Source organism: Vanessa cardui, chromosome 5, assembly GCF_905220365.1.
Source record: "Vanessa cardui chromosome 5, ilVanCard2.1, whole genome shotgun sequence".
Lineage (NCBI taxonomy): Eukaryota > Metazoa > Arthropoda > Insecta > Lepidoptera > Nymphalidae > Vanessa > Vanessa cardui.
Window position 1 is genome coordinate 11,641,665 of NC_061127.1, and position 144,179 is coordinate 11,785,843.

The 144,179-nt window shown below is 32.2% G+C and overlaps 2 protein-coding genes across 2 annotated transcripts; one reads left to right on the forward strand and one right to left on the reverse strand.

Moving 5' to 3' along the window:
- Positions 1 to 7,529: 7,529 nt before the first annotated feature.
- Positions 7,530 to 103,370, reverse strand: LOC124530009. The gene is made up of 9 exons (XM_047103982.1): positions 103,162 to 103,370; positions 89,587 to 89,775; positions 49,276 to 49,493; positions 38,719 to 38,857; positions 37,134 to 37,283; positions 36,132 to 36,275; positions 26,474 to 26,566; positions 10,021 to 10,173; positions 7,530 to 8,906 (listed from the first exon to the last, which is right to left on the reverse strand). The coding sequence occupies exons 2-9, from the start codon at positions 89,657 to 89,659 to the stop codon at positions 8,383 to 8,385; spliced, it is 1,494 nt and encodes a 497-aa protein (XP_046959938.1). The 5' UTR covers positions 89,660 to 89,775; positions 103,162 to 103,370; the 3' UTR covers positions 7,530 to 8,382.
- Positions 103,371 to 127,695: 24,325 nt separating this feature from the next.
- On the forward strand, positions 127,696 to 130,989 carry LOC124530129. Its single transcript, XM_047104131.1, has 2 exons — positions 127,696 to 127,843; positions 130,460 to 130,989. Exons 1-2 carry the CDS (start codon positions 127,835 to 127,837, stop codon positions 130,901 to 130,903), a joined length of 453 nt encoding a protein of 150 aa, XP_046960087.1. The 5' UTR covers positions 127,696 to 127,834; the 3' UTR covers positions 130,904 to 130,989.
- Positions 130,990 to 144,179: the final 13,190 nt, after the last annotated feature.

Consider the following 144,179-nt stretch of genomic DNA (forward strand, 5'->3'; position numbering starts at 1 on the left):
ATGTCCGTAAACATTAATTGTGTGAGTATAAATTTACCCGTCTTACAATCGAAGAAGAGGAAGAAGAAAGCAGACCGTGTACAGTTAACAATGTGATTCAAAGATGGTATCTTCTAACTTCAGGGACGTATTGGAAATATCTCAGCGGCTGTCTAACGAATGTATCCCAACTCTGTGATCTATTGTCGTCTTTTTCCAACACAAATGCTAATTTAGTTTTGTTAGCATGTGAAAAGATATTAGAAGCGTGATGGCCCAGTGGTTAAAACGCGTGTATCTTAAACGATTAATATTAATCTCGTGCTTGGCGGTGAAAACATCACGAGGAAACTTGCATGTGTCCAATTTCATAGAAATTTCGACACATGAGGATTTCAGCAACCCGCTTTGGAATATGTTCCAAACCTTCTCTTCAAAGGAAGAAGAGACCTTAGCCCAGCAGTGCGAAATTTATAGGCTGTTGATGTTCTTGTTGTGAAAAGATAAATATCTTCAAAATAATATTGGTAATATATTCTGACCTGAAAATTTTAAAGTATTCAATAAATAAGTTAATACTAGCCTGCGAATATTCTACTTCTAAAAGGAAAACTCGAGCTCTTGATCCTAAAGTTTGGAACCTATTCTACTGCAATGTTCCAATGATCCGAAGTAGTAGGCCTTTTTCTGCAAATGCAGATTTCCTTACGTTCTTTTACTTCACCTCGGTCTCACGGTTATACCGGTTATTTTGGTTTGAAGTTTGTATTCTGTCACTGGAGTATCTTGGTACAATATATTTGGTAATATTGCGAATAACATCGCCATCTTATTTTGCTAATTATTCCTAGAGCATATACTGGTAATGTTTGACTTGTACTTTCTGCATATTGTAACAAGTCTCTAATAACAAGTCGGTATTCACTTTGACTAGGACCTAGGAAATTGCATTCGAGATGAAACCATAACAGACATGTACGTGCTGGTAAAATAACACGTGACTCGATGGTACTCGCTTGCTAGTTTAGTTACGATCTTTTAACAGTTTAAATTACTCATATTTATTGTTGTACCGACTGTTCTATATACTCGTGCATGGTCTAAGATGATAATTAGGGCATGTGAAAGATAAAACACATGACAACAATAAAAAATAAGAGTCAGATTATAGTTAATCAGACGTAGCTGTACAAATAAAAAAAACTAACAAGTTACGTTTTATATCGTTGGTTTCTAACGTAATTTTCTATTCAAATTCAATTGAGTTTTCAGGTGTACTATTATTGTAGTTATATTGATTATGAAAAAAGCTTAGAAAATTCGTTTGACATAAGATATTACTTTTAATAAGACCGGAATTTATGATTGACCTACTTATTAGCTAAAATTAAAAACAAGGTTAATTCACTCGGTTACTTTTTTAAACATCACCTTTGAGAGACTTATAATTTTAGTACTTCAGATCTAGTGGAATTAAGCCTATTAATTCCATTATTTAAGTTCGAAAAGGTAACATTCTCAGCACCTCAAATTCATCTACTGACCGTACCACTACTGATGCATAGGCATTATTTCATATTTTAATGAAATAGTTTCGAAGGAGTTTTGCGTTTTGAGTTTTTAATAGGCCAAAATTAAAAGAAAATTTTGCATGAATGTCTGTACCCCAGGGTGCAATTTTGGGGATACTGATGTTTTTAATTCACGTAAACGATTACCTTTATTTTGCTAATATGGTAAATCGTTAACATACAGGTGCATACATCTGCATGCATCGTGCATACATCTCTTATTTTAAAACTTGACAGGATGGATAGAAACTATAACGTTGAGTAAAGCTCAAGGTTGGTTTGATATGAACTAGCTTTTTTTCACGCTGATTGATGGAAAGTGGGGGGGGGTGGTACTCCCCGGAGCCCAGGACGCCGAGTATGCCAGGTTTACCCACTAAAAAACCAGCGGTAGGTACGTTATAATATGAACTACCTTGTCTTAAATGTAAAAAAATAAACTTATACAATAATTACATATTTTTTCTGTCGAATATAAATTTCTTCCGTGGTGGTCTTGTATAATGAAAAGGTTAAGTTTTTTTAATCGACAGTCTCTTGGTATTACTATAGACTCCAGCTTGTTGAAGCTGGAGTATTTCATGACTACTTATATGTCTGCCCTACAAGGAATGAAAGTGATGCAATATATACAATAATTTATCAATCCTGCGTCTTTTTACATGCGGCCCATAAACCAATGATTGAAAATTGCACGATAGTAAAGTTTAATTTTACAAAAAGTTATTATATTATTAATGATATTTTGATTAAACTATGATTTATTATGATTATTTATGAATCACTCACCAAAACCCTGTTTGTATTTAGTTTATTAATTCAATGAATATTCAATTAATAGAGTTATTGGTTTTAATATTTATTATTTAAAATCTATAGGATTATTGCCTGTGCTTTTATTGGCTGAATAATAATGAATTAGATGTTTTTTTTAAGTTGAGAAAATCCAAGGTATTGTTGGCCAAATGCTCTGGCGACTCGTTTTTCAAGAATATAAAAGTTTTATTTACTAAGTTTTTGTGGCGTGAAAATTTTCAGTGGTAAGCCGAGCTAGATAGTTACGCTCTTTTCTTTTAGAAAACTCAACGAAGCCTTTGATGATCTGATGATGGCCTAATTCATCTCCACTTTTATATGCTCATGATAAAATATGAAGATAGTGTTTAAAAATAGTTTGTATCATTTGTCAGTTTTATTTCTCATATAATTTTAAAGGTGGAATTACTAGTCTTTTAAATTGCGCTGATGTTTTTGTACAAGTTATCTACATATTAATATAGTATGCGAGTCAATAAAATGAGTTATCAAGAGCATGGAAGTTTAATTCATATAGTTCGATCAGTAAAATAGTGCAGTGTTGACAGATAGCGTCACTATTTTTTGGCATTGTGATCTATACATATAACAAAATTGAAGTGTCTGTTTGCAATATTAAAATAGCTCTTTTTTATAATACACGGTACATATAGAAACATAACATTTTTGACAATTGTTGTCTGTCTATTTGTTCCGTCTCATCTCTAGAACGGCTGGACCGATTTTGACAGGAATTCACTAGCAGATAACTGATGTAATAAGGAGTAACTTAGGATAGAATATTTTTTTTTTTTTGTGAAATTCACACGTACAAGGTCGCGGGCACAGCTTGTGTTTAATTTATTGTCAGACTGGCTGGTCTAAAATTGTTTTATTTTATTTATGTATAAATCCACAAATATGTTGTTTTTATCATTGGTTAATCTCTTATTTCTATTAATCTATAGTCTTGAGTTATTTTGAACAATCAACCGGTTTACAACTTTGTACTGACAAGAACCAACCAGAAACACAATATACACACTTAATTATAACCGGTTTAGTCAATTTCAAAACAGTTTCAGCCCTTTATAATATCTATATTTTTAATATTAATAGTGCCTGTATTGCAAAGTATTTTGTTCAATTAATCCTCTTAGCTTCCACGTTTTGATGATCAATCCTGAACTCTATTTAATTAATTCTATTCATTTAAAAAACAAATTTTATTTAATTAAATATGCTTATTAATATAATATGAGATTCAACAACAACAACAATAACAACAGCCTGTAAATTTCCCACTTCTGTCGTCGTTCGTCTCCTCTCCTTTTTGAGGACAAGGTTTGGAACATCACGCTGTTCAATGCAGGTTGATGGAATACACATGTGGCAGAATTTCTATGAAATTTTAAACATGCAGGTTTCCTCACGATGTTTTCACACTTTGTAACCACTGGGCCATCTCGGTTCTCACTCACATTATCATCATCTGACATATTCGATTCGATTGCCTTTAATTACTAAAGAAATTGTATGAGAATTGTATAAAAATAGGTATTTTGCTGATTCTAGTAACATGTTTTGGCTCCCAGGGGAAAACTTAGGATTTTACTATTTATTTTTCAAATGTAAACGCCTACGTAGATGGTTAAGAGGTAGGGTACAGGTAAGGACCGAAAATAACTGTACTTCCCACATGCTACAAACTAAGTCTCTTTCCGGTATTTGTTACAAGCTTGTACATCAAAAATGGTAACAAAAAGTACTGGAACATATTTTATATAAACGTATAAAATTAATTAACTTTGCTTATCGTAAACCTACTCAAACGAATAGGCCTACTTACGGCCGACAACATTTAACAAGTTTAGCGATCAATTAAAATTTGTACAGTTATCATATTGTTATAATTAATATTCTAGCTCAAATTATCAATGAGGATACTAAATTCATGCACGATAGGTATTCTAAGGTTTAAATTTTTTTGACCATTTTTAAAGAATATTTGACTAAAGACTCACCTGATATACATTGCCTACCTTCCATGTATAACTGCAACACAGACAGGAGGAGTAGGCCCTCTTCTTAAAGGTTCCCAACCGGTTATCGGTTCGAACCGTCGACGACAGTTGTTTTCGCTGTTTACAAGTAGAAAATGTCTTAAAAATCTACCTTATTAATTATTCGGAAAAGTTCCCTTCGAAAATGCAAACAATTCCATCCCTCACCCATTAAGTTGTGCCTTTTTATACTGACTCGAACATCTATCAAATTGAAATAAATATGACGATAGATTCTTATGAAACGTTACATATATCCAAGTGCGTACATGTATCTTCAAACTACAACATGACAAGGCCACTACCATTAGTCTTGATCCAAATTTAATGTTAAAAAATTTTGTAGAATTATATTTAAATTCAATCCAATATATTTATATACATTAAGGATATCACGTTTTATATAGATTAAATATAATTCCATTTTTCAATTATTGAAAGGAAAAATCTTTGGAGTCTGGGATAGCTATAGCTTGCACTATCCCTTCCATAATTACACAAAAAGATTCTCAAAACCTTTCAATTATTATTATTTTTTATTTTAAGTGAAAAAAGTTTTATAAATCCCATAAAGGGCTCGTATAGCATTAGTTTAGCTTTCCTTGAATAAATATTCCAAGATTGGATTCAACTTTATTGCTACGCACCGACTTCACAGAGCATATTACGATATTCCATGGCGCAGTGCGACAGTTTTTAATATTTGCTGCAGTGATGGAATCGTATACAAAAAAAAAAAAAACATTTACAAGATATATTTTACAGTGCTCCTAATAGTAAAAATACCAAGCAGATTGACAAAGGAAGTCTTGTATTCAAAAGGATGTTTTAATCTTGTATCACTAGGCTGATCCAGTTAGAATTTATTCACACTACTTTCATACTATACAGTTTGTAAGCCTGGGTGGTAGGGCCCACACGCGTACATACTTTTATAAAGTTTTCTCTCCAATAGTCACTGAGCATGATATCAATTAAAAAAATAACTTTTCAATGAAAAAGTTTCAGCTGCTTCCTTATGATTCTCATATGTTTTAATGATATTTTTTTAATATGTATTTATTTATTCCTTCGTCTAGGAATGAACAGACAGATTGAAAAATCCCTAAAACTATTTTTTGTTCTACAGTAAATCGTACTACTTCTTTTTAAAGCTAAATTAAACGAAATATAAATATTACTATTTGAAATTTCTAGAATTCATTATAAATTGTTAAAAGATGCCTATACATTTTTAGAAATAAGAATGCGTGTTAATTAATTCCTTGAGCATACGTTCCGTGATATTAATGGATTTAAAAAATCGTGGTTAATTTTAGTGCATTCAGAAATGACGCTGATAATGCCACAGCGCAGGATGCGTCTGTGATGAAGTGTACCAACACAAATGTATTCGAATATCTCATATTTGAATCTGATGGAACGGCAAGTCGAATTCCGGCTTTCAATAAAGAAGTAACACAATTTAGTTATTGTCAAAAACAAATTCACTTGTTTCGGGAAGAAATATCTCAGACTTGATAAGGACAGGCGAAAGAGAGCGGGAGATTTCTTTTTTAACATCTGTTTTTCACGGAACAATTGTTTACATTTTGTATTTGAATGACCCGGAGGGAATTTCTTAATCCCAAATTTTCCCAGGATCTGTTATCATCGGAGGAGTCATTACTTCTGTAATATCTTTTAAAAAACAAAAATTGATCGACGAGATATTAGTGGCGTGTGTTAAAAAAATATAATTTTCTTGCTGTTTTTATTATTACATTAAAAAAGTTATGAACGAGTGTAACTCATACTAATGAACGCCTCTAATTTATCTTCGAGAGCTCGCTGACTAAATCACTACATAGTATAAAACAAAGTCGCTATATCCTTATGTATGCTTAAATCTTTAAAAGTACGCAACAGATTTTGATGCAGTTTTTTTTAATAAATGTAGTGATTCAAGACAAAGGTTTTTGTGTGTAATACGTGAATTTTGTTGTATATTATCACTGTTGCTCCCGTGCGGGGCGGGTCGCTAGTTGATCGATAAATTCGCGTATGTTAAACCGTCACTAAACCGTTGTCTATGTGTTTATAGGTTAACAATATAAATAAAGTACAATATTTTGTGCATAATATTTAATGTAAATCAATGTAGCACATAAAAATTTATCTGTACATATTTTTTTATTACTTAAAAACTAACAACCAATTCTGAGGTCAGTCATTTTAAAATCAATAGAAATAAAACTACTATTATATATTTGATATTATTTCTCTATATTTCCATCTTTTAATTTAATATTAAGCTGTTGCATATAATAAATTGTTAACGATATATCAATTTTATTATTAATGTCGTAGTATTTTTTGTGACACCATTTTGATGTACATTTTTCGTTTCGATATTAAAATTCAAATCAAAATTCAATATCTAAACATGAAATAATTATAAAGTGATTTCCTGCGTAATTACGTCACGTGTATTAAAATCAACATGAATAATTTACAATCGATTTCACTCGTAATAAATTGAATTATCGAGTGTTTTGTAATTTTGAATATGAATATTTCATCGGTGTATAATACATACCGTAATTCCATTTCTAAAATTGGCTGTATGGAGTTGGATCATGAACAATATATTATTTAAAAAAAAACTTATATCTGTACATTTTTATAATATGCAATAGCTTTTTATTTCTCTATGCCAAATCTACATTCTTCTAAAATTTACATTTATTAAACATATTATAAAGAAGACACATTTTATATGAAAATTTTAATTTTATTCAAACATTCATAAATCATTTTAATCGTCAAACGCTCAACTCTCGTCACTTCAGAAATACGCCGTGTTTTTTTTTAAATATTTTTATAGACCGTGATGTTATAAATCATAATAGAGTTTTTATAAATAATATTTTAATTAATATTCAAACCATAAATAATATTATGTTACAAAAACTACACAAATAAATAATATTGAAATGTCTCTTTGAAAAATCTAAATAATATCAAATAATAAATACTATGTTATGTGATATTCAAGCACTGAACACATTTTTACATTTTTTTGGTTGTTTTTTCATGCTGTCCGAAACGGTTGAACTGATTTTGACTGATAAAATATTTAAAGAGTAACTTAGTCTAAATTCATAGAAAATAAAAGGAAAACATGACATTTGGGCAAGCTCGGCTAGGGCACACTAATATTTAAGAGAAAATATATACAAACATATAAACAAAAATATCAATGAACAGATCTCACAAAGCACTTGAAGCCTTCAAATAAAATAAATCAATACGATTTTTTAGTATATACATAACAGTAACGTAAAAACTAAGTTAATATATTGTGCCATAATTCTATAAAAAATAATTTAATTTCAGACTTTTATTCGTAAAGAAAAAACATATTCCGAATATTATTGTAATCCGCAAAACTATTTCTGTCAGAAAAATTAATTAGAGAAAATCATAATTATTGATAAATTTGTGATTACTGATGAACGTGAAATACAATTACTCCACGGTTTCAAGATTCCAGAAATAATATAATTGACTTGTTAAGGTCATACCTCCAAATCAGCACGTCGTACCTATATTAACAATTTTAATTAGACGTTTATTCTGATTGGTTCTTTTAAAATGTGTTTACAATAATAACGACTCAAATTATAATAGTAATAGCATAGATTAAACTTAATCCTTTCCAATAAAACCTCTTTTCAGCAATAGTTCCCAACCAATAGCAACAAAATAGAATCAAAGACAAACTATCTGAGTTTTAATTTTAAATCTTGATAAAAACACAGCGCTTTCTATGTCAGCAGTTTGAAAACAGTTCTCAGTAGAATAGGAAAGTTTCAATTAATATCACAGTTTCTGTATTTAAAAGTAGGACACTATAAAGTTCTTTTCACTACACGACCCAACTAGAAACAGTAAGTCCTTGATACGTCCGAACATTGTCCATTGTCTTGCTGTCACCCGAAGTAGTACTGAGCGTTTGAATATCGATATAAACTTCTCGTGTTTGGATCCGTTTCTGTTTGCATTTGGATTCGAGGCAGGGTCTTAACCGCAACCCCGCGACCTAGCGTGCCATGAGGCATCGTCCGGAGAGGCATTTCGACGGGGAATTCGGCCACCTGACCATACATGTTTGTGCTCACATGAGGATACGTATTCGGCACTGGCCGACCGACGTATCGATTAATTTTTGGACTAAGGTTCGTCACCATGCTTGAGATTTGCATTTCCTGTTTCAGACTCGAGTCGACAGCGTCGACTGGCCCCGAGAGACTAGTGATGTTAATGTCGTTATCGACTTCCGATATGCTGTCGTTGAAGCCGTTTGGGATGTCTGTGGAAGCTGAGACATCTGGTCCTTTAGCTTGTTCTGTTGTATTTTTGTGCATTACGCATCGGATAACACCGATTATAAGGCACATTAAGCACACTCCTGCAGCGGCAGCGATGATATACACGTACATCATATCGAATTGATCTGTTGAAAAAAAATGTATCGATTTACTCTGTATCTTTTTATTTTTATATACATTACAGATGGGCAACTAGGCCAGCTGTTAGTAACCCCCACCCATTGACATTGGTACTAAAAAAGACACAGGGCTCAGCACCCTCAAATGCCAATCAATGATTCTAATGTCAAGTCCTTTACAGCATACTCGGTATTTATGATGATAATAAAATCAACGTCAATTAATTAAAGTGCTGTTTTCAAAAAAATAAATTATTATAACTTTAAAACTTTACTTGCGCTACACACATGGTCACAAACAGTGATACCTGTTAACATTCCGATGTACAGGAATTAGTGTAACTACAGGAACAAGGGCCCATACCACCTTAGTTTCTATGTATTGATGATGCGAGGGATGATTAATATATTATAGGGCTAATTTCTATGGGCTGTGATGATTGCTTACTATGTGAAGATCCATTTCAAAGTAAAATTATATTAGGTATAGAACAAAAAGAAAGTATAAATAAAACAATAATTATAAATATATTTTGGTGTTTAAACACCAAATACTAAAAGTCCCATAAATAAACGTATAAATAAAATGTTATTGAAGGTTTTGTTGATGCAAATTCCACTAGAAAAAATATTCCATACAACGTAACTGAAGCAAGTAAAGTGAAACTCCAGACGAGTTTTGGTTTATGCGCCACGGAGCAAATTCAACGGCTATGTTTTGCGGTTCGAAAGGGGTAAGCATTGTGACCGCAAAGTTTATACACACATGTTTAGTTAAGAAGTTGTCTATGTATATTTAACGATTTAACGTAAAATTTCGAATAGCGTAAAAACAAGTTTTGTTTTTAGTTATAAGTCTTGTTTTTATACCCCAAAAAAAAAACTATCCTTAAATTCATTAAATTGGGTAATAAATCAGTCTACGTGCATTTTACGTGCCCAAGATTGTATGCATACTTGGCTACGCTCTAGCCTTTAAAATTAGGAATCATTTGAATTAAGATTTCAACTTCTAGAATATGTATTGATATAATTATTTTGATAAGTATTTAAGCGACATTTAAGTTTGTTCTTAAACCAAATTACGTCACAAATACATAGAATTGATTGTATCATTTACCATCATTAGACAGATGTTGCCTTGGGGGTATTGCTGACGGTTCTTCTCTATTTGTAGTGTTCGTAGATATTGAAGGTCTCTGTGGTGGAACAGCAGCGACTGCGGGCGCTGGTGGCACTGCTGATTCCCCCCACCATCGATCATTGGACTCGTCTGCAACAAATATACATAATAAAGCATCTAACTGATAATAAAAAACATCTATTACTTTGAGATCCCCAAGACAAAAGAACACTAGACGAAATGAAAACTCCCTAAAAAATATCACGTGGCATGAATACGCATATATAAATAATCTAAATAAAACAAAGGAACTGAATTTCATTTCCTTTTAAAAAACAACAATAAAACATTAATGACGAACAAAAGCTGAATATATTATAGCTATTGTGTTAGAATACAACAATAGATACATATTATTAGTATTAGTTTTGAAAAGGCAAGGTGACAATTAGTATATATTAAGTAATGTTGTTGTGGAAAACAACAATCTACATAATTTTAAGAAATGTCTTTTATTATAATAATAATATATGAAAAACACACCCGATAATTTTAAATATTTTCATAAATATATAAAAAATGTAAGTTTAATTTTGCAATAAAATTATGTCAATGTTTAATAATCGAGGTTGTTGACTATAATTGTCGTAAATGATTACGAAACTAATAGATGAAAAATGCGAGCAAGCTGCTTCAGCCATTCAATTCGGGGTGCTCGTTGACTGGACACAGCGTGCGATATAAAGTTCGACTTAAATATGAAAAATGTCTTTGTTGAAAAATCTAAACAATTTGTTTGAAGTGTACGTACTTCCTCTTCTCGTATGGGCCGTGGCAACGAGTTTATAATGAGTGCGCCGCGTATAAAGTTTCTTAGTGTAACGCTCTTATTGTCCTTTTCCTGTCCTACAATAACTTCATCTATCCCTTAGCGTATGTACTTCAAGAGTATGACGAACATCCTTTCTTTTGCGCTCCCAGGAAGGAAGTGTCTTCTCGACATGAGGCCGGATTGAGGTAACTATGCTTCTTCACATTCGACATAATACAGTCCACGAGTCCATATGTTATAGTATAACTATAACATATGAAGATTAGAAATTGTAAAGGAAAAAAATAAATAAGTTAAAGTAAATCAGTCTATCGTTATAATATAGTAAAACTGCGCGCCGCGTTCCGTGTACTTTCAAAGACTAGCTTAAGAACACGAACGCTCCCGAGCTTGCTCAAAGGGCCTTAATCCGTTTTTACACGGTCAAAGCAAAGAAACCGACGTCTGCAAACAAATCCCAGTAAATTGCACGAGTTCAAATTAAGAGAGGATTAAGCAAATTTCCTAGATCGTATCTTCGTAATGCCTTAATAGTAATGTCAGGGATTACAAATTGTTAACCATGTCACAATAAGGAAGAAGAACTGTGTCAGGATTAATAACGTATTATAAGATTCTAATTAGTTGAGACGGCTTCTCTTTTTTCTTGCGTTCACCGACTTTTCTCATCGATTTTATTTGCTTGGCTTTTAATTAAGGTTTTAGTTGTAAAGAAGCTTACAAGAAGATATAATATCCATGCGAACTTAATATATCTCGTTTGTGGTCAACGTAATCACATTGGTAGAGGTTTTCCTGCGTTGTGAAGTTTACTTGCATAAAATTGATTTGATTTTGATTTGGTTACATGGTAAGAAATATTTTTTTAAAATACCAGTTCTACTTGTGTAGTTACAACCGTGTCATTGTATATTCTACCGTCACACAAAATTAAGTGTTATATATTTCTTAAGTTTAAAGATTAGTGGTAATATGAGGCTTTGAGCAGTGGTAACTTATCACGCAGCCAATTTCGCAGTCCGCCTACGTATGTAACTATAGCAAAAAAGGAATTCGTTTCAGATGAGTACAAATGATTTCCATATTTATATCTCATTTTTCACGAAATGAATCAATTTACAATTGGTAATTTTGTTTTACATAAATTAATTACAAATATTTAAACTTTCATATAGAATAGAACATTACATGCAGTAGACAAGTACTTGTTACGTTGTGTATAGGCGCTTACTGTCGGAGAAAGTCTAAAATATATTTTACTAGCAACTCGCCCCGTTTTCGCATGGGTTCTTGGTATGTATCTTTATATTATGACCATTCAATCGTGATCATTCAAATCCGTTTAGTACATTTTTCGTGACAGACTAACAAACATAGATAGATTCATCCTCCCAAACTTTCGTAACTTTAATATAAGTAGGTAGTAGGAGATAACATATACTTACTATAGAATATCAATATATTTAAAGGTCCTAACTGACATTGTCTTGTCATTAGACACTACAAACTGTTATGTCCCTGCATTTTAAATCTGTAATACCTCAAAAATCATTTAAATAAATATGCTGTGAAGGGCTATATATATCTTAATGAAATTCACAATGTTTTTAAGGTACTTTATTCGATAAGGATTAATGCTATGTTGCTTAAAATTGCTTCGAAAATACGCCATTATTTCTCGTAAAAACTAAAGGATAAAAAACGGTGATTGTGGGTTATCCCTAAGAGATTGACATACCTATACTATTGCAGACTTTTTTGAAGCTCTTTTTAGGGTGTTCAATACTGTCTTACATTATATTACTTGGTGGTAGGGCTTTGTGCAAGCCCGTCTGGGTAGGTACCACCCACTCATCAGTTATTCTACCGCCAAGCAACAGTACTCAGTATTGTATTGTGTTCCGGTTTGAAGGGTGAGTGAGCCAGTGTAACTACGGGCACCGGGGACATAACATCTTAGTTCCCAAGGTTGGTGGCGCAGTGACGATGTAAGGAATAGTTAATATTTCTTACTGCTTTGTTGTCTATGCTCACCTGCCAACATATTCCGTACAAAAAAAACGTTATTTTGATCTATATTGTAGGATTCAGCTAGAGTTTGCAATAGGAGCGCGCAAAATGTGTTTCATTTGTGATATCGCATTATTAGAAACCTTTAAAATTATCAGTTGATCTCTACCATATTGTACATGAATTATACATATTAAGTTTTCATTCGAATCACGTTATTTATTAAAAAAATCGCATTACAATTAATTGAGCAATTTCAAAGATTTATGCATACATACTTATAGTAATATAAATTAAATCTATACTACGAGCCAGTATAATGATGCATAAACAATTTATAAGAAGACTTAATAGGTCGTAAGACATAAAAAATACTGGCAAGTAAATTTTATTAATAAAAAAAGTCGATAAAGACCTGAACAACTTTATAGCTGAGCTTAGAATGAAATATCTCAGCGTATCTTTATGCGTATCTGAATATTAGGGGATTTGGAGCTTAAGTGTTACTTCATATGAACCATAATGAGCAAAAAATAGAAAACCACAGATTGTATTTTAAAAAGTTCAGCAGCAAAATGTTTGTATATCATTCTGGATAATTAAATGCACTTTTAATGTTGAGGATAATTTTTAAGTGTTGTCAATTTTTTTTTTTTTTTGAGAATTGTTCAAGTGTTCCCGTATTTATAATCTTACGTTAATTAAATTATATAATATCAATAGAGTCTAATATTGCAATTATTTTATTTTATTCTAAACCATTTTTCTTTTTTCTCATTTTTATTTTTTTTATTTCAAGCTGTCGTTTTTAATCATACGCTGTATTACTTTCAAGCATAAAAACTGGTACTATTTGAGTTTTATTCGTTGCATTTTATTATAAATGTTGCTCATTTTTGGTCTTAAATGCGAACTTTTAACTTCTCTTAATCATTTTATCTTACGTTTCGCTTGTTTTTCTTTTAAAGTCACTTCAATTTAACTTAATTCCCTTTACAATTTTTCTTTATCCTTTATTAAATTTTATATATTTTTATAAGCATCACGTTGTTTGTGTTAGAGTTATTTTTTTTACACATTGTATGACTTTTATTTAATAATATGTACTTGTATGTATTGACTATTTTTAGACTATGTTGTAATATAATAATTATTTTTTTTTCACGATGAATACTGGCCGGTAAGAAAAAGAAGGTTAAGAAATCGAACGCGGCAGCAGTGTTATAATTTTATAATTCTAATTATTTTTAAAATATTTGGAATTATAGGCCAGATTCAGATACAAATTCGGGATGTATTGTGAGACACGGATTAGTGGGTAAAATAAATGTGAATAAATGAATCTGGAAGAATATCGTTGTTTAAACTTTTGACCATCCTAAGAGTTGTTTTTGTTATATACGTATTATAAAACATTGATTTTATGTGATGTTGAAACTAGAATACAATCTCGCTACAGAATATAAAGACATGCAGTATTTCTTGAATTTTATTTTCTTTTTCAGATTTTTTAATTAATGCAGCCTCTCGTATTGTAATTTGATTTATTTTTTCTTTTTTTTCTGTGTGTACTTCTTTGATGCATCTTTCACGTTTTGTCTTTGCTGCCTTTGATATCGAGACGATTTTTTTATTGATTTCCTTAACCTTTTCCTCTTTATTATTTTTCTTTTGTACTTCATGCTGATAACTTTTGAGGTCTGCATACTTTTTGCTTTTAGAAGTTGATAACTTATCGGATTCTTTTCTCTTACTAGTTTCGCTTTAATTAGAAAATATATTGCATATAATTAGTGTTTAATTTTAACAAAAAAGTTGTAATTGGAGCCTAAGTTACTCCTCACCACACGAGCTATCGATCAGTGAAAGTTCCGTCAAAATCGATCCAGCCGTTCCAACAGAAGACTAGCATATAAAGCGTCCGGAGTTAAATGTTTATTACCTACAAAACATTGTCCGTCACAAATTTTAAGTATATCTATGTAGTGTCACTAATAAATCATTATCCTTGGTGACGCAAATGGGATGTACCTTATACCAGTTTTTTGGTTCATTGACCTTTTAAATCAGAACAGAGCAATCCAAATTATTGTTATATACCGTAAAATATATGATGAGCTACCGAGGTAAGATATAGTGGTACCTACACAAACAGACTTGCACAAAGCCCGTGTGATAATAAGTGTATCTCTTTTATTTATGTTACGGGTTATTTGAGGGCATTATTAATTGATAAAGGTAACAAAGAGAACACACTTTTATTACGTTAGAAGCGTGTTGGGTTATGTATTAGCTGTACGGGTGAATTGATTGGTTAGCGAATGCTTATTGGTTAATTTAGACGGACATTCAGTAGTAAAAATAGAAATAGTGTTGTTATATATTTCCCCTTAATCTTGGCTTTGATGTATGTAAAAATAAAACTTACTTTCTACGTAGTAAATAATCTCTGTCAAAATACTTGGCTCATGGAGTGGTGGTCCAAAATAGTCATAGTGGTCATCAAAAGTATAACATCTCGCCTCATTGCCTCCACTGGTGATGGGAGGGCTGGTTCGTTTTTAGCCCAGTAACGAAAACAGTTTTGTCAACATTCAAAATTTCGTAAAATCATTTTCGATGAACGAATAATTAAAATGGAGGCCACGACTAAGGATGTTCGCTAAAGGAATGGAGAATGAATGAATTTGAATTTGAATACAGATAAAAAAATTATTATTTTAGTTTTAAAATACATTATACATATTTTTTTAATATATATTTATTTAATTGGTTGTAATATGGAATATGAAAACGGACTGTGATTGAAACCGATTTACTATTTACAACCTTTTGCTTTTGCCTACTGACTATTATTTAATAATTGTTGTTTTATTTTCATTTTACCTGCAATTTATACACAATTATTTATAAAATTACTTTTAAAATCAAAAAAAATTATCGTTCCTTAGCATGCATTACCCATTCATTCAATTATTTTCACCTCACTAGTCAAACCCAAATGACATATCAATTTAAGATCAAAGTTGTTTATTTACCTTTTCTCCTCTTCCCATTGGAATAGAGTATAGCCTAAGTTACTTCTTATTATATCAGCTATCTGCCAGTGAAAGTCCCGTTAAAATCGGTCCACCCGTTCCTGAGATTAACCGGAACAAACAAACAGACAGACTAAAATTGTATAAAAGTTTTTTCGGTATATGTACCGTGTATACGCATATGCATTGAGTAAAAAAGGGCTATATTAATATTACAAACAGACACTCCAATTTTATTATATGTACAGGTTAAGCATTTAATATTATTAATTCTTATGTTTATAAATACTTTATATTTACAAAGTAAAGAACGAATATAATGACGTTATATTCTTTTAAACATTATAAAAGTTAAAATATTTATTCGGTTCTTATTTCACATAAAACCTTATCTAGCCACTTATAAAAGCTCATAAAAGAAATTGCAGACTTTGAACTGCATTCATATGAAGTTGCTGTACAATGTTTAGTTATAATTATTTCGTTGCTTTGCATTTCGGAGACGGTATTTGCTGCGACGTTATCATGAATATGAAAAAGAAATTCCGAAGAATGGTGCTTCGACTATTTTTGAACGGATAACAATGTTATTTTTTATGTGTACTGTAACGATAGGTAATAACCGGGCTCTTGGGTGGCGACGAGTCGACAGTCTCGATTACAAATATTTGTATTTTGCTTTCAAAGCGTTCTTAGAATAATAATGTATATCGTGAATTGTAAAATTGTCTGCTTTTACATTTATTATTTGAGTGAAAGTCAAGATGGCTTAGTGAATAGAGCTCGATAATAAGCGTTTGCGGAGCTAAGTCCACCAGATTGCTTTTCTATGAAGATTCCAGTTTATAGTTCATTTTATTTTCTATTTGATATGAAAGAATTATTATAAGTGAAATAGAAAAGAAAACGAACACGTTTATAATAATGCATTTTGATTAATAAAGTTATTACTTCCAGTCACTTAATAATCATTATATAAATATTTGGTACTGGTACTTGACATATCACTACATAGTATAAAACAAAGTCGCATCCCGCTCTCTGTCTGTCCTTATGTATCTTTAAAACTACGCAAAGGTTTTTCATGGGGTTGTTTTCTATAGATATAGTGATTCAATAGGAATGTTTACATTTATAAACCAGAATAATATATAGAGTTTACAATAAATGCATAGAAACACTGATAATTTTGGAGGTTTATAATGTGGTACCGTAAAAAATGGTTACAATGCAAACGTTGCCTGAACCTACAAGATTGATCAAAATACTAAAAAGTCTTCAAAAAAGATCTACAATAAGCATTTTCTGTTCAACGGAAAATAAGGATTCTTTTACGAAGCGAAATTAAGCATAATGCAATTACCTTAATACATAATGCATTTAATATAGATCAATATGGTCCTGACTGAAAAATCTGTGATCATTTTTGACATTCAACAATATATTTAGTTAAAGCATTGCACTCGCGCGAAGTCTCGTCTGGGTAAGTACGACCCATTCATCAGTTATTCTACCGCCAAATAACAGTACTCAGTATTGTTGTGTTCCGGTTTGAAGGGTGAGTGAGCCAATGTAACTACAGGCACAAGGGACAAAACATCTTAGGTCCCAAGGTTGGTGGCACATTGCCGATGTAAGGAATAGTTAATATTTCTTACAGCTTCATTGTCTATGGGTGATGGCGACCACTTACTATCAGGTGGCCCATATGCTTGTCCGCCAACCCATGTCGCTCGTAACGCATAAATGAAAGATCAAAGACTAGAGATTCTACCGAAAAACTTCCAATGGTACATTTGAGACATGTGATAGATTTATAAAAGTAATTTTAGGAATAATGTGTCTTTCAAAGAATGAATTCTAATTTTGTTTTAGTCAACTGTTATCTCTGAAATTTGACAATGACAAATTGAATGTAGATATTCAAGTCAAAATTTAAATTTCGCTCTTAAAGTTTTATCTAAATTTTATATATTATTATATGTTCAAATTATACATAGAATATACAACTTTAGGGAACCAACAAGTAAATTGTTCGTAAAATGTTGCAAAAACCCCGTCCTTAAGACAATATCTTTGGGGTGCACCATTGTTCCATGAGCTGAGATGGCCCAGTGGTTAGAACGCGTGCATCTTAACTGATGATTGCAATCAAACATTTCAACATCAAATTGCATCAAACCCAGGCAAGCACCACGATATATATGTGCCCAAATTGTGTTTATAATTCATCTCGTGCTCAGCGGTGAAGGCAAACATCGCGAGGAAACCTGCATGTGTCTAATTTCATTGAAATTCTGCCACATGTGCATTCCACCAACCCACATTGGAACAGCGTGGTGTAATATGTTCCAAACCCTCTCCTTAATGGAAGAGGAGGCCTTATCCCAGCAGTGGGAAATTTACAGGCTGTTACTTCTACTTTTATTTTTTTTTAAACCTGATTATTTTATCCGGTGAGGAAGCGAACTGCATATTTCTTCTGATTCGCAAAAAATGCCACGACAATAATATTCAACTAAGACTAGAAAATTGCGCAGGATATATTACAATGGACTCGTGGGGTATGCAAATAAAGATGCACCCGTCTTTCTTCATTTCACTTAAACCGATGGGGCGATATTTTCGCAAGACTGGAGGAATATGCCAACCGAGTAGTTTACCGTCTTTTTTTTAGTAAGGTACGTGATAAATATAAATATAAAATACGAGCTAGTCACGAAGGATAATAATCATAAATTGCCAAGTCTTTCAAAATCAAAGTCAAAAATATTTAATAATAATAATAATAATAATAATAATTTATTTATTCTCTCCCACATTACATATATTACAGTTTAAACGTATCTTAATAATAAGTACAATAATGTGTGGGAGACAGGAGCCCAAACTAGGTTGCCCTGTGCTAAGGGTCTCCTGGCTCCACCTCTAGGATATCAACAATTTGTTATATAAAATTACATGTAATATGAAAAAGACCAAACATGATATAGACATTGTAAATTATGAAATAAAGACAAATAAAATGAAAAGTAATTTATGTTCGTGACTTTGTTGTATGTGTGCGCGCATCTGCGAATTTCCGTGTATGTGTGTGTGTGTGTGTGTGTGCGTGCGTGTGTGTGTGTGCGTGCGTGTGTGTGCGTGTGTGTGTGTGTGCGTGTGTGAGTTAGTCGGATCGTGGTTATGTATAGCCATTACATTATTATTTTTTCTGTCTCGTCATAGTCAAGTGTTAATAGCCAATCAGTTAGTTTTTTCTTACATGAGAATTTAATTAAATTTGAGATTGTAAGTATTCTATTTATCTTATTATACAGCCTTCCTACTTTAAAATTATAAAATTTTTGGGCAAAAAAAGTTTGAACTCTTTGAGTTTCACAGACCTCATAAGATCTTCTTGAGTCAACTGTATCTATTTGTGATGTATTTATCATTGAGTGTTTTTTTAAAATCATATTTTGTATGTAAAGTTTTCTGACAGATAGAACATTTGCCTCCTTATATACATTTACAGTTGGGAATAAGCGAGGCTTAGAGAGAGCTACTTTAAGCAACATTCTTTGAGCTCTTTCCACCTCAATTATGAGCGTTTTATTCGAGCCGCCCCAAACTGATATGCAATATGCTATTAAAGATTGGCATAATGATATATAAACAGTCTTGACGAGTCTCCAGTCAGCGATATTTCTTAAATTTTTAAAGATATAAGTGAGTTTTCTAATTTTTTGACTTATTTGCATTAAATGCCCTTTAAAGGTGAGGTTCTGATCGATTGTAACACCTAAGTATTTAGTTTGATCGGTTCTGTTAATCATGGGACAGTTACATGTAATGTGATTTTTTTGATTGCAGGAATGAGCTATTAATTCATGTAGAATTTTATTACGGTAGGTGTTGCGTATAAAAAAGGTTATGTATTGAGTTTTTTGTGGATTAAGCGTGAGAGTGTTTAAAGCCATCCAGTGATTAACCGTATTAAAACCCTCTTGTGCTAATAAAAATACCTCATTCCATGTTTTACCATGAAATGTAAGAGTGGTGTCATCGGCGTATGATATTATTTTACACTTGCTTAGATTAAGGTTACAAAGCTCATTTATATAGCACAGAAATAGGATTGGGCCTAAAATGCTGCCTTGGGGAATCCCATAGGTGATAGGACTCTCATTGCTAATCACATCACCTATTTTAACCTGCTGGGAGCGATCTTGCAAGTAATTTTCAAAAAGTTGTAGCTGTTTACCTCTTATACCTAAAGCTTCTAACTTCTGAACCATTTTATTAAAAGACACCGTATCGAAGGCCTTTTGAAGATCTATAAAAATTGTAAGGCATTTTTCTTTATTGTCTAATTTATCTACAATGTAATTTGTGAGGGAATGAACTGCATCTGATGTTGATTTTCCTTTCCTAAAGCCATATTGTGAATCAGATAGTAATTTTTTATCTTCCAAATATTTCAGAAGCCTACTATTTATAATTTTTTCAAGTAGTTTAGAGAGGGAAGGTAATATCGAAATAGGGCGATAGTTTGATACTATGTTTCTGTCTCCGGATTTGAAAATTGGTTTAACGATGGATTTTTTAAGAGAAATGGGGAATACACCTTCGGATAAACATCTATTAAATATGTAGGTCAGTGGGGTCACAATAAATTCATTTAAACATTTGAGTACTTTAGAGGAGATGCCATCCCAGCCAGGACTACAGTCTGTTTTTAGGTTGATGATATATCTCCGTATTTCATCTTCAGTAGTATCTAAGAGAACAAATGAACTATTTTTGGTTGATGTACTATGGACGTTGGTTAATGCGGGTGGAAGGTTTAGGGTTATTTTTGTTGCCAGATCTGCACCTATATTCGCAAAGAAAGAATTTATTGAGTTTACTGATTCAAGGGGTGTTTTATTTATATTTAGTAGTTCAAATGGTGGGTTTGTCGTTTTGTTTAAGTGATTAATATTTTTTATTACATTCCAAATTTTTTTATTATTATTTCCAGCTGCTTTAATTTCGTTTCTTTCGTAGTCCCGTTTACATTTTTTTAAAATTTGATTACAGAAATTTCTATAACGTTTGTATGTTATTCTTAGAGTCTCATTATTTACTTCTTTCTTTAATTTGTAGTGCATTCTATCCCTCGTTCTTATACATTTCAGCAAACCTATGGTTATCCAGGGTTTTTTTATGATTTTACTTCGTGGAAGTTTTTTTGTGAGAGTATTTTTCAAAATAATAGTTTGTAAGAGATCTATAAATATCTTCATGCACTGATCTGGATTTTTATTAATATCATATATACCACTTAAATCTAAGTTTTTGCAATCATTTTTTAATGTTTCCATATTTAATTTATAAGAGTGTTTTATTTTATTATTAATATTATTCGTATTTTTCTTCAAACAAAATAAAATTGGTTCATGATCAGTAATAGCTGTTTTTAAAATAAATGTAAAAGAGGGTAGTTTTGATTTAACAATTGTGTGATCTAAGCAACTGTTCATTCGAGTAGGTTTGTAATATGCCGGGATTAAACCAAAAAATGACAAGATTTCAAGATAATTTGAAGTGTCCTGGGTTAATTCAGCAATATTAATATTAATGTCTCCCATTAATAATATATTTTTATAAGACGAAAGCTGCTTGAGCAAGTTGTGTAGGGATTGGATGAAGTTATCTAGCTGGTGGAAACTAGGGGGTCTGTATATAGCAATTATCACCGTATCTTCATTTATTCTTATCGTTAGGCAATTTGCCTCTAACATGATGGGCTCCTCAACTTTGAAAACAATATTATTGTTTAAAATTACAATGACACCATCATTTTGATTGTAATTAACTGAAGTACTAAAGCTCGTGTAACCCGGGATATTTGGAAGGTTTGTGACGTTAGAAAGCCAGCATTCAGATAATATAATAATGTCACAGTTGAGATTTAATCTCGATAGTAACACATTTAGGCTATTAAAATTTTTATATACGCTTCTGATGTTTTGTTGCAATATTTTAAGATAAGCATTAGGTTTCGAAATTAAGGTATTACAATATTCTGGTTCACAACATATTAAGTCTGTTAATTCAAAACTATCAATATTATTTATATTATGTAAATCTGCCATTGTGCTTTAAAAAATAATATTTTAAGATAATTTAGGGAATTTATGGTGTATCTTAAATTATACTCACAGTAAGCCCGTTTGCGTTGAGTACGAATATAACTGAACAAATTAATTATGAGCATAGACATAAAAGCTTACCGACCGTACTGTGTGAATGTGTTAAATAGGTAGAATGAGCATTGTGTTTGTGATATGTTTGTGTGAGTGTGAAATGTGTACATATTCATAAGATTAGTAATAATTAAAATAAAAAGATACAACATTAAGGACCGCGAGTCGCTTAAGTAGTTTGCAAGCGTTTGAGATCTAGTTCGTTTTTTAAACGAATTGAGGGTTCATTTTCTTTTTTGCGTAAAAATATACTACCTGGAGTGGCCCAGCAGAACTTGTAATTATTTTTCGCAGCGAAATCTCTAGCCATGAAATGCAGTCTTTTCATGCTCGGTGTAAGGAAGTCTGATACATAAATTGTTGTTTGAGGTCCATCGAGGCCCAGGTGCATGGTGTTCAGTCTGACACCGTTATTGTCCTTCGTGAGTTGTTTTATCGATCGCAATATTTTATCCTTCGTGCTTACCGTTGAAAATTCCACAATTACGGGTTTAGATGTTTCATTCTTTGAATATCCCCTGTGAATGTTTCGAATTTCCTGAGGGTCGATGTCAACCTTGAGTACATTTCCAAGTGATTTCACAATATCATGCAATTCCTGCGCTTTTTCTGTTTTTGAATTTGGAATATTTCGGATTTCTACACAGGTGGCGCGACTTCTTCTTTCCAGTAATTCAACCTTTTCCTCCAAATTTCTTATTTGTGCTTTGACTTCTAATTTTTCTTGCAGTAGTGAGTCATCTTTAATTTTTAATTCATCATATTTTTGGCTCATGAATTCAATTGATGTGGAAATTTGTGAGTTTTGATCTTTGATCATGTTAATAGTACTCAGCAGTGATTCATACTTAGCGTCTTGTGTGGCTGTCCAAGTGGAGAACATATTTTCAAATTTTTTTATAAAATATTCCAAGTCATCTCCCTGCTTACGCTTTAATCTCTGTGATCTTGTTGTTACATTCTGGTCTACAGTTATATCCGGTGAGGATTGAGAATGCTGCAGCATAGTAGTAGGTGTTTTTGGTGGAGAATGTTCAATTGGCATTTTTCAAGTTAATGAATAAATATAAATAATACCTCGTATTTTTCGTTCAAGAGGAGGTCCAAGTACCAGGGCAACAGGATTTCGGAAGCGGTACAAGCAAACGATAGAATCTCGTTGCGCTTGCAGATACTTCGTAGCGTGGTAGGCGTGGCCTTATAAGTTGTAATTCCGAAGCGTAGTGCACAAAAGTACTAGGCGCAGTAATGAGTGTGTACCTCTTGTTTGGTCATGCGCTCCTATTTATTGATCGGATTTATAATGTTTAGTATATGAATATATAAAATTTAACACAATTCACATCACAGACACGTGCACTCAGTAAGCTATCCAAAGAGAAAGAAGGAATTTATTAAATATAAAAGTGTTACACTTGCTCTCTTACAATTGTAACCCCACCGACTTCGTTTGAGCTGAGGTGCGATCTCATAGGAGACACCCTCAGGACGAACTTTAAATTCGAGCCTTGCGCTCAACCTTAGGGTTGAGGGCATTAGTTCTCGCCCGAACTTCCCGTGTCGCTGTAAAGGCCATTAGGGCCAACAGCAATACAACAACAACAACAACAACAGCCTGTAAATTGCCACTGCTGGGCTAAAGGCCTCCCCTCCCTTTAAGGAGAAGTTTGGAACATATTCCGCCACGCTATTCCAATGCGGCTTGGTGGAATTCACATGTGGCAGAATTTCTATAAAATTTGTCACATGCAGGTTTCCTCACGATGTTTTCCTTTAACGCTGAGCACGAGATGAATTATAAAGACAAATCAAGCACACGAATCAGCGGTGCTTGCCTGGGTTCGAACCCGCAATCATCGATTAAGATGCACGCGTTCTAACCACTGGGCCATCTCTGCTCAGGGCCAACAGCAATACTTCATACATATAAAAAACAATTTCTTACAATCACTGATAGTCACAAACTAACCCTTTATAAGTTATATTCAAATTTAAATAAGTATTATCCCTTACCTTAGATTAATAACACTGTTTTTATTAATTGACAAGGTGATGTAAGAAAATCATAGACCGGAGAACACGTGATGGTCAGCGAGCCTTTTTAAATGTGTGTTTACGATGATAAATTGTTAATATTTGTAACGGCCTTGAGGCGATAGTTACATTCAGAAGGTGTGATATTATATATAAAATCGTTAACGTTACCTTTACCACACAAAAGTCCTTTGACGGATTTTTTAACCTAACAATAGATAAGGTTTTCCGGGATCCCGTTGTAAAAGCTTATACATCCACAACAGATTTACAGCTGAATTGAGGTAATACTTCCATGAAATAAACTTAAAAAATATAATCAAATTTGTATTTTTTTGCTGAATCTACTCTAAGTCATCTCATACACACTAAGACGTCTTATAAGCCCTAGATTCACTCACTCGTACCAATGCATGCCAATAATTTAACGTGCAGGAGCGTTTGTAAGTGAATAGATCTATACCTGAGATTAAACAAAAGCTAGTCATTATAACTAAGGCTCTAATAAATTATAGAGTTACGGTATATAATTTCTATTTCAGTTCTAGGTAAACAATGCGGCTGAAATTACGTAGTGGAATTCATCTGACAGCGATTCATTTCTATTAAACATTATTTGAATGAAAGTAGTTGTTACCATATTAATTTCTGATGAATAAATTATGATTGATATCGCATATAACATAAAGCGTAAAGCGCTTTTGTAACATTCATAATTTAGCGTGTATATTTTTACACCAATGAACACTATACTGTGATTCTCTTATATAAGAAATTTAATATTTACCTCGAATACTGTTGAGTTTATAAATTATGTTTTCAAACGTAATTATTTTCGTAAGAGTTTTATTAAAAATTCTTAATGACACCTTTTCAGACTTTTGAGATGAGTAATTATCTCTTGGATCGGGATTCTCTGAGACTTCATTATAAATTTAGTTATATTTTGCGTTAGCTCGCGAAATTTCAATTAAAATTTTAGGCGGGGTAATTGGATAAGAGGACGGTAATTATCGCATGAATACATCGTGTGTTCATATCTCATTCATAGGGTTCAGTTGGCTAGGGAGTGATGTTAAGACCGCGATAATTACAAACTCCTTGCTTTCACCCAGTGATATAGATGAAACAAAGAAATAAATGACCGTGAAGGTTTTATTCTATTTTTAAATTTCATTACTTTTTAAAATTATTAATGTACTAGCCAGACCCGCACGAAATTTAGTAAACACAAACTTCCAATCCCCGTTTTACCCTCTAGAGGTAGAGTTTCGTAAAATTCGTTCTTAGGGGATGTCTACTCCCTATATGGACTGCCAAAATTCAAGCTTGTAGGGGTTAAAGTTTCTGAGATTTCGTGATTAAACAGTAATTCGTCTACATCGATTTGAAGTAATTACATCTAATGTAAGTGTACGGCTCGTAAATTTCCCACTGCTGGGTTAAGGCCTCCTCTCCTATTAATAACATTATTATTTTTTTATATTCCACTACGCTGTTCCACGGGTTGGTGGAATACAAATGTGGCAGAATTTCTATGAAATGAGACACACTCAGGTTTCCTCACGATGTTTTCCTTCAACACCGAGCACAAGATGAATTATAAACACAAATTAAGCACAAATATATAGTGGTACTTATCTGGGTTTGAACCCGAAATCATCGATTAAGATGCACGCGTTCTAACCATTGGGCCATCTCTGCTCTGATATATAATTTATTTCCCTTTAAAATATATTATTATCTCGAAATAAAATGTCATGAGAACTCTAATCATACAATTGTATAACATTACGTAATTTAAATAGAAATATATGCATTATACTTTTTCTATATAATAAATAAATAAAAGTATGTTTACGTACTCCTGACCGATCCCAGCCCTGTAGATGAATGAATGACGTAAGAGTATGTAGTTATTCTTGATGGATAATTGCCATCGGGATAGGTCTATTACAATACACAGATGTGTGGATAAATACAGATGCACTCGCTGTTACATAACTCTCATAATCCGAAGAGATGGCAATTCATTTCTACGTAATAGGAAGTTGACATATAATTTTTTCGTTTATGCTTTTAATTCAAAGTTTTAGTGTTACTTACAGTTTTTTCGTCAGTGATCCTTTAAAAAAGATGTCAATTAAAAAACAAAATTTAAAGTATTTGAAAATGGAATCAGCCTTTCTTTTTTCCAATATTTGTTTGAACGTGATCCAGTAATACAAAGAACAGCATATTTTTCAAATCTGTTGCCTATATCTTGCTTCCATATATATTTATAATATTTAAAATTCACTTACCAACATCATCGTGTTCAAGATCGGAAGCATCGTGAGCGACTTCGTCCTCTTCAGGAGCACTTTCGTACCGCTCCTTCAGTACCGTCCGAGGAACTGCAAGATAATCACCACTTTAATACAAGTGCTTAAGATAATAATTCCTTTGACAATGCAGAAGTGGCAAACTCAGATGCTTTATTAAAAGTAATGTAAGACGTTAATTTTAGATTCTAAAGATATAAATTATGAGACTTTTGTCGCATGAAAACGTTAACATAGAGAAAGTCTAAGCGTGAGTGATTATGAGCGATTAGCTTTTTATACGTTTTGATACGAAACGTTTCATTTTCAATTATATTTTAGATAAAAGGTTATTTTTAATTATATAAGGTTTTACTATAAATTATTAATTCTTAAGTGACTTTATTATTATTTTATAACTGAACTAAAAGTAGCCTATGTTACTCCTTATTACATCAGCTATCTCCTGGTCAAAGTAAAGTCAAAATCGGTCCAGCCGGTCCAGAGATTTGCAGGAACAAATAGACAGATAGACACATAAAAAATAGTAATTGATGTTTTTTTATAACCTTGGGAGCTAAGATATTACGTCCCTTGTGCCAGTAGTAACAATAGCGAACTTATCCTACAAACCGGAATACCATAATATCAAGTATTTCTACTTGATAGACTAATTTGTATTATTAACTTATATCTATTTATAGTTTTAAGTAATAAATCTTCAATGACACAACTTTGACGTTCGTTAAAATTTAAAATAGCAACTGACGGACGGAGAACACATGGAAACAAGAAAGATATATAAATGGAGATAGCCTTCAAATAATGCAATTTAAAAATAGAGCAGGTTATAAAATTTAGATTTATGGACAATAACAAGTCAAAACGTAAGACAATTTATTACAGTATTCAAAGCTATCTAGTGGCATTATGACGTCACCAAAATACTACCAAGAATTTTGTTCCATTTTTGAAAATTTATAAAGAAAAAAATTTATTTTTTTATGGAATATAAGCTCAAGCTTGATCACAGTCTTGTCTGTTGTAGCTTAAGGTGGAATAGACTTGCCTTGAAGATGTCTCTTGATTCTTACTCTGACATATCAGACGTATTTTTATTTTATTAATGGATATTATAGCATTTTATATACAACATCATTCTTATACCAATAAATCTATACTTAATATTATAAATGTGAAAGTAACTATGTCTGCTTGTCTCTGTTTCACAACTAAACCGCTGAACCAAATTTGATAAAATTTGGTATGACACAAATTAGAACTCTAAAGAAGGACATAAACTACTTGTTTGCCTAACACACGACTTCCAAACCCCTAAATTGCGAGCGAAGCCGCGGGTGACAACTATTTTATGAATAAATGAAAAAAAAAATTATTCAAGAAGGTTCTCATGCGTCCTAATGTGCTTACGGTTTTAATTGCTATTAAATCTTAATTTTTGCTTGTATATAAAGTTAGGTTCCCACTAGAAGCTATCCCCAATTTTAAACCTAAACTGAGCTTCAGTTTGGTTTTGATTATTAGAAACATTTAAATAACTTTAATTAATAATTAACTATTCTATATGAATTTTAAATCACAAAATGTTGGTAACAATGAATCAGCTAAGAGAATTCCTCTCTTGATACCTTTCCTGGATTCAAAGTTTTGGAACAATGGAGAGGCTTTGGATGAACTGGAATTATTCGGAACTTCTACTTAATTTAACATCCCTTGCTATACTATATATATTCACACGAGAGCTGAAAATATTTTAGTATTTTAAAACATAATGATATAGAAATCACGCAGAATATCTTTTGTAACAAACAAAATATAGCTCAGTATATAATATTAATATAAAGATTTTGCTATAATGACGTAATACTGTATACGGTCAAAAATCATTTATTTTTTGTTTAAAAAGAGTTTTTTTGTTCATTAAAGTAAAATAGATGAATAAAAAAAATTGTCTAAGTGAACTTTGATAGACGAGTACAAATTGCAATTGATCTATAATTTATTAATTTGTAATTATAATAAAAATAATTGTTGTAAATCATATTTAAATTATTTATTAGGAGGAAATATACATTTTACTTTATCAAAAAACTAATAATAAAAAAGGCTGGGTTTAAGTCACCAGTCTTTGTGATTCTTCTCACAATCGAGGTCACATACAAATGTGGATTACTTTTATTAGGCATTTATTCCTCTCAATGTTTTCGTTAGTAGGGAGTACGAAATGAATTATAAACTTTGCTAGAATTGAACCCACTAACAGCGGTTAAGATTTACGTGTTGTTGTTATTCCCTATATATACATATAGACTCATAACTGCTCCATAGTTACACACATTACAGTACCAGCCTGTAAAATTCCCATAGTTGGGCTAAGACCTCCTCTCCCTTTGAGGAGAAGGTTGGGAACATATTGAACCACGCTGTTCCAATGAGGGTTGAATGATGAATGACGAATTATAACACAAATTAAGCACATGAAAATTCTCTTTCTGCTCGCCTGGGTTTGAACCCGCAATCATCGGTTAAGATGCACGCGTTCTAACCAGTGGACCATCACGTATATAAGTATATTTAATTTGATGAATTAATTATTCCACATTGTATTTACAATTACTACGAGTACAATTTATTCTTCGAATTAAAATTATAAACTTGAGCATCTTTGACGCCTAAGGGTAAACTCAAATTGCTTTGGGGTTTATAACTTTTAGCACAAATTTTCAAATTTATAATTAGTTATACTAAATAATTAATATTATAGTCATAAACATTACTGGCAACTTTTAAAAGTAAAAATAATAGAATTATAATGTTACACACTTAATTACATTATAATAAATCTGAGAGTAACTCCTTTTTGCACTTATCGTTTTATTTTTACAAATATAAATATTATGAATGATTGTCTCATCTCTTTAAAAAAAAACATGTTCAAATTTAAATTCAGAATTCATTTCATTTATTTCATATTTATATAAGCGTACAGGAAAGCAACTTAGCTGAATTCTTTATTTCCCCGATCAACAATTTTTGTTCAAAATAATAATGTATTACATAAAACGGCCTAGAGGCGATTATGTATTTTCCAGAGAGAGGATCACCTATTAAGTCCTTATTATAAACACGGAAATGTACTTAACGTTAATTTTTTTAGTATTATTCTAATATCAATATTTCACAATATAATTATTGATTCTTTGATCTGATCTGATTGATACATTGACTAAAAAGGGCTATTTTAATATTACAAAAAGACACTCCAATTTTACTATATGTAAAGATTAATATAACATCGATAGAACGTTGTGTGTTCTATAATGAGATACCATTGTGCGGGCAGACACCGGATCATGGCTCGATCCAGATCGAAGGTTTTGCAGGCATTTCGAATTACTAACGGTTGGTTTGTCAAACTGAAACCTATCGTTAAATTGAGTATGGGCATTTGATGCAAATACTCGTAATAGAACTTAGAGATACGGTCTAACGTTTATAGATGTAATCAAAACTCTCTTCGTTAATAAATGGTTCTGTATTCATTGAATTACGAAATGTTTTATGCGTCATTTTGTAAGCTAAGACATAGGTCATTTTTGTTTTCAAGGTTAGTTTCGATAGTGATACAAACCGATATATATTTATTTTATTTAATACGTATACCTAGCCACTTATAGCTAACCATTAAATATCAATAGCCAGTAATTATACATATTGTAATTGTAGTAAAAGCAATCCTTGTGCAACTATTGTTCAATCACAAACCTTAACTTACATTTTTTTTAATTAAGTACGATTTACAATTTATAAAACTCTTAATTTCATAAATTATTTAATTTATTAAAAAACCGCATCAAAATCCGTTGCGTAGTTTTAAAGATTTAAGCATAAAAAGGGATATAGGGACAGAAATAGTGACTTTGTTTTATACTATGTTATAAACTTTTCAGTGTGAGAAAGCGTAATGTTACGTTACAATTACGTTGTTACTAAATTGACTGTGTGGATTTGCCATTACAAGTCTCATCCTGGTCTTGCTATTAATAATTCCACAAACATCCGGGAATACAAGAACATCCTTTGTGTATTGTTGTATTCCGTTTTGAAGTGATCGAGGCAGTTATTAGAGATACAAGAAATGTAATATCTTGAAGCTCTTGGCTAACAGCGTATTGTTAGTATAAAAAGTTGTTTATACTTTACGCATTGACAGTGATAAGACGGTATATCATTACCTTACTTGAAAAATTTCATTGATCATACCTACTAATTGTAACAAATATTGCTTAAATGAATAATATTGTTACTTTAAATATGTAATGTATAAAAAGTAAAAAAGAAGTAACAGCCTGTAAATTTCCTACTGCTGGGATAAGGCCTCCTCTTTCATTAAGGAGAGAGTTTGGAACATATTCCACCACGCTGTTCCAATGCGGATGTAGCAGAATTTCAATGAAATTAGACACATGCAGATTTTATCACAATGTTTTTCTTCACCGCCGAGCACGAGATGAATTATAAACACAATTAAGCACATATATATAGTGGTGCTTGCCTGGGCTTGAACCCGAAATCATCGGTTACGATGCACGCGTTCTAACCACTTTTATAATCACCTTTACTAAGAAGGTTTTATATGACTGCAAATACAAACTCTTATTGGTCAATCACGAGCGCCCGTATCCATGCAACCATAGTAATGTAAATCATTGCAATCTCTTTCAATGTTTAAACATATATACGGACAGATATAAATATCATTCCATGTAAGTAATGAGGATAGATGGAAGCAACTCGAGCGAGTAATAGAAAACAGTTGCGGAGCGTTTTATCTACAAACAAGAAATAAATGAAATCTATAAATTTAAATCGAATACAATATAAATTTGAAAGCTATTAAAATTTTAAAAGTTGATAAATTTCTATAATCAGTCAAAATATACTTCCAAGGTTCTTCTAAGCACTTTTGAAATTAACGATTCAGTTGCAGACAGACCTTAAATGTAAAGGTACCTCCGTTTCGGAATTTCGATTTGGAAGACTGACAAGTAACGAATATTTACTTTTTACACCAATTAAAATTATAATTTTGTTTCTGCTGTTCTAATTTTGTTTGTTATTTTTATTTATTTGTTCTACACGTAATAAGAGTTAGTTTTAAACTAAGATGATTTAGTTCTAGTTCAGACATTTATAGTCTTTTTATATAACACATACGAGACTAGCAAACGTCATAAATTATACTGACTTTTAACACATAACTACTTGCTATGGTGTTCTGACGCTTCATTTTTTCATATCTATTTAAAGTAAAAAGTAAAGTACAGTAAAGTAACAGCCTGTACATTTCCCACTGCTGAGATTAGGCCACCTCTTCTATTAAGGAGAGGGTTTGGAATATATTCCACCACGCTGTTAAAATGCGTGTTGGTGGAATGCACATGTGGCAGAATTTTGATGAAATTAGACAAATGCAGGTTTCCTCAAGATGTTTTCCTTCACCGCCGAGCACGAGATGAACTATAAACACAAATTAAGCACATAATGTGGTGCTTGCCTGGGTTTGAACCCGCAATCGTCGCTTAAGATACACGCGTTCTAACCAGTGGGCCATCTCAGCTCTATTTATTACATCTTTATATTAAGTTTATTTCGAGTTATCCAAAGTAAGTATTACTTTTTTGGGATCATTTGGAATTTTCATTTATTATGCTTTTTTTTGAAAATATCACAAAACATGAAGATTTATTGTAATACAAAAGTATGGAATTGAATTGATATTTGTTGATAATAACTACAGCTTCGTGGTCAATAGAGAACGCCTACACGAAAAGAATACAATTTTTGAGCATTCGTATTACTTGTAAATTCATTCATATGAAATTGTGTGACGTCATTGTCGATAATAATACATTTAATATTTAATGTTGCTTTATATGATTATGTTTAAGTTTTAAAATCTTTCTCCAACTCGTTACTTGTGTATAATTAAATGTAAGTAATATTTGTATTAAATTAATGTAATTGAAAATTGAAGGAAAGTCAATAATCTAGAAATCGAGTTTTTTATGGAATAGGTTGGCGGACGAGCTTATGGACCACCTGATGGTAAATGGTCACCATCACCCATAGACAATGACGCTGTAAGAAATATTAACTATTCCCTACATCTTCAATCCGCCACCAACCTTGGGAACTAAGATGCTATGTCCCTTGTGTCTGTAGTTACACTGGTTCACTCTTCAAACCGGAACACAAAAATACTGCGTACTGTTGTTTAGCGGTAGAATATCTGATGAGTGGGTGGTACCTACCCAGGCGGGCTTGCACAAAGCCCTACCTCCAAGTAATAAATAATAATTAACAAAAAGAATGTGAATAACCTTGACTGTGTGACGACATACAACTTATTCCAATGGAAGAAAGAAAAAAGATAAACATAACTTAGATTTAGATAATTATGTGGTGCACTATTTAGAATTTATTATTAGTAAATCTTTATTTATAATACACTACTAATAACAACAGATTCGTCGACGTTGAAAACGCCATTTTTTGCAAATCCACAGTGTATATATCTTTCTTTCTATATAAAAAAGCGTGGAGTTAATACCTGTTGACTTCCAAGCAGGATATATTAATTTAAATCATTGTATTCAATTAACATGACTTTGTATTTTTTAAATGTTGAAAAAGAGTAACTACTGAGTTTCTTGCCGGTTCCTCTCGGTAGAATCTACTTTCCGAACCGGTGGTAGCTTCACTTAATTGTAAAATGACGATTCAAAAGTGCTTGTAAAGCCTACTTAAATAAAGTTTATTTTGATTTTGATATCATAGACTAATCAAGCCCTCCAATGAGATCGCGTCAATTTGCTATCAAATGTTGTTTATTTGGTTTTTTCCCTGTTATCGTTGAAATAGAGTATAGTAAAAACTACTGAATCAATTGCGATAAGAAATACGTGACTTTATGTACCAAGAATACTCATCAAAATTTCATTCAGCTGCTGACCCTCATTCCGAAAGCGAGAATGAAATATAAACGCAAACAAGGCACCCCAAAATTCAGTGGCGTTTGACTGAATTTGAGCCCGTGATAATTAGTTAAGATCTGTCGACCACTGGACTCAGCTCTGTCGTGAACAAAGATTAATTTACGATCCTCGGAAGATTAAAAAATAAAACGTTCTATGATTTTTTGTAAATATTATAAATGCGAAGGTAGTTCTGTCTGTGTATTTGTCTGCTGCTGTTTCACGTAAAAACCACTAAATTGATATATGTATTGGTATGAAGCGGGTTTGAACTCATAGAAACAAAGGCTACTATTTTGACGATCAATTCCTAAAACGCAAACAACGCCGAGGGCTACATCTAGTTCTAAATAAAACTGATGATATAAAATAAGGTTGGATCGAATAAACATGATCATATCAATCATAAAAATAACATCTAATTCAATTTCTGGTAATATTTTCAAATAAAAGGATAATAAATGAGTATTTCATATAAAACCCCGTCCAATACGGTCAATTTCAAACCGAAGTCCCAAATATTTCGAATTCACAAACAAATTTTCCAAACATCAATACTCCATGAACAAATGTTTGAGAATCAGGGAAAAACAAAATAATAAAAAAAAATGACTAACTTTTTGAGTGATCGGTCTACTCTCGGTACGGAATATTGAAACAAATAAAAAAAATACTTCTTCCATGTCAAAACAAGAATGGATTGCTTTGTATAAATTCTCCTTCGGTTAAAATAATTATATCAGAGTAGCAGCGAGAAAGAAATTGTTTTTTTGTATAGATTTATTGTGTTTATATTGAATAAGTTTTCATAACAATTCGAATAAATCTAAGCATTTGAGTCATTATTGTTTCCAAACACAACTTCCTCCTTGGCTTGGTATCTAAGTTGAATAGCTGCAAGATCTCTGGATGCTTGATTCAAACCTTGACAATAATATATTTTAATTTTTAAACTTCGTGGTAGGGCTTTGTGCAAGCCCGCCTGAGTAGGTACCACCCAAACATCAAATATTACCGCCAAACAACAGTACGCAGTATTGTTGTGTTGCGGTTTGAAGGGTGAGTGAGCCAGTGTACAGGCACAAGGGACATAACATCTTAGTTCCCAAGGTTGGTATTTATCAAGTTAATATTTCTAACTGCGTCATTGTCTATGGATGATGGTGACCACTTTCCATCAGGTGGCCCATATGCTCGTCCGCCGACTTACACCATAAAAAAACTTCTTTTGACACAGAACTACTTTTAAGTCGCAGCCCGGAGATCGGTATTAGCATCTCTGTACCTCAGAAAAAGCGAAAACCATTGGTGTGTATTTAACACGTTGTGTGATATTTCTGATGGCTTTTACGTCTCGTTTGATTATGAGGATAATGAGATAGGAAGTATAACAGTGTTTAATAAGTTTCTTGATGATGGTTGTTGATCAGTTAAGAGGACATAATTTCCATTTTTTTTAAAGTTTTTATACATAGAAAAATGTATTGCGTATCCATCTGTTTCGAACGTTCCGTGTACAAAAATCACGACAGCCGCTCCAACGGATACCAGGCAGGAAGGTTTTCGACTATTCCCAGGTTGCATTTTCGTTTCCAGTTTTATAAATATTTGAAGATTTTATAAAAAATTCAAGGGTGTAGGCGTCACGCATATGCGCATAGAAAAATATTTTTTAAAAGTTTATTGTTCGTTCTCTGTTTGTATTATAAAATCCTTTTGAAAAAATATAGGTTTAGTTTTAGGTAACAATTGTAGAAAATTTACCAAGTTTTGTTTAAAAATACTATCTTAAATATTCACCTTTAAGATCACGCCGGTTAAAAACATCAAATAGTTCTACTTTTATCTGAATAATAATCGAAATTGTGCAGCCAATGACGTCATACGCGATCAGTCGATGACGTCATTCGCGACCAATGAATTTCAATGTGTCGCATTAGTAAATCTCACGTCGATCATAATTTTAGATTTTGCCGAATGATCTTGGGATATTCCCATTTTGAGTTTGGATTTTTATATACTGGAACTCTGAATAAATGTAGGAAATTACTATTTATCTAATAAATATAATATAAATACGAATATGTATTTGTTCTTTAAAACAAGGAATTATTAATAAGAATTATGTCTAATATTCCAAAGGTGGCAAACTACACCTGGGACACAAGGGACAAAATAGCCATCAAGTTCCTAAAGTCGATGGCGCATTGGTAATGTAAGGAATGGTTAAACTGACTACGGCAACAATGTCTATGGGCGGTGCTGACCACTCGCTAACAACTTACCATCAGGTGGCCTGTTTTCCCGTCCTCCTCTTCACATATTTATCAATATATTAGAACCAATAAAAATATACCCAAAACAAACAACTTTACCAATTCTTGTATCCGATCAAATATTTCAATTGGAAGCGTCTTCTAGCTTGTTACTAAACTAATGTGAGAAATTCCGACACATTTATAACTTGTACATATATTTGTAACTTAAATTTAAACTAAGTGTAAACTATCTAGAGTCGAATGAACTAGCGTAAATTTAAACTAACTAAGTAAGCTATGAGAACTTATTAATTACTATGAAGTTGACAAACTCAAACTTACCACAGGTGTAAACAACTTTCAAGTAAGTACGGCTTCCAGTCCTGCAAGGCTTTCCGAACATTTTGCTGTCCGCTGACAGAACGCACCTTCGTTTTCCATGACACTCTCTCATCGCTGTTTCCGTTGCGTAGGGCTCCAAGCATGCTATAAATATGAATATTTATTAATTCTTTTTTTTTTTTAGAATATAACTTCCTTTTGGCTTTAACAATTACTTTCTGCGTTGAAGACATGCCTACAGTCAATTAATTTAAATACGTGATAAGAGAGAAGTTTACAGGGTAGGCTGTCCCAAGTCCATCCGTGTCGGTTCCTCCCATTCATCATAGATTTTGCCGTGAAGCAATACTTAGTATTGTTGAGGACTGATTTGAAAAGTATGTGAGACAGTGTCACTACCGGCATTCCCATATAAAATATTTCAGTTCACAATGGCGGATTGACAATGTAAATAATTTAAAAAATGTTAACGTCGGCAATATCTGTAGGTAGTGATGGCCTATTTCCAAGTCAGCTTGAGAATAGCATTTTTTTTTTAAATATTAATTTATATAATAAAATAATTATGTCAAAAATAATTCTCATCATTTAGCAATTTTAATTTCCATCCACTTATACTTTACACGTAAAAAGTACCGCCCGTAAATATCTCTCTACTGGACAAAGATGTCTCCTCTTGATGAGAAGTTTCCGAGTATATTCCATTACACTGTCCCAATACTAGCCGTATTGGGAGTATACACGTAATGGTATCTTGATACACTAGAGGATCTGTATTTGTAAATATTAATGCAATACGAAACCAATGTAGTGGAATTCAAATCAACGCAGCTTGAAATTATTCGACAAGATAAGAGGACCTTTTCCCTACCGCTATTCCAGTACACAAACGTGAGGCTGAGTTTCGTACGATCCCGAAAAAGATCCAACGATACCACCGTACGCAATTTTATCTGATGTTCTTTTATAGACAGCGTTATAACTCTAGGGATCGGTACTCACTTTCTTCTTTCATTCCCCGCGGCTGTGGGCATTGTATCGAATCGTACTCGGTCCGCCCGTACTGCGCTGAATATATGGCTACTCTCGAGTGTGGGTTACAGCTTAAATGAAGCACGTCGTTCTCACAGCCCACTTTACTCCGGAATTCATCTGCCAAACGAAATGTTATCTTAAAACAATGTATCTAGTCTCAAATTCAATTACAAATACATTGTTATCTTAAAAGCTTTTAGCGACTTAGTCTTTTCTGTACGTTTCAACACTGTTTTAAAGAATTAAAACTCAGCACTCAACTGTATTACTTTTGTGTGACATCCATAATGAGATTTTAAATATGCAGATGCAATGCAAAAGCTATAAAAGCTATAAGATTGAACAATGTCGTTGATTTTTACTCTTTATATTTTATTATTGTCTTCTAAATTAAAAAATATATTCAGATTAACTGGCCTTAAAGGTCTTAAGGCCTAGAGTTTACTTAGACGTTAAGTCGCCAAAATTTATCTCACAGGATATGAAATTCTTGCAATTTTTTCTTGAAACGCTAAACACAATATGATTTATGTACAGTTAAGTTTACATTTATTTCAGAACGAAATAAATTTAATATATTTATGGAAAATATTTAATTTACAGGAATCATTGTTTTTCTTAAAACCACAAATATTAATTCGTATATAAATATTGAACCCATAGTAAAATAAAATGCAAATAAACCGATATTAGATGCTCAGTGGGTAAATACAAAAGAGGTCATTCTATAACAATACTTAAATAAATTGCATAATATAAAAATGCAAATAAAATCACCACAATCTCTTTGTGTTATCATTATAGCTTCTCTTGGCTCTTAGACTTGCATAGAATTTTATTGGCAATTCCCAAAAGTGTTTCAAGAGTTGAGAGCTGGAGGCAGGAATTCTATCACGGTGCAGTGAATACTGAATTGTTAAGATGGCATTGGGGTTAGATATTCATGTGAATTCGGTAGTTCCAATGATTCCTCTTTTCATGGAGAAAATAGTTTTGCATATTTTAAAGCGAATGTTACCATCTAAAGATTATTTGTGCCAAGGAACCTGTGACCTGTTGGGAATTTTGCCAATCACGTAGACGCTAGTTTGAACGGTGAACGGTTCTTGTTGAACACGCCTTGATTGATTTTGTTATTTTTAGGTCATACGATATTAAAACTTATAAACTACTGAGAAAATTTATCTGAATATTATATAATTTTTAATGATACTGACCAGCATTTTAAGGATAGCAATATTATGTTAAATAAGGCAAAACAAAAAGTCATAAATATATTATGATAAATTTTGTGAATGAAAATGAAACATGTATAGAGGAATTCTTTCTTTCTGAATATTTTTATAAATATTATCACAGAAATAAAGTTTGCTGATTAATTTAAATATTGCTGAAAAAAGTATGAAAATCCCATACGTTGGAAGAAATAAAATACATACAAAAAATCGGGCATAATAAGTAATAGCAGATCATATTTAAATTATACATATTCAAGTTTGGGTTGCCATATATTAAAAGATTAAGCGTTAAGTTTTAAATATTCACTACTTACATGGACGGCATTTGTAGGCTACCTCGACGAATCTTCGGGATCCAGGACACGGGTCCACTCCAAAAGCCTTAGGGCTGGTATGGAATTTACACTGGCGCTTCTTCTGACACGCTTCCACCACTGTCTGCAACAACGAATACTACCTCATATTAGTTAGTATGCCGATCTTGTGATAGTTGAATTTAATTCTTAGTAATTTGGTAATCAGTGATTACCTAATTAACCGATGATTGCGGGTTCAAAACCAGACAAGCACCGCTGATTCATGTGCTTAATTTGTCTTTATAATTCAATTCGTGCTCGGCGGTGAAGGAAAACATCGTTAGGAAACCTGCATGTGACAAATTTCATAGAAATTCTGCCACATGTGTATTCCGCCAACCCGCATTGGAACAGCGTGGTGGAATATGTTCCTCAAAGAGAGAGGAGGTCTTTAGCCCAGCTGTGGGAATTTACAGGTTGTTGTTGTTGTTGATTACCTAAGCTCATTTTAATTTCCATGAGTTTAATTTGTGTTCGTAATTCATCTTGTGATTTCAATGTTTATCTACCGCATTTGTATGTGGATTTTTGCATGGGCATATGTATGGCCCTGTTGGATCTTGAATGATAAGCTCTTTACCTAAATGGGGAAGGTCTAAGGTAATCTCAATAGGCCCTCATGGCCCAATACATTAAGACATTTATACTAAAAGTTTTATACTAAAAGTCCATAAATGGAGCACTACGATATATACAAGTACCAAGATTTCATACCCCTTCTCCCTGCAATTAAATTGACTCCGTCACCTTTCTAACCAAAACATAGCAATGGAACAAAATGGAGATTGAAAGCACTCAGATGACCAGCACAAAGTATTATGTGAAACAACTATTATATTATATGACAAGTAGATAAGATAAAAAGATTATCAATTTGGAAGTTACGTGGAAGAACGATCTATTAATTTCGTAAAGATTTTTTACATGAATATTTTATTTGTAGAAAATATTGCATTTCAACATTAAGCACATTGTATTGTGATTTAATAGTAGAAATTTTGATAACTATATAATATACAGTAACTATAATTAGGCTTTGCTTAACTTATGTGTTTCTGTCAGATGCAGGCAACTTACCAAATGACTAATGAGGTTCTGCTAATCGTACTGCCCTCGTGAAATCTCAGTTATAATAGGAGCTTACTAAATCTATTATGATCGCTTTGCAATTGTATTCTAGCGTTTTATTTACGTTAATAATATCACTTTAAATGGTATAAGAGTTTGTTTGTGTGAGTCCATCTGGGTAAGTTCCACTCACCACTTTACCACTGATACTTATTGTTGTTATGTTTCCATTAGCAGGGTATTGTATGAGCCAACTGGTATGAGCAAACATAATACCTAAGTACTAAGTGATATAACATCTAAGTTTTCAAGGTTTTCGTATTGGCTAGATGAAACCTATTTACAAGTCTCTACATAAGATAAATAAAAAAAAAATATAAATTTAAAAATATTTTTTTTGTTTTGCTTCCCTATTGTTTCTTTGCTGCAGAATTTAGAAATTTCATATAGGTAACACTTGTTATCTATAAAAGTAGGAGAACCAATCTTTTTTTCTATATATATAGATAAATCAATCTTTTACATTTTTAATGAATTCGTTTTGCCATAATCGAGGTTCATAGTGTAGAATTAGCTAAGAAGTTCGCTCCGATTATTTTCTGTGAAATTAAATCGATTTTTTAATCTCGGCCGCATCGATTCATCTCCTTCCTGTCTTCCGCAGACTACGTGACATTGATGAAATAATCTGTGTTTTCTTAGCTCGAATAAAAGCTACTGAGCAAAGAATTGAATAGAATCGATAACGCGTCATCCCACAATTTCCTCTAAAAGTTTTATGCAAAATAATATGTTGGTACGTCGAGGCTCATAGCCAGAAACTATTGTGTGATTTATTTGGGTTTAAACTAGCAAGAAACTTGTGCGCTCTGATAAAAATTTGTATACCAACTCAATTTAGACCATTCTGGAGTATTAAGCCCAAAATCTGGAATAGGTTTGGCTTACATTGAGTATACGATTTAGCCATAATTATACTATTCGCGATGAATTCTTTATTAAAAATTTGGATCAAAGATAAAACTGAATATAATTACGTAAGTGAAATTAACGAGAATACAATGAAAAATACAGACGAATTGAGAACCTCCTCCTTTTTGAAGTCGGTTGAAAATAAAATAGCAATTCATTGTATTATATTATCTTATAAGCAGTTCATAGCGATAATTTATTAGTAGTTTCTTTTTAACCGACTTCAAAAAAAGGAGGAGGTTCTCAATTCGTCGGGGCCTTTTTTTTATTTTTTTATTTTTTATGTATGTTACCGAATTACTCGAAGATGGCTGGGCCGATTTTGACAATTCTTTTTTTTGTTTGAAAGGGCATGTTTTACAGGTGGTCCCATTGTCAGGAGATCAGGATCTGATGATGGGATCCTGAAGAAATCGAGGGTACTCCTCAAATTTTATAGGCACACCTATAGTGATTTCGGTTTTATTCAAAGTGCCCTGGTCATATGCTCACGAAAAGTGACATTTGATGAAGTGGAACTGATGATGAAGACCACAACTGGTAATCAGAACCTATTAGTAAGTAACTATTTTACGGGTTTAGTTCTATTTCTTTAAGATAGTCGTCAAGCAATTGATGTTAGTAAACATGCATATGAAGAAGTCTAGCTGATGGTGAACTACCAGGAGAACTCCTCATTGATTAACGGCATTAAAGTGAATGACAAACACTACCAATTGTAATTATAAATAACAAAACAACACTGAAAAGCAGTAAATAAATTTTTATAAATAAAAAAAACCGCCTTCAAAAATGAACTAAAAAGAAAAAAATAATCAGTTACATCCATATCCAATTTACGATTTTTAATCACCTTTTGAAGTCGGTGCCAACAAAGTAAATAAATTCCTATATTGAAATCATTTAATTTGTATCGAAACTAAGGTTTGTCTAATGGTGTCATCTATACAATAAATAGATTTAGTTTTTGTATGTATGTATTATGTACCTATATTAGAAACGTTGGCCCCGACTTTGAGAGGTGATTAAAAAAACGTAAATTGGATATGGATGTAACAGATTATTTTTTTCTTTTTAGTTCATTTTTGAAGGCGGTTTTTTTTTTATTTATAAAAATTTATTAAGTTTACAAATCATAAGCAGTAGCCTTGTATGGCTTAGATTGTATGGTATGCGGCGCAGTGATCGGGAAATAAATACATTCCTCTTTCGGACAAAGTCGGGACGGGAAGCTTGTGTATGAGTAAAATAAAATCTCAGCATCTATGATACTAAGATCTATGTTAATGTTATAAGGGACAATAGTATTATATTCAAAGATTTATGTCAATGATATCATCCTAACGAATTTAATATTATCGACGAAAATAATACGATATATTCTATATTCAAATAGCACAGACAATTTTGTTAACTTTTGTTTTATATGGTGTATAATAGAGCACTGTATCTGGAATGTTAAATCATAAAAATAAAAGTACATGTCCATTTCATTTTCAAAGTTCTGTAAGCGATTAAAATTAATGCTTATATTTTTAGTTATTTTCTTACTAGTAAATAATATGTAAAATAATAATTAGTTATATTTCTTTCCCTTTTTCTTAAAATCACTACAGTTTAAACATAAGGTACCTATGACTTATTTTAGGCTAGACATTTTAATCTATCTATAACTTAAATTGCATCGCGTACGAAGAAAATAGACAACTTCTTTCTTTGCCTTTGAGGCGTGAAGAGGCATCTGGCGGGGCAGCATGGTTAGGGCAATTAGTCCAGTTCATTATTTCTGACTGTTTGACGCATTTACATTCCACTAATACCATTACGTGTAGTAGAGATATATGCCTATGCGGTTAAAGAAAATATTTTATAATTCTGTCGTCATTGATATAATTTAAAACATGAACTATACTAAAAATTATTTGATTTCGTAAGCAAAAACTCTCATAACAATATAGAGTTTGTAGGTGCGAGTGATTTGTTTGTGAATTAGACAAAACGTGAATGTGGGTGATTGATAGCACTCGTAACAAATGTCCGAGTGCATGTCAAAATGATAGCCGGTTGATTTAAGTTCGAAATTCAAACGACTCGGGAAACGACCAACACGTCAAAAGTGTCATTGTTTCATGTAACAGTTCATTATTTTAATAAAGATTATAATTTTTAGTTAAATGTGAACTATTTCATAAATTAATCAATTAATTATTTAATTATTAGCTTGAGAGGTTTTAGCTGAAATCAAAAATCGATATTCTGCCACATGTGCATTCCATCAACCTGCATTGGATCAGCGTGGTTCCAAACCCTGTCCTTAATGGAAGAGGAGGCCTTATCTTAGCAGTGGAAAATGTACAAGCTGTTACTTTACTTTTTTTAATACTTAAAGTATTAAGTGTCAATAAAGTATCCTTATATGTGAAAGTTCAAGAGGTAAGGTTCAATTAGATCAACGTTATACTTAGTATTTTCAAATGATTGTTTTAGAAAAACATCCGTTATAGCAACCCAAGCAAGATTTTACGAAACAAAAGTTAATATAACACAATGTTATATATAATATTGGAATATTTAAAACCGTGCATTACAAAGCAAATATTTCATTATAAGTTCAAACGAGAAATAAATTAAAACGTCAGTGTATCAGAATTTTAAATAGGCATCCATTTTGAACATTCTATAAATATTTCATTTCATAAAATACTTGTTAAGCTATCATACTATCGGATATAAATAAAATCGAGATCGTTCAACTAAGTTTCTTATAAACACTATGATATTAAAAAATAGTCTTTATTTGAAATAAAAAAATAAAATAATTAAAACAGGAAGCATATAAATGAATCAATTATCTATCTTAATTGTTTATATATAGGTATGTATGCCAATGTCCTTATATTGTAAGAACACATGCTGGCTAAAAAGTGATAGTTGATGGAATATAGAAACAAGAGATATATCGAACGTTAAAGACTAGACTTATATCTAATTCGAATATTATCATGTATGATAACGAATTGGTGCCTTTGTAGGTGTGAATATTATTCAAACAAAAATGTACCCTATATAAATAGAAAACAACAAATTATTTCGGGTAACTTGTTATGAGAACGTGTTATTTCACAACCCCTAACCCTGTTTAGTAGAATACAAGTAGCCTATTAGATAGATACCCAACCCAAGCTTATATTTAAAAAAAACATTACTATCTCGTCTGAGATCAATGTATTTTATGCTACAAAAACTATGGGATGCATTTAAGCAACGTGTAGTAAAGTAAGCCAGCCATTATGCTTATAATAATCATCCTTAGTATGGAAGTTCCTGGAAATATCAATTAAGTTATGTTTTTTTTCTATTAAATTTTATAGATGAAGGACAAAATTAAACGGCCACCAGTTGAGAAAAACCTTAGAAGATTAAAAAAGGAAGATTTAATCGCAGCAAGAATTTCATTCTATCTTTAAATATCGAAGCATTTTATTTTTAAATTTATCGTTTGCATGAAGAAATTTTAATAAAATTATACTATGAAATAATTAGCACGATGATTAAAGAAGTTTACTTAAAATGAAACTTACCTACCTATATAATAAGGTTTAACATTCCATTGACCTGCTTATTGTATTTATTTAAATATGTTTGTATTGAAAACTGTTATCTTTCAATTGCATTATAACTAGAACATAAGTGGGCATCCTTATATGGGAAGAAGAATTTAGGCCATGGTTGACAAATATTGCTAGATTCCATTCCATTTTCAACCGACTTCCAAAAGGAGGAGGTTATCAATTCGTCTGTATTTTTATTTTTTTTTTATTTTTTTTTTATGTTTGTTACCTCATAACTTTTTACTGGGTGGACCGATTTTGATAATTTTTTTTTGTTTGAAAGGTAGTGCTTCCCGTGGGGTCCCATTTTTTTTATTTTTTTTTCCGATGATGGTATCCATGTGAAAACGACATAAGTCTTAAATTTGCATTACGTGTATGCGCGACAAATACGTGAATAACTGAAAATCACGTTAACCAATTTTGATAATTCTTTTTTTATTATAAAATATATACTTCAAGGGTAATTTGGTGATAGTTTGGTAAGGTTCTGAGCACAGGATCCATGACAAAGTAACGGAACGGAAGGGAACGGAACAATTCTGAGGAGCACGTTAGCGATACTCGGTCGAATCTTTTATTTATAGGTTATTTGGATATTTGAGTCACCTTCCGTAATGTGGTTATGTTTATGTAATTATCATAGTCGAATATTATAATCAACTAGCTACCCACCCCGGCTTCGCACGGGTGCAATACTGATACTAAATATATTACAGAATTTGTTTATATACGACATCACATCGCAAACTTCTAAAATTATCAGTGTTTCTTTACTATATTGTTCATGTATTATATACACAAACCTTCCCCTTGAATCACACTATCTTTTAAAAAAAACCGCATCAAAATCCGTTGCGTAGATTTAAAGTTATAGGGACAGAGAAAGCGACTTTGTTTTATACTATGTAGTGATGGAACTCCTATACGGCTCGCAGTTAGGGTGCGATATGGGGCAGAATTTCTTACTATCTTTAATCAAATTTTGTGTATGTGATGTGATGTCATATGATGTACGAAATATAGTTGGTCTTTTTCAAAGTTTTTTTGCTGAGTTCGATTACAGCTCTTTCGAGGGATCCTTGTAGTTTACGCCGCGTGACGTATTAAATCCGCATTTTCGAAAGTCTATTTTTGCTTTATTCGCAAGTTTCCTTTGAAATTGTCCTCGAAGTAGTTTCTGACTCATATAAACGGAACGCTTAATCGATCCGTATTAAAAAAAAATAGTTAGTCAACATCAGCTTCACTTAAAATCAAAAAAAAAATAAAATTTTAACAAAAAGAAAAGCCGACTTCAAACAAAACACTATTTTAAAACAAATGAATATGCACGAAAAAGTAATAAAAATAATTGCGTATTCAACATATTTTTTAGAGTCTTCCTAAGTTAAATGAAATGAAAAATATTAGACTACTTAAAAGTCGATTAACGATTATATCATGTAGTTATAATTATTGTTATATTTGGAGTCGGTGTCAGCCAATAAAACCCTACAGTATATCTATCAAAAAACAATACGAGAATACTTTAACAAATATGTTTTTTACAAATTACCTTTTACACAATAATATACTGGATCAATCAAGGGGCTCGTATCGCTTCTTTCTTTTGATTGTTGGGGCAAGGGCACCGTGGCTGACACCGGCTCCGAATATACCAATAACTATAACTACATGATATAATCGTTAATCGACTTTTAAGTAGTCTAATATTTTTCATTTCATTTAACTTAGGAAGACTCTAAAAAATATGTTGAATACGCAATTATTTTTATTACTTTTTCGTGCATATTCATTTGTTTTAAAATAGTGTTTTGTTTGAAGTCGGTTTTTCTTTTTGTTAAAATTTTATTTTTTTTCGTCTGCTGATCATTTATTTATGTATAGAAAGCTAAAAGTGAGCTGCGTCTATAATCTTTTATCTTAAGCTACAATTGCACTTCAAATTACGTATAATCTCAAAAAAAATCTTTTTTTTTATCCAAACATCAAAATAGTCTTAAAGACAACTATTGTATATAAAAATGTCTATATTCCAGATTTATAACTAATTAAAAACACTTCATGATTGCAAAGTCACTTTAATTTATTTACCATGCCAGTACCTACTTAACAGGATCTGAAGTAAGATGTACTTTTAAATTAATTTTAATTAAGAGGCTGCATTTCCTAGTTTTAATTAAATCTTACTTGCATTAAGGTATCAAGATTAATATGACAAGCGAGGTTGCTCAGTGGTTAATGATTGTAGGTTTTTAACGGATTAGTATCATGGGCGTTCTTGAATTGAGTTTATAGTCTACTGGTGAATACGATGAAGGAGAGCATCGTGAGGAAAGCTGCATGTCCATGTGAAAGGTCCACAGATCAGTAATAGAAGTTGCAAGTCGTCATAAAAGGAAAGTCTCAGCAAATATTTACATTAGAACAAGAATAGTTTTAATTCCGTAAATTTAAGTACTGGTAGTTACTCAACTTCACGAATAGTAATAATTTTGTAGTTCGTAATTCAAGACTTGGTTAAAATTAAATATCAAAGGCATAATTAAGAGAAAACAGATTTTATCAAAGAAACCAGTTATGCCAACCATTGTCATACAGTTGATAATTTCAAGAATAGGAACAAACCATTGAAAACCATTAACGCGTAAAATGCTGAATTTCCACAAACCTTTGGTATAGCGGAATGTAAGGGAATGAGTCATAAAAGCCTTGCTAAAAAACGAACCAGCGCAGCGACATGCCAGAAACCGTTCAATTGACGACTAAAAGCCTCATGAATGACCTACTTTAATAGTTGCTGACAAGCCAGCCGAAAATTACGAGTAAGACTCCGATGCTCTGAAAGAATCGGGAAGTTTCAATGGAATATTTTTAATTTTAAGAAAATTTTAATGCGATATTGTTCTTTTTTTAAAATTGACATTAGATGGAAAAATGGCAAATTGGATGATAAGAGGTAAGGATTAATATTTAATAAATCACCAATCATGTCCTACAACCTACCTACTACCTTGGGATACTGATTTACCTTCAAAATGGAACACAAAATTACTAAGTAGATACTGATTGCAATTTGACGGTAGATTATATTATGACGAGTGGATACGTATCCTTAAAAAGCCTTACGTACATACACATACAAACACGCATACGTAATATTATTCGCAATTTTAAAGTACATTTCCATTCAGTCAGAAAATAAATTACCTCGTTGGAAATTCTTTTCAAAATTAAATACAAAAGAGGTCAAAACTAGAACAAGACAAGCCAAGAGGTTGTTATAAATGCAAAATTTTCTGTAAAGTAGGCTCCGAGAATATTATTAACAGTTTCCAACGAACTCCCCTGTTTAAGTAAACATTGTTCTTATTAATAAGGCTTGGTTTGGGAGCTCCGTTTAGACAAAGTTTAGTTCATGCAAACGATATTAGCATAGTGTAAACATTATGATACTTAGTCATATAGCATACATAATCTTATTGACACTAGAACCAATTATTATTTTATCACCCGTAATGACAATATAGGTAATTGAGTTTGAGTTATATGCATAAAATTTCTATATATTTTTTTATGGAATAGTTTGGCGGACGAGCATATGGGCCACCTGATGGTAAGTGGTCACTATCACCCATAGACAATGACGCTGTAAGAAATATTAACTATTCCTTACATCGTCAATGCACCACCAACCTTGGGAACTAATATGCTATCTCCCTTGAGCCTGCAGTTACACTAGTCCACTCACCCTTCAAACCGCAACAAAACAATACTGCGTACTGTTGTGTAACGGTAGAATATCTGATGAGTGGGTGGTACCTACCCTGGAGAACCTACCCTACCACCAAGTTTTTACAAATTGCATCATACCATAAATTAGATACTAGACAGCGATCTAAACTTATTATTAGACTACAGAGCGTTTTATATTAATTTTATAAAATAAACATTCAATAAGAAGTTCTCTTGGAAATTTCGACTTTATGTGAAGGAATGGGGGAGCGACTTTGTTTGAATTTTACTTCTACGAAATCGGGACGGGCAGTTTCTTCCTTATACGATAGTAAATTATCATTTTAGTGAAATTTTATTATTGTATTAAGTTTTTCAAAGTAATTGAAACCTTCTCCTTAAGGATGCCTTTGTCCAGTAACAGGAAATTAATAGATTGTTGCTTTACTTTTTCTATACTTTACTACTCTCTAAGTATTTGCTTGGCTTCTTTGATATATTTTTTTTTTTAAAAGACGACTAGAAAATGCATGGCACACTCAAAAGAGTATTTGTTATTTCTATATTTTTATTATTTAAATATCTATATTATTTCTCGTCCTGTTAGGCTGATATGCTCAAATTATTTTTGGATATGCGTCGGCGTTAAATAGGGAAATAATTATTTTAAAGTTTCTCAGTATTTCCATTATTCAAATGTTATAAAATTTTCACGCCAGTATAGACTGGGTACAAAAATATTTTATTATTAAATGCTTTAATATATATACAATAACTAAATAAATGTAATCTTATTTGTAGTTTTTTTGCTGTCGTTACTAATTATCCTCAGACGCACACTAAGGTATTTTGAAAGCATGAGCCATATAAGGCATGCCGATAACAATATTATAAATGTGAAAGTAATCGTGTCTATCTGTCGTTCTTTTACTGTCAAACCAATGAACCGAATTTGATAAAATTTGAAATTTGAAATTGGAACTTGAAATCCAAGGACATAGGCTTCTTTTTTTGCCTAACATGTGACAATCAACTCCTTAAACGCGAGAGATGAACGCGCGGGCAATAACTAGTGAGCTATATATTTTTTTAAATAAAATTATTTAAAAATATGATTTCCCCTCACCTGCAATGCACTTGGCCAGACGCATGACGTGTCTCCAACAACTTCGACGGCAACCGGCTGGTATTCCGTGAGCTCAGAGGCGCAGGATGATTGGGAAGCAGAGGCCCCATACTGAGCCACTTGTATACTAATCGTGGTTCCTCTCGGACATATCAGGGTCACCATTTCTTCGTCACAAGCGGCTTTTTGATGTGTTCGGAGTGTCCCAAGTAGTAATTCTGTAGACAATCATAACATAACATAAATAATTGTGTAGTGGTAGTAGTGTAGTCTGTAATTTAGGTCACCTGATTTTATGTGGTCACCACCACCCTTGAGATATTATCACAGCGAGAAATATTAACAATTCCTTATGCTTGTAGTTATAACAATGTTGATATAATGATATTATATATAAATGGCTACTATTTACTTAATAAGGCTTTTGGAAATGGCTCCTACTATAATAAACAGCATTGTGGCTTTGACCTTGATTCGTATCTACAGAATTGTATACTCGGGGTCGAAATCGTAAAGAGTAGAGTGAAACCAGACCGCTATGCGGTATAATGGCCGAATAATAATAATAATACGCTAGCACTATAAGGAACTATTAATTTGATGATAACATAAACGAAATATTAATATAAGTAGTTCTTAGTAGTAAATTAGTAATTATATAAGGCAATGGATTCAAGACTTTCGATAAATGTTAATTTCGTCCCTGACTTCTATAAAATAACGGACTTTTTTTAATCCTAATCTTCATCTTATTTGTACTTTTTCTATAGTAAGAGAGTGTAATATAAAACTAAATACTAAAATAAAAAATTCTAAATGAAGTATTTAGTTATCGGTTTTTTGAATATTTCGAATTTAATGTATCTGAATTTATTTTGTTGTAACCAAACAAATGTCTATAAAGGACCATTCTTATAATCATCGTGTAGTGGGCATTTAGTTAAATACAAACTCCTCTCTTTCTGTCTTCAATGATTTTACAATCGAAAGAAAAAGACACAACATTGTATAATATGAATGTTCAACTAATGTGCAAAGCGATAAGTAAAAATCAGTGTGATACATCCTTAAGATATCTCTATAACGCTTCCATATAGAGAGTGTAGGATATAACAATAACAAATAGAACGCAAGCTTTATCTCAAAGGCGAACGTCGCCTTCGGTGTCATAATGTCTCATTACAACGTCCGAACGTCGCCGTTACGCAAATATGCCTTTACCTGTGAGACAGGATTGTGGAAAGCCAATAGAAATTATGCAAATCTAGCATCGTGGTGCTAATCACGTCGGAGTGAAACAGATCACGTTCGACCATTCTGATTAACATGCTGAATTCGAGATAAACCTTATTGTAAAGATCTACACTTTAATTGTTAATAGTTTGGGTCTTGTCCAAAATGGTTTCGGTGCGTGTTAAGTTTTGGGATTCTAAATTCAAAGATTACAGAAGTCGTGGCTAGACCACTAAATTACTTTTTTTCTTCTCGTCTCCATTATATAAGCAAAGGTATCTTAAGGTGGAGTTTTTAAAAGTAGCACGTGTTCTGAGATTTTTAGCGCGTGGTTTAAGTTAAAAGTGGCCAGTGACTGTTATATAATAAAAAAATAATCGATGTCGACTAAAAAGATCAGTTCTATACTAATTAAATGGAAATGGTCACCAATTAACTAGGATAGAAAAAAAATGGAAGAAATAAAATTAATCACTTGAGTTTTGCATCATTATTTAACAACAAATAATTTATTACAGTTATTAATTACGGGATATTTACCATGCCTTTTTTAACCGTTGGAGCTAGATATTTCGACATTATCTACAAATGTCTTGTTAATTCGTAGATATGCTATAAAATAACCATGTTAATTCAAAATCTTATAATTATAACAAATAATTTGACTTTTTACTATGTACCCTGGTACACTACCCTGACACACGTCCTTTTGGAAACCATAAATGACTTAGATATAAAGTTCCTGATATTTTCATCGTTATCCTAAATGATTTCATTAATTTAAATAATATTTAATGTTCATATGAATATTGCAATGATAAAAATTACAAATATAATTAGACTAGATGTACGTATTACTCCTCTGGGTAATCTTGGAAAATAACTTTGACTAATGATGACGAATCGGTATTGACAATTAGTATGAAAAAAAAATCGAAATCGATACGAGAATCTATCGTTGTGTTTTGTTTCATAATACATGGGTCCCGTGAGATGTCAGACCTGCGATGGATCATTTAAAATTTATGACAGTGTTGCGTATTTTCCTTGTTTTATAATACGGAATCGATGTCCTGTACATAAAAAAAATATAACGAATGACTTGCTCACTTTTGTAGACTAAAATTTGCTTCTATGAACAGAACAGAACATGTAAATTGTATGAGAATATTCAAATCGAGGTATTAACTTTTCGTGAGATAATTTGTATTTTTAAATTCATAAAGACATACTCAGCGACGAAGGTCATCATAATGAGGATACCGCGTCTGTTGCATAAAGACCACCTCTGTGGCCGAGCACGCCACTCTAAAGTCCCGGGTTCGATTATCTTATCTTATAAAGTTTATTAGTTTTCTATGTTGTTCTGGGTCTGGGTGCCGTCGTTACTTCAGATTTTGACAAGTGGTTTATCTATTTAGATTGGAATCAAAGTAATATCTAATGTTGTCCAATACTAACAAAAAAAAGCTAAATTTATATTTATGTAAGTCTGGATAAAATATTAAGTCAGCTCCTATATTGTAGTAAAATTCAATAAAAAGTGAAACTTTATAAACCATTTAACAAAAAACAAACAAATCAAATGTACATAAGATAAGCATTTTAATATATCATTTAAATTGAATAATGGTGCCTGATTAGTTATATTAAAAAAGCCATAAAACGAAGTCATAAAATTCATATTCAATACTCCTCCCATCGTTATATTCCCACATATCATTATTAAAAATTTGTTTATAAATCAAGAGCGTGTTTATATCAAACTTAACTGCTTTAGTGGGTACTCATGTGTTAGTGACCACACACATGCATGTGTACGATTATAAAACTAGGATAAAAATATTTACAAGAGCCAACTGTTGGAACCCTCTGAACTTAAGTCGTTTAGACAACGGGTCATTAAGGGATGTCGTCTATTTATAGCGGAATATACCTACTCGTATTTCATACTCAGCGAGAGGCGTAATAGGGAGCACGTGGCGAACGATCGGCCATGCTTTTGGAAAGCGGCTTAAGTTATAAGAGGTTACTATATTTATTTCAATTTTCAAGTGGATGGTATTTATATTTTCGACTTGTATTTCAATTTTTCGTTCGTGTATTGATTAATATTAAATTATGTTTTCCAAAACAGTATTTAACTCATGACGTTACTTCTTCATTTTAAATTATAGGCGTGTATTAATGAATATAACCTAATTGTTATCTGTTTTTTTTTTTAATTATAAAATAATAGCGTCAATAATGACTTCCTTGGTCGATCCTGCCTCTTAGGCTATCACTCCTAAGTGAATGAGGTTAAATAGTTCCTATTGTTCCTATGTTAGTAATTCCTTAAAATGGGGCATAATCTCTATAAAAATCAATTTTATTTGATATCGTTTTGTCACATGATTTATATATCAATAATATATTTTATAAATGTTATAGATTTTTTTTTTTATTTTAAGATCCGCGTATCTTACACAGGATATATTTAAGTGTTCCGAAAATATCAATCAATTTTTATATAACAGCACTTGTACCAAACTGTGAGCATCTGTTTTGTGGCTAACATGCTCCTACTTAAGGGGAAACTCTCGAGAATAATTAAAATTTAACGTAATGGTATTCATAGTTAGCACATTATTCGTCTTTGTCACGTGAGCGAGACGTATGTTTGTGCTCTATATCCGAACCCTGCTCCACCTTGACAATGTATTTAAAACTCATTTAAATAATGAGTTAAGGTGAGTTATTTTTTTTTAAATTTATTTATTTAAATGCATTTTTTGTTTCTTTGCGCAAACAATCAATTTTTTATAATATTTTAGTTTGTAGCGCAATGAAACGGAGATTTTTTTATGTTATATAGGTTGGCGGACGAGCCATGGGCCACCTGATGGTAAGTGGTCATCATCACCCATAGACAATGACGCTGTAAGAAATATTAACTATTCTTTACATCGTCAATGTACCACCAACCTATGGAACTAAGATGTTATGTGATGCTGTTGGTTTTGACTTAGTTTGAAATGCTGCAAATTCTGAGGTTCTAAATTCAACACAAAAACAATATTTCTTTATATTACTTTCTCAAGTGTAAAAGTGAGCTACGAGCATGTTGACACACCTGTGCCTCGAAAATCACATAAAAAGATTGATGATTGCACGAACTCTTTCCAGATGTATCAGATTGCCGTTCCATCAGATTAGGGGAGAAGAAATTTACAGTAGACGTATTTTGGCGCACGCACTTTAGCACAAATACCGGCTTTGACCAAATCAGATACAATTTTATAAATTACTAGCGACCCGCCTCCACTTCACACAGGTACAATACTGATACTAAATATACTACAGAATTTGTTTATTACAGATATCACATTAGAAACTTCTAAAGTTATCAGTGCCTCTTTACTGTATTGTCCGTGCATTATATACAAAACCTTGCTCTCGAATCACTTTATTTATAAAAAAAACCGCATCAAAATCCCTTTTATAAATTTTAAAGCATACATAGGTACAGACAGCGACTATGTTTTATACTATGTAATGGTAATGAAGTCTACGTCATCAAATTATTTTAAGAATCGTGATACATTTAAAAATAAAACATTGTTGGTAACCAGGAAATAAAACAGTAAATACTCTTCGACTCAGATTTTATTTACGATATTTGGCAGTAGATCTCTCTACAAGATTGACTACCAATCAGTAGATATCACTCAATTATTCTACTAGAGTGAGTGAGAGTTGAGTGTGTTAATGTAATTACAAACACAATAGACTTCAAAGTCTTAGTTACCACGATTGGCGTCGCATAGACAAATAAGTGATATATATAATAGATATTTATGTTTTACAGTGCCACTATCTATGGTAGAGTTGATTTTTAAATGTTGAAAAAGAGCAACTACTGCACCTGCCAGTTCTTCTCGGTAGATACTTTCCTAACAGGTGGTAGCTTCACTTAATAAATTTTTTTAATGACGATTCAAAGGTGCTTGTAAAAGCCTAATTGAATAAAGTATATTTTGATTTAATTTGATTGCTTAATGTTGGTATATACGATCTGAAATAAATAAAAAAGTGTAATCTATTTGCTTCCAATGCTGTTACATAAATACTTTTTTACCTCAAAACTTTAATTACTTGAAATCAATCGTGATTTTTGAATACTAAATAGTTACCATCCGTCTGCGTCACGAATCGAATTATTTTTATATCAAGTTGACCTGACCTGAACATAAAACATTTAAAATTTATATATGAAATATATATTATAATACTTAAATCTTAACCTAAGATTTTGTGTTTAAAACTGTTGATATGAAAAAGACACTTCGGAAAAATGTCATTAGGTTTGTCATTAGGTGTCAGCGTTTGTTAAATAAAAAATTGTCACACTTTAATCCAACAAACCATATTGAATAACATGGAATAAATACTGAGCTTGCTGGATCTTCTCAGTGCAATGTACATACCAAGCACGGAGGAATTTCCAAAATTTGATTTAGCTATAATTTTAAAACAATTCTGTTAAATGACAATTCAAAAGTGCTTGTTAAATCCTACCCGAGTACTATATATGAGTGATTTTTGTTTTTGATGATTTTTTAAGATTGAAATACTTATTCATATTAAATCCTCTATATCTTGCTTTATTGATAAATAAAGTATTCGCATGAAAGCTCGTTATATACAAAGTACATTGAAACTATTTTTTAATATCACGCTGAAAGTGATTCTTGAAAATTAAGAATCGTCTTTACAGGAATATTTCATTCAAGTCCCGAGTATTAATAAAGGAGGCATGAAGGCGATGAAATTGCGGTTTTAAAAGAAAATAGCAACTCACTTTTATAACACCTTGTAACGTTTTCAAAGATTTTTAAAGTAAAATGATTATTAAAAACTTTTCAAACATGAAGCAATAGAAATGACAAGAACAAATTATTAAGAGTACATATAATCAAGTGCCTACTTATTACGTATTTATAATATGTAATTACATTGACTTGAGACTACGATATGTTCAGTAGATAATTAGTCATAATATTTTAACTATTTTTCTAAAAATGGAAACTAGAATATCAATCAATCAATCAAAATAAACTTTATTCAAGTAGACAAGCACTTTTGAATCGTCATTTTACAATTAAGTGAAGCTACCACCAATACGGAAAGTAGATTCTACAGAGAAAAACCGGAAAGAAACTCAGTAGTTACTTTTATTCAACATTTAAAAAATACAAAGTCACAGTTAGTTAAATACAATTATTTAAATTGATATATCCTGCTTGGAAGTCAACAGGAATTAACTCCACGCTTTTTTATCATTTATAAAATCTTGTATCGAATAATATGCCTCCTTTGCCAATATATTTTTCACAAATGATTTAAATTTATGAAACGGCAAAATTAAAAACGCCTAAAAAAATGGTAAAAACCAATATATATTTTATATTTACTAGCTCAATTTAAAAGATTTTTTCTTTGATTTAATTTGATACACCATTATTTTTATAATCATTGCTAAGACACATAAATTTACACGCTTTAAACATCGTACGCAAGATATCCAAGCCTTGATTTTCAGATCAATATGTTTGAACTTGACAATAATAAAATCTGTCTTATCATTGAAATTATTTTTTATTAAAATAATATTTGCTCAATATTAAATAGAGATGCATAATGTTTTATATGACAAAAGTAGACTTGTAAATGATTAATACGTATAAACTATGTTTTATTAATTACTGAGTTTATTTATAGTTATTCTCGGTATATTCAACATTTCGAATAACTAGGAACTTAAAATTGAAATTAATGTTATAAAATTACGATTCGAAAATACTTGTAATATAATCGAGTAAAGTATTATTATTTTATTTTTATTTTTATCATATAGTTTTACTAGCGCCATAACGTCAACTATGCCCTGACACTATGGGCATAGTGGAACATATACATAATCGAAGATTGCGGATTCAAACCCAGGTCAAGTAACTTTCTGTTCTTAAAGAAAAATGTCGTAGGTATATAAATCCATAAATATCGCATAAACCATCCATTGAACGTTATGGTGGAACAAATTTGTTTCCTCTTTCTACAAAAAAACATTTACAGGATTTTAATTTACTTTACAAAGTACTTTCCAAAGTTTATGAATGTAAATAACGGCCAAAATCCCATACATTTTAAATGAAGGTATATTCTTTGAAAGCGTATTATTAGAATAACCGTAAGAAAAACAATCATTTAAATGGGAAGGTATTACCATTTATAATTATTATTTATCATCCGTTCATTTGTTAAGAATTACACGATACAGGGTGTACAGTAAACGATTATGAAATTGTATTCGTAAAAACACTTAGAAGATCAAAGCGACTCTAGTTGGAGTAAGCCCCTCAAAATCTTGTTTTCGAAACGAACAATACGTCTTTGAAGTCGAGCGTGGTGAACCATATTATTTATGTTCCCAGGAATCACTCAAACGGGATCGTTTTACGCTTCAAGAAAAAAAAAAGTGACAGTGCAAGTATGGTTTGACATTAACGTTCGTATCCCGCCATCAAAACATTTTACGACTATGCCGTATACGGTCAATACTAGAAACGGCCTCCGGTGACTGATTTAATGCTATACCGTTGAAAAGTATAAAGAACGCAGCTAAGGACATATGTGTGTATCTTGTTTAATGGCTTGTTCGGATTTACAAACGCTAAAGGCGATTTCATGTATAACTTTGTCCTTATACTGAGATAGCTTTAGCTTGTCTCGTGTACAATGTTAATAAATTTACGACAGGAATTGTATTATTTTAGGAATTATGTCACAGTGATTTATGTCTCCGTTAACAATGGAGTCGCTGACTAATTTTGTCATCTAAAATTTTAAAAGCGAGCTTGAAACTTTTGGATTTTTGTCACTCAAACATTAATGATCCGTCATACTTAAATGACTATAGTCTAGTGGTTAGTTTATAAGGCTTCAAATATTAAAGTATAGGTGGTTTTAACTCCTCCGGTGAATTTAGCTGTGCTTACACAACATTTTTTTTTCAAAGCTCATTAGAATTTTTGGTCATAGAAAATTTCTGTTCCAACTTATTCTGGGATTAGAACTATAAATACTGCACTTTGATTCTGTTATGATATAAGTCAATAACATTGATATAAGTCAATAAGATATCATGATCACCAAATATTTACCAAAAAAATCCGAGTATTTTATAGAAACCGAATTCCAAATATTGAAATCAAAATAAACACTTATATTATTAAAATATTATACACCATAATTTCAACAGCAAAATTCTTTTTTTAATTTTTAGACAATAGAAACCAAATAGATTCTATTCCAACGCATTATTCAATGTTTAATCTACTACGTAAGTTACGGTTAAATATTCTTGGAACTATTGTACGGTTAGTGGAGAGCAACTTTTGTACTCAAACAGAGAGTAGGCTTATTTCTCTACTCGTGAATAATGGCTACCGAGCGTTCGCTATTTTTGTGTTTTTTGTCTGATATCCATTGAGGTCAGCTCGCAAAAGAGGTTTTATAGTTTTATATATTTTTTTAGGTTTTATGACTGAAATATAGGGCTTATTGTCGGAGTTTCTAATTAGGAGACCGACCAACATTTTAAATAAAAATTAAAAACATTGTTTGTCACAATTATATAAGAAAATTATTTGATAATACTACTACTGTATATATTCATAAATAACCTATATTAATATTATAAATGTGAAAGTAACTGTCTGTCTGTCGCTTTTTCACGACCAAACCGCTGAACTGAATTTGACGAAATTTGGTGTGAAGCGAACTCGAACTCCACAGGACATAGGTTACATTTTTTTTCTTAACATATGACAATCAATACTCTAAAACGTAAACGAAACTTTTGGCGACTACTTTATATACTTAGTTATATTGATTTGTACTTCGTGTTAATTCATACACTTACAAGTATCATTCAATTCCGGCTACAAAGATTGCATGGTAGTTTCAAGAGCAACACGTGTGCACGCCACACGTCCAACTGCATTAATATATTTATAAATAGCTATACACATGTAAACACTCAACACCCAACTGTAGCAGAAATGTGACGGAAAATTTTACAATTATTTATTTATTTAAATAGAAAGTTAGCACTATACAAAACAGTTATGATATTGTTTTTATATAAATTTCCACAAGATTAGGTCAACGGTTTAGTCGTGAAAGAGCGACAGAGAGACGAACAGACAGGGTTACTTTAACATTTATAATAGTATTATTAATATACTCGTAGATCAGATTATAAGATTTAAATGCCAATAAAATTACTATTAAAAATATCGTTAAATCGATCGTTACGAACTGCCAGAAATTTGTATTCCTTTTTGTTGCTTCATGTTCATGTTCTGCGCCCGACATCTACATTTTTATAAATCAGTTGAAATCAAAATACTTTACTCAATAAAGAAATGTAACACTTTTAACTAACATTTATTTTTTGTCAAATTATTCGTTCGGAAAATAAATTACTAATTGAAGCTTTGAACAACCGGCAAAGGGCTTCTTTTTCATTGATTATTTTATTTGTTCGTGTGTCACGTGGGATTGCTAACATGGTATATTTCGTATACCAAAGAAATAGTTTCGTGACGATCGTTTCATTTCCGAAGTGTACTATCAATTTATTTGACTTTTTTAGCAAACAAAAGTGTTTTGAGCGCTTTCTTGGTGTAAAAACGTATACATTGCATCACAAAAGAGTTTCTAACTTCATGCAGTCAAATAACAGCAGTAATTACTTTACGTTTGTCCCTCGCATCTTTTTATGAGTATCATATTTTCTCACAAAATCATCAATACTTTCCATACATGCATAACATTACAAAATTACATTATTTATCTTCTAGGTTATTGACAGAAGTTTTCAGCAGCCTAAATATCGTATAGATAGATAGTTGCGTTCACGTTCAATTCCACGTATTGATTTTAATGTCGATAATTACTACTTATAGATTATCCACTAAGCTTCTTCGTTCCAAAAAAAAAAAATCTTTTTGGACACTACTAATACTGTATGTATATCTGGGTTTTGATCTACAGTTAACAATGAATTGTTAAAAATTCTTTTAATAAAATTTTAACAAAAAGAAAAACCGACTTCAAACAAAACACTATTTTAAAACAAATGAATATGCACGAAAAAGTAAGAAAAATAATTGCGTATTCAACATATTTTTTAGAGTCTTCCTAAGTTAAATGAAATGAAAAATATTAGACTACTTAAAAGTCGATTAACGATTATATCATGTAGTTATAGTTATTGGTATATTTGGAGCCGGTGTCAGCCACGGTGCCCTTGCCCCAACAATCTAAAGAAAGAAGCGATACGAGCCCCTTGATTGGTCCAGTATATTATTAGTTATTAGTAATTTGTAAAAAACATATTTGTTAAAGTATTCTCGTAATGTTTTTTGATAGATATACTGTAGGGTTTTATTGGCTGACACCGACTCCAAATATAACAATAATTATAACTACATGATATAATCGTTAATCGACTTTTAAGTAGTCTAATATTTTTCATTTCATTTAACATAGGAAGACTCTAAAAAATATGTTGAATACGCAATTATTTTTCTTACTTTTTCGTGCATATTCATTTGTTTTAAAATAGTGTTTTGTTTGAAGTCGGTTTTTCTTTTTGTTAAAATTTTATTTATTTTTTTGATTTTAAGTGAAGCTGATGTTGACTAACTATTTTTTTTTTAATATGGATAGATTAAGCGTTCCGTTTATATGAGTCAGAAACTACTTCGAGGACAATTTTTAAAGGAAACTTGCGAATAAAGCAAAAATAGACTTTCGAAAATGCGGATTTAATACGTCACGCGGCGTAAGCTACAAGGATCCCTCGAAAGAGCTGTAATCGAACTCAACAAAAAAACTTTGAAAAAGACCAACTATATTTCGTACATCATATGACATCACATCACATACACAAAATTTGATTAAAGATAGTAAGAAATTCTGCCCCATATCGCACCCTAACTGCGAGCCGTATAGGAGTTCCATCACTACATAGTATAAAACAAAGTCGCTTTCTCTGTCCCTATATCTTTAAATCTACGCAACGGATTTTGATGCGGTTTTTTTTAAAAGATAGTGTGATTCAAGGGGAAGGTTTGTGTATATAATACATGAACAATATAGTAAAGAAACACTGATAATTTTAGAAGTTTGCGATGTGATGTCGTATATAAACAAATTCTGTAGTATATTTAGTATCAGTATTGCACCCGTGCGAAGCCGGGGTGGGTAGCTAGTTGATTATAATATTCGACTATGATAATTACATAAACATAACCACATTACGGAAGGTGACTCAAATATCCAAATAACCTATAAATAAAAGATTCGACCGAGTATCGCTGACGTGCTCCTCAGAATTGTTCCGTTCCCTTCCGTTCCGTTACTTTGTCATGGATCCTGTGCTCAGAACCTTACCAAACTTTCACCAAATTACCCTTGAAGTATATATTTTATAATAAAAAAAGAATTATCAAAATTTGTTAACGTGATTTTCAGTTATTCACCTATTTGTCGCGCATATACGTAATGCAAATTTAAGACTTATGTCGTTTTCACATGGATACCATCATCGGAAAAAAAAATAAAAAAAATGGGACCCCACGGGAAGCACTACCTTTCAAACAAAAAAAAAATTATCAAAATCGGTCCACCCAGTGAAAAGTTATGAGGTAACAAACATAAAAAAAAAAAAAAAAAAAAAAAAAAAAAATACAGACGAATTGATAACCTCCTCCTTTTGGAAGTCGGTTGAAAACAAAAATGGATATAGCTATGGACAATGATATTCTAATAAATAGATAAGTTATACCCATACTAAACAACAGAAAAAAGTGTGCCACGCCGGGGACCGTTTATTTTACATTTCGTTACAAGTAAAAAGGATAGCTTGATAAAAACAATAAGTAAAAGAGATAACCAGATGTTTTAATTGCGCAAAAGATATTACATAATTATGATATATTATAACGTATTACTGGCATAATTATGATAAAAACGACTAAAGGCAAAGGTTTTCTAGTCTTCACTTTTTGCGCCTTAATGACATATCTGCTTACTAGAACATTATTGACTACCCCTAACCGTCAGCACTCACCTATAATAATTTATCAATCTGAGCTCTATGGAGAATTTTGAGAACTCGACTGCAATTGAGTCGTTACATTTTACCTCATTGATATATTTTTACAAATTGTTTCATTACAGTTACTAAAACATATCACTATATGTATTAGTAATTTTAATGATTCGAGAGGTAGATTTATATAATACGGTAGATACGTATATTAACATAAGAATTAATAAAATTAAATGCTTAAATATATACAAATATGAACGAAAACTAGTTACTGTATAAATCTTGACCGCGTGGAATGTTGGCAAGAATGCTAGCAGCATTTCCCCGTTGATTCGCAATTCCGATCCTTTGGGCAAAAAACGAACCAGCCCTCCTGTCACCAGTGGAGGCAATGAGAGGAGGTGTTATAGTTTTGATGAAGCTTTTTGCAATTACAATTTTTTACAATTTAGGAATTGTAATGATCAGTTATTTTCATTAAGTTATGTAATGTTGGAATCTGAACTGTTCCAACACAGTCACTATGAGGGATCTCGCTTAGATTTATCTCTCGATCATATCGTTCGCTATTTTGCACGGTCCAACAATGTTCGTTGTTGAAATTTTGATGGTCCTGGGGGCATCGTGAGCAAGTGCATTGTATCAATTCTCAACAAGATACATGTTAGCGCAACTAATAACAATTATATTCCATCTACAAGCGCAATGAATTTCACAGCTTCAGTAGTATGTTTGAATTGAATAATCTCTAGGCACTTTAGACATTTGCGTATTCATGGTATTGTTTTTATACCTATTTATTGTTATAAACTTAAAACTGTTTAAAGTTCTATTCTCTTAACATTGGAGCGAATAGAAAATGCACCACGCATAAAGATGACAAAAAAAATTGTAGGATAAAGAAGTCTTTCCAGCATAATACTATAGACTACATACCAGTCCCGAATTATCAAAATCAAAATAAACTTTAGAGGGCTTTTACAACCACTTTTGAGTCGTCATTTAACAAATTAGTGAAGCCACCGCCAGTTCTAAAAGTGGATTCTACCGAGAAGAACCGGCAAGAAACTCTGTAGTAACTCTTTTTCAACATTTAAAAAATACAAAGTCATACCGTTTAACTAATAAAACAATTATTTAAATAATATATCCTGCCTGGAAAGGAAGAAAAGTCAACAGGTAATTAATATTTATATCTATTTGTCAGGTAAATTTTTTCGGCAATTTCAAAAATTTTAATTAAATTCCAACTATTTAACTTAAACGAATTATAGATATTCGATTAAAAGATGATTAAAGGTGTTGGGATAATAAAAACTTCGTTTTACTGACCTTTCGTAATCAGCATTGCAATTCGGGTAACTGTTTCTAGGATTCTTGATAAAGCATTACACGATCGTTACCATTAAAGTGCGTAAAACTATTTATAATTTGTTGTAAATAAGAATTACAATAAATGTTTTTCAATTTGCTCTTCAGTTTACAAAATAACATGCTTTGGAATTATTTTAAGGCAGTGTTGATTCATTTGTGGAAGGCGTATATATGTATATAAGCGGGCGTTTTTTTCTGTTATGTGTGGTTATGCTTGTAGTCACACTGGCTATGATCCTTGAAGCCAGAATAGAATAATACAAAAAGGTTTTATTGTTCGCCGGTAATCCTGCAAAAAGCCCTATTACCCATATTATTGCTTTTAAATAATTTACAATTCTTTGGTAATATTTTTATAAACATCAAATACTGCTCTTGGTATAAATAAATACAAATTATTAGTATATGCCCTTCATAAATAAATAAAACCTCTATTGCTGTTCTTATTTACAGAAATAATTAAAATGATATTTTTTGTTTCTTAAAATAAAATATCGTTGATCTCCTTCAGCTTGTCTCCCTACAAAGGCCTCCTTTAAATACATCCATCCAATCTTGGACTCACTACTTTTTTATAAGCTAAATTAAATTAACTGTGGTAGCAATCTATATTTGTGCTCTCATTCGCTAGTTGTCAAATATCCTGGCAACTCTTTTTTCTTAAATCTTAAAAAATCTGTCGGTGTGTAAAATTACAGACACAAAAGACATTCCTTACAGAGAGAAAGTTAGTATTAGTAGCTAGAACATTTTCTCAGCCTCCTTATTATTCCCTCGAGAATAATTCATTATTTATTCAAAAATTAAAATCGAATTGACTTTGGTCGAGTAGACTTTTACAAGCACTTTTGAATCGTCATTTAACAACTACATTAAGTTAAGCTACCATTTCGGAAAGCAGATTCTACCGAGAAGAACTGGTAAGAAACTCAGATTGACTTATTTAATACGCATTTCATTCAAGTTTTCAATATATAAATAGAAAAAACAGAAATAATTGACGTAGACGAAGAGAATTTATGCAGTCGACAGCGGAGGGCACGTGAAGTTCCAAGTGAGCACGTGACCGAGACGGGCGCAGCGCTGTCATCTCAACAAAATAGTAAAACATGACGGAGATTACTACATTGAATAATATATACAGGCAGTCCTCGTACTTACTGCATGTTAGGTTCTCGAAATACGCTAAAACGAAACGACGTAAGTCGAGACATATTGGATTACTTAGTTTTTTACTTCTCCTATGCTGGAAATCGAAATAATTGACGTATGTTTGAGGAATAGTGTCAAAACATTGTTGTACATAACTTGAAAAGACGTAAGTCGAGGACTGCCTGTATATACAAATATTTATAACATGACATTGTCGTGTGAGGCCATGTGTATCTTTTGGAGTAAATTCGAACCTGGAATATTCACATCGCTGGGCAGCCTCACGTTAAGGGCTAATTCTGTAAGTATATACTGCGACATTTCTGTCTTGGACAAATCCTTATTACACTAATACTTAGGTAATTGTTTTACAACAACATAGTCTAATCTTCAAGAGTTACTTAACAGTGAATTATTCAGAGACTCCTGCTTTATACCCAAACATACCAATACATTTATTAGATAATAATTTACTTTAAGACATTAGTGTGAATACTGATCAAAATAAATAACTGTAACTGTATACATCGTGATATAAGCAATCAAAATAAAGCAAATTTGAAGTCTTGGGGTAAACTATAATATATTCGAAAACGTTCAAACATTAAAGTAGGTAAAGTTCTACACCCACACGTAATGTTATTTATTTAGGCTATGGTCTAAGTTATTAAGCCTTAATAGATGGAAGATATTAATGTTCAGCCTTGAACGTGTTTGATATAACCTTTCAAGCATAAAGTTTTACCAATAATTTCAAACTGTAAAAAAATACTTAGTATTTTTTCTTAAAATTGGAATTAAATTAATATGCCTAAATTTTTTTGTAAATTTCTTAGAAATTGACCTTGCTAACCAACCTTCTTTTTTTAAGTTAATTAACAATATTTAAATAAATTTTACGAATCTGTATTTTTATTCTTAAATGTTTAAAATTAGAATCACTAGTCGACGGTAACCAGTCAGTTCTTGCTTATATAATTGACACACTGTTATTCAATAAATAAAATTTTAACAAAAAGAAAAACCGACTTCAAACAAAACACTATTTTAAAACAAATGAATATGCACGAAAAAGTAATAAAAATAATTGCGTATTCAACATATTTTTTAGAGTCTTCCTAAGTTAAATGAAATGAAAAATATTGGACTACTTAAAAGTCGATTAACGATTATATCATGTAGTTATAGTTATTGGTATATTTGGAGCCGGTGTCAGCCACGGTGCCCTTGCCCCAACAATCAAAAGAAAGAAGCGATACGAGCCCCTTGATTGATCCAGTATATTATTGTGTAAAAGGTAATTTGTAAAAAACATATTTGTCAAAGTATTCTCGTATTGTTTTTTGATAGGTATACTGTAGGGTTTTATTGGCTGACACCGACTCCAAATATAACAATAATTATAAGTACATGATATAATCGTTAATCGACTTTTAAGTAGTCTAATATTTTTCATTTCATTTAACTTAGGAAGACTGTAAAAAATATGTTGAATACGCAATTATTTTTATTACTTTTTCGTGCATATTCATTTGTTTTAAAATAGTGTTTTGTTTGAAGTCGGTTTTTCTTTTTGTTAAAATTTTATTTATTTTTTGATTTTAAGTGAAGCTGATGTTGACTAACTAATTTTTTTTAATATGGATAGATTAAACATTCCGTTTATATGAGTCAGTAACTACTTCGAGGACAATTTCAAAGGAAACTTGCGAATAAAGCAAAAATAGACTTTCGAAAATGCGGATTTAATACGTCACGCGGCGTAAACTACAAGGATCCCTCGAAAGAGCTGTAATCGAACTCAGCAAAAAAACTTTGAAAAAGACCAACTATATTTCGTACATCATATGACATCACATCACATACACAAAATTTGATTAAAGATAGTAAGAAATTCTGCCCCATATCGCACCCTAACTGCGAGCCGTATAGGAGTTCCATCACTACATAGTATAAAACAAAGTCGCTTTCTCTGTCCCTATATCTTTAAATCTACGCAACGGATTTTGATGCGGTTTTTTTTAAAAGATAGTGTGATTCAAGGGGAAGGTTTGTGTATATAAAACATGAACAATATAGTAAAGAAACACTGATAATTTTAGAAGTTTGCGATGTGATGTCGTATATAAACAAATTCTGTAGTATATTTAGTATCAGTATTGCACCCGTGCGAAGCCGGGGTGGGTAGCTAGTTGATTATAATATTCGACTATGATAATTACATAAACATAACCACATTACGGAAGGTGACTCAAATATCCAAATAACCTATAAATAAAAGATTCGACCGAGTATCGCTAACGTGCTCCTCAGAATTGTTCCGTTCCCTTCCGTTCCGTTACTTTGTCATGGATCCTGTGCTCAGAACCTTACCAAACTTTCACCAAATTACCCTTGAAGTATATATTTTATAATAAAAAAAGAATTATCAAAATTGGTTAACGTGATTTTCAGTTATTCACCTATTTGTCGCGCATATACATAATGCAAATTTAAGACTTATGTCGTTTTCACATGGATACCATCATCGGAAAAAAAAATAAAAAAAATGGGACCCCACGGTAAGCACTACCTTTCAAACAAAAAAAAAATTATCAAAATCGGTCCACCCAGTGAAAAGTTATGAGGTAACAAACATAAAAAAAAAAAAAAACATACAGACGAATTGATAACCTCCTCCTTTTGGAAGTCGGTTGAAAAAGAAACAAAGTAGACCAGTGGTACAAACCAGTGCCAGTGCAAAATTTTCAGGTGCTTGATTTATAATTAAAATTATAATAAATAAGGAAATTGCAACCATATGTATATACTTATTGGGGCAGTATTGTGTTGTAGTAGTACGGGCTGTTATAATCTTTTAATAATTAATCAGTAAGTAATAAGTAATTTCAATGAGGATTAATACTGACAAGGAACATCAAACTTAGTCAGTACATATGCTACGACCAGCTTCAGTCCATGTGTTACGCGCAGCTGAACATTTGACAAGGGTATCGCTCTGTGGAGCCTTGGAGGTCACACGCATATCACCTCGATATATTATCAAAGGGTGATTCCCGAAAGCGTTTCACTGAGTTAGATAAGATTCTACAAGCGCCAGTAATTATGCTTTCAGTTTTCGTGAACATGTTTATTATTAGGCTTTGTAGTCAACACTGTTGCCTAAAACTTGGAATTAAGAAATTCCATTATTAACTATTGGGGCCTTTTGTTTTTTCTCAAAGAAATTAGATTTGTTTTAATATTCAAATATTTATAACAAGGGGAAAAGTTATTACAGAAGGCGTATTTCACCTGACCTTTAAAATGGATCTAATTTTATTGGTAATTTCCATTTTGTAAAAAAAAACAGTATTCGCCCGCGGTTTCACTCGCATTTTAGGGGTTCTCATTTGTTAAGTAAAAAAAGTAGCCCGTATTCATCATTGGAGTTCAAGATTGCTTCATACCAAGTTTCATCCAATTCGTTTCAATGGTTTGGCAGTGTAAGAGCGACAGACAAACATACAGAGTTACTTTCACCTTTAAAATATTATTATAGACAACAAGTAACATTTTATAATTTATTTAAATTATATTTATGATCACTGTGCCACCTACTGGATTCAATTTTAACCATCCTGGGTCCTACATAAACACACAAAGAAATTTTGATCGAAATCAGTGTAAATGATTTCAGCGGTTTATGTATAACGTACGAAATATTAAACATTAAATCTTTACACCTCCAATGCGCCACCAACTTCAGCTAAGATGTTCCGTCCCTCGCACCCGTGGTTACACTGACTCACCTTACAAATTGGAACACAATAATATCATGCATTGTTGTTTCGAGGTAGAAAACTTGATGAATGCTTGGCGTCTAACCAGCAACAAATTTCTAAAAACTGCCAGGAAAAAATGTTACCTAAGAAAGGTTTTCCAAGACTGGTAAGAATTGCGGCTACCCCTAACTAACCTGTCGAAATAATAAAAAATGTAATAAATAAATACAAAGTCGTAAAAAAAGTTTAAAACATTAACTTAAAAAACAAAGCAAAAAATTCTCGTCCGATATTCTGTTCAGTAACTCACACAGAGAAATTTATGAACGTAAAAACTAACATTTGGCTCTGCCATTAAATTTTTACAGCCCCCAGAGCACTTGGGTGATGTTTTTATTAACCCTGTACAACACATATGTCCGCCCTTGCTTAGATTGTAAAACTTCAAAACAAAGTATACTATTTTATATTCAAACAGCCTTAACTAAAATATGATAGCGTGGGATTTATAAATGCTTTCAAGTGCCCAGCACCCTTAAATTTATGAAAAAAATAATAGTTTTTAAACGTTCTACTCGGATATTTTAAAAACAAAATAGATGTAGTGGTTTAAATAATAAAACATTCTATGTCAATCTTACTAATATTATAAATGCGAAAGTTTATGAGGATTGAATAGCTTAGCGGAAGAGCATATGGGCCACCTGATGGTAAGTGGTCACCATCACCCATAGACAATGGCGCTGTAAGAAATGTTAACTATTCCTTTCATCGTCAATGCGCCACCAATCTTGGGAATTAAGATGCTATGTCCCTTGTACCTGTAGTTACACTGGCTCACTTACCCTTCAAATCATCAATCAATAGAAAATCTGATGAGTGGTACCTACCCAGGCGGGCTTGCCCAAAGCCCTACCACCAAGTAAGAATATATAGTCATTGGATGAAATTTTACTGTAATATAGTTTATAAGTCATAATAACATATAGGTTACGATTAAGAACTATTTTATGTAATGAGGTCATAACATAACAATACATAGTATACTTACTATGTATTGTTATGTTATGACCTGAGAGAAGACTGGGTGGGTCACTAGTACTTTATAAATTAGTTAATCAATCATTAAACTATTTTTTGCACAAGGACGAGTATCGATTAACAATGTAGTAAGCAAAACATTGTTTTTTTTTTTATAAATGATAAACGACAAGAGTTTAATGTAGATTAATATATGAAATAATCGAATAAGATTTTTAAACAAAGTTACGATAATAGTAGAGAGTTCAATTAAATTGTAAATAGTGGTATCGAGAAATAATGTTTATTTTCTTAATGAAATAAAATAATAGATGATGAAAGTTACATGACAAATTAATTCTCAGGTATAACATTTATGAACGAATGAAAATGCCGGACAAATATTTTTATTAAACCGTAACAAAATGATAAAAAAATTATGATATCGTTGGTTACAATATAAAAATAATATTTAGCTTCGTTCATTTTATTCGATATCAAATAACATTCTAAATTAAATGTCAATATATTTATTGCAATAATAAATAACGTTGATCTTTTATATTGACTTTGGTAAAAAAAGATACTGAGAAATGGTGGTCCAGTGTGGTGGCGATCATTTTGATACAACAACAACAACAAAACCAACCTGTAAACTTCCCACTGCTGGGCTTAGTCCTCTTCCATTTCAAGGAGAAGGTTTGGAATATATTCCACTACGCTGTTTCTATGCGGGGTTTAATACACATGTGGCAGAATTTCTATGAAACACATGCAGGTTTCCTCATGACTTCACCGCCGAGCACGAGATGAATTATAAACACAAATTAAGCACATGAATATCCAGTGGTGCTTCACTAAGTACATCTTAACCGACGATTACGCGTCGGTTAAGATGTACCCGTTCTGACCACTGGGCCATCTAGGCTCTTCATATTGATGTGCGCACGGTGATTGCAACTGTTAGATATAATAGTCATTCCTTGCTAAGGCAACGCGCCACCAAAGACAGTATTACTGTTTGGTGCCTGCAATCGTATCTTAAACAATATTTCTAATGAATTAAATTATACCACAAACTGTGGTGGATTTACAAATCTGCCGCTAGTAGGCTAGGCTATTAAATTTTTGCCGCCCTAATTTTTTTTGCATCATTCATGATTTGTGTTTATCGTCCTCAATACATCGGTTTTTTCCCATTATTAGTGTGATTATAAACTAGGTGATATTTCTGTCAGTTACTAGATTATTTTTCCAACGCGCTATGTAGTGTAAGTGTAAGTACTATTATAAGTTTTTTTTTTTTTAATTTCTGAAAGACAGTAACAAATTTGGGCTAAATTTGCCGCCCCTCTAAATCTGTCGTCCTACGCTCCAGTCTACTTAGCCACCAATAGGCTACTAAATCAGCCACTGACCCCAAAGACAAACAACATTGCATTTCACAACACGTTTAAGAAATGTTACGTAAAATATTCACTATAGATTTTATCGCTCTCATATAACGTGTTTTCGTAATCAGTTCTGAACAAATTTTATTGCTTTTAAAAGTTAACGTAAACATAAGGTAAATAACGATTTTATTGGCAAGCAATGAATCGTATGGTTAACCGGTTAAAAGCTATAGTTAAAAACTATTTATATTTTATTAGTAAATTTATTTTACGAAACGATTTAGTTTTAGCAAATTATCATATTATGGAAAATTTAGGATTGGTCATCATATATGTGTGGACGTTATGAGTTATGTAGCTATCGTAGGGCCTGGTGGTGCAGGGCCCCGGAGTTCAGGGGGCCCTGCACCACCAGGCAACTAAACCTTAAGGTTCTGAAGCTAGAAAATCACGACCCTGTATACAAGATTTCTTATTTGGTATCTATAATTTTAAAGGGTAATTATTAGATAAAGAGGGATTGGAAAGAGGGAGTGAGGGCCCGATTTTTTTTCTATGTACCGGGGCCCTTCCTCACCCATCTAAGCCATTGAGCAGAAGATAGGGATTTATGGTGCGGTTTGATAGGAATCTATTTTCAATCAAATCAAAATATATTTTATCCAAGTAGGCTTGTACAAGCACTTTTTAATCGTCATTTAGTAACTCTATTAAGTGAAGCAATCTTCGGTTCATAATGTATATTCCACCAAGAAGAACCATCATGTTAATTAAATACAGATTATATAATGTAATATGTTATATATCTTGCCTGGATAATTAGCTCCACGCTTTTTTATCACCTGTGTAATCTTGTATTGAATAATATGCCTTCATTACCAATGCATTTTTTACAATAATGGATGAGAAAGGGCTGATAATGAAAAAAATATGTGATACTAGCTTTTGCCCGCGACTTCGTTCGCGTGGACTTCAGGTTCGTCCCGTCTAGTCTTTTAATCGCTTAAAATCGCTTCGTAAATAAGCCATTATTTCTCGTACAAAGTAAACGATAAAAAATGGTTATTGTGGGTTATTCCTAAGAGATAAACATATACCATCACGGACTTTTTTGTAGACCTTTTTAAGTTGTAAAACTGACAATACTATTTACATTGTTTTGATCTATCTTGTAGGATTCAGTCAGGGTTTGCAATGTAAGCGCAAAAAATGTGTTTTTTACGACCTCACATTAGAAACCTCAAAAATTGTAGCCTATGTGTTATTCTGATGTATAAGCTATATTGTGGTAAAGTTTCATTCAAATCCATTCAGTAGTTTTTACGTGAAAGAGTAACAAACATCCATACATCCATACTTACAAACTTTTGCCTTTATAATAGTAGTAGGATCTAAACAATTACAGCAAACTCTTCAATCTCCAACTTATATAGTACGTTACATATAGTAGGGTATATTTATATATTGGTTCAGGTCATCAGGGTAGCGTGCGAAAGCGATCCCGTGTTACTTGCGTTTGAAGGGATCAAGTGTTAGGCATAAAAAGTAGTAATTTCTTGGGTTCAAGTTTACTCTACATGAAATTTCATTGAATTCGACACAGTGGTTACGTCGTGAAAATGCAATACGCAGAGTTAATTTCGAATTTATATATAAATATACAATCCTGACATGGTATACGTACATCATTAATAAAACGAATCTAGGATGTTATTTTAAAAATACACATTTTAAGAGTTTACTGTAGAGTAATATATTTGTAGTAAAGGGTGTTGTGTAGGACTTTCGTCTACACAAAGAATATCGGTATATCTGTCTAATACGCGGTGAAATAGCTGCTCTATAACATTTTGAATAATGATTGGTTATATCTTAAGAGAAATTTTATGTAAATAACATCGGCCCCTGTTTACAGCGATCACATACGATGACTTGCGTAAAAATCTTATTCGATCTCAGATTTTTACCAAAATATAGAGTTTTTAGTCCAAGGCCAAATGCTATAGCGCCATCTAGCGGTGAGTTATGATTTTTATTCTATTTTATAGGTTAATATACTGGAGAATATTTCACCTGATGTTAAGCGATCGTCACTGCCATTGGATATAGACATTGGCGATGTAAATATTTTTAACCATTCCTTTCATTAACAATGTGCCACTGACCTTGAGTGACTTGACTGAGATGTAATCTCTATTGTGCTTGTAATTATACTGGCAAACTCAACCTTCCAATCGAAATAAAATAATACTAAGTATTGCTGCATGGTGATATGATATGATATGGTGGCTTGCACAGACCCTATAAGTAAAAATCAAATTCAAAATAAATTTTGTTCAAGTAGGCTTTTAAGCACTTTTGAATCGTCATTCTATCATTTCGTTCGGAAAGTAAATTCTACCGAGAAGAACCGCAAGAAATTCAGTAGTTACTCTTTTTCAACATTTAAAAAAATACAATCATGTTAGTTAAGAGTTACAATAGTTAGCATAAAAGTATACATATCTGTTTCAACTATCACGGGAATCGATCAAACAGTGTAAAAGTCTCCTTATGTCAAACAGATCCAATTGTAACATGCATACTATACTAGAAGGGGTTACGTAAAAGTAACCAACGTGTTGAACCCTAATCTTTCCCCTTCGCATACACAGTTCGTTAAGAATGACTTCACGTGTTTATTGAGCTAACAAAGAACCATTTGGGAGCTAACAGTTCATTGTTTGTAAACCGGAAGTTAGAGGAAACTTCAGTCACTCTCGAAACTTCGACTACGGGCTTAAAGGTGAAGATAAACCTCGGTTCAATTGTATAGTTCTTTCTACTTAAGTCAAGTTTGTCTCGAGATGAAATGGCTTACAATATTTGTTCATACACTTTAATTAGACTGGACAGGGGTTCTCTTAGTTAATTTAAGTTACATCTAAACTAACTTATCGAACTAGATATACAGGCAAAACTTCTGAAAGTTGAAATTCTCAGAAAGGTGAAATTTGGAGCATATGTTTTTTTTTTCACGTAAGCATTCGCTAAGAAAGGATTTCTGGAACTATCAACTTTAAAGTGGGAAATGGGAGATAACATAGTTTTTATTTAAATTAAATTTGAAGTCGAATCGTGACTGTCATAAATCTATAATTTATATTATGAATGTGAATGTTACTCTGTCTGTCTATCCGTCGCTCTTTAACGACCAAACCGATAAAACGATTTTGATGAAATTTCGTGTGAAGCATACTTGAATTTCATGGAAGGATATAGGGTTTTATCTAACACGTGACAGCTTACCGCCTAAAACGCAAGCGAAGCCACGTGCGTCAACTAGTTTGCAATAAAATATTGAAGCATTTTACACACGCTTTGACTGATTCTACGAGTGATGGGAGAGCTTTTTCATTTATTGCCCTGATAGTCGGAATTGCGATAGGACGAGTTAATGGCTTGCATTCTTAAAATATTTAACGCTTCTCGTACATAAATATATTGTAATTTTAGCATACTTATAAATCCAAATAAAAAGTTATATGATGTCATAAGATGAATCGAATTCAATAAATTATCAAATCTTATTCTTTTTTTAAATACTTTGGCGTACTTTTATGTTACAGACTTTATTATTTCGATAATGCTTCGAAAAGATAATTGGATTCCGGATATTTGCTGTGTAATATTGCAAGTTGTCATGGTCACACATGGCTAACGTTCAGCGTAAATGTCCCACGAATACGATTAGCACCAAAATTCCAATTTCTGGTCTCTAGGCCGCAATATAAGAACATTAAGATTCTCTTTCAATGATACGCCATTTCGCAATAGTGTCGTCGCTTTAATCAATGTTAATTATAAATATGTATGTATGTATTACGAATGAATAAATAACATAACCACTTGTGAATTATAGAACCACCATAGAAATCGCTAGCCAATTATTAAAATTTATATTTTAATGTGATATCATTTTCTTATAATTTTGAAATTTACTGAGTTATTCTGTAAATCGAAATTCATCGTTGAACACGATCGTGAAATATCATACAGTTGAATGCGATATAAACTATAATACATATAATACCATTTAAACTGCACTCGCATCAATGCACACAAAATAGCTCACTACCGTAGGTAAGTATTCATCTTTCACGATTAAAAACTGGAATCATTTCCTAGAGAAAATCACGACTTTCTCAACAAATTCTTTGCATTTTTTTATGATGTTATTTAAGAAAATAACATTATGGACTTTAAACAAACGTTAGCTTTCAGAAAAATCCAGAAATTCTGAAATGGAAAAAGCGCAGCAATTTATAATCTAATTTCGTCAGTATTATATTTGTTAGCTCGTGTTAGTCGAAGTCAACTGTTTAAAAGTATTTGAAAATTTGAATTTTGGATGCAATACACAAATATACACTGTCACACTTTTATTAAAGATAACATATCACGCTTTCTACATCTGCGAATGACGCACTGAAAGGGGTCGTAATGGAAAAAAATTGATAAAGTAGAAATAGTTGCTTTGTCAACTGCCAAGTCAGTTATTTCTTTTCCTTTTTACGCATTTTATTTCTTCAAAAGCCAGATTTACGTCACGTACGGATAAATGGAATAAATATTCGTTTAAGTCGACATTATGGTGACATACCTTTTGGAAAAAATATTCTAGGTGTGGACTTGAGTCATTTCAATTTGGTTTATTATTATTATTTTATATGTCATTTCGTATCTTCCTCTATTATTATTTTTTCCTTTACTTTTTACCTTTTTTTGGTCACTGTAATAAATGTTAGCCTTTCCTTATGTATATACCACCAACACACACACCAACACCCACCTTGGGAACTATTTCTATAGATGTACTTATAGTATATATAAGTACATTTTAGTTCCCAAGGTTGATTGGTATTAATGTACTTATGTGTTTCTTATGGATGGTGAGGTAATACTCTTCAAGCCGAAACACAGCAGTGCTAAGTACTGTTTGGTGGTAGAATATCTGATGGGTGGTGCCTACCTGAACGTGCTTTCACTTCAATTTCAACTTGATTTTGATAATATCAAGTGAGTCTACTTTAATATCAATTGTTACCCCAACCGGCAGTTAAGTTTATTTATAAGTACTTATTATTTAGTAAAGAAACACATATTACTAAAAAAAACACTATATTTAAATGTATGTTTTAAATATTCTCTATGGGAGCTGACATTATATGTAATGGAGTTTTTAAATATTTAGATCCAACATAACCAAGCTGAACTAAACTAAGCACAATTTATACAAAAAAGGATATGAAATCTCTGATTGTACTTGAATATTTTAAGCAAAAATTAAAGAAAACTCACTGCATCCCTGGAGCAACACCAGCTGGATAAAAGATGCATTCAGCGAGAAAATTGCAGCCGTCCACGCTCAAAGATACGCTATGAGTTTGTTTCTGTTTTCATGTGTTGGCTTAACTTTGTTTTTTTACGAAATAGGTAAAAGTAAGACGTATAAATGTTACACAGCTCAGCTAAGGCTTTGTTTAGAGAAGGCTTGGAGCTTATTACATCATGTTGCTTCAATGCGGATTGGTGAATTCGCGTTTTTCAGATTTCATTTATGAATTCTTTTTACAGTTTTGCTCACGATTTTTCCTTATTGACGTGTACAAAATATATGATAAGCATAGTTAAATTGCAAATTTAGTGAAACTTGCCCGGATTCGATATGTTCTGTACAAGTACAACAACAACAACAGTCTGTAAATTTCCCACTGCAGGGCTAAGGCCTCGTCTTTTTTTGAGGAGAAGGTTTGGCACATATTCTACCACACTGTTCCAATGCCGGTTGGTGGAATACACATGAAGCAGATTTTTTATGAAATTAGACAATTGCAGGTTTCTTACGTAGTTTTCCTTCACTGCCGAGCACGCGATGAATTATAAAAACAAATTAAGCACATTCGGTGGTGCTTGCCCGGGTAAAATGCACGCGTTCTAACTACTGGGCCATTTCACTTTTATTATATTTACTAAAAAAACAAAAACCCTATTTTTGTAGATGAAGTCTAAAAATTAGTAATATATTTAATCTAAAGTCCAAACATCACATATTCATTTTACAACCCATATCTTTTTCGACGTTTATACATTTAGCACATTTTCATATGAGCTCATAAATCAGTTTGACCAATGTTAGAAGGGTTACTGACCCGTAATAAAAACGAGACAAGAATTTAATGGAGTCATGTTAAAGAATTTTATGAATACCATTTAACATACACATTTTTGTCAGCCAACGGTTTCCACTTAAACACATAAGCCCTTTCCTGAACCTAAACATATTTTTAAAATCACTCGTATGGCTTACATAAATACTTTTCATGTACAGATATGGCACTCGCGACCTTTGAATTTGCTTTTAATTTTGACCATTTGTGACCCAGAATACCAATAAGTTATACAAACATCAAAGACTGAAAAGCCTGTGTTTGTTGCAATATACTTTCATTTTCTTTCTAGAAAATGTCCCGACACCTTTTCTAAAATAAAGAAGAAACTTAGGCTATATGGCCAAAATCAAGACAATTTTAGAACTTTCAATATCTATTAATAAACTAGAGAATATCAAGCCAATGTACCGAGAGAATTAGTTGCTCAGCTTCAATTCCAATAGATGTAACAATACGAGATGCGTTCTTACAATTGATGAGATCGTGTGAAATTCCGAATTGCAAATCAAACCTACCAGTACAAATCAAGCGTTCTCAATCCACGCAAATATCTTTAGTTATTATTATAGCTTATCAGCCGCTAATCAACTAGTAAAGACGCCGTAATTAAACGGTAATTTAATTTTGGATTCAATCGTGTTCGTTAAATAATTACTATGTATTCATATTCAAATCAATTTATTTATAGATTTGACATTTCGATGTCATCTCGCTATCGAATGTATTTATTGAAATTAATTAATTTTGTCTAGTAAGTAAAATTTTATTATCGGTGACTGTCTCATTTAGATAGATCGAGAAGGTTACCCTGAAGCCCTGGAATCGAAACATCAATCGTGTCAAAAAAATAAGTGGGGTCTATAAATGGCAAAATAAACTGTAATAGCTTAGACTAGCTGACAGAAAACCTATGCAAGTACCTAGTTTTTCTATATTTATATATTTTTTTCATGCTTGGTAGTGAAGGAAATTGTATGTGTCAGCAAAATCGACCGGATGAAATTCTATCTCATGTGTTTCCGCCGACCCATACTGAAGCAGCAGTGAATTCCAAATCTCCTTAAAAGAAAATGAGGTTATAATCCAGTACCAAGATATTTCCAGAATATTTTAAGCACATATACAGATGTATTATTTATTATAAACATATATACAGTTGATGATTTCATCTATACAACATAAAAGGGACCAGAAATTCGAATCTAAATAATGCTAAGCACACTTATCGGCGTCATCTAACTGCCCGGAGGATACGTGGTCGGTTGGATAAATTCGGCCCATTATTTAGTGGAGTGGGCCTTTGTTCGGAGAGGATTATATCAAGTTCTTGTCACGTACAAGATTCAGAAACAGTCAGGACAGCTCTATCTAGTGTACGGGAGAGCTTTAGGAAATACTTGAGTGTATATATCAGGGGGATCGTATTGAGCATTCGAATATAGAAGATACCGTAAGAGATATCATCGAATTTATTTCGTATTTTTCAGTATCAGCCAAGATACTTATGATTTGTATTTTTCTTTTGGGTTATTCTAAAATTTTATTTCTGATCAAATAGGCTTTAATGGCGTACTTTGCGATAGCACTAGGTACCCTGGGTACCGAGGAGACCCACATACTAAAATATTCACGTAGGGGACACGCGTATTTCACTGTTTATCGGCGAGAGAAAAAGGCCTAAACGGTCAGTAATAAATACGATTTCCATAATATGCGCTCAATGGGTACAATCCTAAGGTGTGTGCCTGGCATATTTAGTACAAGTGTATTGAAAAATATGTAGACGCCCAAGCCTTATCTTTCGACATTGCATCTCTCAAATTGACCTGCTGAAGTGTGCTACTCTTGGATATGCAAATGATATCACTGTTGTAGAGATCTACACATCCAGTCTCCGTGCTACGAGCTCGCAAATCCTTGAACAAAGTGAGGCATTTGTTGAAAGTGATTTGAAATTACCCTTAGCACACTATAAATTTAATATTAACAAAACACAATCTTTTCAGATTATCCTCTACTTTGGGGTCGATCAGTAACTTTGGCTTATAATATTAAGCTCATAGGTATTGTATGTACCATTTCATTCAGTATCCATATTAAATGACATCATCACTATTGAAATAGTATATTTTTCAAGTAGATAAGATGTAGTTGTAGTTCTCAATTGATCAGGTTTGCACTCTATACCAAGCTCAGTTTAATTTATGAATAGATTTCTCCAGTCAAACTATAGGCACAAGTAGTTCCCAAGGTTGGTGGCGCATTGGCGATGTACGGAATGCTTAATATTTCTGGGCGGTGGTGACCATTGAGCAATCTCCGCTCCGCAAAATTTCTGCTCGACGTATCAGTTGGTATGTAGTACATAGTCACAACTTACTTGAACGTGTTTGTCGTGTATTTTTTAACGCGGGTATTTTCGAATCAGTAGTATACAAAATTTAGGCAAGCGTAACCCTATCGTCGGACGATCATTCTGATGCCGACGGTCTTCCCTTCGAATGGATTCCCTTTGTATATGGGTTTTACTAAGGGTTTTTAATTTTTTAAATTACTATTTCAAATATACACACCACTTCGTACCAGTACGATACAAGCTTGACTCAGACTACTATGCCAGCTAAAATAGCGTATCACACCCGAGCATATTCTGCTTATTATCCGCGTAACATGTAGTCTGTTTTCTTTGTTATAAATTATATGACATGTTGCTTTAAGAAATATTAACCATCGCTATCCGCCACCGTCCTTGGGAATACTGGCCATTTCTCACATTGCTAATGCACTAACAACTATGACGTTTTGTTCCTCGTGTCTGTAGTTAGACGGATTTGGAAGTTCAAATTAGGACACACAAATACTAAATGCCGATGTTTTACCGTAGAATATCTGAGAACTTCAGACCAGATACCAGGTACCACGAAACAAGAAGAAGGACCTACCACCAAGAAACTTCTGACACGTCCCTAGCACGGCTAAGGTATGAGACGATAGAGGGGGCAGATACCTTAAGCGTAATAGAATAACAAATATGTTTAATATCAAATTACGAAAATTAATTAATTAATTAATAAATATTCATAAGTGGATGTCGGAAATCATGTATGATTCCCAGCTAATTTAGCTGCTTAAATGGCAATTTGTCAAAGTAATGATTGCGTGTAGCTCGCGTTTCATTCAATTATTGGTGGGTAATTCGTTTTCAGCAACGTTCAATTAATATAATGTGTTATGATAAAAGTACATTTTATTCATTTTTATTGTTAATTGCATACGTTTAAATATATTTCATACACATTATCAATATGCAATATTAACTGTTGAGAAATACAAGTGTCGAAAATATTTTAATCCTAGTTATAATATTTGCTAAGTAAAAATTTATTATATAAATTTATGTTACACCAGATCATGTTTCCCGTATGAGTTTATTATGAAACTGTACTCACATACTTTATAATTACTAGTATGAAATATAATACAGTACATAATTATAAGATAAAATATTGCGATTTAAAGTAAATACTTTTTTTTAATTTTAATTCAACTATTTTATTTTATTCAACGAAAAAATGCTGTTTGTATTGTTCCGACCATTCCGTGGACAAAATTTATTCAGTAACTATATTTAGTTCATATTTGTATATATTTAAGGACTGGTAGTAACGATGTTAATAATTCTTATGTAAATAATATATAAATAAATAATGAATATTGGACGAAATTCACATGCATTACTCTGATCCCAATGTAAACAGCTAAAGCGCTTATGTTATGGAAAAACAGAAGTAACGACGGTCAGAAACATTTCCATGATGTCAACATGGAAAACTAATAAACTATTTTCATATCGACTCGGCCGTGAATCGAACCAGCGACATCAGAATGGCATGCCCATAAAACCCGGTGTCTACAACACTGCTCGACCACGGAGGTCGTCAATGTAATGAACCACTGTCTCACTTTTCAACCCAGTACACAGCAATACTCATGGCAGTAGACATTTAATGATTGGTTGGTACCCAGAAAATCTTACACGAACCCTAATAAAGTTTAAACTTATATGGATTTACTTTCGACTGTATTACGGCGAGTGCTCTGAGGAATTATTCTCTCTAAGTCCTGCTTCCCCTTTCCTTCACAGATCCACGCGTGCTGGCTCGCGATGTCATCGCCTAACTGTGACATCTATCCCAACGCGCACAAAGAAATTTGGCAACTCTTTTCTTTGTCGCACCGCCAAAAGATGGAACTCTTTACCAGCACACGTGTTCCCCTCCTCTTATAACCTGGGTGCCTTCAAACGAGGCGTGAAGAGGCATCTTGCGGGCCGGCATGGCGAAGGTGACTAGTGCAGCTCATTCTTGCTGTGCGTACTAGTCTTCTTCGCGTTTGGATTACATTTCCACTTACCATCAGGTGGAGTGGAGTCATATGCCTATCCGGATATTATAAAAAGAGATATATATATATATATATAATAAAATTAATAAATAAACTAAATTGAATAATTTAAAATAATATTATTTAATATAAAATTCATAATGAAGAATAACTATATTATACAATAAAGGGATACACACACTGTTGATTTAGGACAATTACTTAACGTAGATCTTAATCAAATATTAACAAACCTGATTTTAGGTGGAGATAAATGAATTTAATCAATTTTGTGAATAAAGGTCGAGATCTACCCGAATACCTCACGGATATTAACAATTAAACTCGTCCTAAGCTAACACCTAAATGGGTTTTCAGGATCACTGGTCGTGTTATAAGGTTAAATAAAGATAAGGTTCTATAAACAATATACACACATATTGTGAGCTCGCGAGAGCGCCTTGTCAAAATACGTTTTCAAAAAAAAAAAACGAGAGAAATGAATTGATTTTTTTTATGTTTAGAACCGTTTCGAATTTCGAAAAATATTTAACAAAGGTCATTTTCCGAAATGTTATTGAAAGTTTTTTTCATTTTTGTAGGAATGTAAGTTGTATCCATTATATTCTTTTTTATAACTCGGTGACGATCGAAATTATTTTCAAACCAAAATATACCTTATCCAAGTAGGCTCTTGTGAGCTCTTTTGAATCATTGAAGTAATTGAACATGATACACGTTATCGCTGCAAAGCAATTTTTTCGACATTTGCCCGTATGAAAAATCTTTTTTTGCCATTAATTAAACTGACCTTTTAAATTCGGTGCTATTAAATTTACTTATATTAACGATCATTATCATTAGCCAGTATATTCATTAGAATTATATCACGATATCTTTCTTACTTTATGTGTTCCAATCAAGGTGACATAGATTACAGAGGCATTTATAATATTAAAACACAGATTATCTTTAATAAAATAGATAATGTGTAATTAAACACATTTTGCAACAAAACTTGACAAAGTTTAAAAGTCTTGCAACTCTATTGGGAATGATAATAAGTAATGTCTCATTTCAATCTACCGGGTAGTAGATTAGCGTCAATTCTCCGTGCGAAATGCGCAAAGCAATTAAAAGCGTTTTGGAATCGATAAACATAATTTCAAGTATGGGATCAATCGCACTTCGACTTGCGACCTTTTTTTATGGTATAGGTTGGCGGACGAGCACCTGATGGTAAGTGGTCACCATCACCCATAGACAATGAAGCTGTAAGAAATATTAACTATTCCTTAAATTGTGAATGTGCAACCAACCTTGTGAACTAAGATGTTATGTTCCTTGTGCCTGTAGTTACACTCGCTCACTCACCCTTCAAACAGGAACACAACAATACTGAGTACTGTTATTTGGCGGAAGAATAACTGATGAGTGGGTGGTATCTACCCAGACGAGCTTGCACAAAGCCCTGCCACCAAGTAAAACGACCTTACATTATCATGACGTTATTTCTTATAAAATAACATGTCCCGACTTTGTGGACTTTGTGACTGATTCATCATCGTCGAGCGTAAACAATTAAAGTAAGGGCCATGAAATTTGGTGAGTAGGGTCGTTTTACTGAGAAGATACTCACTAAGGAAGGAATTTCTAAATATCTGCTCCTAAGGGGATGAAATAACGGTTGAAAGTTAACGAAAGAACAAGAAACTTTATTTTTGGGATACTGTTTATAAATTAATGTATACATATTTAAGCGTCTCGTTATATGCTATCCCTAGGGTGGTGTAATAGAGTTTGACGTGTGTTTTGTAGGTTAGGCAGGAAGTCTATTATTTTTTAAGTTAAAAGCATGTAACTTTATGTTACAGTTATGACGTTTTACTCAATCCTCCTTAGAAAGCTTTGAGTGCTAATGATTCTGTGCCTGAAATACATCTACTCCTATAGATTAGCCACCCTAGTGGAAACGTATTCAGAACGGTATAATTATTTATTATCGCACAATTTTAAACTGTTTATTTTTATGTTCTTGACTTTACGATGATTATATTTATAATGTTCGCTGACTCATGGATAAAATAAGGACGTTCGTGTAAATATGCTTTAAATATATTTGATATTTTACCTTCATTTATTTTAAGTCAGATAGTAAAAAGTTCCTATATAGGATCGATATATGTATAAAAATTAAATTTAAAAATAGAATTACAATTAATTCTTAGCTGTAAATGTAATACATAGTACACAAAATATAATAATTAATTTAAAAATGGAATGACAAATCTCTGTTACAAATTATATTAAAATACCGATTAACCATTATTATTAATTTATACGCTTGAAGTAAGAGTAATCTTCAAACTTGTGATCAAACATCTTGATCGTTGTATAAATCAAATTAAGATTAATTGTTAGGATAGCTGTTAACAAAGAGATTTGAGGCATCACCGAAGATATTAGTTTGGAAAAGTTACTTTTATCATTTTCTATAACAGGTTTGTAGGTTGGTGTTTGAAAGGTACTTAATTTTTCTATACAGTATTTATTTATGAAACGCTCCAGGAATCACGTATTTTTATATGTTAGCACATGGTTGATGAAATTAGCTTTAAAACATATTTATAGCAGGACTTGATTAACAGACGTATTAACAACAGCCTGTAAATTCCCACTGCTGGGCTAAAGGCTTCCTCTCCCTTTGAGGAGAAGGTTTTGGAACATATTCCACCACGCTGTTCCAATGCGGGTTGGTGGAATACACATGTGGCAGAATTTCTATGAAAATTTGTCACACGCAGGACGTATTAAGTATATTATTATTTTTTTTACTGAACACTAAGACAGTAAAATTAAGATTACGAGGCAAATCGTACTAAAAAATGGATCAAGTATCAGTACATTATGAACTAATTTGTCTGTATAATAATTTGTCATGAGCTCTGTAGTAACTGAAAAGTCGTTACGTAACCCGCATGTGTCTTATATAATCTGTCACCTAAATTATATCCTCCCACATATATTAGTTTGAGATAAAACAATATTCAAACCATTGTCTAAAAGGTCCAAAGTCCAACAGTGTTACTATCGAGTGTAATACGTTTTAAATACTGTTTGCTATGAAAAAAAAAAACAAACGATTAATAAAGACTCTTATGCAATATTCATCAACAAATTATAGATAACAAAAAATGTACGAGACTTGAATCAAAATCTTTTATCAAAATTTTGAATCGGTTGAATGATAAGAAATTTCTAAAATATTTTATCGTCTCATCCAAGAACGGAGCAAAACCATGTCAACGACGAAAGTTTTATTATTAAACCGAAATCTCTGGAGGAAGCGTTCGAGTTTAACTTTTTTATTTGTTCAACCATTTTGGTGAATCTGGATCGTTGGTGATCTTGAATTTATAACACCTCAGTTGTAACGTTTAAGAGTCCAAATTTAATTTGTGTTTCTTACCAAAACTTACACATTATAATTTTTATAAAACTATTTTGCTTAAATACTCATTACTAGCTCTCGAATAGTCATGTGCTAGGTAAAAAACGTAGCCTTTGTCCTTCTTTGAAGTTCAAGTTTGCTTCAAACTAAATTTCATCAAATTCGGTTCATTGGTTTGGTCGTGAAAGTGCGACAGACAGACAGAGTTACTTTCACATTTATAATATTAATTAACATCGAATCAAGTAGTCTTGTAAATTAGAATCGTCGTGTTAGTTTTGAATTTAATTAAAATAAACTAAATTTGGAGAGTAGATTCTACCGAGAATAGCCGCTAAGAAACTCAGTAGATTTCACCAATTTAATTACATAGTATGTCAGTATTTTTTTTCATAAATCCTGCCTAGACATAAATATATACTATAGACTTTTACCTAATTTATACTTACCTGGGCTTTACTTTTTTGACTTTTTTTACATGAGTTGTTAAAGACGATTGTAACATAATTACTATATTTTTTATCCGAGAACTATATTTAAGGACTAGATTTAAATTGTATTACAAGTATAAGTAGCATGAACGAGTTTTTAATTAAAAATAACAGCAATTTCTCTCAAACGTAGAAATGTAATTTGAATTTTTCTTCGAAACTACTAAAATGGAACAGATTTCTTTTATTTCAACTGCACATATTAGAAATTTTTGAACATATAAATCGGCAAATTGCAGTTGGACAACCTCATTAAAATTAAAACTGGAATTTAATTAAAGGGTTTCAAAAATAATACAATTAAATTATATTTAATTGTGAATATTTGATCGAATATACACATTAAATTTACTATCCTATATTCTTAAAGTCTATTTTATAAAATAAAGCTTACTTTATTCTCTTCTTATGAAATGAAATTAAAATGAATACTTATGTACACATCGGCATTTATAACACGCACACACCTATAAATCTATCACAACTTAAATTTGATTGACTTTTAATTGACGGCTTTGTGTAAAACTCCATCATCTATGCTCCAGCCAAATTCGATGTGGAATGTTTAATAACAAAGCGTTGCTTAGCAACCAACGTCAGGCAGATGCTCAAAACATTTTTAGAAATATGTACAACAATTATTTTTGATGTTAATAAAAATAAATGATTAATAATAAAATATTTAAGACAAAGGACTAAGCGCATTCTAGGTTATAATTATAATACTTATGATCATCTGGAATAATGTAGATCTCAAAAATAATACCTCCAATTTTAAAATGATATCAGAAATTACCTCATAGTTATATAATTCTCTTTATTAACTTTATCTATCGCCTCCCAAACGACAGGAGTCATTTAGATTAATTTGAAACAGTGATTATAGTGCTATATTTATGCTAGCCAAAAGAAGATGTTTTTTTTAATCTGTGTGTAATGAAACGTTGTGTGTAATTTTAACATGTTACAGACTTGCGATTTCTTTACGTCAGTATTATAATATAGGGTTGTTAGTTTTGTAGTAATATTATAGTGGTAATTAAAGATTTTTAAACTTTCATTTTAAGCTAATTTTCTTATAAATTTCTTATAAATGTATTGACCGGCTAAATTTTTGGATTCTGTATTAAATTAAAATTTTTGTGTTTAAACAGGAAATTGTGTTATAAAGAATTTAGTTATAATTACAATAATTATTATTTTTTATTAAGAGTGTATCAACCCTATTTATGATGACTCATGGTTTGTTTACTAAAATTACAGATCGAATGTAGCTGGAGTATAGTTTTCAAGTCACCAAAATAATTCTTAATTCAAAAATCAATCAAGAAATGCATTGATGATTATGACCTAAGATAAGATAAAATAGAACACAAACGTACATTCAATCAGTTCTCTTTGTATTTCCTCACAAACCAAAGAAGGCAAATCGACGCGATCGGAAATACATCAGATGCACCCAATGGATTTACGTGCCTTTCGATGGACATAAACTAGTTAACATTTACTAACCGAACCGAGATTCGAACCTGTTTGTAATTATATAACCTAGCCACTAAACCAACGGACTACTCATTAGCCGTGCTTCTGAGTACGTACTTTTAATTAAAAGCGTTTATGAAGGACTTCAAAAAATATCGAAAATTCTGCTGATCACTTTAATAAAACTCATTATACTGAAAACAGCTCATCCTTACATAGTATAGTATAGTCCCCACGTATGCTTAGATCTTTTAAATTACGCAACGGATATATTGATGCTGTTATTTTTAAATAAATAGTAATGTAGTAGTGTAATTCAGGAAGGTTTTTATATGTAATATATGGGCAACATTATAAAGAAACACTGATCATTTAAATGTCGTAAATAAACATTATTTTTTTACATTGCAAGCTGTGTATTGTCTAATGATTGAAGAACTCTGAACTTGACAAAATATTCTGTAGATATTTAGTATCAGCATTACACTCATGCGAAGCCGGGGCGGGACGCTAGTTATCTATTACAATTAAAAAAAATAACCATAGAAATTACATACGATATAAATACTTTTATAACGACACAACGCTTTATTAGTTACTCACACATACAGAATAGCACACAACGAGCCTAAAAATAACATCAATTGACAAGCGATAATTGGTATAAGCGCTCTTAACACAAAATAATAACACAATGAATATTTGAATAATTCTAGAATGTTCGAATTGCATGTACGCTAAAACTAATTAGCCAATTGTATATCACTTGACATTTATTATATTTGGTCTTGCGACGTGATGTTCTATAGATGTTCTATTGTTACCGTCTCATCCTCTGACGATCGATGACGTAACAATGCCTCGTGATTGTGACATACTATTGACATTTATAAGGGCTGTCACACAAGTGATGTTAAATTATATTTAATACCTTGCATTAGTAACATCGATATAACTAATCAATGCTGTAGCATTCATTACAATAATCATTATTATTACATACTATAAAACAAAGGCGCTTACCGCTGTCTGTCCCTATGTATGCTTATGCTATAGGTCTTTAAAATTAGGCAACGGATTTATATAAGTTTTTTTTTTACAGATAGAGTAATTCGAGAGGAAAGACAACATGGTTAGAATGAATGTTACTTGTGAGATGGATGATAGAAAACGTCTGATAGAGAAGTATGGAAAGACATGCTGCACCGATCCCAAATAAATATGGGATAAAAGCAGGAGGATGATGATGAGAATAATTAGAGAGGAAGATTTTTGGATATAAAACATGGACAATATAGTAAAGCAACAAGAAACATTCTGTATTAGCATTGCACCTGTGCGAAGCCAGGGCGGGTCGCTAGTAAGTTATAAAAACCTCAATGATGTTTTATCTTACACACTGGCCGCTGACTTTACTAGTTTAATCCAGTTTTAACCGGACTTCGAATTTTTTAAGGTTCAATTGCATCTGCCTAATGGCAACACTATAGCCGTATCTTTTGTTTTCAGTAAGATGAAATAAGATTATCGGCATTTTTGGCTTGAAATATATTCGACGAGAAAATTCTCACACACTCTGGAACGTAGCATAATAGAAACATTGACAGTTTACTGCTGGTCCTGCTCACCGATGCCGGGTGATGACGACAATAGCAGTTTTTTTGATACTATAAAACGAACCACGACGTACACATCGTATGAAGAACTTTATATTTGATAATAATATAAAAATTGGTCGATTTTTTTTTATGCTAGCTATTTTTAGGACTTGAACGTTAAGTGTGATCATGACGATTTTGAATAAAATCCAATCAAAGTATATAAAGTACAATTCAACTTATACGATCTGAAAATCTACACTTACAAACACATTTAGATATATATATTTTTACAATATTAAATTTATTAATTAAAAAAAAATACTACGTAAATTCGCAGATATGCATATTGCATATCCCTAATCAGATGAATAATTTAAAGATAAATATTACTTATGATGAGATAACTAAACTATATTTCTGTAGTAAATGTACAAAGGGTTTAATTAGACATGCTGATATATGTATATGTACCTGTCTTAACCTTACCTTTACCACGATGCGTATATTGTCATCGTAAAATACAATAATCGTTACCTACACTGTCCATTTACCAGCCATGAGATCTCGTGTGCCTGTAATTACACTATCGCACTCAGCCTTCGTACGGAAAAATAGTTCGACGCATTGCGGTTTGGAGTTCAATGCGTTGTGCGACTTTATTATATTAACACCCAATTTGATAGATATTATTAGTTGACATCTAAAACAAAACACGCACGATATTGAGGTCATTCACCTCACTCCATTTTCCATCGTAAAAATTTTAAATTTCATAAAATGTACTAATAATAGGATAACAATTGTTACTAACAAAAATGGACATAGAGTCTGAAATAAATGATTTATTATTATAAAATAACCGGACATATTTCAAAACGGAATGTATAAGACGAGATAGTGATAGTGATAAGAATTCGGTAACCATAACGAAAGAACGCAAGTTTAATCCAAGTAAGCACCACTTAGTTTCCTGTGCTAAATGTGTGACAATTTTTCATACCTTATTTGACTGTGGAAGAATACGTGCTAGAGAAACTTACATTTGGTGAAATTTTACTGAGCTACATTTTTATTTGTTACAATCAAATCTTATTTTTTACTAGCCTTATACTACTACAGTGGGTGGTACCTATTAGACAAAAAACTACTGTACTACAAATGGTATTAAGAGTTACAAAATTATATAAAAAGTTAACCATAAAGCATATAAACCATACTGGCATGATTTTATTAAAATGGAAAAGAGTGACCACGGAGTTTCTTAGCGGCTTTTCTCAATAGGATCTACTTTCTGAACCGATGATTATACAATAGCAACACGTGGCAGTTCAAATAGCAAGGCAAATAATAACACTGCTTTATTATTACAAAGTTAATTCAAAATCAAAATAAAATTTATTCAAGTGGGCTTTTACAAGCACTTTTGAATCGTCCTTTAACAATTAAGTGAAGCTATCACCAGTTCGGAAAATAGATTCTACCGAGAAGAACCGACAAGAAACTCATTAGTTACTCTTTTTCAATATTTTAAAAAATAGTCATGTTTGTTAATACAATTATTTCTGTTGATTACTAGATGGTTCTTACCTAAGTTGTCAGCTCGATGCAGCGGGATTATTGAGATCCACATCACTATGAGATAACAAATCGTCAAAGCCATCGTGTTCACTTCACGTCCGTCACTTAATACATCGTTTTTTAGTCTCACATCTCACTGATTCAAAGTGTCTACACCATTTTCACAGTCCGTATCATCTCGTAGCAAGCAATGGGAACCTGAAAATAAATAAAGATTATTTAACATTACTTCAATACAACGCAGTTTAATCGTCAATATATCCCAGTGGCTAGAACGCGTGCATCTTAACTGATGATTGCGGATGAACCTAGGCAAGCATCACTGAAATATAAGCATCACTTAATTTGTGTTTATAATTCATCTCGTGCTTTTTTATTTATTTATTTTTTCATATAGAAAATCAATATACGTATACATAATAATATTATAATCATTAAATATCAGTATGTTTGAGAGCAGCAGTGGGAGGGAATGACGTCATAAGAGAGTTACAGTTTGCCGTTATTGCACTCGACGCGATCTTACATCACAGGCAACCAGACTATCTTTCATCCTCCTGCCTTTATTCCAATTTTATATTGGCTCGGCGTAGCATGTCTTCTCCTTCCATCCATCTCTGTCAGACGTCATCTCACAAGTTACATTCTTTCTAACCATATCGTCTTTCACACAATCTGTTCATCCTTTCTGGTGCCGTCCTCTACCTCTATATCCACCCATATCCATGCTCAATGCCTTCCTCACAATATGTTCCTCATTACATGCCCATACCATGATAACCGCCTTCCACGTAACTTTTTGGCTATCGGTATCACTTTCAAATTTCCTCTAATGTACTCATTCCTTACTCTATCTATTCTAACACCACACATTCCTCTCAGCACACCAAACCATCTTTCACATTAAAAAATGCTTCAAAAGCATTTTAGTTACAAAATGAATTCTACAAGGGTAAAGCTAAAACATATACAAAGAGACAATTGAACGCTTGCACCCAGACGGCTAGCAAACGGTCAAAAAGTTAGTATTGAGATAAATACAGTAAACCTTTGAGAAAATCTAGCGACAATCAAGAATCGTACTCGCTTGAGACCAAGTGAATCGAGAGAGATTGCACCGTGCTATCCTCTAAGGATACGGTCGTACTGGTAAATCGTATAGCTTTTAGTTTTAATAACAAGAAAGCTGACCAACAAACATTTTATTTAGAGACAAAAATGTAAGGGTACGGTCGTATCGGGCATGCGATCTTATTATTTTCAAAATGTAGTTGACAATTAAGTGAAGCATTGTATAGTAACTAATATTATTAGAGCGTAGTTTTTATGAGCCGATATATTAATACAGGAAAATAATGTGTTTAATGGACAAATTATGTTAACATAGAGGCACATACTACCTATTTTCTTCAACTGTGTATTTTTTAGTGCCTTACACTAGAGCTGTTTATAAACTCAGGCAACGTTTCTTTCTCATTAATATGTTTACTTTGTTTATTTTTAATATAGGTTTTAGATAAAAAAATATTTAAAGTTTTCTATTGGTTTTATACGTGACTTTTTAAATTTAATTATTCTCAAATAACTATAAATACATAGCAAAAGTTACTCCGTTTCAGTCATATGTCCCAAGACACATTTCTTTTCGTTTTCATAGCTAGGCGGATAAACAAATCGTCTGAGATCACCTGATGCTAAGCACCACTATCCATAGACTACTGCAAGGAATACAATAATATCTCATATTACCAAAGTACCACTGACCTGAACTGAATTAACGTAAATATCATGATGACCGTCTTCTATAGATATAAAATGGCGGATAACTGCTAGCTATTATTTATTTAATAATATATTTTATAATTATTTTTATCACTTGGTATCAGATATGACGTAAGCTTTATCGACGAGGACGTTGAAGATTTTTCTTAATTTACGATTTACCAACAAGCAACAAAAGATTCCAATATCTCCTTAAACTGTTTCATTATAATCAACAACAACAACAACGGCCTGTAAATTTCCCACGGCTGGGCTAGAACCTCCTCTTATTCCCTTTGAGGAGAAGGTTTGGAACATATTCCATAATCTGGTCATTAATTCTTAATTATGTATTATAATTTTATAAAATACTTATAAGTAAAAGAAAGTAACTTGTAAAATTAAGTAATTTATCTTCATTCAATGATTTTGTTCGTTAGTTAAAGAAATTATTTGTGTAAGATAGTTATAATAATTTTCGTTATTAGTATATTAATTTAATATATATTAGTATAATAATTTTCGTAAGAAATTTTCCAGTATTACTTTATTCTTTGGCTCCGTTCCAACTTTTAAAAAACAACTATTCAACTGCCTAAATGATAGATCTGATTTTAATTGAAATCTTTTGTTTAGTTACATTTAACGCAAGTGTTAGGAATCAATTTTATGTGTTATAAAAATCATTATTTTAATTTAATTCAACTTAAATATTTTTGTGACTATCCTAATTTTTGTATTAGTCATAAATTTAAAATTAAAAAATTTGGTGAACGAATATGACCTATGACGGTATGTGGTCACAAACTACAATTGATGAATTAAGATGTTATTACGAGAGTACTTACGAGAGTCTTCCTCATCCTTTTAAACCAGAACGAAATAACACTATGCATTGGTTTTAATCCTTAAATATCTGACTAGTGGGTGGTACCAACTCGGGCTTGCTCAAAACCAAACCACAAAATGTATACACATTCGTACCATATATTTAAGTGTAATAATTTATAGCATTGCTTTCAAAGGACTTAGAATAAATCGGGTTTACTGAAACCGAGAAAGATAACAATACGTGCCAATACAAATAGCGGTAAAACTTCAAACGACCGCCCTCTATCCGCGCTTGTCTATTTTCGGACGGCCTTCGCTAGGAACAAACGAAAAATACTATACAACTATAAATCTTTTATTTCGACCACACCCAAAATTGATGGAATGTTGTACGGTATGGTGTTTTGCTTCCATTCAATTTAAGATCAGGAACGTAAATAAAAGACTTAATCACGTAAAAGTGAAAGTGATATTAATAGTCCTGATAAATGATTTTTCTTTCGTCGTTTTACTTTTATTTTTATTGTATGCGAATGTATTAAAATCATAATCAAAATGTACTTTATTGATATAAACTTTTACTAGCACTTTTGAATCGTCATTTAACAGATGCAGATTCTATCGAAATGAACCGGAAAGAAATTCAGTAGTTACTGTTTTTAAATACAAAGAAACGTGTGAAAATTTTTTCTTGATTGAAAATATTTTTTGTTAACTAATTTTTCAGGGCAATTTTTAAGTTTTAATGAAATTCAGTCAAAACTCTAAAGTAGCTAGTGTGCAAATCATGAATGGTGGTAAGAATTCTTGCTGCTTTTCCGTTGAATAATAATTCTGACTCACTGGGCGAAAAATGTACTGTCACGAGCGAGGCGTCAATAAGACGGGTGCTCTGTGTTTTAGTGTTACGGGTAGTTTAAAAGCAATGCATTCTGATAAAACTTTGATTTACCTCCGGATTTAAGAATTTTATACTGTACTAAAATTTAAGAGAATTTTATATGGGTCAAAACCATTCGAAATTCCACCTATTTCTTTAAATAAAAGTTATGGTTACGATCAATCATTCAAATTTCAGGCCAAGCACACCTTTGAAATACCATACAGCTCTAATCAGGGGATATTAATACATTTACAGTAATTATATACATATTTTTTAAAGTAATTATACGTTTTAGTATAGGTATTTTATTTTATTTAAGCGGACAATATATGCCGCCATATATGTCTTACAACTAGCGCGCACTGGTAACTTTTGTCACGGTGACTGTTTCGTCACTCTTGTCGAGTCCATGAACATGCACAGAGCTTGTGCTAGCTGCATGTCTATTACATGACAAAAATCTAATGGATTGAACCAGAAAACATCATCATCGCTACATAATGTGTACCACTCAACTATTGAGGTTTAGATATATTTATCTGTAAATGAAATCAAATTATTGAGAACAAATATTCGTTATACAATTTGGAAAAGAATAAATTCACTTTATACGATAAATTCAAAAAGCGTTAAGATTTATAATTTCATTAATAATTTTGCCAGTATTCGTTAAAAAGTTCTAAAATTGACATATTTTCTTTAACATTTAACGGGCATTCGTATTTTAAGTCAAATATACAAAAATATATTCGAGGTAGAACTTGAAGTATGATTTCAAGTGATACTAATCAAGGACTTAATTAACTGCGTATGAATTCTAGGATATGTCATCGCCATCTGCTAATACTCATTAAATACTTTTGTATAATAGGTAGACGGACGAGCAAATATGCCACCCGCTGGTAAGTGGTCATTCTACCATTCCTTACATAGACAATGGACCAATCTTGGGCATCAAGGTGTAATGTCTCATGTGCCTCTAATTACACTAGCTTCCTCATTCTCAATTTCGGAGAACAACAGTAGTATTGTATGTTTGTTGGTACATATTTGTTGAGTGGCTGGTACTTATCCAATAAGCATATTTACTGCATACGAAGCTTGTTCTACGAAATTTGTTCAAGCAACAACTATAAGAAACCTTTCACAAGTAGAATTATTATTTACGTTAGAATTATTTGCAAGCAGTATAAACTGCAGGTCAATAAGCGAGAGATCAGTGTAGTTAATATCCGAATACTTCATGAGTATTAAGAGAAAATCTTTGGCCCAGATATAACGAGAGTACGAGATACCTGTTTATTGTATAATTTATTATTATGATATCATTATCTTAATCAGGATTTAAATCTCTTCTGTTTGCATTAAAATATATTTTCCAACAACACGAGAGAATTCCAAAAATTATGGAGCAGGAAATACAAATACCCCTTAGTCGCAAAAAAAAGTGGTACTTTTTTAAACCAGCATGACTAATCTAAAAAGGGCCATAAGAGCACACTGCCGATCCTAAGTAATTTAGGAAAGGTTTATTGTCATAATCATCATTTCACCCGGTGGAGGTTCACTACTGAATACAACGCCAGTCTTGAGCTAAACGTATCTAATGGTGGACCGACCACTTTATGAGGCCTCTGCCCATGCTGAGTTGTCCGTTTGTGGTCGCCAATCAAGAACCTTTCTGCTCCAGCGCTTGGTTTTACGCGTGATGTATCACTGTTTCTTTAGTTCCGCAATTAAGGTTAAGTGTATCATGTATTATTGTTTTATTTGAGGATATTGTACATCGTGATGTTTATCTAAATGATGAAAGTAACTCTGTCTGTCGTATTTTTACTACCAAATCGCTGAACCTATATTTAATGAAATTTGGTATGAAGCAAATTTGAAGTCCAAGAAAAGATATAGGCTACTTTTTCCCTGACACGTGACAAGCAACACCCCAAAACGCTAGCGAAGCCGCGGGCGACTACTAGTACGAAATAAATAATTGTGTCTATTGATAAACTGATTATGTCCATAACGCCTAATTCATTTTCTTAAATCATAAATTTTATATGACTTCCGTATCCTTATTTTATTTCTAAAGAAGTCGGCAAACAAAGTAAAATTTAACGTGATTTATAAACTCGACTCGTTATAACATCCTCAAAAAAAATGAAGCTGTAAATTTTATTTCTCAAAAAAAAAAGTTCGCATTGAAAAATAAAAACACAATTCCTACCGAAATTGCTTCATTTATTCTAAACATTTTTAAGAAAAAGCATGTCTTCATCCTTAGGGAAGAAAGAAATTAGCGTCTATTTCCTTAAAGCGCAACATTTTCCTAAATTACAAGTATCGGAGCCGGTGGAGTTGTTTTACGGCTGTTACATTCTATCATTAAGATTTCTTCAACACGAGCTACAGTGAACGGCAAGCTGTTTTCTGTAGCTAGCTGTTTTTGTCATCATTAAGAATGGTACAAATATATTACATCCTTGAACATATTTCGTAGAAATAGTTAGTTTTAATTGGGTTTTTGAATAAAGAATAAAGTATTCTTATATATTTGAAATAACAAACAACAACTTCAGCCTGTAAATTTCCCACTGCTGGGCTAAGGCCTCCTGTCCCTTTGAGGACAACATATTCCTCCACGCTGTTCCAATGCCGGTTGTTGGAATACACATGTGGCAGAATTTCTATTAATATAAACAAATACAGGTTTCCTCACGATGTTTTCACCCTTCACCCTTGAGCACGAGATGAATTATAAACACAAATTAAGCACATGATAATTCAATGGTGCTTGCCTGGGTTTGAACCCGCAATCATCGGTTAAAATACACGCGTCGTAACCACTGGACCATCTCGGCTATATATTTAATTATTACAAAAATTTTAAAAATATTTAAGTAAGTACGGGTAATGCGTATTACCAGCGTTACGGTGTTAAATTAATCTGACGACTGATTCGTGATTTCATGATGATGTGATTTCATACTTTTTTTTTCGCTTAGTACTCTCGGGATATTTGTCAAATTTAATTTTTTTTTAATTATTTTTTCATAATTAAAATAAATACTTTACTTTTTAATATCAATTAAGAAAAGTCTTAATTTTTTCTCGCCTTAGATTGATTAGATAATATATCTTACAGTGCCCAATGTCTATGGTGTTGGCCTCTCAAATCACTAACAGTTTGTCGTTATAAATTTCAAATTCTGAACATCAAAATCTAGTACTAACGTCTTTATTACAATGTACATGCTATATTTAGGTAAAAGTTTGTCGCATGTGAATATAAAATGATATGTCTATATCTCAGAAAATCCATGCGTAACAAATTCAAACTTGGCTAACTCACTTGTAGTTTTCTAGAGCTTACAATTTGATTTACATATTCTTTATAAATTCATAAAACATTTTTCGTTCTCGTTACATCACGCTGTGGATACTACTTACTCTTGAAGTACCTATCTATGGACGAGCTTTGAAAGATTCTTAAGGAACTTATACTCCATAATATTGACTTCAAAAATTTTCTAAAATAAAGTTACATTTCAATCGTCACGCTTAAAACCCAAGCCTGTGATTAATTTTGAAAACAATTGCAGTATAAAATTGTATTTAAAATTTCACCTCATTTGATTCAATAAAAGTTGTTTTACAGACTTTTTTAACTTTGCAGTCTCGTAAATTCAAATCGTTTATAAAAATACATTGGTAAAAAGGCGTATTATTCGATACAAGATTTTGTAGATGATAAAAAGTCGTGGAATTAATGCTTGTTGACTTCCAGGCAGGATATATAAATTTAAATAATTGTATTAACTAACGTGACTGTATTTTTTTAAATGTAGAAAAAAAGTAACTACTGAGTTTCTTGTCGGTTCTTCTCGGTAGAATCAACTTTTCGAACTGGTGATAGCTTCACTTAATTATTAAATGACGATTCAAAAGTGCTTGTAAAAGCCCACTTGAATAAAGTCTATTTTGATTTTGAGTTTTGATTTTGTTAAAAAGTGTATTGCAAAATTGATGTTAAATTCCAAAAATAAAGTAAAATTAAAATCATTATTATAACTTGAAATATTAAGAATCATTATTTAATAAAGACACTGATATTTTTAACCGTTTTGATTTTACAATATAAATAATATGCATGAGGATAAAATAATATACTTGTGGCATTTTGAAATTCAACACATACATAAAATTCTTGTGCCTTTTACGACATTTTGTTTCACAAGCAAGCCTTTGCCCAAAGGTTGCTTAAGAGATAGATCTTTTACTGCCTATGCATTCTTGTAACCTTTGTTTCATCTATATGTAAAACATAGCTCTAAGTATTGGTGCAGTATGGGTTTGAACGTGTAATCTCGTTTCAGGTATTCTCACCACTGGGCCAGTTTGGCATTTTTATATCATTCTGAATTACGTTTGCCTGACTCGTTTATAATCAAAGCACGAAACGGCTATTTTCTAATTGAATACGTAATTGGTAGAGCAAACTAGTATTCCGAATTACCCTTTCAGCGATTTAATTTTTGGGTTGACCGCCTTAATTATGCCCTAATTTAGTACCCTCCCCTTATCTATCGGTAATTTATGCGACGTTTCCAGTTATTATAGGTTTTTAATGACGTCGATTTCATTTATAATATTGTTCGCAATTTTTTGTGAGCTCGGTTTTTTAAATTTATTCCCATTAATTATCTAATGGCTGGTCTTATTCAAATTCTAAGTATTATTTAATCTGTGGCTGAAGTTACTTATATAACGAATTTTGGCATTATAAAGCTTTTTATGACATTGACAACTCAATACCATTGAAATAAAACTAGTTTTAACGGATTTAAATAGCGTATATACATCCCGACGTTTCGAGCACGACAGCGTTCGTGGTCACGGGTAGACTGAGTCTGGGATGATAAAAATAATTGATATACGCGATTGAAATCCGTTAAAACTAGTTTTATTTCAATGTGTATTAATCGCGAAAATCTAAGACAACATTATAACTCAATATCATTTTCTTACATAGCTAGATCCAAGACTATATTGCACTAAGATGATGAACACTTCTTAAAAATTAAAGTAAATTGGTAAAACAAATATGTATCACTACATTGTCATCGAGAACTAATATTTAGGTTTCTCGAGTCTTTAAATAAACAAACAATTGAACATCTAGAATGTTTCAGCTAAATTCAAGAGTAAATTAAACAGATCACTGAATTATTGTTGTGTTACAAAATACTCTTAATAGGTATTGCTCGACTTTAGTATGGCTCGCATTTTGGATGATATCTTTGCAATTCTGAGTAGTTATCTCAAATATTTTGTTCTGTTTATTACGATTTTAACTTTCTTATCCGCTCCTTAATGATAATGTTTAGGAATTTATGTATCGAGGGCGCCATTTATAAAATCCGAGTTGTAAAATTTCACGAAATATTAAGTTTTTAAATTTTCTCGATATCTTAGAAAACTGTGTTATAATTTCAAAAAAAACTTTCGATTTTGTTAAAGAAAACTTACTTTGTTAAATTTAAAGTTAAATATTAGATTAAATTTTTGAGTCAGAATAACTAATAAACCATTTGACTATAAAATCAATGCTATCAATAAATATTAAAATTAAATATATTTAATTATTCTTAGTGATTCGTCCACTCATCCATTCATACATACTTTTTCCTTGTGCGTGATGGTTGTTATTTAAGTATCTCATTACTTGTTAATTTTAAGGACTGTTAATTTTTAATTAATCTTAAGAGATTGATAAAAGTGTTATAAGTTATTTACTTATTTACTAGGTGGTAGGGCTTTGTGCAAGCCCGTCTGGGAAGGTGTCACCCACTCATCAGTAATTCTACCGCCAAATAACAGTACTCAGTATTGTTGTGTTCCGGTTTGAAGGGTGAGTGAGCCAGTGTAACTACAGGCACAAGGGATCTTAGTTCCCAAGGTTGGTGGCACATTGACGATGTAAGGAATAGTTAATATTTCTTACAGCATCATTGTCTATGGCTGATGGTGACCACTTATCATCAGGTGGCCGTGCTCTTCCGCCAACCTAAACCATAAAAAGTGGTAATTAAGAACGAGGCATATACTTAGACGTAGGACTTTTAATATCCATCTGTAATGCATCTAGGTAGGTACTCGGCAGATATTCAACTATTCAATACATTTTTTTCATTTAAAAAAAACTTATTGATGAAATAATATTAAGAATACTAAAAATTAATAAAAATATGCACGAGGAAAGCTGACGTAATGTATGCTCGAGTACTTTGCGCAAGTCCTCTGAATAGAAACCACGACTTCATCAGATATTCTACCGGCTACTAGTAATATTTAGTATTATGAACATAATATCTTGTCATTCAAATTAAGCAATGAATATTTATACAATACCAAGGTATTTTTAAACATAATCGAATAATTGCACTTAAATAAAAATAAAAAAACACTATCATGATACTGATCATGATACTGATCGCGCCAATGATTCATTTTGGAGAAATGAGAAGAATATCTCGCTTTTGAATAATGCATTTAATTATGAGATATAATATTTTTTGTATAATTATTTTGAGTATTGTTTTACGTTCGAATTTTCAAGCGCAATCTTTTTTCTTCTAAAAATGACGTCTCGCCGTAATGAATGTTATGCATGGCATGGCATGGCATTAAACCATGGTTTAATGCCATGTTTTTAATCGGCTCGATACAATTATTCGACGGCTCAGTGGCTAATTTTTTTTTATAAACGCAACAATATACCATTTAATGCTATAATGACAGTAATTTTAAATGATTTTGTATCTGTATTGATAGGTGTGGTTTCCTTACCACAGAGGCAAAAGGCTGACAAAAAACATTCAATTAAGAAACGCAACCCTCTCTTCCACACAGACACTAGCTTAAATCTTAATCACTTAAACGTGAAGCTAACAAACGCCAGTTCCTAGTTATTATATTTAAGACGAATTTCATTTCCTCAAAATGGTATTATTAAATTACAAAGCAATTTACTTCAAATAATAATTTGATATAAATGTAATCTAAACAGTGATAATGAGACGGTCTTGAGCTGCGAGTTAAATTTAATCTATTCTATCTATCTATTATTTCTTCTTATGTAATGTCACAGATACGTTCGTGTATATCAGATGGTTCTGTTAGAACGCCTATAATTAAGAAATATAAATGAAAATATAGCCTGGAATTTGTCTAGATTATAATTATAGCTTTTGATTTCACGTTACAAGAATTACCAGATAGATTTAAATATTTCTATTTAAAATGTATTTTTGTATGAAATAGGCAGGTGAACTGGCATGTAACATCTTTGTTCCCATATTGTGTCATCATTATTGGGAACAAAGATGTTACCCTCGTTCTTATTGCTAATCTGACTCAATTGCTTTCTAAACCGTAACACAGCAATACTAAATATTGCACTTTGACAGTGGCAGAAGAATATTTGATGACTGGGTGATACCAATACACACGGGCTTACACAAAGTTCCGACCCAATATCTAATGATTGAAAAAGAGTAACTACTGCGTTTATTGCCGATTATTCACCGTAGAATTTATATTCCGAACCGGTGGTAGCTTCACTTAATATAGTTTGTTAAATGACGATTCAAATGAATATCTTAGTATATGTATATTTAGGCTTTGATTTAGATTTGTTAGACATATTTGAAGTATCTAAGATATTATATTCATTTAGACATCATAAAATATCATAACGATCCCGCTATCACCCGTAAGGGAGTAGGGGCGATAAACGAGGGTGACCGCAAGAGAAAGTTGGTAACTTAATTTAAATACAACACTGAAAACTAAATACATTAAACTTATCATTATTATATGTAAACAAAGTCATTGTTTTGAAGTCAATAATATAATAATTATTGGCAACTTCGTGCGAGTTTGATTTTAACAAAAAAGTAATTATTGTAGCCTAAGTTACTCCGTATTATATAAGCTATCAACCAGTGAAAGTTCCATCATAATCGGTCCAGCCGTTCCATATATTATCCGGTACAAACAGAACAGCAGACTATTAATTTTGATATATGTACCGTGTATACATACAAAGCGGTTATTTTAATATTACAAACAAACACTTTGATTATTACAGCGAAGTAACTCTATCTGTCTTTCTTACAACAACAACAACAACAGCCTGTAAATTCCCACTGCTGGGCTAAAGGCCTCCTCTCCCTTTGAGGAGAAGGTTTTGGAACATATTGCACCACGCTGTCCCAATGCGGGTTGGTGGAATACACATGTGGCAGAATTTCTATGAAATTTGTAACATGCAGGTTTCCTCAAGATGTTTTCCTTCACCGCTGAGCACGAGATAAATTATAAAGACAAATTAAGCACATGAATCAGCGGTGCTTGCCTGGGTTTGAACCCGCAATCATCGGTTAAGATGCACGCGTTCTAACCACTGGGTCATCTTGACTCTGTCTTTCTTACACGTTTAAAGAAAGGAATTAAATACATTTTTTTGTATAAAACAAAGTTGAATAACAATTATATTATTATTTTATATCTAGCTGAAAACTAACAATGAATCTCTGAAACGAGAGCGAAGCAAATAGAACTCACACTACGAGTTTTAAACGTAACACGAAATCAGCATAGGTGTTATGAATATTGACGAATTTTCTGAAGTAATTCTGTCTTAAGTGGCACAATATAATGTATTCTAACGCCCACGTGAACTAAACCTACATAGTTATTCTTAGAACACATTTGTTGTTGAACCGAGATGGCCCATTGGCTAGAGTGAATACATCTTAACCGATGATTTCGGCTTCAAACCCGGGCATGCACCACCGAATTTTCATATGCTTATATGCGTTTATTATTCATCTGGAAATTCTATCACATGTGACCCCATCAAACCGCTTTAGAGCAGCGTGGTGGAATATGCTAATCTCAAAGACAGAGGAGGCCTGAGCCGAGCAGTGGGAAATTTACAGACTGTTACTATTATATAAATATATTTATTATTATTTATTGTTAACTTAGAGGGTAGTCGTTAGGTTTAAGGCATAAAAAAGTAGCCTACATTTTTGGATTATATACAGGTTACCTAATATCAAAACTTCATCAAATTTTCTTCAGTGGTTTGTTCTTTAAAAAGAATCGGACAGACAGACACTGCTCATCTCTTATTTATAGTATTAATATAAATGAGTTACGTGTTATTTGCAAATAAAACTTATTTTCGTTTGTTTATTTTTAATATCTCGTTGTAATAATTGAATTAAAATAAAATAGACAATCCGTTTGATGCGAAACGATTATTGCATACATCCATGGGGGCGTAGCAGTTACGTTAAGCGTGGGTGAAACGCACGGAGCCGCTTCTAAATATAATTAATAATAAATATCAATAATATAAATAAAACGCTTTATGAATATGATTTAAAATTAAAATTATTCCAAAATAAATTTAATTTTAAATTAATTAATTAAAATAAACTTTATGTTTAGATAAACTAAGCGCATCGATTACTTGTGTATTATGTAAATTATATACATAATATATACATTATATACATAATAAATAAACGTAGGACGAGGAAGAGAAACTGAGGGATGATTAATCATCTTCGCGACTGACAAGCACGCCGAATTATGTAAATAACCCGTATTACCATATAACCGATATCAAGAGGATTGATATATACAACGATAGCGATCCTAGTTAGCTATATACATATAGTATATTAAAACAAACACACCTATTGATTTGTTTAATTGATGTATTCAGATCCCCTGATTTCGAATGTTCGATTTTATCGAACATTTTAATTTGTTTTTTTTTTTCATGACAATCTCATTAATTAATTTTAGTGATTTTTGTTTTATTTTTTCACTTTATTTTAATTAAATCCCGTTTAATATTTAAAATAACATCTAGATATGCGCTGGATTATTTAATCGATTTTACTTGAATTATTTATCACTATCAAATGCAAAAAATAAATCAATGTTCACTCAAAAAGTTATGAAGTTAATTATAAATAAATTAACCGTTATTTGTAATTTAGCACACGGTTTAAAACGTGAAGAGTACTTACTTAAGAAAAATCAATTCCAATCCTGAACACAAATTTCAAAAAAAAATAAACAACAGTTTTGTTTTTAAACCAAATTCATTTCAATCCACCAATAAACACAGATAATAACAGAATTATTTTGAATAAAAATCTTTTCACTTATCACTTGCACTATTACGAACGTAAGTTTTCCGGTTTCAACGAGCGTTCAAGGCAGCATGCAACGACGACGGCGCGCGGACGACTGACGCTAGGATGAATCCAGTAAGCTTTCGGAATTCCGCCCGCCTAAGTGCGCAGCGCTCGCAGCTAACATTGTTATAAATATAACTTTATTAAAACTATACCCTTGTCTGTACACCTCTAATAATTATAATTAAACTTTTTATGATATATTTTAATAAGCGTTTCATTTGGAACTATAATTATATTTCACAAGTATTGATATACTATAAATATACTGTTTGAATTAACAGGAAATTTCATTGAAACATTGAATATATTTAGATTTGTTAGTATATTGGTATAAATTATTATTGATTCGGTGGTCATCTAGGTTAGCTTGATTTAATTCAAATGTCATACCATATATTGAAAAAAAAAAACGTACAGATAAAAGTGCAAAAAATAAGAGATCGGTTTTTGTCAAAATAAATCCTTGTAAATTTTATAGCACGTACAAGCACTGTAAATCAAATACGACCGCGCCAAGCGAACATCGCTTTCGCCGAGTCTGTATCACCCCGCGGTAACATCGTACAATTTGCCCTATTTTTCCAATATACATCTTTTGATTACTTACACTACTTATCGAAATTACAAAGTTACAATTTTTTATTTGAATCTCGAGTAAGAAACGATTGAATAACGTTTTCTTAGTGTCTGTATGTTCAAATCCGTTTTAGTAAATCTTGTTCACAAGAAACGTAAAAGTTCGTTCCTTTTAACTTAATAATTTTTATCTGTAAAATATGTAATATATTAAAAAAATAATAAATATTGGACAACATCACATCCATTACTCTGACCCCAATGTAAGTAGCTAAAGTGTGTTATGGAAAATAAGAAGTAGCAACTGTACTACAAACACCTAGACCCAAGACAACATAGAAAACTAATGAACTTTTTCTACATCAACACGGCCGGGAATCGAACCCGGGACCTCGGAGTGGTGTATCCATGAAAACCAGTACATCCTATTCGACCGCGAAGGTCATCTAATTAAAGTTAAGAATTGTTTGAAAGGTAGAAATCGTCGTTTATTTAAGGTAAGAAAAATCAACAGTATTTTAATTTAGTATTTAGTTGGTTTAGGTTAGCGGACGAGCATGTAGGCCACCTGATGTTAAGTGGTCACTATCACCCGTAGACAATGAAGCTGTAAGAAGTATTAACTATTCCTTACATCGTCAATGTGCCAACAACCTTGGGAACTAAGATATTATGTTACTTGTAGTTACACTGGCTCACTCAGCCTTCAAACCGGAACACAACAATATCTACTGAGTACTGATATTTCGCGGTGCTTGCACAAAGCCCTACCACCAATAAATAAAGTACCTTAGTACATTACCTAGCATTGCTAAAATAATGGGACAGTACCAAATTTTGATTATTCTATACTAATATAAAAAATACCAAAATATCTGTGTCTTCAAAGCGGCGACACGATTAAGATCAAATTTGTTATAAAACTTTGAATCCCGGCTAAGGAAAGGTTTTTTTAATTCAACTCTCGAGGGGTTATACTTTGAGGTTTCGTGACAATTTGTGTGCTATAGGTAAATTTACATAAAAATTACAGGGGTAAACCGCGGTTTTAGTTATAATTTGGCCCATCATTTGGTCCTCTTAAAATTTAAGGAATATAATTGAAGTCTTTGTTATTATTATAATTGTATTAGAATATTGTATTTAAATTAATTAATAAGATCAGTTTAAAATATTATTTATGTTAAACGAAGATCTTGCCAAGGTGATAAAATATATGATTATACAATATTAATATTAATGAATCGGAAATATCGTTTTATAGACAAACCTTTATTTTTCGCCATGCAATTATTGTAATTATTTCCACTGTAACAAAGTACTAATTCGATTGCGGTCTCACAGAAAACATTCTTATGACAGTCATTTCACTGAGTCCTCTCGATCGAGGACGGGGGTTCTCCTTTTCGTGGCTAAGTTTTACCAACCGGTGCCGCAACCAAGATAAATAGATGCAGCAAATTGATTCTATCAAAGATTATAAACATAATATTTTTGTAAACATACCGAATCTTCATTTCTCGAGCTTGATTTGAGCTATTCAATATTTTCATCATTGGGACATCATCTACATCCAAATGTATTTTGAACCGTATTTCATTTATCTCGAGGGATAATCTCTCAACATCGGGATATCTGACAGCACTCGCCTCTACTGTATTATTAAATGGTTCGATTTTGGTTATCGTTACAATGTAAGAGGTGATTTTGAGCTTTACGTAACAGTACTATCTCACTAATTGACGAGCATTGATATGACGACCTCACGGAGGTCGGGTAGTGTGTACAACGGTTTTCATTAGTTCTCCACTCCGAGGTCCCGGGTTCGATTCCCGGCTGAGTCGATGGAGAAAATTCAGTAGTTTTCTATGTTGTTTTGGTTCATAACATAGTACGTCAGCCTTTTCCTACTATCCTAGCCTTAGCTACTACCTAACGTTGTCCAATATTTTTTGAACTGCAATGTAACTAAAATTAAATATTAAGAACTTGGATCCGTTTTTATTTTATAAAAGAGATTTTTTCAGAAAATTTCTAATCATGGAACTAGAGACCCATTACGGAATGTTTTTAAAAAGTACGAATTCACACAGTTTCATAACAATATTTTGACATAAAAGTTATACATGTTTACAGAAAATTTGATCACATTTATAGAATAAACTTACGTTTATTGTACATTGTAAGCTTATAACGATATATTTCCGCAAAGTCAGTAAATCCTTCTCGGTATTCGTGAAATAAAATACCGCATATCTTTAAACTTTCTGATTCGTAAATTCAAATTATTTATAAAAATAACATTGATAAATAAAGCATCTTAATCAGCAAAAGTGTGGACTTAATAATTGTTGATATTCAGGCAGGATATATTGTATATAACGATGTTATTTTAATTGTTAGAAAAGAGTAACTACTGCGTCTCTTGCCGGTTCTTTTCGGTATAGTCTTTATTCCGGTGGTAGTTATGCTTTTAATATGTTTTTGTATAATGATGTTTCAAATTGTTTATAATTACATACTTAAATAAAGTATATTTTGATATAATTTTTCGCCTATAGTTGAGTTAGTTAGTCTTACTATATCCACCCAAGAGATCATATTGTACATAATGAAATTAATTTGACTAAGTTCAAATTTATTATATACTAGCGACGACTGATACTAAATATACTGAATAATTTTATACATCACATTAGAAACTTTTAAAATTATCAGTGTTTCTTTACTATATTGTCCATGTATTATATACAAAAACCTTCCTCTCGAATCAGTCTATCTTTTTAGAAAATCACATCGAAATCCGTTGAGTCATATCAAATCTCTAAGCATACGTACTTTAAAAACTTTGTTTTGTACTATGTAATAAATGACAATTACTGATTTTGGCGTGGCAACTTATTTGAATAGAAAATATATTTGCGAGATTGCACACTATAGTGTTCAGTTATTTGCACACACTTATGTAACTCTCGAATCTGAGCTGACAAAACAGGCGGAAGCATCCGGTAAGGGACCGCCCTTACTCACACAAAACTTAGACATTTATCGCGTGTCTGACGATTGCTAGTCAGTGAGCGTTATGCACTCCCAACTTCCGTTCATAAGTAAGAATTTAACGTATTTGAAAGGAAAAAGAGAATTAAAAAAATGAAATATCAGATATGAAATATTTGTACAATATTTGAAATATTTACAATGCTCTTTATGAGCATCATAAATGCACGAATTGTGAAGTATCAATCGATTATTCCTATAAATGCTGATCAATCACCAATCGGAAAGCAGATGGGTAGATTCAATGGTCTCGTTGACAAAAAGAAATAATAATAATCTGGAGTTAATTACACACACATACACGCACGCACGCACGCATACACGCAAACACACACACACACACACCGTTTATATGACACTCCCAAATTCGCTTATTTTCTGGAAGGAAAGACATCGTTGAGAAACAATATGGAATGCATAAACATTTCATAAAATACTTTTTTTACATTTAACATTTCAGACATCAAACTGTGGATAAGTCCATAACGTTAATTAAGTACTCTGGTTTCAGAAAATTAATGATTGTTTTTTGTTTTTATCCGTAGTCATCTTCAGCCGTCATTCTTCTTTCTGTCATATATCTCATCCCTAAACACTTACGATAAATTTTATTTTTCTATTCGTAATTTAAATGATAGAACAATGTTTGCCAGGTCTGATATACATACATTTCAAAGTAAGACTAGTAGTTATTTAGTTTAAAAATGTACTGGTATCTAAATACTAATAAAAAGTTCTGCCTATAGACATTGAGACTAATTAGGAAAAGGCTGACGTAACTGTTGCACTAACTTTAAGATCAAGAATGTTCAAGCCGTAATTAAAAATAACGGTAATTAAAAGTTTGGGTTAATTCAATATTCCAACATACTATTTGTTTCAGAATTTGCTATTAAAATATCCGATGTTCCGTAGTTTAAACAGACGGTAAATAATACGTTTTGTAATGGATATCATTATGAAACTTTTTCCGTAATGGCTGGAATTTCTTAATAAATTCAGATGTTTATTTCTTTTAGGCGTGAATTATGTACGCTTTTAATGCAATACATACTTTGATTTAATTTGACGTGTTTTATTTTTATACTAGCTGTATGTCCCGGTTTTGCACGGGTACAATTTATTTTTAAAACTAAGAAGAAAGTCAGTTAATTTTTTATCTGCCGGCTTTGATACCATCCGCTCGTCTCATATTCCATGGCCGAACATCATCGACATAATTCATCGGTTTTGAAACTAATGGTTAATATTTCTTACGGTCAATATCTGTGGTGACCTGGTGTCTATGGCAATGATCACCTCTTAACGTAGGTTGGTCCATTTATTCCGGGGAAATCCCATGGAAATTGTAAGATACTATGGACTAACCGACAGGTTGTAATGGTAGCATGCTTAGCGATCCCGTTGCACGCACTGAAAAGGCGTAAGTATTCTAAAGTACCAGAGCAAACTCAGCGTCTTGGGCCCGGCGAGTTTCACGTACGATTTTCCAGCGAAACCAAAAATAATAATTGGACAAGAAACAAAAAAAAGACAGACAGACAAATAGCTAAGGAACGTATAAAAACACTTCAACAGATTAAATTTTTGTATTTTTATTTCACAGAAAATTGTTTATTGATATTTCTTTACTTTTAATTCTACTTACTTCGTACATTTAAATATTGGAAAACAACTATAATTTTTTGTCAGTATTTTTTAGGTTGACAATATAATTTTAACTCTTGCATTATTTTTCGTAAATAAATAAGTATTGTTTAATTTAGTATGACTAGCAATTCACCGATTGATTTAACCCCCTTTTCAACCGACTTCAAAAATGATGAGGTTATCAATTCGTCTGTATTTTTTTTTTTTTTTTTATTTTTGTTACCTCATAACTTTTTACTGGGTGGACCGATTTTGATATTATTTTTTTTTGAAAGGTAGTGCTTTCCGTGGGGTCCCATTTTTTTTTTTTTTTTCCGATGATGGTATCCGTATGAAAACGACGTAAGTCTTAAATTTGCATTATGTATGTGCGCGATAAATAGGTGAATAACTCAAAATTGGTTGGCACAATTTTGATGAATCTTTTAACATTATAAAGGACATACTTTAAGGGTAGTTTGGTAAAAGTTTGGTAAGGTTCTGAGTATAGGATTCATGACAAATTAAGGGAACGGGAGGGAACGGAACAATTCTGAGGAGCACGTTAGCAATACTCGGTCGAATCTTTTATTTATGGGTTACTTGGATATTTAAATCACCTTCCGGAACGTGGTTATGTTCATGTAATTGTCATAATCGAATATTATAATTAACTAGCGATCCGCCCCGACTTCTCACGGGTGCAATACTGATACTAAATATACTAAAGAATTTGTTTATTTACGACATCACATTGCAAACTTCTAAAATTGTCAGTGCTTCTTTACTATATTGTTCATTTATTATATACACAAACCTTCCCCTTGAATCACACTATCTATTAAAAAAAACCGCATCAAAATCCGTTGCGTAGTTTTAAAGATATAGGGACAGAGAAAGCGACTTTGTTTTAAACCATGTATTGACGGAACTCCTAAACGGCTTACAGTTAGGTTGCGATTTGGGACAGAATTTCTTACTGTCTTTAATCAAATTTTGTGTATATGATGTGATGTCATATGATACAGTACGACATAGCATACGAATAGCTCTTTTGCAAAGTTTTTTTACTGAGGTCGATTACAGCTCATTCGAGGGTGGTACCTTGTAGTTTAAGCCGCATGACGTATTAAAGCCGCATTTTCGAAAATCTATTTTTGCTTTATTCGAAAGTTTCTTTTGAAATTGTCACCGAAGTAGTTTCTGATTCATATAAACGGCACGCTTAATCTATCCATATTAAGAATAAAATGTTAGTCTACATCAGCTTCACTTAAAATCAAAAAATAAATAAAATTTTAACAAAAAGAAAAACCGACTTCAAACAAAACACTATTTTAAAACAAATAAAAATGCACTAAAAAGTAATAATAATAATTGCATATTTAACATATTTTTGAGAGTCCTCCTAGATAAAATGAAATGAAAAATATTAGACTACTTAAAAGTCGATTTACGATTATATAACGTAGTTATAATTATTGCTATATTTGGAGTCGGTGTCAGCCAACCTATACTATATCTATCAAAAAACAATACGAGAATACTTTAAGAAATATGTTTCTTACAAATTACCTTTTATACGATATTATACTGTGTCAATCAAGAGGCTCGTATCGCTTCTTTCTTTTGATTGTTGAAGCGGGTATCCGTGGCTGACACCGGCTCCAAATATATCAATAACTATAACTACGTTATATAATCGTAAATCGACTTTTAAGTAGTCTAATATTTTTCATTTCATTTTACCTAGGAGGACTCTCAAAAATATGTTAAATATGTAATTATTTTTATTACTTTTTAGTGCATTTTTATTTGTTTTAAAATAGTGTTTTGTTTGAAGTCGGTTTTTCTTTTTGTTAAAATTTTATTTATTATGTTATCAATAAATTCCAATTCTCTCCATTTGAAATACCTTTAACAAACAACCATTCCTTTATTATGTTTTGTTAAAACAATGAACTGTCGCTTTGCTAATTCAATTCTCGATATCCGATGACCAATTTATTACGGTGTGTAAATAAACATACACTCATTACATTAATCCTCTGCTACCGGACGCTCACACGATTCGCTGAAATTAAAACGCGTTTCATCCGAATATTACAACCGGAAATTAATTCTGTTCACACAATTATGTAATGGCTTCATTACGAAGGTAATGTCCAACCTCATTGTTTAATTACACATTCTTGATAATGCTATTGAGTTTCGTTAACTGAAATCATCGGTATATTTTGACTTTTCCTTTAGTTTATTTATAAAATTAACTGATTCCAGTTTTAAACAAAGTCGTTCTTTCGAAACAGCTTTGGGCGCGATAGTGACTTAGATTTTTATCGTGCAAGGTAAAAAACCAGACACCAAAAATCATGCAATGGATCAACCAAATTATCTTCGTAAGACGAGGTGTTTAGTGGTAGATAAAAATATCAAATATTCGCCAGCAGACCCATATCTGGCACTAACAAAACCACTGCGTTCTGTGTGTGGAGTGCGACAAAACGTACGAATTAATAGTAGATAATTGAATATAAATTATTACCATTAATAACGTCTCTGCTTAATTTCGTCAAGATATTTAACCCTTAAAGAAGAAAGTCGATTGCTTTTTTCTATAATTGCAAAAACAGCAATAGCCCATGTTCTGAAAGTAAGGAGTGAGTACGAATGTACTAGGGAGTTTGAGTGCCTCGGAGAGCACGTAAACTTTTTCTCGACAAGATTTGCCGTGTCAAATCCGCACATACTCGTGTTCTATAATTTATCCTGCTTAGTTTGCTGTATAAGTCTCCCATAAGGATAGCGGTCACGTAGCCCACTCTAATGAAGTTTATTTTGATTTTGATTTTTGATTTTGACCGAAATGGATAAAGACCATGTCATCTGCAGTCATTTATGACAAAATGCGTACATTCTCTTATTATATTCAATTCGCTTATATAATTTAATAATCGCTTATATAATCTAATATATTCGCTTCCAAAGTAAGTTTATGTAACAATGCAATGTAAAGGAAAAAACAAACACTTGCCTTTGCTGGTCTTAGCAACAGCCTGAAAATGGCTCACTGATAGGCCGAAAGCCCTTCACTTTTGATAAGGATAAGGCTTGGAGCTTATTTGATTAGTCTGCGGGTTGGTTGGTTGTGAATATACATGAGCTATAATTTAATGCTACGCACATGTATGAAAATAAATTCCCTTGTAAGCCTCCAATATAAAAATAAAACAAATAACCATAATATAATCCATAATATCCATCCATAATTTAATCCAAGAGTTTGCAGATATATCAATTGGATTCTTTTACAGCTAAACCACAGAACCAAATTTGATGGCATTAATAGTTTATAAAATTTGTTACACAAATTTGGTTTTGGCATACCTGATGATGACCAATCTCTAAAATGTCAGAGAAAGAAAGGCTATTTTAAATAATTTCTCCTCAGTAATATTGTCAGCATACTTGAAATCACTTAAGTACAACTCTCGCTGATAACACAAGTAAGTATATTCAGCGAAAGTTGCAGTATATTTGGCATATAAACAAAACATCAAAGTGATACAATAACAGAAGTTTGACGGTTCATGTATGCTTATTGCAATATTATTGGATAAATCGCAACGTAGCAGCAAGGTGGAATACGGAACAAAGCTTCTCTTGAAATAGAGAAGTGTTTTTTTATGGATTAGATTGGCGAACGAGTATTACACTGGCTCACTCACCCTTCAAATTGGAACACAACAATACTGAGTACTGTTATTTGGCGGTAGAATAACTGATGAGTGGGTGGTACCTACCTTTTAAAACTTAAATGTCAAGGCGAAGTATAAATAAAGTTCATCAAAATAACTTATTTAAAAAAAACATAAACATCAGTTGTTTTATGAATTTGAAATGATATTTCGCATAAGAGGCACGCCTTCAAATATATAATGGCAAAGATACAAAAAAAATGTCCTGATGTTCAATGTATTGTTTACTTTACAAATTGCGACTGAATAAAGATCTACCAGATCTTATTGACCTAAAACTCGAACGCAACTCAGAAACTAGGGACATTTGATTGAGAGAAGTGCATCAACCGTTTGAGGAACGACAAATTACTTTTAAACGGATTTGGTTCTTCTGCTATAAAATGCGGTTTGATTTTATGAAAAACAAAAAGGAGATATCTGAAAAATGTATTCAAAGCACTAATTTGAATTCAGATTCAGATAAAATACGTCTTAGAAGTCACTGTAATCCGTTTACGAATAGTTACGTTTTAGCAAGCAGCCGAGCACCACCGATTTTTTATTTATTTTATTTGTGTTTATAATTCATCTTGGACTCGGTGGTGAAGTAAAAGTCTTTTTTTTTATATTGAATATGCTAATGGGCCACCGAATTTCAAGTGGTTACAGTCGTCCCCAGGTATTAGGACTGTCAAAAATTTTAACCATTCCAAACTTAGGAGCTTAGATATTATGTCCATGATATCTATCGTTAACCCTTCTGATTGATACACAACGATACTAAGTAATGCTGACCGGTGGTAGAAGAGCTAATGCATTTGTGGTACCTAGACATAAGGGCTTGCACAATGCCCTACAAGAATGTCTTTTGAAGAACCTTCATAAATCGCAGTATCCAATAGGTGCATGCGCTGCGTAGTGAAGAAAGCTGCTAAAATTCTCTTCAAAAACGAAAGGATGCCGTAGTTCAAAGGAGTCTTACAGGCTGTTATTAAGCTTGTTTTTATTTTAATTAATGACGCACTCATATTCCGTGCAACATAAAATACCTGCGTAAGCAATGACGCCCAGTGAAATAAAGAAGATGATAATGGTACATCCTGTATAGCTGTGTGACATGCCTACTACGTAATTTAAAATTAAGGCTACTTCATATAATTTGAGGACACACAAAGTTGAACACATGCCAATTATATTTTAGTTCGTAATTTAATGTATCATCTCATGCCTGTGGCGAATGAAAATTTCACGACCTCCGTGGTCGAGTAGTGTGTACACCGATTTTCATGGGTACGCCACTCCGAGGGTTCGATTACTTTTAATTTTCTATGTAGGCTTGGGTCTGGGTATCTCTGGTACCGTCGTTACTTCTAATTTTCCATAACACAAGTGCTTGAGCTACTTATATTGGAAACTAAGTAATGTATGGGCTTTGTCCAATATTTATTATTTATTTATTTATAAATCATACCGAAATATGCATATCACAGTTGATATTTATTCTACACTTATATGTATACTTTAAAATCGTATTTATAAATCATTACATTCAGCAGAGCTTTCACTGAGATCGCAATATTAACTGCTTATGCATATTTGAACACACTTCACCTACATTGCACTCTCACAGTTCATACACTCGAGTTACGGGTGGTATAAATTTCTTTTGTTAAAGTTTCCCCGCCTAAGTGAGTTTTAATGAGCCAGCTTAATGAGTGCCCATAGCTAAATTACACTGATATCTTTTTGTTTGACGATCTCTGACTCGCACTACTAAAGTTTTAATTGAGTGTTAAAGCCTGGACAGACAAACAAAATTACTCATATCTAATCTTTATGGATGTCGTTTAAGCGGTCATCGAATTGATGCGGTTTTGTCTTCAAATTTAATTTTCTAAGCAAACAAATCAATTGAACTGCTTCTAGAAAATGGTAAAAGAATTTTATCGATCAGCGAATAAAGTAATATTAATAGGTAGTCTTATAACTGTTTTAATAGAAAATTATATTTCATTCAACTAACTAACGATTGGTATTTAATTTTGTTGATCAAGTAAAAATCTAACTCGATTTATCTCGTAGTGGAAACCTTCAGAAAAGTAGCCGGGCTCCTGGGGGAACCATGGTTATGTGGGATTCCTACCCACTAAAGCCTGCAATGGCCATCCTCGGCACGGATTTGGGAGGCTGCCAACCCTACCTGACAAACTCAGAGATAGTTCATAATTATTATTCTTATGGGGACCGATTGTATAATTATGCTGATTAGATCATAGTCACCAGGAATAGCTGGTGGATTTATTATATGGCTGATTAAGACTTGCCCGAATATTAAAAAAATATACATCAATTTGAAACTTTAACGACCCAAATGTATTTTAAATTCGGAAGACAATATTTTGGAGTATACAATATCAGCATATTTTTCATAATTTGGTATACCACATTTTTGATGATCATTTCTTGCAAAATTTATATAATCTATACTATTAAAATAGCCCCGTTTTACTCAATGCATATGTACATACGGTATATACACCAAAATAACATTTTTTTACAATTTTTGTCTGTCTGCTTGTTCCGGCTAATCTCTGGAACGGCTTGACCAATTTTGACGGGATTTTCACTTCAATGTGGCAGAATTTCGAGAGACTTTCACCGATCTTAAATACGCCTTGACTTGTTAGGAAATATCTAATCGTCAAATGAGAGGGGTACATGGTCGATTAATGGATGGGCTTAGCAAACAAATCCTTCGTCGGTTCTTACACCCACCCTTTTAAGTGGGTGAAATATTATTGCTTTGTTATAAAAATATGATATAAAAAGTAAAGTATCAGCCTGTAAATTTCCCACTGCTGGGCTATGGCCTCCACTCCCATTAAGGTAAGGGTTTGCTGCCACATGTTCATTCCACCACGCTGTTCCAATGGTTAGTGGAAAGCTACAACAACAACAACAGCAGTCTGTAAATTCCCACTGCTGAGCTAAAGGCCTCCTCTCCCTTTGAGGAGAAGGTTTGGAACATATTTCATATAGTGGAATGCACATGTGGCAAAATTTCTATGTAATTAGACACATGCAGGTTTCCTCACGTACTTTTCCTTCACCGCCAAGCACGAGATTAATTATAAACACAAATTATGCACATATACATATATGTGCTTGCCTGGGTTTGAACCCGATATTATCGGTTAAGATGCATGCGTTCTAACTGAGCTTTTATTTTAACATACATATGATATAAAATCCATAGATTACCAGGTCAAAATTTCGAATAAAAATTCAAACAAACATCCATTAAAATAAAAATCGTAATTTATCTTTCATTAAATATTGTACGGAACCTGATTCGCCAAAACAGTCATATTTTAAAGATATTCTTCTGTGCTTTAACGTTACGGGTATAAATTTTGTGGCTCGGGGATGTCGACCCTTATCTTGGTACTCGAAGTAAGGGATGAGTGCACACTTGTAATGTTACATTACTTTTGTTTTTAAAGATTTGATAAGCTTATATTAAAAAATAAAAAAGATGAGTACACACTTTCCATCTACCAATTATATCTCTGAATTTAAATAGGACATGTTTCATTTTATTTTGCTAAATGTAGCGAATTATTAAATTAAGGATCCCCTTTTTCTTTGTTTTATTGTTTGAATAACTTTAATTAATAGTTGTATGAATATTATTGTTGTTTATATATAAAATATAATAATAATAAATATGTAAAGTTGATACAGATCTCTATGAGTTATTTTTCTTAGGGTATGGCTCCTGCTTGCTTGGTTTCCATGTCGACCTCCGTGGTTGAGTAGTGTATACACCCGGATACAGGTTCTAGTCCCGGCTGAGTGGTCGAGTATCGAAAAAAAATAGTTTTCTATGTTGTCTTAGGTCTGGGCACTTGTAGTAGGTACCGTCATTACTTCTGATTTTCCATAACACAAGCGCTTTAGTTACTTACATTAGGATCAGAGTAATGTATGTGACATTGCCCAATAGTTATTTATTTATTATTATTATTTCATAAAGAAAAAGTTTTATTCATCAGTAAATGAAAGTCCTGAATTGAGCCGGAAGTATTAAAGCAATGGAAGCACTGGAGACATTTAGTGTCATACCATACACGAAAAATGGTGGACGAATTTTTCGAAGCAACTTATTCCGTCACATGTAGTGACTGGTCTATACTATGGTAATATACTATGTTCATCACTCCTATATACATCCTTACCTCTTTTTAACTCTGGCTGTAAATGTTGTAATGTAAGTTGTAAATGTTGGAGTTGTGTTCCATGAAATACGTTGAGAAATAACATAGTATCTGGTAAACAAAATTAGATGAGGTGATGATGATTGCTCTTCGAATTAACGTTTTAGTTGCTCTCCCCTAACAGCCAAGTATCTTTCCTTAGTACATGGAGTTTTATTGCAGGAACCACCTTTAAATATAACCGGATCCCTGACGATATGTATGATGTACGGTCTACAGAAGGGGTACCGATTTTTCCGAGGGCTCAAAGGGTCACGCCCTATCTTTTAAGCCTCGAGCGTCATGGCATTAATTAAGCATGACTAATTTATCTGTACAGTGTTGCTCTCTGTTCATAGTAAGTTTGTAATAATATTCTTACATTGACAAGGATAACAACAACAGCCTATAAAATTTGCACTGCTGGGATAAGGCCTCCTCTCCCTTTGAGGAGAAGGTTTGGAACACATTCCACCACGCTATTCCAATGTGGGTTGGTGGAAAATACATGTGGTAGAATTTCTATGAAATTAGACACATGTAGTTACTCACGATATTTTCCGTCACCGCCGATCACGAGATAAACACAAATTAAGCATATGAATATTCAGCGGTGCTTGTCTGGGTTTGAACCTGCAATCATCGTTTAAGATGCACGATTCTTACCACTGGGCCATCTCGGTTCAAATAAGGATAAATTTATTAATAAATTTTAGTTGTGAAATTGTTACTTTTTGGAGTTATGAAATTCCTGTTATACGTCATGTTTCCATAAAATTGTATCTGGTCGTGTCAAGCGGAGAGCATCGTGTCGCCTTTGATATTGAAGCGCTTTAAAATGTTACAAATTTTATTATTTGGCTTACAAACGAGTCAGAGTATCTATGTATAATGCACTGTAACAGGGCCTTATTTATTGTAAAGTATTTTTGACGTAGCGTAAAATAAAGAGGAAGAGACAAGATGTAGTTTGACTGCGACGTAGAAAATGAAGAAACTTTTTGGTACTGGTTATTATATGAAAGCGTTAATTTAAGGACAAGTAATAAAATTTTTACTTCTTTTACCCGTGGTTTGAGTTACAGGTGCATCATTCTATATAGACGAGGTTGTATCTGCTTGTATCAAGAGAGAAGAGAAAAAAACGTTTCATACTTTTCTGAATGAAAATATAACATACGGAAAAAATATTCCAAGCAGAAATATTAAAGGTAACAGCGTTACAAAAATGAAGAACACGAATCCAGTACGACACGAATGCTCAAAATACAGCAATACGTATAAGATTTAATTTCAAAAACGTTAAATACTAGTTTCGATTTAATTCTTATATATTTTTCAGGTGTTGCTGGGGTTAGAACACTTGTCCAAACCCCAGATCTTATATTGTTTTCAAATCTGGGCAGCTTTGGAGCAGGATAGAACTGTCAGCTTAGAGTTTATAAATTTACTTTTTGGTTTCAAGAAGAAGTGATATTAGAATATTTTATTAATATATTTTATGAAGAATATTAATGGAAACGACATGAGCAGATCCATATGGGTAGGCCACCAACTTATATGATACTGCTCCGCCAAGTTTGTTTTGATTTGTTCCGATTCAGGCGCATTGATGATGTAAGGAATTTTTAATGTTTTCACTTTGCCATTCCAGTATATCTTGCATAGTTGAAAAGTCCCTTCAGATATGCCACCGTGGAAAAAACCGTTCAGGACAAAATCATCATCTCAACAGCTGCATCTTAAAGTAACTGAAGGTTAATAAAATCGAGTATGTATGAAGCGTTATTATAGTTGATCAAATTTCTCAAAAACCATATAATACCTTTATAATAATAACAACGTCTGATCCAGCCCTAAAAACCCATTTGGTTCCATACGCTCGCCCTAATGAGTAAAAATATTAATAGCCCCGTTATTAATTACAATAGCGAGAGTAATTTATTATGTTACCAAAGCTTAATCGCTTGTATGTAGAACAAGCTGGAGTGTATGTACTACGGACCACAGGTATATTACCAACGCAATAATGGACCTTATGTATATAGCTATAAGAGTTATTGACTTTTGCATTTGTCTGTAAATGAAGTTGAAACATAAATAGTGCCTATTGTTTTAGCAATAAGAGTGATATTACCTTAAATTTGGAATTTTATGCATTAGCAGCATCATAATCGCTGTATAAAAAATGCACTACATCCATTCCGGTCCTCTGGTAATGAAGAATATTAGAGTAGGTAATAACTAGTAAAATATTCAACAACTATTAAACAAAGATGACTCGTACATACATATATTAAAGAAACTCACTCTATATTACGCAAATGGGGCGTTATTTTTATCACTTCACGCTTGAATACAACGTTGATCCGAATAAGGCACGGTAAGGTTTTATGATGACGGATAGTTCACTGTTGAGATGACGGTTTCTAATAGAAAATTAAATGTCAAACAACTCCATCTGAGGATTATTCTGTTACAAATATTTTCGTGACCTTGAATTTATTTTCATGACCCATAAATATGTAATCAATCTTTTCAAAAACAAGAATCAATCAGACGTAACCTGAGGGAGTTATGCAAAATATTAGCGACTCTATTTGTATGTGACTAGAACGTCCAAAATTAAGTTATTGACAAAATAACTTATGGTAAGATAATAGTTATAGTTTTGTAATATACGCTCAAACACAACAAAGTAATTATATATATGCTATAGTTCTTATGCTGCCGGTACATCTGTGCTTACGTTATTGTTAGTGTAAGTGTACACCTGCGCCGTCATTAAAATGCCTCAGGTCTGCGGGTAAGTTAGGTACAACTATGTCAAAAGTTATTTCAACATTAAGTATGTTAATTGCGTACAATGGGTGTAGTGGCTACTATTAAATACAACAAGATATAATAAGATCGCGTTTAAAGGTTTCGTGCCCAATTATAGTTTAATTTAAGTCAAGAACAGCCTGTAAATTCCCACTGCTGGGCTAAAGGCCTCCTCTCCCTTTGAGGAGAAGGTTTTGGAATATATTCCATCACGCTGTTCCAATGCGGCTTTTTGGAATACACATGTGGCAGAATTTTGAATGTTTTCCTTCACCGCTGAGCACGAGATGAATTATAAAGACAAATTAAGCACATGAATCAGCGGTGCTTGCCTGGGTTTGTCATCGCAATCATCGATTAAAATGCACGTGTTAGGTTAGGTTAGATATTTATATATTTTTCATATATTTTTGATATTTTTAATATTGTTAATATATAATGTGAGGATAAGTGAAAAATAACATCTATTTCTTTATTATTTCATAATATTTTAAGGTTTAAAGCAATAAAAGATGATATGAATAAGAAAATATATTTCAAAATCAATAATATACTTTATTCAAGTACCCTTTTACAAGCACTTTAAATCGTCATGTAACAACTATTTTAATTAAGCTACCACCGGTTCGGAAAGTAGATTCTCCTGAGAAGAACCGGCAAGAAACTCAGTAGTTACTCTTTTCAACATTTAAAAATACAATCATATTAGTTAATTACAATTATATATATAATTACATAACTTATTCAACCATTATAGTATCTGTAGAAATCTTATATAATTTTATTTAATATTTACAACCAAACTAATTATCTCAAGACTAATTTTGTATCTTCATAATTACAATTTAATTACAATAGACAATTCATTTATATTATCAATAATTTAACAAGCAACAACAATTATAATTTAACACAAAGTTAAATCGTACCTTAATTGTCAACACCTCGTTGGTCCAGGAAAAAGAGTGTTGTGGTATTAGGAGCTTCCCATCATTATATTAGCCTCACTACAAATCACGTGATTCACAATAATGAACAGAAAAGTCAATGTACCCTCTTATTGAATATAAAGTATCAATACAATTCAAAAATACATTAAATCTAATTATTATTATTACATATTTAATTAAACCATATAATAAATTATGTAAACATTTATATAATAATCTAATTATTTAATAATTTCTTACTTAATCTGTCACACGCTTTCTAACCACTGGGCCATCGAGACTCACTTTATTTAAGTCACTCATTTTAATCACTCATTTAAGTCACTAAGTTCCTTTATAGTAAAAAATAGCTCACTATGCATGTATATGCACATTGTATAAAACATTGTCGCTTACTGCTGCATGTCTGTCTCTGTATATGCTTAGATCTTTAATATTATACAACGGATTTTCAAAAAAGTCCACGCTGGTATAAATCTCTTAGAGATTACCCACCATGACCATTTTTTATCCTCTATTTTTTACGAAAAGTAATAGCTTATTTACGAAGTGATTTTAAGCAATGCAGTATTAATCCTTGTCTAATAAAGTACTTATAACATCGTGCATTTTATATAGATCAATATGGCTCTTTACATATTTTAGAAAATTACAGATTAAAAATGCAACGATATAACTGCTTTATATTGTCTTACGCCTCTTTAGTACATATGAGTATTGCACCCATGCAAAGCCGGAGCGGATTGCTATTAGTCTTTAAAATATTCCTAATAATTACATTATCAAATTTACATTTGTTTATTTCCCCTTCTGCTTAGCGATATTACAAGCTTATTAATATGGGCGGAATAGAACATCATAATATAATTATTATGATATATTAGTGGCTGCTAAGACTCTATATCTTGAAATAATAGATTAAATTATTGGTTGCGTCGATATTATTGAATACGGATTTACTGGATTGTTGGTGTAAATTAATTCTCAGCTACTGCTTCGAGTGAGGAAGTTGACAGTGGGTAAATACGTAAAACTGTTTATTTTGGGCTTGTCTTTTCTCGTCTATCATGACCTATTATAGTTAGTTAGTTTAAACACAATACAATTCTGTGTATTTGACTAGTCTTAATAATAAATGCCTCGGTCAAGATCAGATATCATGATTGAATACAACTAGGGTATACTGAAGCCGTGATATACAAGACGCCATTACTTTCGGTCTTTTAAACCAATAAATACTTTTTATTTTACACATCACATCAATATTGTAAGGTATTATTTTTTGTAAAAGGGTATACTATTTACTAATCGTCGCCCGCAGCTTGGCTCGCGTTTTATGGAGTTAGTTGTTATGTGCTAGGCAAAAAAGTAGTCTATGCTCTTCCTCGGAGCTCAAGTTTGCTTCACACTAAATTTCATCAAATTCGGTTCATTGGTTTGGTCGTGAAAGAGCGACATACAGACAGAGTTACTTTCACATTTATAACATAATTAATGATTACGTAAATGCAGGTTACTCGTGTCTTTGCTATTACTGTTAATTTAGAAACTCATGTAATATTAATTCATGCTTTATAAACATTGAATGATCTAAGACGTACCTATGAAAAAGTATTAACGTAATTATTGTGAAGATAGTGTTTATAAAACGTTTATTTATTCAATATTACCGAGTGATACAGATTTATTTCTAAACATTTAGATATTTTTTTAATGTAGCGCAACGAACCTTTAAATAGCCAAACAATAACAAACAACAACAACAACTTGTGAATTTCTCACTGCTGGGCTAAAGCCTCCTCTCCCTTTGAGGAGAATGTTTGGAACATATTCCACCACGCTGTTCCAATGCGGGTTGGTGGAATACACATGTTACAGTATGTCTATGAAAGAGACACATGCAGGTTTCCTCACGATGTTTTTCTTTACCGCCGAGCGCGAGATGAATTTATAAACAAATAACACATTAATTTTCAGTGGTGTTGGCCTGGGTTTGAACCCGCGATCAAAGGTAAGATACACGCGTTATAACCACTGGACCACCTTCGCTCTTGCTTAAATAGCCCACTTTCAATTTCATCAAAGTGATCACCGTAATGGGTTTATGGGTATAAATATTTGCCCTGTAAGTAACTATTATTTACATCCTCTATAGATCGATCTTGGAAGCATAATACAGTTACGCTAATTATAAAATATTAAATGCTTTAACGTACATAATATAATTTAATTTAAATAACGTGTTATTTTTTAAGGAAATAAGGTCCCAACTTAATTAAGTAGAAATTAATTTATATCGTAGCGATAATTATATGTCTCCTGCTAATCATTTTAATTTTTATGTAATTCGGTTGATTATTTAATGTAAAAAGCTAAGCTTTAATTTAATTATTACTTCCTTTGAGATCATCTTGATTTATGAAAATTCTAATTGGTTCATTAAGTCGAATCACTTATTGTATATTACAAAACAAGATTTTTTTAGAAATTGTTTTGTAAAAAGTAATTCACCAGAACACCACCTACTTTCTTTTACTTGGTGGTAGGGCTTTGTTAAGCCCGTCTGGGTAGGTACCACCCACTCATCAGTTATTCTACCGCCAAATAACTACTCAGTTTTGTTGTGTTCCGGTTTGAAGGGTGAGTGAGCCACTGTAACTACAGGCACAAGGGACATAACATATTAGTTCCCAAGGTTGGTGGCACATTGCCGATGTAAGGAATATTCTTACAGCGTCATTGTCTATAGGTGACGGTGACCACTTACCATCAAGTAGCCCATATGCTCGTCCGCCAACCTATAACATAAAAAACCTACCATTTTCTATCTCTCTTCCTTTCACACCTTAAGGTTGTCTGGAAGAGATAGTTGTTTTAGCGATTTGATTTGATTTGGTAACAATGTCTAAAAATGAAAATATTGTGAGGAACTACAACTGCAACTGGAAAAGTTGCTCTTTTCAATTGAGCGGAGAAGCGTTTCGTGACATCATGACGTGTTCTGATTTTTGTCTTTGATGCAAATATAGTAATATAGTAATAGTAGTAGTAGTAGTATTCATATCGTACAAACAAAGACACAGTTACATTACATTGATTGAGTAAAACTACGGATGAGTAATTCCGACTTAGACAGATATTCCTACTGGTAGTCGATCTTTGTACAAGCCGACGTTAGGCACCATCAAATCAGCTGTTCAACCAAGCGTCAATCCTTCATCAATACTTTGTATTGATTCCAGTTTAAAGGGCAAGTCGTCCAATGTTATTTCAGGACCAAGATATATAGCGACTTGGATCCAATGGTGTCAGGATTGGTTTATGTCTTTCGGTACAGATTTATGTGGGTGGAGGTGACCGCTTGCCATCAGGCTCATTAGTTTACCTGTCTTATTAAAAATATACCCCTATAATAATCCCGGCATCAGTATTAAAGATAAAAATCGTTAAACGAATAAATTAACAATTCTAGAGAACCTAAAACTATGCAATTATATTGTTACTTGGGGCTTTGCTCGCGTAGAAAAAAATGAATATATTTAAAATGTAACTTAATACATTACATTGATGTAAGCCTCTGATACCTCTTTGTTTACAACACTTTCTTCCAATTAAAAAATTGCCTATCTCCTTTCTCAGGCTCTAGACTATTCGTGCACCAAATTTGAATTAAATCAGTCCAGTAATTTTGGTGTAAATGCGAGACAGACCGAGTTACTTACGCATTTAAAATATTACTACTTTTCTTAGTTTCACACCCTGTATGGAGCTGAAATTTCTACCTTGCCGTATAAGCAAAATAGAGTTATATATTACTGATAATCTCACTTTAAGTTAGATTAACACAAAAATATACGGGAAGTATTTTTGCGAGTGCTGTAATCATTTATCTCTGTTACTGTAGGGCTTTTATTTGGCCGTATTCCCAACCCCGTGCGCTCTGACCGCGCGTGCCGATGGACTTTAGTTAACCCGTACTGTACGCACTTCTAACGTTACCATGTATGTTGTTACGCTACGAAATGAAAATGGGCAAAGCTATAAACACTAAATGCGATGAAGCTAGAAACTTCTGATTATTATTTACTAGCGATCCACCCCGGCTTCGCACGAGTGCTGATACTAAATATACTACAGATTTTTTCATGTTTCTTTACTATTATTTATATACAAAAACCTTCCTCTCGAATCACTCTATCTATTTAAAAAACCGCTCCAAAATCAAATCTATCTAGTTTATTTATACATAGGGACAGACAGCAGTGAGCGACTTTGTTTTATACTATGTAATAATAATGATATATCTAGGTAGACTGACAAAGCGGAGAACCTGTTGAAAAAGTTATAACCAACGGTTGAAAACCAAGTAAACGCACACTAATAAAATAGTATGACGTTTTGAGTTAGTCAAGATTAGTATTTATCGTTCAATCAAGTTGGTTCATTATTTCATTTTTTTCATAGTGAGATAATTCATTGAATGAAGACAAAATAAAGACCGAACTTTGGAAAAAATGGGCAAAAGCTGGATTTTTAGATGAGCCTTCGAAAACGATTGGTTTGACGAGAAAATTGATATTTTACTTTTTTATTGGGAATTTTATGAACTTTAAATTTAATAATCACAAATTTTCCCATAATTATAACACCAAAAACTGCTTATCGGTTATCTTAACCTTTGACCTATCCAAGGTCCTTGGACAACTTGGCAGATGGATTAATGGGGACTTTTGGGATTTTGTTTAGAACCAAAAAAAGAAGGTTCCCCCAAAAATCCAGCATATACCTATTTTTTTTAAGTGCAATGTATATTACCTATATACATTACTATACAATGTATATTACCTATGTATATTACCCATATACATTGCGCTTCGGAAAAAAATCATAAATAATAATCTAAGCTGGAAATCTTAGCATTGTCTAGAGTTGTAGTTGTTCGGGTATAACTAATTCGAAAACATGAGTTATCTTAAGTCCTTCGACAAGAAGGGATTTGAGTATTGGCTCAGGCTTTAATTAAAACGCCGGTCCTGATTCGATATCCCTCGACAGCATTTTCATGAGTAATATGTTACCAGCGCAATATTAATTTCCTTCAAACCTTAAGAAAATTACTACCAATTGTTTCTCGTAATGGCCTTGTATAAATCACTAGCATCCCATCTCGGCTTTACGCTGCTTTAAGGGTATATAATTATATACTTTTTAGACTGAAGAACAAGCAAAAATTGAAAAACTCCTATTTAGAAAATGTAAATTTCCGAATAGGAGAATTATACATATTGTTTTAATAAATACAAAGTATTTATTAACATAACAATTAATAACATTAAACGCTTAAATATATACATATATGATTTAAAAATAGTTACTGTATAAATCTTGACCGCGTGGAATGGTGTCAAGAATACTAGCAGTATTTCCCCGTTGAATCACATTTCCGATCCTCTGGGCTAAAAACGAAGCAGCCTATTGTCACCAATGTATAATAAATTAAGTTGATTACTGAAACCATTAGGACAAATAATACTCAGGTAATATCAACCCTATTTTATAAATGTATTCTATACCAGCTGGCATCCTAGTATATCTGTTTGTAAAATTACCAATTATAAATGAGCAATATCACGCAAAATTACCGATTTTGTAAAATGACTGACGATAAACGGCGCTATGTGTTATCTTGCTTAGATAGGAAATTCTTTCTTTTTAAGAGCTTTCCGGAACAAATACGGAAAACAGAAGCCTTAACGCAAATCTGGCTTCCTTGGTACGGGTGGTATATGACTCGTGAAGCGATCGAACAAAGTTTTCTTGCGCTGCCGAATTGGGTGTCTTAGTAAAATAAATGTATTTTTAACATAACTTTTATTTTATTTTTGGAGGTATTAGGTACATGAATTATGTGATTAATTGTAGGTAGTATGTGTGTTATATCTTGTTAATCATAATTATTATCAATATCATTTACTTTATTTATTTATTTTATATATGTATGTATCTTATACGTGTATGTATATATAGTTGTTATGTATGTATGTATGTATTTATGTATGTATGTATATTTATTGTGTATTTATATTGCTTTGTTGTGATTTATTTTGCACTAGCCCGTTGAGTTTGCAAGCTTCTTTCTTTAGGGTCATCTGGTAGAGATCACTGTTCAGTGATAAGACCGCCCTTTGCACGCTTTGTATGTTAGTGTTAAGTTTGCTTCTTGCTGTATCTGTGTGATTTTCTTTGATTGTATTATGTGTGCAATAAAGTTATTTATTATTATTATTATTATTTTACTGTATTATAAGTATTTACTGGATTGTGGCGTGACAACATAACGTCATGTCATTTGCTGTCACGGCATACTGCATCAAGAATAACTTGAACGTTCAACGTTCCCTTCGTTCGCCAAAAGAAATAGGTCTTATTCTCATCAATAACATCTATTCCAATTGTCTTCCAATCAAATACAGCGAACGAACGTTCGCTTATATTAATATTAAAATCTAATTTTAATAATTGTTTCACTTCAACCTGTAAGTTAAAACATATTTATTTTATTAATTAAAATTTTAGACAATACCAAATCGAGGCATCGGCTAGCAACACTGATATATGGGAAGTGGGAAAAGAACTAACCGCTCGGATTTTAGCGAATTGACACTTTTGTGACGTTTTATACAATTTAAAAAAAAGTTAAAATTATATATTTTTTTAATGTACATACGTAATATATAATCTACCGCTAAGCAAAAATACCGTTGTGTTATGGTTTGAAAGGCGAGTGAGCTAGTGTATATTAGTTCCCAAGGATGGTGGCGCTTTAGGATTATACAACAAAAACAGCCTGTCAATTCCCCACTGCTAGACTAAGGCCCTCTCCCACTGAGGAAAAGGTTTGGAGAATATTGCACCACGCTGCTCCAGTGCGGGTTGGTAGATTCACATGTGTCTTATTTCAATGCTATTCTGCCAAGAATTGCGTTGAAATAAGACACAGGCAGTTTTCGTGACGATGTTTTTCTTCACCGCCGACCTCGAGATGAATATATACAGGTGTCGCCTGTCCACTGAGTAGCCCATCTCGTTCAATTTAGTTTCTGAAATTGTAGTTAAGTATTATATACGATTAACCAATCAAATCTACTTGTACAAAGTTATTTGTTACGGAACACTCAACTGTCATAAAATACAATGAAACAAATGTTTAGTTTTCGAAATGAAATCCGTAAACGTATAAAACAAACATTCAGAATGCATAGTTTCTCTCCGTGTATTGCATTCAACAATAAAACTGCGAGTTTGACACATTAAATTTTTAGAGCCTCGTAAAAATAAAAGAATATCGGCTGATTTTTATTTGGCGCGGAGTTAAATGCTGAATATTCATAAGCGGTTTGATGCACGGCTACACAATTCAACGGCCGAAATAATATTTTATTAAAAGTTAATTTTGTAACGTGACGTCATGAATTGGGTATGTCCATGTTAGTATTTAAACATGAATATCGGACAGTGAAAATTGATGTTTTAAACGATACATTTTTAAAAGACTAACGTTGGTGTATAGTGACGTATGTACCACATAATGTGCGAGCAAATACGACTCTTTGGTTTTGTTAACATTTTATCAAATACGTTTTATATTTTGTGTGGAAGCTAAATTTTAAAAGGCAATAGATTTTAACGTTGGTTTTCATTATTTAGGTCACTGAATTCGTTTTATAAAATTATTTACATATATTAAATAATCCGCATCTTTTTTTACATTAGTACGTCAGTTTTTTTTTAATAGAATACATAACATAATAAAAATAAATATGAAAGCGATAACTTTAGCTTATAAATTTATGCTCATAATATTCGAATAATGTATTAGTATTTTCTTATACTATTTAATAGTTTTAATTGTAAAACGTTAGGTGAATTATAAATGGGCCAATTTTTTGGTGGTAAGTCTTTGTGCAAGCCCGTCTGGGTATATACCACCCACTCAGCAATTATTCTACAGCCAAATAACAGTACTCAGTATTGCTGTGTTCCGATTTGAGGGGTGAGTAAGCCAGTGTAACTACAGGCACAAGGGACGTAATATCTTAGTTCCCAAGGTTGGTGGCATATTGACGATGTAATGTAAAAAAAAAAGGAATAGTTAATATTTCTTACAGCGTAATTGTCTATGGGTGATGGTGACACAATCAGGTGACCCATATGCTCGTCCTATAACTTAAAAAAAAACAATAACTCTGTCTTTTACCTCTTAACGATTAAACTACTGAACAGATTCGATATATGGGAATACTTTGACTCTCTGGGAGGGAGGATATGGGCTACTTATTTTAACTCAAACCTCAATAAGTAAAATAGTCGTGACGGTTTGTGTGCGATAAGTAAGTTTTTTAAATGTCATAATCTAAGTATAAATTTAAACGTAAAATCGTAAATGTCGTTAGATCATCTATCACGTGACATTGTTCACTGTAGTATGTATTTTGACTATATTTATTAATGTTAAAAAAGAGTAACTACTGCTCTTCTTGCCGGCTCAGTAGAATCTACTTTCTAAATCGGTGGTAGCTTCACTTAATAAATTTGTTAAATGACGATTCAAATGTGCTTAAAAGCCTACTCGAATAAAGATATTTTGATTGTGATTTTGTCGAATGATTCAAACGGAAACGCTCACACTTGTCACATTAATAGTTAAAAATTTAAAGCAAATGAAACTGCGAAATGTATTGCCTTATATTTAAATAAAACCTTATTCTAAATGTGTTGCATCTTTAGTAGATTTACGTATATTGGTTTAGTATTTTATTCCAGTAACATTATTTATTATTAAGATTAGCATCGTTTTCACACACGAGTAGTGTTTAGAAGCTTCTTTAAATCTTTATAATATTTCAATACGTTCAAATATTATGAATGTAATATGCGAAGTATCATAAATTACTTTGAAACATGAATTTGAAGAAAATACCTTCGAAATTACAGATTTTACGATCTTACAGCATTTGGCGTCGTTCCCATTTGATATGAAGTTACGATGTGCAATTTGAGTTTAGCCAAAATCGAAATCTGTTCTTGTACTAATACATATTAAGGCAGTATATACCAATACTGGGATAAGGGCACTTATATGAAAAAGTAGTAAAGTAACAGCCTGTAAATTTCCGGCTGCTGGGATAAGGCCTCCTCTCCCATTAAGGAGAGGGTTTTGAACATATTCCACCACGCTGTTCCAATGCGGGTTGGTGGAATGCACATGCGGCAGAATTTCAATGAAATTAGACACATGCAGGTTTCCTCACGATGTTTTCCTTCACCGCCGAGCACGAGATGAATTATAAACACAAATTAAGTACATATATAGAGTGGTGCTTGCCTGGGTTTGAACCCGAAAACATCGGTTAAGATGCACGCGTTCTAACCACTGGGACATCTCAGCTCCTTATATGAAAGCTTAGAGGTAATGATCACTCGCCCAATGCGTGATGGTGATCATACACATGATGGTGATTGCCTCGAGGTATTTTAAGCAACGATTTGATTGGTCCAAGCCTAAATTTTACCCCACGAGTTTTGTAAACATTCTTTCAATTAAGGCAAATTGCAATTATTTCTTACAAAAGTGTTAGGCTTAATTTCATCATTTGCCAAAACTTCCACGTTCACACTCAAAGGCACGTGTTAAGGTAATATTTCAGCAAGTATTTTAATTTTAATGCGAACAGAGACAGAATTACGTAAAAAGTAATCATTTTTGAATGCAAATTACAGAATAATAATAATAATAAAAAAAAAACCTTTTCCAACAAGTGACTCTTTTACATTGAGTAATTTTTACATTAAAAGTACCGATTTATTAGATTAATATGTTGATACAATTTTGGATTTCGTAGAATCAGACAGTTATTCAAAGACATAAAGGACTTTAATCTTATTGTTGGCAGTCCAATGACATCCGATTCTCCTGAGCCGTCATTGATTCACTTGTATTGATATACATAGGTTTAGGTAAAGTGGCGTAGATGTGCCATAGACCAATAAAACGTCAAACTAGAAAAAATAATAATAAACTTATATTTTTCAGGAAGTATATTTCGCAATTTTTTTAATAAACATCGGGCAGATGTATGCAGTACGCTTGCATAAGCTATTTCTATTCCTGGACGGATTCAAATCTGAACACGATCTGGAAGGTTTCCTCCACGTGGGAAACGACTACGCAGTATTCCTAAGAAAACCAAGTCCACATGCCAAGTTTCTGATATACGAACTATACGAATCGAATAACGTAAAGGTTAAGAGCAATAAACCGAGATTACTCGCAATATCAAAAGTACCAGTTACCTACATTAAGGAACAGCTCGATACTTTCAGAACAGAATTATATAAAGCGAAGTACATTGATGATAATATCGTGCCCGGTACAGAAGTTAAGACGTTAAGAGAATGGCAGATAGACAGGGCATTGAACTTTGAAAACAAAAAAGTGGGTCCTGAGAAGTCTGTGTTAAGAGCAATTGTCTTGTGATACTTATGTGATTTCAAAGCAATTAATGCGATGTGCATTTGTTTTTTTCTCATAATGACTTGTATTACCTGAATAATATGCTTGTGAATAATCATAATTGTTTTAGTTATTAAAGTAAATATTTCCGGGGAGTTAATTCATGTGGTATCTGTTATACTTTTTTGTGAATAAGATGGCAACAATGTATGTAGTTTAAAGTATTTTCAAAATACCAGTTAGTTTATATGTTATAAAGATTATAATTCACTTTAGACTTTTATATTATATATTGCGAATCATTAATTATGTTTTACAGTTTTTTGTAATAAAATATAATCAAAACACAAAAATAGATCAAGTTAAATTCAAAAAACCTAAAAAAATATTTTACATAAATTTTTATGTTTGTTACCTCATAACTTTTCGCTGGGTGGACCGATTTTGATAATTTTTTTTTGTTTGAAAGGTAGTGCTTCCCGTGGGGTCCCATTTTTTTTTTCCGATGATGGTATCCATGTGAAAACGACATAAGTCTTAAATTTGCGTTATGTATATGCGCGACAAATAGGTGAATAACTGAAAATCACGTTAACCAATTTTGATAATTCTTTTTTTATTATAAAATATATACTTCAAGGGTAATTTGGTGAAAGTTTGGTAAGGTTCTGAGTACAGGATCCATGACAAAGTAACGGAACGGAAGGGAACGGAACAATTCTGAGGAGCACGTTAGCGATACTCGGTCGAATCTTTTATTTATAGGTTATTTGGATATTTGAGTCACCTTCCGTAATGTGGTTATGTTTATGTAATTATCATAGTCGAATATTATAATCAACTAGCTACCCACCCCGGCTTCGCACGGGTGCAATACTGATACTAAATATACTACAGAATTTGTTTATATACGACATCACATCGCAAACATCTAAAATTGTCAGTGTTTCTTTACTATATTGTTCATGTATTATATACACAAACCTTCCCCTTGAATCACACTATCTTTTAAAAAAAACCGCATCAAAATCCGTTGCGTAGATTTAAAGATATAGGGACAGAGAAAGCGACTTTGTTTTATATTATGTAGTGATGGAACTCCTATACGGCTCGCAGTTAGGGTGCGATATGGGGCAGAATTTCTTACTATCTTTAATCAAATTTTGTGTATGTGATGTGATGTCATATGATGTACGAAATATAGTTGGTCTTTTTCAAAGTTTTTTTGCTGAGTTCGATTACAGCTCTTTCGAGGGATCCTTGTAGTTCACGCCGATTGACGTATTAAATCCGCATTTTCGAAAGTCTATTTTTGCTTTATTCGCAAGTTTCCTTTGAAATTGTCCTCGAAGTAGTTTCTGACTCATATAAACGGAACGCTTAATCTATCCATATTAAAAAAAATAGTTAGTCAACATCAGCTTCACTTAAAATCAAAAAATAAATAATATTTTAACAAAAAGAAAAACCGACTTCAAACAAAACACTATTTTAAAACAAATGAATATGCACGAAAAAGTAATAAAAATAATTGCGTATTCAACATATTTTTTAGAGTCTTCCTAAGTTAAATGAAATGAAAAATATTAGACTACTTAAAAGTCGATTAACGATTATATCATGTAGTTATAATTATTGTTATATTTGGAGTCGGTGTCGGCCAATAAAACCCTACAGTATATCTATCAAAAAACAATACGAGAATACTTTACAATTATTTTTATTACTTTTTCGTTTCATCTTTCTCAATCAAGTGCGATGCTGATACTAGATATACTACAGAATGTCTTACAACGTTACACAGTTTTTGAAACATAATACAATACAAACCGCTATGTCCTCGTTATAAATCTTTTTAAAAATATTTCTCGTAAAAAGTAAAAGATTAAAAACAGTTATTTTGGGTTATTTCTAAGAGGTAGACGGATACTATCGTGGAATTTTTCGAAGACCTTTTTAAGGTGTACATAATATGATCTGTCGTAGGGTTCAGTCAAGTCCGTTTGTAATGTAATCGCAAATTCTTTTTTATTTACCTCATGACTTTAGAAACCTCTAAATTTATTATCAAGGTTATTCTACTGCATTATACATATAACTGTGCGCTCGAAGAAGTCGAGATGGCCCAGTGGTTAGAACGCGTGCATCTTAACCGATGATTGCGGGTTCAAACCCAGGCAAGCACCGCTGATTCATGTGCTTAATTTGTCTTTATAATTCATCTCGTGCTCAGCGGTGAAGGAAAACATCGTGAGGAAACCTGCTTGTGACAAATTTCTTAGAAATTCTGCCCCATGTGTATTCCACCAACCCGCATTGGAACAGCGTGGTGGAATATGTTCCAAACCTTTCTCCTCAAAGGGAGAGTAGGCCTTTAGCCCAGCAGTGGGAATTTACAGGCTGTTGTTGTTTATTTGTTGTTTTGTTATACATATAAACCTTGCACTGGAATCAATCTGTCTAATTTAAAAAACGCCCATAAGTTCCGTTCTGTAATTTTAAAGATCTAAGCATACATAGGGAAAGACAGCGGTAAGCGACTTCGTTTTATACAACGTAATAATAATGATAATAAACTATATTAAGACACTTTCGCATGTTAATATATTCATGTAGATAAAATATAAATCAGAACTTCTCATTTCCTTTAACTTAATATTATCAAAATCTCGGTTGGTTTTTGTATATTGCCTTAAAAGACAGAATTAGTGATAAGCCCGCTTTAATATACTTTTATACATTTTTATGTATTACTTATATATTAGTTAGTTTTAATAGAATATTTGCAGCACCTAAATAAATATACCAAACTAAATGTCAGAGAAGAGTCAATTTCGTTATGCCTTAGTCTCGTTTTATTTTTTATAATGCTGGATTACTTATTAAAACAAAAGCTTATATTAAATATTTGATATACAAATTAAATAAAGACATACAATGCTATATTTCTGTTAAAAATGTACATAAAATGTAATGCATTTTTAAAATGTATTCAAATAAAAAATAAAACAAAACAAAATGCAGGGCGAACGTGTTAAGTGTTAAACGAAGCAGTTTCGATAAATAATGTATCAGCACACATTTGCAAGGATCGTACATCATCCATCATCCGAACTTGATAACAGTTCACTGTGTAAGGAGTTCGTTGCCGTCATATTTGATAAAATATCGTATTTAACCTCGTTTGATAAAAGTATTTACATGTTGCATTTTGATATGGAAAATTATCAATGTTGTTTTTAATTATTTAGTTGCTGATTTGATTATATCTTGATCGATATGCATAATATGAAATACACAAATTAGTTACTATTCTAACGCTAAACAATAACGTCAATAGTCATTTTCGAATCAACCATTAAGAATGATATAAATTAACATTAATTAATTAAGGGATCAGTTTATAAATCATTGAATAGACTTAAGGTCGCTTATCAAACTTCACGAAATTGAACAATGTTTGTATGTATGAATATATTATTTATCCATGTGTGTAGGTCAATTGACTTTATCGTTGCTGTATTAGCCACTTTATGAGCAACGCGATTTCATGGCATCTTTATCATTGCCGAAGACGGGCATTGTATTGAATTTAGTCGGTAAAAATTCCACATAAGCCCAGTTTCTCCTCGGAAGCTCACTGATGGTTTCCAGTGAAAAAACTGATTTTAAAAAATCTAGTTTCTACAATAAAACTTTGGATCAGATACATAAAAATTTACGTCAATATCTGTTGAAAAATTCTCAAAAATAGCTCCAAGTCTGAAAATTGGCAGTGTTTACACACGTGTGCTTTTAAAAATGCTTGAACCTTTACAGTATCCAGTTGCATCAGATTTACCTTTCTCCATGGTTTTATGGGAGTAGGGGGAACGGAGAATGAGCTGCTATAGCAAATATTTGTATACTATTACATTTTCTACACAGTAGGAGTATACAGGAGTATTCATTCTCAAGGGAGACTAGTCCCTTGAGAATGAATAGCGTTGGCGAAAAGGCTTAACAATCAATGGAAAACATACAAATGATTCACCTCAAATATCGAAGCGTACTAATTAATTTATACCGAGACCTCTATTCATAAAACTGTCAAATCATAATGTGTTTGTAATAGCAAGATCAAACCTCACTCCCCTTTGAAAATATAATGAATGAACTCGATGCATCTCCAAAGATTATCTCAGCGAGTTTCTCGGATATTTTTATTCAAGGAATGTTTTCGTCCGAGTAACGGCTAAGTAGACAAATAGCTTTAATAATATTTTTCTTTCAATTCCCTTAATGAATTCCATCATTTTTTATTCCGTTTTATTTAACTTTGTTTCCGTGAAATTTTACTCAGATTAGTAATATTTTTTAACGGAAAATTTTCTGTTTTTTAAGTCATTGAAAATTTTCCGGTGAATTGGTAATCTAATCTACATAGGATATTGTTAAAATACAGGATAATGCAATTGGTACTACTTGGTCTCAACTTATTCTCCACATTGCTAATACAACTTACTCGAAGTTCTTACATATGCAGAAGACTCATCAAACACGAGATGAATATTATAAGCACAAATCAAGTACATGATTAGTGGTTCTTATCTGGCTTTATACACTCAATTCCTGGTCAATGGTCAATATTTATCTAAATTCTTGTTTGGACATTCATCTATGGACATTATTTACTATTACAATACAACTTTACTTTATTTACTTAAAAAGGCGTTGTCACCAGTTCTGATATAGAATTGAAACTTGCATATTGCAATATTGTATTGACCGTCGAAAATCTCATGCTCGTGATTATAAGAACGCGTGTGCATGAGATGTTCAAATCGACACATATCATGCTTGTAGTTATTCCCATTGTGGTAAAAGTTGCGCCAAATTATCTTCGAAAATGTTATAATTACTATTGTATGCATTGAAATTAATAGCATAGATACTAGCGCCACTCTGCTTTTACTTGTACTACATGTAATATGTTATCTGTGGTGATAAAATAAAGTTAGTCTGTGTCAAACACTTCCTGCGTATATTATTAGGTTATGGGCCCAGCACGCTTCCACTGCGCCACTCTGGTTCTCACTTACGAGCTCTCGAAAGAGGCTGAAACTTGATTGACCCATATCAAGTGGACATCGACTGTGTGCTCTAAAAGCTTCATATGCTTGAGCGGACACCGAATACATTCGCGGCAGCCCCGGACCATAACTACGCGAAAAACGTGCGGAGTTTATAGCAGCCCTCCGCGACAACTGCCTTCCTGTGTAGAAACGGACTCCCTGGAAAGAGCTCGGTGTTTGTTATTTGACGCTAATATGCCTAAGAAGTTTTGGGCAGAAGCAGTCAACACTGTTATATATTTGCGCAACAGGACCACAGCATCGGGATTGACAAAAACACCTTATGAACTCTGGAAAGGCAGAAAGCCAGATGTCAGCCATGTTCGAATTTTTGGCAGCACTGCAATGACCCATGTTCCCAAAATGAAAACTGCAAAGTGGGATAAGAAAGCCGAAAAACTTATTCTAGTGGGATATGACAATAATGTAAAGGGCTACAGGCTCTTTAATCCCAAGAGTAATAAAATTATCACCAGTCGAGATGTTATTATCATGGAACATGCTCACTGTACTTCCGACATGACTCATCAGACCTGACATGCACATCACTTGAAGGTGATACTACTTTGGACGTGACCTATGTGCCAGATGACACAGGAAGTTCTTCGAGTGCTGATGAATTCTTGGACACACTAAGTAGTACAGACCACCTAAATGTACGGAACATAACTTCTGAAAAAAGACAGAGAAAAATTCCAGAAAGATTTGGTTTTATGTGTGCAGAAGGTGTAGGTGAAGAAAATCTGACATATGCGGATGTTATGAGTGGTCCAGAACAAAAAGAGTAGTGCTATGAAGGACGAGATGCGGTCATTCAGTGAGTGTGATGCGTGGGAAATAGTGGAAAAACCAGATAATTGTACCATAGTGAAGTGTAAATGGGTATACAAGAAAAAACTTGATAGTGACAATAAAGTGCGATACCGAGCGCGGTTGGTAGCGAAAGGATTCACACAGAAAGAAGGTATAGAATTTAAAGAAACCTTCTCTCCGGTGCTAAGGTACTCTGTTCTAAAGTTATTATTTGCCTTAAGTGTAAAATTAGATATTAAAGTTACCCATTATGATGTCACAACTGCATTTCTAAATGGTAATTTGGAAGAAACTGTATACATGCAGCCGCCTCCAAACCTGTCTCTTAAGGGTAAAGTTTTAAAGCTGAAAAGGGCTATATATGGGCTAAAACAATCTGCTCGAGCCTGGTACATGAAGGTGGATGAATGTTTACAGAAATTAAATTATAAAAAATCACAACATGAATCTTGCCTATTTATAAGTGAAACTAAGAAAACTTATGTAGCATTGTTTGTAGATGACTTTTTTGTTTTTTCAACTTGTGTTGTAGAAGTGGGAAATTTAAAATGTGAGCTATGTGCTAGATTTAAACTGAAAGATTTAGGTCAAGTAAGAAAATGCTTAGGAATGAGAGTGGAGTTTTGTAATAACAAATTGAGGTTAGATCAAGAAGAATTTATTAATAGTTTGTTAATTAAATTTGGTCTAGAAAATTGTAACGAAACAGTCACTACTCCTATGGAAATTAATTTGAAATTAGATAAAAGTGAAAGCTGTAATGAGAAATATCCATACCAGCAATTAATTGACAGCCTCATGTACTTGTCTTTACTTACCAGACCTGATATTTCATTCAGTATTAGTTTCTTGAGCCAATTTAATAATTGTTTTAATAAAGTGCATTGGCAGCATGCCAAGAGAGTGTTAAAATATTTAAAAACTACAAAGTCTTATTGTTTAACTTATACTAAGGATGATTTGGATATTATTGGCTATGTGGATGCTGATTGGGCTTCTAATGCAGTAGACAGACGGTCTTATACTGGCTTTTGCTTCAAGCTTTCAGGAGCTGTAATATCGCATGAGTGTAGAAAGCAACAAACAGTAGCACTATCCAGCACTGAATCTGAGTATATGGGCGTCTGTGAAGCTAGTAAAGAAGCAATATTTCTTAAAAATGTAATGTTATTTCTAACTGGAAAAGAAGTAGGCCCTATTGTTTTGTATAACGACAATCAGAGTGCAAAAAAGCTAACTGAAAATTGTATGTTTTATAAAAGGAGCAAACATATTGATGTTCGTTTCCATTTCATAAGAGAAGCTGTTGCAAATAATGTAATAAAAATTGTATATTTGCCTACTACATGTATGCCAGCTGACATCCTTACAAAAAGTTTGCCTAGTGTTGAACATTATAAATTTATGTCAGACTTAGGTTTATATACTTAGATTATTTGTTTATTTCAATGAGTGGTGGTGTTATAATTACTATTGTATGCATTGAAATTAATAGCATAGATACTAGCGCCACTCTGCTTTTACTTGTACTACATGTAATATGTTATCTGTGGTGATAAAATAAAGTTAGTCTGTGTCAAACACTTCCTGCGTATATTATTAGAAAATAGGAGAAAATATGAATATAGAGAGATAATTCGTGTGGAAATTTTTCATAAGTACATAGCAGGCCTTCCTCGATTAAAGGGAGAACTAAGTTAAATCAAAAGAAAGCATACAAAACACGGTAGACATGAATAATAAGCTGTGACGGTTGTTAGTGAAACGAACAGATTTAATTTGATGAAAGATTTAAAAATAGTCAATATGTTTTTTTTTAATACGTGCCTTTTTTTGAGCTCCGATAAAATGTGTATAATTTTGAACGGATATACTAATTGATTAATTCATAAAAGCCTAAAACTTCACCGAATTTGCTCAATTTCCAGCACCATATTGAACATTTTGTCAGCTCGAACCTTTCGAATTATTATTTATTTTTATTAAGTCCTATTACAAAACTACCAAATATAAATGATAATACTCTCTTAAAGTGAAGATATCTCTCAAAAATATATTACTATTTTCATCGATTTTCTTCGCTTATGAGGTTAAAGTTTTATTAATTTCAATATTGACTAAAATTTTGAATAATTTGACCAACTTTCGCTACGATTACCTCAATAAAAGCATCGTTTCCTCATTAATTTGCCACATACTTGGTGGTCTGTGCAAGCCCGCCTGGGTAGGTACCATCCACTACCACAAACAACAGTACGCAGTATTGTTGTGTTCCGGTTTGAAGGGTGAGTAAGCCAGTGTAACTACAGGCAAAAGGGACATATCATCTTAGTTCCCAAGGTTGGTAGCACATTGGCGATGCAAGGAATAGTTAATATTTCTTACTGCGTCATTGTCTATGGGTGATGGTGACCACTTATGTTCAGGTAACTAACCTAACAGGTATATAACCTATACCATAAAAGATAAAATAAAAAAAAAAAACAGATAGAAAACCACCTAAAAGAGTTAATTATCTACATGTTTAAGAATTAAAATCAAATATAATGAAATAATTACGAACATCAGGCACGTACATAGACAGAGCACAATATTAAATCGTAGTTAAATATTTATATGACGGCCTAATTCCCGTTTCCATGAAATTCATCCGAGTGGTAATGTGTTATTGTAGAAATTAATACCCAATAGATGACTAGCATTAAAATCGCTCAATCACTGTCAGTGGGAATCATTTGTATCGCCCACTGTATTAGCAGTAAATCAAACAACATTACAGTATTGTTCGTTTTGATAAACATCGTCATAACCATACACGCATAATATCTCGAAACATTATATTTATACCGAGTTTATTTATGAGGATGAATGTTCAGAAATTTACAAACCGCAAACAATTGTCGGAGGCGAGCTAGTATTGTATGAACAGTTAATTTTATATATTACCAGACTTCGAAGGGTTTAATGAGTTTTATATTGTTTTGACGTTACCTGGTCGAAAGTTACCAAAAATTACTTTCGTAGAGGGTAGACTTCAGTCCACCTGATAACAAGGGGTTGTGGAATAAACGACTAGAAAAGTCGGGAAAAAACGAACTGCTCTAGCCGCCCTCTCCATACCGACCCGCAATATACCGTCGCTCTTAAGGAGTAGGTACAGTGATATAAATTAAAATAATTAGTAAAGTAACTTCGTGTAAGTCACTCACTACTGAGCTGAGGCCTCCATTTAAGGAGAAGGTTTGGAGCTTATTTCACCACGCTGCTCCTATATGGCTTGGTGGATATAAATGTGGCAGAATTTATTTGAAATTATAATTTGTGACGCATGCAGGTTTCTAATAAACTCAAATTAAAATTGAAATTCGTTGGTGATTTGAACTCTCAATCATAGGTTAAAATGAATTGTATAAAGTAGGTATGTGGTTTTGTGATGATTATTGTTAATAAGAATAATTATAATCGCTTGTAAAATAATTAAAATTATAAAATTTGTGGACTATTCTACTAATATATATCTATTATGATTCGTTTCCGATTCTATTTTGAATCAACTATTCTAAACAAAAATAAACATCAGCTTGATCGTTACTTTGGTTCAATTTTAATTATTTATATGGGTAACGATATAACCCTTATTGTTTTCCGATCCATCTTCTACTGGGTCTTTGGGTTAGTTGAATATGAAAATGGCTGATCGGTAACGATTGCCTTTCGAATCGATTGCGTAAAGTTATTTGTTAGCAGACTTAGCAACTAGAATTGTTGGCTACTCGTGGATCCTCGATTGCCTCGATAAATGTTTCCCAAAAAAAGAAGTAAAAATTTAATATTAACCAACGATATGTCCTAAGAACTTTTATTTGACATTATCCTATGTCAAACTTCTATCAACTGAAGTAAATAATGTTTGTACAAATAAGGTTAGGATCACACATTGACGGATAGATTTTCATGTATAAATTATTCCTTGAAAGACGTAAAAATGTTAACTGTGTACTATTTAAAATACACCGCTATGATACTCGCAGGAGATACTGGTACTCACAGGTTATAAACATTTTATAAAATTTTAAATTAAGAATGCAAACAATTATTTTTTTACTTGGCGGTAGGGATTTGTGCAAGCCCGTCTGGGTAGGTACCACCCACTCATCAATTATTATTATTCTACCGCCAAATAACAGTACTCAATATTGTTGTGTTCTGGTTTGAAGGGTGAGTGAGCAAGTGTAACTACAGGCACAAAGGACATAACATCTTAGTTCCAAAGGTTGGTGGCACATTGACGATGTAAGGAATAGTTAATATTTCTTAGAGCTTCATTGATGATGGTTACCACTTACCATGGTGGCCCATGTGCTCGTCCGCCAACCTATAACAAAAAAGAGTTAATATTATTAAAAAGAGTTTCTTTATTTGAATTACAATATGTAATACATATAGCAACGGAGTAAATAATGTACACGTTCACACACAAATGACTAGAGAATGAAGATACAAGAGAGAGGTGGTATTTTCCAGCACGACATACGAGTCGACCTCACATTTTAATTTTACCGTTTCATAAATAATTTGTAAAAAAATACAACGGTAAAGACGGCATATAATTCAATACAAGATGATACAGATTTAAAAAAAAAAGTGGAGTTTATACTTGTTGACTTCCAGGCAGGAAATAGATTATACAACTAACAAATATTTCATGAAATACTTTTCATTTTCGTTTTATTTATTTTTCTATCCACAACTTATCGACAAATTAGATTCACTAATCTCATTATACACTGGACAATCATTGGTTCTCTGTTGTGTTATCGGCTTTTAATGACCAATGAGCAATGACCGTGCCGTTTATTGTCATATCAATTAATCAAGCTATAATCAGCAATATAACAAAATATTAATGTTAAAGTTATAATATAACGAACAAACAAAATATTTATATGCAAATATTCATGGAAATAAATAAATTTAATTGTTGATCATTTTCTGGGATATAAAGTGTTTTATTACTATTATTAAGGTCTATAAGTCATTGTCAAATAGATACAGCCTGAAATCTTTTACATAAAATACGTTACTGATCAGAAATACAATAATTTTACGAGGATGACATATTTTTGATAACAGCAACGCCAGGCTCACTTTTTTCAAAATAATCTATGGTTATAAGAATGCTGTGTAAAATAATATGAATACAATACAAAATTACAGATACAGGTTGGTTTGATTCGAAAGTTTTGGAGTATGACGTAATCGCTATTCAATATGCATTCGTTTTTATTTAATCAACCGACTTCCAAAAGGAGGAGGTTATCAATTCGTCTGTATTTTTTTTTTTTTTTTTTTTATGTTTGTTACCTCATAACTTTTTACTGGGTGGACCGATTTTGATAATTTTTTTTTTGTTTGAAAGGTAGTGATTCCCGTGGGGTCCCATTTTTTTTATTTTTTTTTCCGATGATGGTATCCATGTGAAAACGACATAAGTCTTAAATTTGCGTTATGTATATGCGCGACAAATAGGTGAATAACTGAAAATCACGTTAACCAATTTTGATAATTCTTTTTTTATTATAAAATATATACTTCAAGGGTAATTTGGTGAAAGTTTGGTAAGGTTCTGAGTACAGGATCCATGACAAAGTAACGGAACGGAAGGGAACGGAACAATTCTGAGGAGCACGTTAGCGATACTCGGTCGAATCTTTTATTTATAGGTTATTTGGATATTTGAGTCACCTTCCGTAATGTGGTTATGTTTATGTAATTATCATAGTCGAATATTATAATCAACTAGCTACCCACCCCGGCTTCGCACGGGTGCAATACTGATACTAAATATACTACAGAATTTGTTTATATACGACATCACATCGCAAACATCTAAAATTGTCAGTGTTTCTTTACTATATTGTTCATGTATTATATACACAAACCTTCCCCTTGAATCACACTATCTTTTAAAAAAAACCGCATCAAAATCCGTTGCGTAGATTTAAAGATATAGGGACAGAGAAAGCGACTTTGTTTTATACTATGTAGTAATGGAACTCCTATACGGCTCGCAGTTAGGGTGCGATATGGGGCAGAATTTCTTACTATATTTAATCAAATTTTGTGTATGTGATGTGATGTCATATGATGTACGAAATATAGTTGGTCTTTTTCAAAGTTTTTTTGCTGAGTTCGATTACAGCTCTTTCGAGGGATCCTTGTAGTTTACGCCGCGTGACGTATTAAATCCGCATTTTCGAAAGTCTATTTTTACTTTATTCGCAAGTTTCCTTTGAAATTGTCCTCGAAGTAGTTTCTGACTCATATAAACGGAACGCTTAATCTATCCATATTAAAAAAAATTAGTTAGTCAACATCAGCTTCACTTAAAATCAAAAAATAAATAAAATTTTAACAAAAAGAAAAACCGACTTCGAACAAAACACTATTTTAAAACAAATGAATATGCACGAAAAATTAATAAAAATAATTGCGTATTCAACATATTTTTTAGAGTCTTCCTGAGTTAAATGAAATGAAAAATATTAGACTACTTAAAAGTCGATTAATGATTATATCATGTAGTTATAATTATTGTTATATTTGGAGTCGGTGTCAGCCAATAAAACCCTACAGTATATCTATCAAAAAACAATACGAGAATACTTTAACAAATATGTTTTTTACAAATTACCTTTTACACAATAATATACTGGATCAATTAAGGGGCTCGTATCGCTTCTTTCTTTTGATTGTTGGGGCAAGGGCACCATGGCTGACACCGGCTCCAAATATACCAATAACTATAACTACATGATATAATCGTTAATCGACTTTTAAGTAGTCTAATATTTTTCATTTCATTTAACTCAGGAAGACTCTAAAAAATATGTTGAATACGCAATTATTTTTATTAATTTTTCGTGCATATTCATTTGTTTTAAAATAGTGTTTTGTTTGAAGTCGGTTTTTCTTTTTGTTAAAATTTTATTTATTTTAATGTTGCAGGCGTTTCATATAGCATTTATCACTACATAGTATAAAACAAAGTTGCTTTCTCTGTCCCTATTTATGTTTAAATCTTTAAAACTACGCAACGGATTTTGATACGGTTTTTTAGTAGATACAGTGATTCGAGAGGAAGGTTTTTGTTTAAAATACATGGACAATATAGTAAAGAAACACTAATAATTTTAGAAGTTACTGATGTGATGTCGTAAATAAACAAATTCTGTACTGTACCTAGTACATTTTTTAGTATCAGCTTTGCACCCGAGCGAATTCGGGGCGGGTCGCTAGTTTTATATAGAACCTGAGTATGAAACCCACCATTAAAAGCAACTGGCTTCTTCTTCAATATATAGAAAATAAAA

Bases quoted from the DNA above. Each gene is read 5' to 3' on its own strand.
- LOC124530009 (XM_047103982.1), bottom strand. From the start codon at position 89,659: ATGGCTTTGACGATTTGTTATCTCATAGTGATGTGGATCTCAATAATC. The intron at 49,494-89,586 runs GTAAGAACCATC...GATTGTCTACAG, and splicing joins GCATCGAGCTGACAACTTAG to AATTACTACTTGGGACACTC. The intron at 36,276-37,133 runs GTGAGTACCGAT...TCATATTTATAG, and splicing joins GCGGGGAATGAAAGAAGAAA to CATGCTTGGAGCCCTACGCA.